Below are 142,154 nucleotides of genomic sequence, written 5' to 3' on the forward strand. Positions count from 1 at the left end.
CATATTTTATATCAATCCATAATGTCCATAATTTTGTTACATTACAAGTGAGATTAAAATCCTTATGATTTCATCTGCTTGCAGTGGCCTCTTTAAATAAAATATAAATTTTCCCCGTTCTTTTTAAACTTTTTGTCCTCTTGGAAATTCAATGGGGTGCAAGTAAAATATTCTGCCTGTTCCCACCTCTCGCCACCTTAACTATTATGCACACTATATATTAATGCCTATAGCACAGATCCCTTTCCTTGGCGTGGGGGAGGAGGGTGTTGATGTGATCTCTTTTCTGCATTTTTTTTTAACGAAGCACAAAAATGACCCCAACAGTATCTTAACATGCAGTGCTGAGTGTTTCTGCACATTTTCAATTTTATGTTGAACATACCCATTCGAGTGGACCTTGAATGAATATTGCTGAGAATCTTGTTCCACCGACTGAAAACCACCTTGTCCCCCCCCCCCGCCCAAATACCAATATTCTTTAAATCTGAAACACTGTCCTTGAGCTGCCTAGGAGTTACCCCAGGCCAGGGCATCTGAGATCTCCCTCCTTGAGTTTGCAGGGAGTTGTTTTGCTGCCTCGTGGGAGGTGTTTTTGTATGGTGGCATTGGAAGCAACCAGCCCCATCCCACACGCTGGAGCCAGCCAAGTCCTTCCCACCTGGGCCCGGAGGAGGAACTCCGAGGCAGGCGAGCTAGGTTTGCATATCCAGTCCAGGTGCTTTGGAGGGTAGATGGGGCCCTGCAGCCTGCTTTGGAGACTCTCTGCCTGGCTACTAGTCCTGAGATGCCAAAAGATGAGCACCAGTGCCCTGAGTAAAAACCGCAGCTGCATCTCCTATCGATCTGATGCCCGGATGAATGGTATTGAGCTTCTCAAGGGCTTGATTTTGGAGGACCGCCACAACAGAACCATCCAGTGCCCTCCCAACCAGTGCTGCTTTGGTATCTGGAACCTGACCCAAGGACATCTCCAAGCCACATTGCAAGGTGAGGACCAAAGGTGGACAGAGGAGCTGCTACAATTCTTCCTTAGGGGGTCGGGTGGGAAAGGAGGCAGGAATGGATGCGGTGGTTTGGCAGGAAGACGGAAAGCAGCCCAAAGCTCTCATGATTTCGGATCCAAAGGGAGGTGGGATTTTAGAGCACATAGGTTTTAGAGACAAGGACTCGGCTGCATGGTGTGAGAATGAGCTGGTGCCTAAGGTGACTCTACAAGCTTAGAACAAAGGAATTTGCTTTATGCCATGTCCGATCATGGGTCCATTTGGTTCCGTATTGTCTACACTGCCTGGCAGAAGCTCTCCATGATTTCAGACACGGTTCTCTCCCAGTCTTACCTGGAGATCCTGGAAATTGAACCTGGGACCTTCTGCAAGAAAAGCAGATGCGCTTTCATGGAGCTACAGCTTTCCCCAGTGATGCATGCATTTCATCTCTAGATCCAAAAGCCTGTAAGAGAGAGATCAAAGGGTCATCAAGTATACCTGAGTGTCCCTAAGGCAGGATCTCTTCCCTGCCATCCCTTAAAAACTACTGTGCTAGAATTAATATTCAAGCAGAAATATATGGGCACCGGGGTGGAAATGAAACCTGGAAAATTAGCACCATGGGAAAGGGAGAAACTGAACAGCAGCCTCTACTCGCTGCTGTTGATTTCTGCCAAATTAAAAGGCACGGAGATTCATCAAAACCGATTCCTTGGAGCATGGACTGTAGCGCAAAAGATCTGAGAGTTTATTTAGTGACTTCAGAGGGGGGTGCTGCCTTCTGCTTCTGGGATAATCTGGTTTGATGGATTTCCTAGGCTGATTTGTTGGAGAAGGGGTTGAGGTGGAGATACAGTCCTGCACCATAGTTCTGCGGCTGGGTGCTAGGAATTGTAGCTGTGGGGGGGGGGGAGGTAAACTACAATTTCCAGTTTTCTAGGGTGGGGGAATGCACTTCAAATGTGTGTGTGCAGCCTGTTTCTGTGTGTACGTAGTAGATTCTGCTGGCTGATTTGCAAGCATATTCATCATCCGGATGATTTGCAGCTGAATGAGTGAATTGCTTCCACCACCACCCGGTCGAAGTGCTCTGCTTGATAATAAGTGAGAAGATATGAAATCATGGAATTGGAAGGGATCCCATGGGTCATCTAGTCCAACCCCCTGCAATGCAGGAATCTCGGCAAAAGCACCCAATGTAGGAATGAGCGCAACCGTCACACAATGGCTTGTCAGGGCAAATGATCACAGCTGAGGGGCTAAGACAGAGCCTTCGGATTAACTAAAAATGTGAAAAGGCTTTTCCATTTGTATGCATGCTTGTCCGGACTCACCCACCTTGACATATGGCAGGTTACAAGCATGCCCAACGTTTCCTGCGTTCGTATTCAGTTTTACATTGTGTGGTGATTTTGGTACCTAGGCTTCCCAAAACAAACTGCGCATTAACCATGTTATGCTCAGAAGGAGTTGCACTTCACCACACATTTAATACACATTCAACACACATTTAAAGCATGTGGCTTCCCCCAAAACATCCGGTGAACTGTAGGTTGTTAAGGGTGCCGAGGAGCGTGAGGGAAAACTACAGTTCCCACAAATATTTGTGGGAAGTCGTGTGCTTTGAATGGAACCTTAAAAGTGTGGTGTGGATCTGCCCAGTGATCATTTGGAGTCCTCATTTATTTATTCATTGCATTTTCCATCCCATTATCTTCCAAGAACATCATTTTTCTTCAGCTACCTCGTTTTATCCTCACAACAACCCTGTTATAGGCTAAGAGCCAGTGACCGGCTGAAGCTTCAGGGCTGAGTGAGAATTTGAAGTTGGGTTCTCCTCTGCTGTAGTAGCACTTTAACCACTATTCCACACTTCCTTCCTCAGAATATGAGAGAGAAGAAAAAAAACTAGTGGAGAACAGATAGCTGGGGGTGTTTGCCTTAGAAATCGCTCCCAGCCTACATAGATCAGACCCAGTTTATGAAATGTATGGCTGCAAGCCTTTAGTCCCGCATTGTAGCTGTTTGAAAAGATAAAAATGAAGTTTTAAAAGATGAAGGGAAAGCTCTCGGCCAGCTTTCTCACACACGGTGACCCTTCTTCCCTCCCTTCCAAAGAGGGCTGGGGAGCTGGCGGTTGCTATGGGGAGAGACGAGGAAGATGAGGTCAGAGCGCACCTTGTGCGAGTGTGTACCAAAAGAGCAGCAACTCCCACCTGTCCTCCTGCAGTTCGGCCGGGAGAGGAAGCCTTTCGTTGCTACACGTGTAATGTTCTCCTGCTCGGCTCTGCCAAAAAAACAACAACCCCAGGCTTACCAAGGATGTTACGGGGGGAGCATCTAAGGAAAGAGGGGCATCTCCCTAAAGCTGACGGCAGGTGAGAGAGAGAGCAGGCCTGAAGGAAAACCTTGCGTCAGGGCTGGTTAAGTGAGGGCCACATTTCTTGCTAGGCAGCCTTCCAAGGGCCACATGCCAGTAGTGAGTGGGGCCAGAGGCAATTGGTTGGCAAAGCACTAGGTGTAAATTACAGTGGCACCTTGGTTTACCAACTTAATCCATTCTGGAAGTCTGTTCTTAAACAGAAACCGGTTTTAAATGGAGGCATGCTTTCCCTAATGAGGCCTCCCGCCGCCAGTGCCCTTCCACCATTCAGATTCCGTTCTTAGACTGAGGTAAAGTTCTCAAACCGGGACACTATTTCCGGTTTTGCAGCGTTTGTAAACCGAAGCCACTCTATATCTTTTTTCAGTAGACTACTACAACTTTCTGTCTCTCTTCTCTTCCTCCATCCCTCCTCCATCCAGAGAAGCAAAAGGTACTATCAGAGTTCAAGGGCATATTCCAGCCAAGCAAAAATAGACAGAATGCAAAATAGGGCCAGTGAGGAACATGGGTGTAGCCAGGATTTTTGGGGGGGGGGCACCATAATTGTTGAGCTTTTTTCAGTTTTGTTAGCATCCATGGGGGCAGTAGTGAAATTATTAATGTATTATTATTATTATTATTATTATTATTATTACTACTATTACTATTACTATATTTGATGGGTTGATGGATTTAATTTGTATACCATCCTATACCCACAGATCTCAGGGCAGTTCAGAAGATAAAATCACAAGATAAAATCACAAAATGCATACGGTAATAAAAACAAGAACAAGAACCTCCCAATTATCCCCCCTCTCCCCAACACATTTTAAAAGTACAGGCAGATTTTGCAGGCTGTGGGCCAGCAGCAACCCAAGGAGGTGGAGCAGTAGCTCTGGGGAGAACCGATATTGAGCACAACTTTGCACCCATCTCTTTGGGCCTGGGCTATTGGTTTCCACAGAATGCTGCTATGGGTTATTTCAAGGCTTCTCTCGTGATTCTTAGGGCTGAGCACTAAGAAAACCAGTGTGGATGCTTGGAGATGAGAGAGACATGCCCACAATGCGGTGTCCAAATGCAGGGTGAGAATCAGGATATGGGCCAATGGTTAGGAGTCAAGATGCAAAAAAAATCAATTTATTTGAATTCTAGTCCCTACGAAATATGTGGCAGGAGGACCCCAGGTCCCACAAGGACTAAGTGAGGGTTGGCTGGGGGAAATGGGAGGAACGCTGCGGAAATCAGATCCTGAATTCAAATCCCAGCACTATGGATTTCCTGGGATAGCCTTGAAGAAGCTGTTCTCTTTTAGTCCCTTTCCTATTTACTAAGGCGTTCTGTTACTTTCATAGTGACATACAGTATATATTTTTAAGACACTGAAGGACCTGCAGGGTGAACTTGAAGCCCCTTTTCCTTCTCATTGTTTGCTATATTTGTATGCTTCTTCTTCTAATGTTCCCCCCCTTCCATAATTATCTGTTAAATTTATAGCTGTCTGGGGTGCTTGCAAATCCATGAAAACCAGAAAAACAAAATAACATTTAAACTATGCAAACAAAGCAGATAAAACTGGCACACAAGGAGGGTCCGCTTGGAATCTAGCTCTCAAGGTTACGGAGATGTGATGTTCCCCTGATTAAACTGTTTCTCTGAACTTCCTCCCCCTCCTTGTCCCTGTCTTCTGCCCATCCAGGTTGCTGGTTTAAAGATACCTGCTATTCTGCAGCCAGTGAGTGTCAATCTTCCAGGGATGCCAAAACGGTTATTTTGACCTGTAGCTGCAGCTCTGATTTGTGTAATGCTAACATCAGCCATGTTGGGCCTGGAAAGAGGCAGGGTAAGGAGCTATGGGATCAGGGCGTTGGTGGGGAGTTACAGGATAGAAAGTCGAGAGGAGGAGGAGGAGGAGGAGGAGGAGGAGGAGGAGGAGGAGGAGGAGGAGGAGGAGGAGGCAGGGCATGGATTGCAACTGAGCGGCAAATGTTAAAACCATTAAAGCGAGAATTAAAGTGAGGGAAATCCGGACACAAAAGAAGTTGCTGAGCTTTTTCGGGGGGGAATTTCAGACATTTTCCCAGTCGTCGTCGTCCCCCCCCCCAAAAAATACTACTTCCATCATTTGATTTTTTTAAAAAATAATTTTATTAAGTTTTGATAAATGAAGCGGCTATTATCCCCGAGGACTGGGGTTTAGCAATTATCATTCCAATATTCAAGAAAGGAAACAGAACCGAGCCTGCAAATTACAGACCAATCAGTCTACTAAGTATTATCAGTAAACTGTATGCTGCCCATCTACGTGATAAATTAGTGGAGTGGATGGAACGAGAGCATATTCTAGCAGAAGTCCAAGCTGGTTTCAGAGCTAAGCGGTCAACTATAGACCAGGCATTGATCCTCCAACATCTGGCGGACAAATACTCTAGAAAAGGGGGGGTCACTTTATACAGCTTTTATAGATTTCAAATCCGCCTTCGATCTAATACCTAGGGACAGACTTTGGGAAAAGCTTGGTGCCACAAACATTGATAAACGCTTATTGTGTCTTATTCGTGGGTTATATGAAAACACCAGGGTCAGGGTAAGGTGTGACCGTTTGGGCCACCTAACCAAAGAAATCCAAACCTACCATGGGGTAAAACAGGGGTGCGTCCTCGCACCAATTTTATTTAACTTTTACATAAACTCTCTAGCAGAAAATATGTTGATGGAAAATGCCCTCCCACCCACCCCCAAATTGGCAGGTATCCCCCTTCCAGTACTCTTATATGCGGACGACGCAGTTCTACTTTCCTTTTCCTTTTGCATAAAAAAAAATTTAAAGAACAAAGCATACATAACATATATCCACCTTCTTCCAACCCCCCCCCCACAGACCCCCTCCTGCCACGAGAGAGTCCCATGAAAGTAGGCAGTCAAAGGTGGTCCATTTTATGATTGGGTTTGTCCTCCCCCCCTCTCCCCCGCCCCAAAGCCCCCCCCCCCAGCCACCAGGGAGCTCCAGAAAAACAAGACTACTTCCATCATTTGAATTCTAGACGTATGGCAACCCTAGAATAGAAGCTAACAGCACAATCCTAACCACATGCATGAAAGCACATTGCGTACCCTACAAAAGATCGGGACAACATACTTTGTTAAGGATGCTTGGCATTGAAACTACAGTTCCCTTCCTGTGATTCTTTTGGAGAAGTTAGGCTTGCAGCCATTGGGGTGTAACTCTAATATTCCCTCCCCATATCATTTTCTTCCTCCTTCCATCCAAGGCTTTCTCCAAACCCCTGTGAGAAAAATGGTGTTTCCCCTCCCGCATCCCACCAACAGGTGCACTCCTGCGTATCAGGGGTGGGGGTGGCCCACTCACTCAGCAAAGACCTTGAGAGTTTCGCAGGGAGGGAGCACACCACATTTCTGAGTCAGGCCGATAACTACAATTTGGAGAAGCAGGAGCTGCTTGCTCCGATGGGAACCATCAGATTGCGGGACTAAGGCTCCCTTCCAAAACATCTCCTCCAAGAAATGTCCTGAACCCATATTGGGGGGGTTCTCATGGAAGGGAGGGCAGAACTGGCTCTAATTCTCTGGTTTTCTACTGCTGGAAGCACAGGGATGTCTATGGGTAAGCACAGCAGGAGCACACATTCTAAGCCTGAGTCTTAGAACCTAGAACCATGGTTGGGCCGGCCCAGCCATGGGGCAAGGTGAAGTGTATCCTGCCTCAGGCAGCAGGATACAAAGGGGCTACATATTCCCATGTAGAACTTTATTCTCCCTTTGCTCCTAATGTAGATCTTCACTCACCCCTTCTTCCCTGTCGGGGAGGGAGGTGACATTTTGCGGTTTGCCTCGGGTGCCAAAATGACTTGGGGCCAGCCCTGCATTTTTCGTCCATGACATTTTTTAGACATATACAGAGCTACAGTTCTCAAGAGTAGTTTAACTATCAACCCCTCTTCCCCGGGGAACCTGGGAACTGTAGTTCTGTGAGGGAAATAGAGGTCTTCTGAAAACTTTCAGCACCCTTCAACTACATTCCCAGGATTCCTTGGGGGAAGCTATGACTTCACAAAGTGGTATGATTCGGCATGAAATGCATGGTGCAGATGGCATAGCTGCCAAGTACCCCGTTTTCCCCGGGAAACCCCCGTTTTTACTTACCTTTTCCCGGTGGTCCCCCATATCACTTCGTCTCCCGTTTTTCTCCGTTATTTTCTCCTGCCGGCGGCCATTTTTTTTCTTTCTGATTTGCCCTTCTATGGGCACCCAAAATGGCCGCCGCCGGCTTCAAAGTTGCATCTACGCATGCCCGGAAGTGCATAGACGCGACTTCCAGTGTCAGCGGCGGCCATTTTGGGTGCCCATAGATGGACAGAGCGACACCGGAAGTTGCGACGACGCACTTCCTGACATGCGTAGAAGCGAAGCCGGCGGCGGCCATTTTTGGTGCCCATAGAAGGGCAAAGTGACACCGGAAGTTACGTCGACGCAACTTCCGGTGTCACAGGGCTGCCGGTCCCGAATTCTGCAGTCCGGGACTTGGAAGGTAAGGCAGATGGGGGTCTTACGTTTGATGTAATCCTGCAGATTTGATGTGCACACAACACCAACAGTGCTTAACGCCTGCATGGGATCAAGGCACAGAATGCTAGGCTTGGCCATGGCTCCCAGGCAAGCATATGCACAGGACAAAAGCACATAATTTCACTGTTGGTCCTACTCTGGTATTTGAGACAGTCGTACAGCCTTAGAGTCAAAAGCATCTCTCCCAGCCTGCCTTCAGCCATCCTGCCCAAGATGGATCCCAGTCTTTCTTCCTCCTCCTTCTTTCCAGAACATCCTGCTAAAAACTCTATTTTCCTACCACTTCAAACACACATCCCATCGCCTTGGCAACATCTGTCTCCCCAGGCCAAAGGATTCCTCTTGGATGGCCCACCAACCCCTTTTGTCATGTTAACAGATTTCCTCTTCACCAGGCCAGCTGGGCTGGTTTGCATGAGCCGGCCCAGAGATTCCTTCTCTGGCACAGCTCTGCAGCTTGTACTTTCATCCATATCCCAATTAATCGAAAATCCTACCAGGGTTTTCTAGGGTTTAGGGGGGTCCATAACAGTATTCATTAAATATGTTGATATAAACAAACGTCAACATATTACAGCCACTCCTTGAGATGTGGTGTCCCTTGCTATTTAATCCTGAAAGGGTCGCTTCCTCGGAGTTCTTCTGAACCTGAATTTGACCTTGAACTCTTGTAACACAGGGATTTTCAAAGCTGGTTCCTTTGTTCATAAAACATCCATTCATAAAACATCCACTCAATGTAACAATCATAGAACAACAAACTGTTTGCCTCACACGATGTTCTCCTACCTACAAAAAAGAAGATTCCACCTAAACGTTAGGAAGAACTTCCTGACAGTAAGAGCTGTTTGACAGTGGAATTTGCTGCCAAGGAGTGTGGTGGAGTCTCCTTCTTTGGAGGTCTTTAAGCGGAGGCTTGACAGCCATCTGTCAGGAATGCTTTGATGGTGTTTCCTGCTTGGCAGAGGGTTGGACTGGATGGCCCTTGTGGTCTCTTCCAACTCTATGATTCTATGATTCTTGGTGGTCAGCTGTTCAAAGCAGGCGGATGGAGAGAGTGAAGGGATAAATAAGGGTATTCATGGTATATTTAGAGGCCTTAGAGTTGCCAGTTGACTAGGATCACAGAATCGTAGAGTTGGAAGGGATCCTAAGAGTCATCTAGTCCAACCCCCTGCAATGCAGGAATCTCAGCTAAAGCAACCATGACAGATGGCCACCCAACCTCGGCTTAAAAACCTCCGAGGAAGGAAAGTCCACCACCTTCCGATGGAGACCGTTTCACTATCGAACAACAGTTGCTGCCACAGAGTTCTTCCTGATGTTCAGCCAGAATCTCTTTCTCGTAACCTGAAGCCACTGGTTTGTATACTATCCCCCAGAGCAGGAGGGAAAATGTCCTAGCTTGTTCTTGTGCCATTTTAACATGTAGACTTACAGTTTGTGAAAATGGAGAACACTTTTTTCTTCAGGCCAAAACAAAGCCACTACTTTTATGGACTTAAATCAGTTCTCGCCTTCTTAATCCGGCCCACAAACGGTCCGGGAATCAGTGTGTTTTTACATGAGTAGAATGTGTGCTTTTATTTAAAATGCATCTCTGGGTTATTTGTGGGGCATAGGAATCTGTTCATTTCCCCCCCAAAAAGATAGTCCGGCTCACCACATGGTCTGAGGGATGGTGGACCAGCTCACGGCTGAAAAAGGCTGCTGACCCCTGACTTAACTGAACCAAATCTAGTATAATGTACGCAAATGAACAGAAAGCTTTAAACAGGGAATCTTTGAGTATTTATTCATTTGTTATAATTCTATCCTGCCCTTCCAAGGAACTTGGAGAGGTGTGCATTGTTATGGCCTAATATATTATCCTCGCAACAACCCTGTGAGGTGGGTTCAGCCAGGAGTAGGCAGATTTCAAGCTTGACGTATCTACATTGGGTTTGTTTTGTGTTTTTTTGTTTTTTGTTTTACTAAAACTTTTAAATCCATTAACCAGTCACAGGAGCAAAACAATGGAACAGGGGAGCTCTGCATGCTTAGAATTAAGGGTGTCCCACAACACATGCTCAGCCCAGGAATTTGTTTTTGCAACCAGAACTGACCTCCCAGCTCTTTCACACACAAACCACTCCTGCTTCGTCCTCTCCACTTCCCAATTTTTCCTCCTTTCAGCCACCTAATTCTGGAAATAAAAAAACCCAATCTTTTTGTTGTTGCTATTGTTAAACAAGTGGGAGTGCAGAAACAATTACGGCACTACTACAAACAGTACTTTTTTCCTGGGGGGTACGCAGGGGTACGCATACCCCTAAACATTTTGTGAATCTTTGTACTTTTGTCCATTTACTGTATTTATTTCCCTTGATTTGAAGAATAAAATGGTGGTTTTCTTGAGTCAAAATGAGAGTACCCCTAAAAAATTTTTTTTAAAGAAGAAAGCACTGACTACGAATCACCCTGAAATATGTCAGCAGCAGATCGACATTTTGCTCACCCCGGCTTAGGCTGAGATACAGCATTTGACCCCAAACCATCCTCTTGAGGGTCATGGCTGAGGGAGGAACTGAACCTGGCTCTCTCGTCTTGGCAGTATAGCTTTGCTGAAAGCAATCTGCTTTGCAAACATCCCCAGAGACAAAAGAATGAGAAAAGAAAACAGCCAGGTTCCCTCAGAGAAACTGGATTACACAGACACTCCATTCCCCTCATGGGTGCTTACACTAGGCCTTGGCGAGATAGAGAAAGGAAAGAAACTGTAAGCATTGCTTTGCGAAACTGAAGATAGCTTTTCAGCGAGTGCAACCCGGGCTGCATTTTATTTTATACAGTGTACGTTCTACTCTTTGCAGAATAGCGTAAGGAAAAGACAGGCCCCTGCCCTCGAGAAGCTTTACAATCAATTGAAGCCTTTGCTAGCAGGTCCCTTCCAGCTATTTGGGACCATGTACAACTCCCAGGTGGCGCTGTGGGTTAAACCAGAGTCTAGGGCTTGCTGATCAGAAGGTCGGCGGTTCGAATCCCTGCAACGGGGTGAGCTCCCGTTGCTCGGTCCCAGCTCCTGCCCACCTAGCAGTTCGAAAGCACATCAAACTGCAAGTGGATAAATAGGGACCGCTCTGGCGGGAAGGTAAACGGCGTTTCCGTGCGCTGCTCTGGTTCGCCAGAAGCAGCTTTGTCATGCTGGCCACATGACCCGGAAGCTGTCTGCGGACAAACGCTGGCTCCCTCGGCCTATAAAGCGAGATGAGCGCCGCAACCCCAGAGTCGGACACGACTGGACCTGATGATCAGGGGCCCCTTTACCTTTACCTTTACCTTTACCTTTACAACTCCCGCCAGCCTCAGACAGAATGTGTAAGGGCCTTGCACTGTTGCTTCTTTTGCACAAGCAAAATCCAACAAAGTTCTGTGTTGCAGCGGCTGCGTTTTCCCGGTTCTTGCTGCTGCCTCCCGCCAGAGCACTGCAGTAACCACAGCGAGGCCTTCAAACGTGGGAAGGCAACGGGGAGGACGCAGGAATGTTGGCTGTTGAGATGAGAAGGGGGCTGCCTATGGAGTGGGAGATGTCCTTTCCCCCCTGCCCAATTTTAATTTTAATTAAAACATCAGAGGAAAGTGCCGTGGAGATGGAAGGAAGCTGATGCCAGGGTTGGGCAGAGAGAGGTCTAGGAGATGGACATGCCAGAGGCCTGTGAGCACCTGGAGGGATGGAGGAGTGTCTGATGGGATCGAAGCCCAAGGCTTGGAGCCAAGAGGCTTGGAAGTGCACACCCTGAGAAATGGTTTGTTCTCCTTCCTCCTCCTCTGAAATGTGGAACGCGCTGAACCGATTCTCCCACCGCAATGGAGATGTTTGTGATCACCTTCCCCTCTTATCTCTGCAGCTGCGCCTCTGTCCAGTGGGAACATCTGGATCATTACCTCCTGCATTCTTCTGCTCTTCCTGGGCTGTCTGGCGTTTCTAGGTATTGTGACTTTGAGGAAGGGTGGGGGCGGGGGTGGGGGCAAGGCATTTGCAATAAGGGATGCTACACGGCAACATTCAGCTAGAGGCGAGGGAAGAAGGGAGCACATCTGCAGGCTGCTCAGAGAATGGCGACAGCAGACTCTCTGCTTGCCTTCTTGCATAGAAAACCCAAACACACAGAACGGGCGCCAGGAGTCAGCATTGCTGGGCACCTGCCGATGCCCAAAACTCAGCAGGGGCTCCAATGACGACCCTCCCCAAAGCCCACTGGCCTTGCACTTCCTCCTGTCAGCTCTCTCCAAGCATGTAAACCAGGCATCCCCAAACTTCGGCCCTCCAGATGTTTTGGACTACAATTCCCATCTTCCCCAACCACTGGTCCTGTTAGCAAGGGATCATGGGAGTTGTAGGTCAAAACATCTGGAGGGCCGCAGTTTGGGGGTGCCTGATGTAAACAGTGACTTCTGCTTTGCTCTCTCCTGGGTAGCGATGCTAGTGATATGGACTGGATAAAAGTATTCCTTCCTGCAACACATGGCTTAACTATGGAACTCCCTCCCGCAGGAGGCAGTGATTATTCCCAACTTGGATGGCTTTAAAAGAGAACTAGGCAAACACGTGGAAGAGAAGTCTATGGGAGGCAGCAATGCTTCTGAATGCTAGTTTCTGGAAGCCGCCAAAATGCTTGGGTCCTGCTTGTGGGTTTTCCGCAGGCATTTTGTTGTCCGCCATGAGAACAGGCTGCTGGATTGCGTGAACTATTGGCCTGATCCAGCAGCTGTTCTGGTGTTCTTATTGAGAGAGGCAGGAGCAGGGCTGTGTTGACTAGACCAGTAGGGAGTGCTGACCAGCCCCAACTCCGATATCTGTGTCTACGGCCAGTCAAACAGTCTGCATCGAGAGGAGTTTCGAGTGTACAAACGTATGTACGAAGGCTCCCACAGAATCTGGAACCTGGCATGATCCCGAACACTGTCGCACTTAGATCCTCTCAAAGGATCTCTCTCACGCTGTGCTTGTCGTTATTACAAGCATTAAACTAGGATGAGTATGTGTGTGTAGTTTTCTAAGAAGCAAACACACTCTCATGTGGCAGCCACAAGCCAAGACTTCACCAAATGTGATCCTTTAAAAGTAGCCAAGATATGCGAGCAATGCATTGTATTCGTGGCTATTTTTCTAGAAAAAGAGGTGCTGGAACTCCTGCCAACCTAGCAGTTTGAAAGCACGTCAAAATGCAAGTAGATAAATAGGAACCGCTACAGCGGGAGGGTAAACGGCGTTTTCATGTGCTGCTCTGGTTTGCCAGAAGCGGCTTTGTCATGCTGGCCACATGACCTGGAAGCTATACGCCGGCTCCCTCGGCCAATAATGCGAGATGAGCGCGCAACCCCAGGGTCAGTCATGACTGGACCTAATGGTCAGGGGTCCCTTTACCTTTACCTTTAAAAGTAGCCAAGATATGCGAGCAATGCATTGTATTCATGGCTATTTTTCTAGAAAAAGAGGTGCTGGAACTCACCATGAACTTGTTGTCTTATAAAGGCAGTGGCACCCACCTGAGAGGTGCCGGAACTGAGTTCTGGTGAGTTCAGGCTGAAAAAAAGCCCTGATTGCTTTTTGTCTAAGGAGCTCAAGTTGATGGGCGTGATTCTCCCCATCCCCTTTTAATTCCCACAACAAGCCTGTGAGGTAGGTTATGCTAAGAAGCAGTGACCGGCCCAAAGTCACCCAGTGACCTTCATTCTCAAGTGAAGATTTGAACCTTGGCTTCTCCCAGGTCCTATGACCCGCAGTACAAATTAGGCAAACATATGAACACCTGCGTCATTTGTGCAGGACTTTGATAATCTTGGGACGTGTATCTTGCTGCAGGGGCAAATATACTTTTCTTTCCTTGTAGTTCTAAGACGGTGGAAAGTCCTTGCTGTGCTCCTGAGCCCAGAAGAAAGCTGTGAGCTCACCGAGGTCACTATGAGCTCGGAGCCAAGAACCGAGAGGCAAGTGCCCAGACAGGAGCTTCCAGATCTCCAGTTCCTTCAGGTATCAGTTGTGGGGGACTATGGACCCACTGAGAGTCACCCTAGTTTGCTTGCTTTATCCGTGGGAAACGCCAATGCATTTGGGCACCTGAGGCGAAACACAAAATGGCGCTCCTCCCCACAGGGGAAGAAGGGATGAGGGAAGATCTACGGCAGTAACAAGCAGGCAATAAATGTAAACACGAGGAAGAGGGTGGGGGCAGACCAGTAGCATCTCTTCTTTTCGAGTCCAGTAGGAGCGTCTCCACCCGCATCGTTCTGCCCAGACACTGAGGTCCAGTACCGAGGGCCTTTTCCCGGTTCCCTCGTTGCGAGAAGCCAAGTTGCAGGGAACCAGGCAGAGGGCCTTCTTGGTGGTGGTGCCCGCCCTGTGGAATGCCCTCCCAAGAGAAAAACAGCTACCAGATTTTTAGAAGCCATCTGAAGGCAGCCCTGTTTGGGGAGGCTTTTAATGTTTAATGGATTGTTTTATTTCGTTTTTCTGTTGGAAGCCACCCAGAGGGGCTGGGGAGACGCAGCCAGATGGGCGGGGTATAAATAATAAATTTTTATATTATTATTATTATTATTATTATTATTATTATTATTATTATTATTCCAAGAGGCCATTGTAGAGGCGGCATTGGGGGGAACACTACTGAGGAGATGGTAGATCCAGCCTCCAAGGCGTGTGCTGCAGCTGTTGCTGCCACCATGGCAGCACAGGCGATGCATTTCTTGGAGGCCGGATCTGCTGCTCATGTAGATCCTGCCGCCTGAGGCAGTTGCCTCGCTTTGCTTCATAGGTGGGCAGGCCCTGGAGCAGTAGCCCTGTTCTCTTTTGCCTCTGACCATGCTACATCTCTCTCACACGCACCTGTGTCATTTTTGCCTTCTCCTTACAATCCAAACTGCTTCAAGCGACATTAAAGTACGGTTGCCGTATTTCAAAAACTGAAAATGCGGACAATCTCCATGCCTTTACCACAGCGAAAAGACTGATACCGATGAAATGGAAATAATAAAAATGCGGCTCCCTTCTACGATGGGATTAAAGGCTTATACAAATTTGCAACATCTGAACCACTTGCATATAAGCGCAGGCTTGCCATGGACAAACTCAGTGACATTTGGAATCCATTCTTACAAATACCGTCATAGGTTAAGATCAGGTGAAGTATAATAACAACCTTGTAAAATATATAGTTTTGGGTGTCCCCCCCCCCTTTATTTTCCCTTTTGTTTCTATTTTGTTTTTTCTCTATTTTTTTTAACGTCTCACCATGTTTAGCGCACATATAATTATGTACTTTTTGAACTTTCAATAAACATGTTAAAAGAAAGAAAACACAAAAATACATAGCACAGTAACAAACTAAAACAATAACACACACACCCCATTTAAAATCAATTAATTAGACAAAGGCCCGGAAGAAGAGGAATATTTTTGCCTGGCACCTAAAAATATCTAACAAAGGCTCCACAACCAGGGAGCCACCACATAAAAGGCCCGTTCTCTTGTTGCTCCCAGGGAGGAGGCACATGAAAAAGGGCCTCAGATGATGATCGCAAGGTCCAGGTCTGTCAGGGTTTTTGCGACTACTCTTGAGTAACGACCCTCCACATGCTTGTCTTTCAGGAACTTTTATTGGTGCACATTATTTGCAGTGAAGTGAGCTGCTGGTTTCATGTCTCATCAGTCCGAATCAGAATCCGGCACTGCCCCCTTTTGCGACTTTGACCAACATAAGAGTCGCGGGACAGCGAACCTCCTCCCCTTTCTCCTCCTCCTTAATCCCGGTGTAGGGGGGGAAAGGTCTCCGGCCCGTCTGAGTCCCATCCTCTCTTTCCCCGTCCCTCTCTTCCTGTATGAGGAGCAGTGGCTCTTGGATGTTGCCAGAGCTCTGGCACTCCCTCTCCATCTCCTGACTTTCCCCTTCCGACCCTTCGCTTTCATTCCTGCTGGGAGATGGGCTGCTCCTGATGAGGGGAGGGAGCTGTTCCCTATAAGCCCTCCCCGTTACAAGGTCGATTCTTACTATTCCTCATGCGAGATGGGGGTGATGGGAATTGTCCTCCAAAGCACACGAAGGGCGCCAGGTTGGGGAAGGCTCCTTAACCCAAATTCTTTTTTGCCCAACAGGTTCTTCATGAGGGGCAGTTCTCCAAGCTGTGGCAAGGAACATTCCGCCAGCAGCCTGTGGCCATCAAAGCCTTCCCCGCTTTGTGCTACCGGCAATTTGCCTCCGAGTGGGCTGTGCACAGCCTCCCGCTGATGAGCCATGACAATGTGGTGCAGTTTGTGGCTGCCGGCTGTGGAGGACCACACAGAGAACAGGGGGGCCTCCTGGTGCTGAAGCTGTACCCGTTGGTGAGTGCCACATGCAGGAACTAGTGATGTGATTCAGGTTGTGCCCAAGCAATGGTGCACACAAGTGGCAATTTATACATGTGTGTCTGGAGCAAATATTTGCCTGCATATACGTAGTAATGCACAAACATCATTTGCCTGATTACAAGCACAACACGGTGCATTTTACGGGCTTACCTTCTTGTTCTATAAGTTGGAAGTTTGGAATCCCTCCTGGACAAAATTCTCACCTTGCTCTTTCTAAAAAATCACATTTCTAGACCGTAAGACTATGGGGAAATGTTTGGGAACGTGTTGGCCGTGTCTCATGAAATTCCAAATACCAGAGGAGAATGAGGAGGGATAGCGAGATCTGCTGCAGGATCTCCTCTTCAACCATGAGCAGTAACCCCCCACTCATACCCTCTATAAATCCCTCGCCTATTTCCAAGGCTTTGCAAAAGAACAAAACCAAAACAAGAACCCCGAATTATCTGAGAGCCTGAATGTCGGAAGCAGAATGTATGGTTGCGCAGACAAATCCTGTGGGTTTTGCTTAGTATGCATCATTAATTCTGTGCTGTAGATGTCATATCCTGCAACTCGGCTGTAGCCCTCAGGTCTTGCTTGTGGGTCACGCATGGGCAGTGGCGTCGCAACGGGGGTGGGGTGGGGGCGGTGCGCTCCCGGTGGCACGTCTTGGGGGTGACAAGGCGGTGCCCCGCCACGGTGGCGTGAGCAGCCATCATGCTGCTGCAGCTGCATGTAGAGGATTCTCCGTTCGCGGCTGCAGCCGTGAGCAGAGCATCCCACCCCTCCCTCCTTCCCCAGCTCACTGTAAGTGGCTCCTGCTTTGCTGCTTTACAGCGAGCCATGGAGGGGCGGGCGGGAGCCACGGCTCCCCCTCCCTCCCTCCCTGGCTTGCCATAAGTGGCTCCTGCTTTGCTGCTTTACAGCTACCCGGGGAGGGAGGGAGGGGGGCGGACGGGAGCCGTGGCTCCCAAGAGGACGCAGCTTTGCCAGCACCCCGGCAAAGCAGCGTGGGGGGAGAGGGTGACAAAAAAATTCTGCACCGGGTACCCCCTGGGCTTGCTACGCCTCTACGCCAGGGAAAGCAGTTAAAGAAGTACAGCGGTCCCCAGCTAAGGCCTTATTCTCACAGTCAGCAGTCCAATCAGTTCTGCAATTCTCACACGCTTGCAGTTGTTGGACTGCTCTGGTTTACGTGCATTGAGTTGCATGGTGCTTTCTTCACAGGGGTCCCTCCGGCATTTCCTCATGCAGCATGTTTGTTCCTGGGACGTCACTCTCAAGCTAGGGTCCTCCCTTGCCAAGGGCCTTGCTTTCTTACACAAGGAGCTGTGGAAGGAAGGTAAGAGGCAGTGGGCCTGGGGGTGCTCCTCCTCATCCTCATCATCATGTGTTTTATTGGGAAGGGGTAGTAGTACCTCTGGTGGGGAACATGTCGTGCTCCTTGTGGGTAGTTCGTCCACCAATGTTCTCATTGCTCTAATCTGTGGCTCCAAAAAGCTGTGAGCGACAGCAGCCATCCCATGGGAACAGCTTTGACTAGCTGGCTAAACCAGGTGAGGGCAACTGATGGGTCTTAAATGGTGAGTTAGGGACTTCCCCTGCATGCAAGGACAGGTTCCAGTGGAAGGAGCGGGCGGGACCAATAGTGAGTCCAATGGACAAGAAGGCGCTTTCTGCACGAGCTGTAGAGGAAAATGAGGGTCGTGTTATAAGAAAAACTGCTGCTTTTCCCTTATGGGGTATTCCGGAGCCCACATAGAGTTATTAAGTGGGTTCCCTATCGGTAGGAGAAAATAACACAGGTCAACCAGAGTATGTTGAGAAGCAAAGTGGCTAGTAAGCCTGATCTTTATTAAAGGAACTGTTGCAACAGGGTGCTCACTCACCACACGCAGGAGGGAGGAGAACCCTGAACAATGGTGCGCAAGCCCTTATATAGACTTTTGAAATTGCCCACCCTGTAGCCCAAGACCACACACCCCCTAATATCATACATACATCACAGAAGGAGGCGGTCTACAGCAGAAATACATAACAGGAGGTGGTCTACAGCAGAAATCCTCTTGCCAGGATACCTAATAATGGTCACTGATTGCATTGCCTGGGCAGACTGGCCATTCTTTTGTGATGGTTAATATTTTAGTTCCTGAATCCAGGTCACAGGCTCACCCTATTCATACACAAATTCGCCCTTAAAACAGGCTTTCCAAGCAAAAAAGACAATGGGAAGGCTTTCCCCATTCGCCTCCCTTGCTGCAGAGGAATGTTTGAGGTCATTGGGAGAGTCAAAATGGCTTCAGGATTGCTCTCCCATACTATTTCAGAAACATGGTTCATATATTTAGATATGTGTCCATTTATGAATATTTATTCTATAATTGAGACCTCAAAATTCTTATAACAGTCGGATGGGACTCATCAACCTGGGAAAGTAGCCCGTCTAGGAGAAAGAAAATTCCACTCCCCTGCTACTTGAGATCTTTTAAGTGGGAATGCTTGGAGGTCGAACCTTTTCCCATGTGCTCTGCTATCGACCTTCTTTCTATCTCTCCTTTGTCCCCGCTGCTCATTGTCTTGATAAGTTCCTGGTGGGTAAAGCCTGAGCTTTCGGTCAGCCATACCACCGCTAACGCCCTTCCTCTTGGTACCAGGCCTGCATAAACCTGGGGTGGCACACCGAGACCTGAGCAGCCAGAATGTGCTGGTGCGGGAGGACAGGACCTGCGTCATCACGGATTTCGGCCTCGCCATGACTTTGCCTGCGCGCCACCAGGCGTGGAGAGAGGGCCCCGCAGAAGGCATTGTCCGCAAGGTACACGCATCGCTAAGGGGTTGAACGGAACGAGAAGCAGGTTGGAGAGGAGGAGCATCAAGGCTTGGCAATATCGGGGCACGAGAAGATAGTGGGGGTGGCAATTGCAGGACTGCTCAACCCATTAGACAGAGGGAGCTGCTTCATGCGGGAGATGTTGCGGGGACGAAGCAGCAGCAAAGCGATAGAGGACACAGCTCTGTGCCATGTGACATACGGTAAATATTGATACCTATTAGCTGCCTTAGAACTGGGCTGCGTAGGGCAAGGGGGTACTCAGTGCTTTGCAAAAACCTATTGCCTGCTGCCCTGGCTAAGGAAATTGCTCAAAATGTGCAAAGTCTGCTTCCTTTATTCAGGTCACAGAATGTATTTCCTTCTCACATTTACACCCCACCTTTCCTCCAATCCACTCAGGGTTGCCCCAGTTTTCTCTTCTGTTGTATTTTAATTGCTGCAACCTGCCCTGGGACTTGAGGGTGAAGGGCAGGTAATAAATTGGAGTGATAACAGCAACAACAACAACCCTGTGAGGTAGTTTAGGCTGAGAGAGCAGAACAGGCCCATCATCGCCATGTGATTCATTTCAGCAGGGGTTTGAAGTCAAGTCTCTCTCTGGCTGGAAGACAGAACTCTGAAACAGGATCCCTTTATCATCTTGGTTGCCCTCCTCCGCACACGTTCCAGCTTGTCAGCATCCTTCTTAAACTGTGGTGCCCAGAATTGGACACAGTATTTCAATGTGGTCTGACTAAGGCAGAATAGAGCCATACTATTACTTCTCTTGATCTGGGCACAATCCTTCTGTTGATGCAGCCTAGAATAGCATTAGCCCTTTTTGTTGCTGCATCACACTGTTGGCTCATGTTCAGCTTGTGGTCCACCAAAACCCCTTTCCACATATCCTGCTAGCAAGCCAGGTATCCCCCACCCTGTATTTGTGCATCTGATTCTTCCTGCCCATGTGCAGAACCTTACATTTGTCACTATTGAAATTCATTTTGTTAGCTTGCGCCCAGTTCTCCCATCTGCTAAGGTCATTTTGAATTCTAATTCTGTCTTCTGCGGCATTAACTACCCCTCCCAGTTAGGTGTCACCTGCAAATTTGAAGAGCATTCCCTCAATTCCTTCCATTTAGCTTTGGCCCAGGGTGTGCCAACTCTGAGCATAACCATTTCCTATCCAAAGCTTGCATTAAAGCAGCTGGTGTCATAATTCACCCACATTCTCCCTAGGCAGGGGCTCCACGCTACATGGCTCCTGAAATTCTGGACGAGAGCTTGAACCTGCAAGACTTGGGCTCGGCGCTGAGACAGGCTGACGTCTATTCCCTGGCACTGGTGCTGTGGGAAAGCCTGATGAGATGTTCTGCACTCTTCCCAGGTGAGCAAAAGAGAGAGAGGATGAGAGAAGCAGCCTAGCACTGCTCATCCACAGCCCCAAAGGTCATCACCCCATTATAGGATGTAGGTGGCGCTGTGGTCTAAACCACTGAGCCTCTTGGGCTTGCCAATCAGAAGGTCAGCAGTTCGAATCCAGGTGTCAGGGTGAGCTCCCATTGCTCTGTCCCAGCCCCTGCTAACCTAGCAGTTCGAAAGCATGCCAGTGCAAGGAGATAAATAGGTACTGCTCCGGTGGGAAGGTAAACGGCATTTCCATGTGCTCTGGTTTCCATCATGGTGTCCTGTTGCACCAGAAGCGGTTTAGTCCTGCTGGCCACATCACCCGGAAAGCTGTCTGGGGACAAACACCGGCTCCCTCAGCCTGAAAGCGAGATGAGTGCCGCAACCCCATAGTCGCCTTTGACTTGACTTAACCATCCAGGGGTCCTTTACCTTTTTCCATCACCCCATGCATCTTTTTATCATCAATATATTCCTATTTTGGGGCGCTTCCAGGCTGTCTCTATTTTTGGGTGGGATTCAGTCACTTACCAGCAAATTCGAGTTGGGGAGTATGTCACAACAGAGCCACCAAAAGGCTAGACATTTTGCAATAAGGAAAGTCACAGGGAAACAAGCAGGAAAGTGGAGGATAACACATCGTCTACCCTCACTGCAAATGAATCCAATAGCTGACTGTTGTCTAATCTCCCTGCAAAGAAGTCTGGGTGAAGGCCCAAGGAAAAGGGTCATCTGGAAGCAGCCTCTGTCCTTCCACAAAAATTGTTTGTAGCTTATCTCTTCGCAAGTGCAACAAACCAACAAATGGTGAGGCTGAACACAAAGCATTACAGTTTTGGCAGCTTCTGCTCCACGTGGGGAGTTCAAAAACCTCTCATGGGGCAAGTGCTCTTTTAACTCCTAAAGCCCTTGCCTTGGCTGCAGAGTGGTCTGGCTTTCTTGCACACTGGCCATCGGCAGCGTCGGCGACAAGCCTGTGTACCCTCCAGACAGGTCTGAGACCTTTAGGTGCCTGAGGCAAGCTTGAACCTGCAAGACTTGGGCCACGCCCTGCTGGGGTGAGAGGAGTACGCTGCCCGAGGAGGGTTGCCTCACTGGCCATGCCAGGGCAGCAAGCTAGCTTAGGGGCTGCAGGGCAGACCACATGACGCACCTTTCTCGCGACCCCTCAAAATTTCGGGCAGCTGCCTCACTCTGCCTGGAGGTAGAGCAAGCCCTGCCTCTGGATGCTGTTGGGCTCCATCTCCCATCAGCCCCAACCAGCAGAGCCAATGGGCAGGAATGATGGGCTCCAGCAACACCCAGAGGGCCACAGATATTTGATCCGCTGGCACTGTCGGCTATTTGATCCGCTGGCACTATTAGGAGGCGGTTCTGCTCGCTGAGGCATACTGCCACCTGCCTTGCAGATGCTCCCGCCTTGTGACTGTGGCCTCAACTTCCCCCTCGAGGTCCCACTGCCAGATGCAGGGAAACAGGATGGCTTCTGAAGTGAGGGCGATGGTGTGGATTGTGCTACCACCTGGTGACAGTTCCAAGGCACGGCATGCTGTTGATGGAAAAAACAAGCGTTTTCTGCTCACGCACACAGCTTTTGGGAGAGGATTGAGCGCCTGGCGTGAGGGTATCTTGGGAGGGTTGACATACGCCCAGAATTTCCTGGACATAGCCGGAAACAGTGTCTGGGCGGAAATCAGAAATCGCCATGTCGGGAGTGTAGATGTTGCTGAATTTCCTTAAAAATAGCTGTGTCTGGATTTTCACTTTTTGTAATATGGCAACCCTATACCTTGGTATTCATGCTATCTCCCATTCTCGCACAGTTTCCTTGATCCTCTCCCTCTCTCTATTCTTCAGACATTCATATTGTTCCTGACAAGAGCCTTCTCCTCACTTTACCTTGAGAGTTGTCCTGTTCAGCAGCCTTGGTGAATCATGGCTTTGCTGAGTCACAACGTGGTTGTCACCTGGAGTCCCTGGCCTGTTGCTAGGGCTCCTCCGCTAAAGCCTGCCCTGAGCCTCAGTTTTACAGTGCTTAAGGTGTGGGAGATTATCAGTCAAACCTAAGAAATGCATATTCTTGCTTATTAGCATGAGGAGGGGTTAGTTCTGCAGAGCTGTTTTACTGATAGGCAGCTACTCAGACTATAGAAGTACAATTGGTAGAGAGGGCTCTGTGTGATGCCATTTCCCCTTCTCTCCTGGAAAGGAAGGAGCACATAGTACTTCCTGTTCCTCTCTCACTTCCTTTTGACCAGCCATGAGGGCAGCCATGTTTTGTGCTTGCGCCATCTCCAGGCACATGCCTGAAGCTGGTTATACTGTAAATGTAAGTATTTTGCCTGCATAGGTTTTACTGCTGCCATTGCTGTGAACCAATGCACAAAGTAAGTAAATCTTACTTTTAAACTTACTTTACGAGTTTTTTCCTGATTCTTTGTTAAGCAGGGCGAGAAGCGGGAAGGAAACCAGATTACTTTCTTAGCTTCACTTGCTCAAAACAGTTCCTGTGCTTTAAATTTTGCTGCCAAGGATGGGATTTTGAAACTATTCAACCCACACACATAGGTGCCTGAAGCGATAAATTGCAATTAATAGATCCTCTTCTGCCCATGAAAACCCATCCCACACAGGGAGCACCAGGCAGCGTGGAGCCACCATTTAAATTTATTATTTATTAAATTTCTATACTGCCCTATATCTGCAGGTCTCTTAAATTTCCTACAGTGACCCAGAATGATTGCTATGGGAAGGGCATTGTAGAAAATTTAAACGGCCGCTCCGCACTGCCTGGTTCTCATTGGTGAGCTGCCGCCCGTCACTACCAGGTAAGCCTGCCATTGGGCCTGCTCACTGGCAAAGGAGAGGGGTCCCAAGAGAGCACTTTGTCCTCTCAAAACTGGAGCTGGCCCAGAGTGTGTACCCAGGAGGGCCAAGGATGGCACCAGTGATGTCAAAGGCCAGTCGTATGGTAGCGCTCATCAAGCTCCCCCACGTTCAGGTTGCTGCCAGTAGCTAAGAGGGATCAGGGCCCAAAAGCAGTGGCGGTTGGGGTGTCTGTGTGGTGTGAGCGCAGTGGCAGGAGTACCCAGCTGGGTCTGCTGCTGTGTCCACACCGCACCGGATTCCTTGCCCTCTTGGTTACCAGCAGTAAGCAACACTACCCTGCTTCAGGCCACAACTATCAAAGGTACCATCCAATGTTTGTGCATGACACTCACCAAGGATATTCAAGACAGGAACCGCAATACACAGCAGCTCCACTAGTGGGGCAAAGAAGTACTCCTCACACCCCACATCCCAGTAAATATGTTGGAGCTTGAATGCTGGGAACATGCCGTATCCTCCAAGCTGAATTGCTTCCGTGAGGGAAGATGTCTGTGTTTTTTGGCTCTACCTACCTACCCAGTGCAGGATTTACGTATAAGCTAAACAAGCTATAGCTTAGGGCCCCACTCTCTTGCCCCCCCCCCAAAAAAGGAAAAAAAACCTGGATGCACATTTCCAATTGTATTTCAGTTCAACAATTACTTTGATAAAATGCATATTTTTTACGTGCAAATAGTTTTAGATACCTATTGTTGTTGTTGTTTAGTCGTTTAGTCGTGTCCGACTCTTCGTGACCCCATGGACCATAGCACGCCAGGCACTCCTGTCTTCCACTACCTCCCGCAGTTTGGTCAAACTCATGTTCGTAGCTTCGAGAACACTGTCCAACCATCTCGTCCTCTGTCGTCCCCTTCTCCTAGTGCCCTCCATCTTTCCCAACATCAGGGTCTTTTCCAAGGATTCTTCTCTTCTCATGAGGTGGCCAAAGTATTGGAGCCTCAGCTTCAGGATCTGTCCTTCCAGTGAGCACTCAGGGCTGATTTCCTTCAGAATGGATAGGTTTGATCTTCTTGCAGTCCATGGGACTCTCAAGAGTCTCCTCCAGCACCATAATTCAAAAGCACCAATTCTTCAGCGATCAGCCTTCTTTATGGTCCAGCTCTCACTTCCATACATCACTACTGGGAAAACCATAGCTTTAACTATACGGACCTTTGTCGGCAAGGTGATGTCTCTGCTTTTTAAGATGCTGTCTAGGTTTGTCATTGCTTTTCTCCCAAGAATCAGGCGTCTTTTAATTTCGTGACTGCTGTCACCATCTGCAGTGATCATGGAACCCAAGAAAGTAAAATCTATTAGGTCCATAAATTACCATATAGCATATATTCAACACAATTTGTTGTTGACAAAGGACAGCTGGACATATAAAGGGCCCCATTACCTTCAGTAGCTCTAGGGCCTCATCAAACATAAATCCAGCCCTGTACCTACCACTGATATTTGGGTTAGTAGAGTGATTAAGCCTCCAAATCTAGACTACAGGCACTTTATGCAGCTCCTGCATGAAAGCTTTTTTTAAAATAATCATTTCCACTTGGTGGCACTCAACACAGTAACTATAACACTGGATAACCTCTGTGATTTGACCTAACTCACAGCAGGGCTGAGAGATGCTGGCATGGGCACTCACTCGCCCTCACACAGCTAGGCTGAGCTCACTGATAGCCGTTTCAGACATTACAGCTGCCATGTGGAAAGAATATCTCTTTAAAGCCCTATGCGGCTTGGGACCCTCGTACCTACGGGACCGCCTCTCCTGGTATGCCCCGCGGAGGCCCTTAAGGTCCACAAACAACAATATTCTGGAGATCCTGAGCCATAAGGTGGCTAGATTGGCCTCTACTAGGGCCAGGGCCTTTTCGGTATTGGCCCCAACTTGGTGGGACGCTCTTTCACAGGAGACCAGGGCCCTGCGGGATTTGTCATCTTTCCGCAGGGCCTGCAAGACAGAGCTGTTCCGCCTGGCCTTTGGGTCAGACTTAGTCTGACCCCTGTTTTCTCCTCCCTCGTGGCTTGGATTTATGGACTACTTAATATGAGGCTGCATTTTAAATTTTAATATTGTATTTTAATCTGTATTTTAATTAATTGCTTTTTAGGTTTTATTGTAATCTTATTGGTGTTAGCCACCCTGAGCCTGGTTTTGACTGGGGAGGGCGAGGTATAAATAAAAATTTATTATTATTTATTATTCTTATTATTTAGCAGTCTCTGAGCGGGGCCCCTGAAGTATGAACAGGTTCTAGATTTTGGGGTGCTAGTAGTGCAGTGAGCCTGTTGTGCCGACAAGACGGAAATCCCCTGTCTCCGACCTCACTGGCTTCTGCCTCTCTCCAGAAAACAGGGTCCCTGAGTTCCAGCTGGCCTATGAAGCAGAACTGGGCAGCAACCCTACATATGGTCAACTGCGGAGTCTGGCTGTCGTGGAAAGGGGTCGGCCGGCCATTCCAGCTGCTTGGAGGAGAATTGGGCAGGTAAGGTAAAGAAAGGTCTTTGCTCTCCCAAAGGGTCCTGCTTGAGAATCTGCTAAGGGTTTTGAAATCTTGGGGCACCTCCAGAACGTCAGTATTTTGTGGGAGCGATTCAGTTGCGAACCAGAACTTTGGGTTTGCGCAATTAAAGTGGATTCAAAGAGCTCTGCCGTTCTAGGGCAACAAATCTTGCCCCAGTGTTTGGTTAAGGAATGATAATGACAACTCGAACTGTGGGTGGGAGAGGAGGGAGGGAAGGGTTTTTTAATACGGAGGCAGAAAGACTTGTAATCTTTTACAGTTTATAGCAACATTGCGAGTCAGCTTACCGATATTAGCAGCTGATTGAAACAAAAACTCCTTGTTTAGGGAGGCTTTTAATCTTTAATCGATTATTTTATTCTTCTGTTGGAAGCCGCCCAGAGTGGCTGGGGAAACCCAGCCAGATGGGCGGGGTATAAATAATAAATTATTATTATTATTTAAAACGTCTGCCCACATGGAGGTATGTGAGTTGTTTATGGTACTGCAAGGGGTATGACAAAATGGCTGCCAGTCTTTTTAAATACCGTATATAAAATGGCAGCCGCTGTGTTACTTATAAGCCTGCTTGCTAGCCATTAAAGTAGGGTGGTCATATTTCCAAAAGTGAAAATCCGGACACAAAGTTGTTGAGCAAAACTCGAAATCCACCAAAGTCTAGACATCTAGACTTGTGACATCGGTTGCCATATGACCAGATTTTCCCGGACATTTAAGCGATTTCCTGTTCCAGCCTTTTGCGTGGCAGGGGGGGCCAACACAAAACCTTGGAGTCAGCTTGAGGTCAGCAAAAAGAGAACAATAGTGTTATGTATTATGTATTAAGTTTGACTGCAGTACTCATTCCGGCCACCGTGGCTGCAGTTTTCACTCAGGTCCACAACATGCAAATGAAGGATTGACACTGCTGTTCACGGATTGGGTAGCTAGGGGAAGTTTGTTACTGTTGCAAGTTACTGAGTACTATATAAGCCAGCCGGCTAAACTATTGTGCAAGTCCGGGACTCAGAGCTGAAATAAAGAGCTGGTTGTTTTAAGAGCTGTGTCTTCGTCCATTTTCCCCCACGATTCAACAAATAGCATTCATTTTAAGACAGCCAGAGACCTTTTGGAAGCTGAAGCTGGCAGAGATCTGGGAGCAAAGGTCTAAGGAGGGATATGTAAGGAGATAAGAATGGGAAGAGGGTGGGACAAGCCTGAGGAAAACCTTGAAGGCAAAAGCAAGGACTGTAGAGCTGGAGGTGAGAAGAGGAAGAAAGCCAGTGGGGTGTGTGTGAAGAGGCACATCTCACTTGCAAACAAATGGTGTTTTTTTGGGGGGGCAGGCCTGTTTAAAGGCAACATTTCATCTTCTGGAGCACAAACAGCCCCTCTAATGAATCTTCCAGTTCTCTGTGTCTCCTGACCCCAATTGGCACTTCTCTGTGTTTCTCCTTAGGCTGCTGTCTGTCTACAGGAGCTCCTCGAGGACTGCTGGGATCCTGAACCAGAGGCTCGCTTGCAAGCTGAATGTGCCCAGCAGAGGCTGCAGAGGCTGTATGCTGAGGGCCTCGTGAAAGAGTTGTGACGAGGCTGAAACGCATTATGCTTCACAGTCTGTTTACCTAGACATCATCCTTTGCTTAAAATAGTTGTTTTGCCTTTTGTCAAGAATAAGCGGCCACGAAGGAAAGTCCCACCAAGCATGGCTTCTCACCATGGCTTTGGACCTCATCAGAGTGGAATAGATGTGTTTCTTTTCCTTTGGTTTTTATAAACCTTGTCCACTTAATCAACTCAATGAGCTCTGTCCACTTAGTCAACTTGAATTGCACTTGTTTACCAGGGGGTCCCAACCTGCACCTTCCTCTCTTGTCTCATTTAGCCATTCTTGGGCTCTCAATCACTCAAATCTTCCCATTCCTACACCACTTCCTGCAGCACTGCAAAGGCCATTTATATACAGTACAATGATTTGGGCTGCGAATCCTAGGCACATTTTCCTAGGAGTAAGGATCACTGGGACTTAACTTCTTAGTAGATCTACATAGGACTGCCATGTAAGACGCCCAAATGAAGAAACTGGTATTGGGCACAGAATTCAGTATCCTAAGAATGTCTAAACAAAATAAAAAAAATTCCTTCCAGTAGCACCTTAGAGACCAACTAAGTTTGTCATTGGTATGAGCTTTCGTGTGCGTGGACACTTCTTCAGATACCTGAATGCCTGTTTTTCGGTCAAGCAAAATACAAGTCCCTATCCTTTCATGCAGTTAAAAGGATATGTGCAATGGCTAGTTAAGGGAGGGCTGATGAGTGGGCTTCAGTGCTCAGTGGAGCTTCTGGCCGCTCTTTGTCCAGCAGAAATAAAACAAATAAATGCAAATTTGCCACACACACAATAATATACAAGCCATTGGGCGTGAAACCCCAGATAACTGCTGCCAGGACTTCAAAGTCCTTCACATATTGCTGGTACTCAAAGGTTTGGCAAACTGCCCTCTTTGAAAAGGTATCTCGTAAGCTAAACGTGTCTAAAGGGCAGAGCTCGAATGACCATTTTTTGCTATACGACATGATTTTATTTCTTATACAAATATTGAGGCACATTGTCCCCCAGTATCACTGGTATATGCAAAATGCCGGGCTCATCTGAGACTTTGTAGAACCTTTATTCTTAATAATGATGGAACTCCCAGGTGGAGAATACTTTTATTTTTATATATCTTGTAAAGGGAATCTTTATATGAGCCAGTACTTTATTATTATCCCTCTGAAACTGAGCTGCATCTTTGTGCTTTTGTCCCTCCTGGCTGTGACGTTTTTATGGTTTACATTTTTTATTCTTTGTTTTCTCCCTCTTTTTGTTATGTTTGCACTTTTTAAAACAAAATCAATAAAATATAAAATATACAAAGTCCTTCACATGCATCATCTTATTTATTTAAATATATATATTTTATGGCCAGCTAGTAGCTTATGTTCCCGGAATGAAATTAAGTAAGAAAATTACAACGCATTCCTTCCGTTGTACCATAGGTTGGTCGGGTGAGCCTGAAGCTGGTTCATAGCTCAGTCTCATGGCCACTATACTACATTCACAATGGCAATACACTTTTAAGAAAGTACGTAAAATGGTGTGGGCATGTGCTAACTTGTCATATTGATGTTACAGGCACTAGCCAATAAGTGGCTGCGGCACTTGTACAATACTATTCCATACAATAATTGCAATAAACATAGTACCAAGTAGAGCAAAGATAATACTGTATGTATTTTTCATTCCATAAGACACACTTTTTTCCCTCCTAAAAAGTGAGAGGAAATGTTTGTGCGTCTTATGGAGCGAATGCGTGGTCCCTGGAGCAGACTTGCCCAGGGGTTAAAGGCAGATCGTGCTTTTTTATTTTAAGAAAGAGCTAAAGGCTAACAAGAGGGAATGAGCACTTGAAAGGAACCTGCTCAGCAGCTGATTGCAAGAGATTGGGGAGAGAGATAAGAGAGCTAGCTCCCTTCTCGGCCCCTCCCGGCCCCTTGTCTACGCCTCAATTGTTGTCTGCAGAGGGAGACATATGACTGGCTGATTAGATTATCTGTCTGGAAACTGTAGAAATGGGTCCCTTTCCTAGAGAAGCTGCAGACCTGTGAGTTGAACCCCATAAAAACAGGATTTTTTCCTTTCCAAGGAAACTCAGCAACTTTGAGCTGTTCCTAAAAAAATGGAGCTTTCCCCCTTTGCAAAAAAGATGCACAACTCTGAGCTGACCCCCCCCAAAAAGGGGCTTTCCCCATTTGTAAAAAAGCTGCACAACTTTGAGCTGATCTGTCTGGAAACTGTAGAAATGGGTCCCTTTCCTTTCCTAGAGAAGCTGCACAACTGTGAGTTGAACCCCATAAAAACAGGGGTTTTCCCTTTGCAAAGTAAGCTCATCAAATTTGAGCTGATCCTAAAAAATGGAGCTTTACCCCTTTGCAAAAAAAGATGCACAACTGTGAGCTGATCCTCAAAAAAATGCAGCTTTCCCCCATTGCAAAAGAAGCTTCATCAAATATTTAATGGGGAGTCAAAGGCATCTAGGCCTCTAGGAGTTGGCTGCTATGCCTAGGACAATTCAAGAAAGCAAAATATTTTTTTTCTTGTTTTCCTCTAAAAACTAGGTGCATCCTATGGTCAGGTGCGTCCTATGGAGCGAAAAATACGGTAGACATTTTCCCAAAGACAGCCCTTTTACATGGAAATTCAGTTGCTTTCAAGTTGGACTCTAATGGAAGTAAAAACTGGTGTGCTGGATTGAGTTTTAAACTTGCAAAGGAAATAATTGGGTTCAAATCCTCACACATTCAAGAACCACACTGGAGTAGCTTTGGGAAGGTCAGCCTAATCTTGATAAGTATAATTGGTTTAATTAACACTAAAATGGGAATGGCTATGTATATCGGTGAAAGCGTGTAACTGGAAGATTCCATTGCAGCTAAATTAAGAGCAAAAAGGACTCTCTGAACTCATTGATGGGTTGATACTTAACTCTTATTGTTCTCAGGGAGCTATGACGTGGTGTTTTAACCTTAGATCACATGAAAGGTATTAAATTGCAAATTCGCCATCTTGGAAGGAGTTCTTGGTTCCCAGACTCTGTGAGAGTGTGGGTGAAAATGAAGCTCTCCGGGGAGACAGACAACCTAAGGCAGGATGCAGGCTGTGGGGAGAGACAGACCTCTGCTTCTAGGTCGTTTGGAATTATTTCATATTTTGTAAGAAGATGCTGAACGTATATGCATTGAACCGGCATATGTCTTGTGGAATTATTTGGATGTTTCTGTTATGTTATGAAGAATGTTCTGCAAGTAAAGTTTTTATGAAACTTATGGGCCCTGACAATGTTTTATTTCCAACAAAACGAGTCCGTTTTCATGCATCAAAGTGTGGAATATTAATATCGGCAATAAATCTGACTCTCAGGGTTGTTGTGCAAATAAACAATGTGTCCTTGGTGGGAGAATGGGGATACAAATGGAATCAAACAAAGGATCTGTTTGTGAGCTCCTTCAAGCGCTCGAAATAAAAGAGAGCAGAAGCTTCTGCTGCTCAGCGATGTTCTCCTTTTGACATTCAGCTGTCAAGCGGAATTGCATTCCTGCAGCCTCATCAGAAGAGAAAGGGTGGCTTTTTCCTACATTATGCACCGAGCTGCTTGGCTGCATGCCAGAATCTGTCAGAAGTACAGGGCCTGTGTCCTTGGCACAGGTGCTCACTTGCACACACAGGCTTGGCTCTGCACACTGGAGCCTGGTGTCTTTATTTATAGCTGGGAAGGTCGATTAGTCACTTTTTAAACAAAACTTGACTTGGAGCCTTTTCCACACAGTGATTTCCCCCCCCCCCCAATGGATGCTCTTTGGGACGATGTTAAGCAAACATTATTTAAAGGTTGCATATGGACATTTTAAATATATATATATTGTTCGGGAAGTTGATCAAGAGTGATGTAGAGGGCATATTCTAAGGGCATAACTAGACGCAATGACGAACGAACATAAGGTTGCTACTAAAAATGGCAGCTCTGTGTCATGTTCTCCCTCCTCATCCCGCATTGTGAACTTAGGGAAACATGCCACTTGGCATCATTATGTCACCCATTTCTTTTCCCCCAACCCACATGCTGGAGTAGGGCTGGGCAATATCTGGTTCTCAAGATTGTGATATATCACCAGGTTAGCATTGTGATGTACCAATATATCACAATGTCTGAAATAAAGATGGAGCTATAGAGAGGCATGGGCTGGCTTCATGTTTTTCCCTGCATTGTGATTTTTGCCGGCACCTGCTCTTGTGATTCACTGGCCCCTGCAGGAGGCAGGGGAGAGCCGAGAAGGCAGAGTTAACAGGGGCTGCAGGAATCAAGGGAAGCATTCGCTGGCTTCACGGTTTCCCCCACGTTGTGGCTTTTGCATAGCACGCCCACACCCACATCATGATTTGTGGTATATTGCCAGGTCAAAAATTATGAAACTGATACCACAATGTGGACTTCAAGCTGGTTTTAGACGATATATCAATATATCGCCCAGCCCTAGTGTGCCACCGGGAATTGGGACATTGTGATGATGCCATGTATAGAGGAAGGGGAAGATTGCCTTTCCGGCAGCACCCTGTGTTACACTTTTCGGACTTGGGACCCACTTTTGAGTCCTCCCCTAACATGGGAGCCACCTTTGCATTATTACAGGCATCTCCCCGCCAACTTACGTGTGATCAACTGGTGTGCGACTGCATATACACGTGGCGTTGGGAAATAATTAAATTCAAACCCGGAAACGGCAAGAAAGAGTTGGGGAGTTCTTGTGGTTCGTGAGAAGACCCTTCTAGGAGCCTGAAGAGGACATCAGTGAGGGCGGAGGAAACCCCCCAAAGACCAGAGGTGCAGTGGGGTTTTGTTTAGGCTGCTGAGCTTCCCCACCTACCAGTTGGAGTGTGGGGTAGCGCAGCAGCTGCATGCATGTTCCAACCTCCTGCTGGCCCCAGAGCTTCAATTCCAGTTGTGGATATTTTGGGGTACAATAGAGCAAGATGAGCACCGCAACCCCAGAGTCGGTCACCATTGGACCTAGTGGTCAGGGGTACCTTTACCGCTGCTCTGGTTCGCCAGAAGCGGCTTAGTCATGCTGGCCACATGACCTGGAAGCTGTCTGTGGACAAACACCGGCTCCCTCAGCCAGGAAAGCGAGATGAGAGCTGCGACTGGACCTAATGGTCAGGGATACCTTTACCTTTAAAGGTAAAGGGACCCCTGACTATTAGGTCCAGTCGTGACCGACTCTGGGGTTGCGCGCTCATCTCGCATTATTGGCCGAGGAGCCGGCACAGGTCATGTGGCCAGCATGACAAAGCCGCTTCTGGCAAACCAGAGCAGCACATGGAAACGCCGTTTACCTTCCCGCTGTAGCGGTTCCTATTTATCTACTTGCATTTTGATGTGCTTTTGAACTGCTAGGTTGGCAGGAGCTGGGACCAAGCAACGGGAGCTCACCCCGTCACAGGGATTCGAACCGCCGACCTTCTGGTCAGCAAGCCCTAGGCTCAGTGGTTTAACCACAGCGCCACCTGGGTCCCTGCCTTTACCTTTACTGTGGTTATATTATGTTTTAACTCAGAATAAATTTTTTAAATAGTATTATTACGACTGGATTTTCTTCTTCTGGGTAATTAGTACGTATAATACTTTTTGCTATCTGGTTCCTGTTATTTGTTTGGATTTGTGAGGTTTTGTGGTGTTATTTTTTAGAAGCTACCTTCTATGGTAGCTACTCTAAAGGACAGTTTATTAATCTTTTAAACAAACAAACAGACAAAATATTGGTGTGTACAGCTGCCCATCCTGAAAGCAACATGAGAGGTTTGGATAGACTTCAGGACTGCAAAACCAGTTTTGTCCCTGTTCTTTTAATAGAACCCATCACCCACATGCAAAATAGTGACTGGGCTTTGAGCCAGATGCAAAGTGGGTGGCTCAACTGCATCCCATGAGCCCTGCCGTTGGGTGTATTGTATTTACAACCGCCTGAACAACTTAGGTCTGGGGTACCTTAGGGACTGCCTGAGCCCTCATATCCTAGCTCAATTACTGAAACAATCTGGAGCACCATTGGCCATCCCACAAGTTGGTGAAGCTCATTTCACATCAGCAGAAAACCAAGTCTTTAGTGTTATTTGCCCAGTCCTGTGGAATGCTCTCTCGATAAAGTTTCAGAAGGCATCTTGCATTTTAACCTTCAAAGATTTGTCTATGCTGCCAGGCTTATGATTGCAATTAAGAAAACATCTGTGACAGTTAGCTGTTGATCTGTGATTTAATTTTCTTGCATGGTTTTTATTGTGTACAGTATGTATAATGTATAGAGTTGGATACGCTATATCCAACCTTTATTGATGGGCGGTGAAATGTACTCGGAGTCGAGAGTGAATTTCATGCTCTTTATTCAGCTCATAGTCATCAAGGAGAAGAAGAATGGCTCTTTTCCCAAAACCATCTGCTTATATACATTATTTACACAATGGGCCTTGCGTGATTGGCTACTTCAGGGCTACACCTGTGGGCCAATTATATTGTGGATTGACTTCTGCCTGCAGCCTGATTGGCTGCTCCTACAGGCCAATCAGGTAGCAGATTCACTTCTGCCAGCCGCCTGATTGGCTGCTCCAGCAGGCCAATCAGGTTGCGGATTCACTTCCACCTGGAGTTGGATTGGGTAGCTCCTGCTGATTCTGAATCCTATTGTTCTAGGATTCAGCTCAGTACATAACACCCCTCCCCTCTAAGTTCCAGTCCTGCCCGGGAAGTTGCATTCGTAGTCCCCAAGGTCTGCTGGCCGCCTCCGTGTGCGTTGTGGCCTGGGGTGTTCCTTGGTCAGGGTTCTGGTTCTGGCTCGTGTTCCGAGGCTGCTGGCTGTGCCGGGGCTGTCTGGTCTGGCGCCACTGAACCACTAGGTTGTGGCTCTGGTTCCGGTGTCCTTCCAGCCTCGGGGCGCCCCTCTGTGCCTACTGCTTCTGCTTCCCCTGTCCACCCCTCTCGCTCTACAGGCCTCACTGCCCTGCTGTCCCCTTGGGACCCCTCTGTCCCGCTCTCCTCCCGGGTTCCTCCTGGGAATCGTCGCCGTAGCTGGTCGCAGTGGCGGCGCCAACATTGCCCCCCTTCCGTTAGTACCTCGTACGACACGGGACCGGTCACCTTGGTGACTGTGGCGGGTACCCATGCTGGGCCTGCCCCAAAATTCTTTGCGTACACTGCGTCCTGGGCCACAAATGTCCGGGGGTTCCTGCCTTTCCCCACCACTACCTCATCCTGAGCTCTGTCGGGGTGAAGTCGGTCCAGTCTAGTTGCAAGGCGCCGGCCCATTAGTAGTTCAGCTGGGCTCCGGCCCGTCGTTGTGCTTGGGGTGCTGTGCTGTGCTAGAAGAAATGCGGCAAGGCGGTATTCCCAGTCCCCTTGTGTCATGCGGCGGAGGCTGTCCTTGGTGGTCCGCACCATGCGCTCCGCTTGGCCATTGGTGGCAGGGTGGAATGGTGCTGAGCGGATGTGGCGGATGGCGTTCTGCGCTGTGAAGGTCTGGAACTCCTCTGACGTGAATGCGGTTCCATTGTCCGAGACGAGGGTGTCAGGGAGCCCGTGGGTTGCAAAAAGCTTACGTAGTACCCGGATGGCTGCCGCCGTAGAAGTAGACGGTACCAGTGCGACCTCCAGCCATTTGGTGTAGGAATCCACCACTATGAAGAATGTTTTTCCCTGGAAGGGGCCAGCGAAGTCCACGTGCAAGCGTGACCATGGATGTCGGGCGGACTCCCAGGGCTGGACTGGGGCCCTTGGGGGATCCGGGCGGGATTCTTGGCAGGTCTGGCAGTGTTGGACCCAGGCCTCTATCTCTCTGTCAATCCCCGGCCACCACACATAACTCCTGGCAAGGGCCTTCATCCTCACTACCCCTGGGTGTGTCTCGTGTAGGGCTGTGAGGACCCTTTTGCGGAGGGGCTGGGGAACAACAACCCTGCTTCCCCATAACAGGCACCCCTTGTGGGCCGACAGTTCATGTTTGCGGTTTGTGTAGCCAGCGAATTCTGGCCCGGGGCTGCTGCTGGGCCATCCTCGCCACACCCAGTCCAGGACCCGGGAGATGACCCTATCTTTTGTGGAATGGTGCGCAACTTCTTGTGCCTGAATGGGTCGGTCGGGAAGCAGCTCCAGGGTCATAACCTCTTGCGCAGGCGCTGGGTCAGGTCCTGTTTCTGGTAGTGGTAGCCTGCTGAGGGCGTCTGCGTGGCCCATCGCCTTCCCAGGGCGGTGGATTAGTGCATACTGGTAGCCAGCAAGGAAAATTGACCACCTGAGGACACGTGGAGACAACACTTGGGGGGTCTGCTTCTCGGGGGCAAACAGGCCAAGCAACGGCTTGTGGTCAGTCACTATGGTAAAGGGCCGCCCGTACAAGAAATCATGGAATTTTTTTACGCCCTTCACGATTGCCAGACCCTCCTTGTCAATCTGTGAGTAGTTTCGTTCGGCTGCAGCAAGCGTCTGGGAGAAGTATGCCACCGGCACCTCTCTTCCATCCGGGAGTTGGTGTCCCAGGACAGCGCCGATGCCATAGGGAGAGGCGTCGCATGCCAGCACCACTGGCAGCCTCTCGTCGAAGTGTGCCAAGACCGAGTTCGAGACGAGCAAGTCCTTGACTGCCTGGAATGCGGCCCTTTGTCGCTGGCCCCACACCCAAGGGGCCCTTTTATCTAGGAGTCTGTGTAGGGGCTCCGCTACCGCTGCCTTATGGGGAAGGAAGGCATGGTAAAAGTTCAATAGTCCCAAGAATGACTGAAGTTCGGGCTTGCTCTTGGGCGCTGGGGCCTCACAAATGGCCCGTACCTTGTCACCGGTTGGATGGACCCCTTCTGCGTCCACCTTAAATCCCAGAAAGTCCACCTGCGGCACTCCCAGTAAACACTTTTCCCGCTTCACCTTGAGGCCCGCCGTCTGGAAACGGTGCAGGACGGAGCGGAGGCGGTCCTCAAATTCCTCTGGTGTGGGCCCGGCGATCAGTACATCATCGAAGAAGGGGGTGACGCCAGGAATCCCTTTAAGGAGAGAGTCCATTAGATTCTGGAATATGCCTGGTGCCACGCTAACGCCAAATTGCAGCCGCTTTACTCTGAATGCCCCTCTGTGCGTCACAATCGTCTGAGCCTCTGCTGTGGCTTCGTCCACAGGCAACTGTTGATACGCTTGGGCCAAGTCCAGTTTGCCAAAGATTTTTGACCCAGCCAGGGTGGCGAGGACATGGCTGACCACTGGCACTGGGTATGCATGGGCCGTGAGAGCCTTGTTTATGGTGCATTTGTAGTCTGCACAGATGCGGACCGAACCGTTAGGCTTGACGGGTGTGACAATTGGAGTTTCCCAGGGGGCGTTGGGCACCGGCTCCAGCACTCCTTGCTCCACGAGCCGGTCCAATTCCTCGTCTATGCGGGGTTTCAGGGCGAACGGGACCCGGCGGGCCTTGTGCCTGATGGGTCGTACAGCGGGGTCTAGCTGTAGGGCAATGGGGGGTCCTGTATATCGTCCCAATGCCCCATCGAAAACCCCTGGAAACTCTTTGCATATGGCGTCCACGTCCACTTGTAAGCTAGTGCGGTTCACCCCGGTAACGGCTAGCCCCAGAGGTCCAAACCATGCCAGTCCCAGTAAGCTAACGTAGGGGCCCTTAACTACCAGCAAGTCCAATTGTTGCTTTCGCCCTCGATATTGCACCCTGAAGGTCCCCACCCCCATTGTAGGGACCTTACGTTTCTGGAAGTCCCGGAGGGTGAATGGGGCCGGCCTTAGTTTGGGACCCCCATTAGGGCACAGTTCCCTTAATGTTCGGGCCGAGATTATGGATAGAGTTGAACCCGTGTCCAGCTCCATGCGGCATGGGGCTCCCTCTATCTGTACCTCTATATAAATTTTCTCTGTGCTGGGATGGGGTAACTGGAATACCTGGTAGTCCGTGATCTCCGTCGAGTTGCCTTGGTGCATGGTGCCGTGTGACCTGGGGCTCCTGGGTCGGTCATCTGATGCTTGTCGACGGGTGAGTCGAGCCCGACACACCCGGGCGATGTGTCCCAATTTTCGGCACTGCCTACACTCTGCGTTGCGGAATCGACAGGTCCTCCTCTCGTGGTTCTCCCCGCAGCTTGCACAGTTCCCTCCTTCTCGTCGAGGCTGCTGTGGTGTGTGTGCTGCTTGAGTGCGCCGCTGTACTCGGTGTACTTCCTCCCTGTCAGATTCGGATTCGTCGGTGAGGTCTTCGTGGTAGACCCTCGGTTGGGATGGCGGGGCCGGTCGTGCCTCTTGCGTTGACCTCTCGGCGGCTTCGGTTGCCAGGGCTTCCTCCAGAGCAATCTGGAACGTGAGGTCTTTTTTTGCGTAGAGGCGTCGTTGCAACATCTCGTCCCTCAGGCCACCGATGAGGCGGTCACGAAGCATGTTCTCCAACTCTGAGAAGTTGCATAGCCGGGCGGCTTGGCGGAGGGAGGTCACAAACCCAGTTATGGTTTCCCCCGGGGCTTGCCGCTTTGCGTAGAAGGCATTTCGGCAAGCTACCACCGAGGGCTGTGGTGAGAAGTGCTCCTTCAGCCGTTCCATTATTGTTTTGTAAGAGACGGTAGCGACATCTCTAGGTGCAAGGAGAGCCCGGGCGATTTCAAACGTCTCCTCTCCACAGACGCTGAAGAATGTCGCCCTCTTCATGGCATCGTTGGTGACTTCTTTCGCTTGCAGGAGGAAGTTGAAACGGGCGGCGTACCCTTCCCAGTCTCCTGATGCTGGTTTGAATGGCGAGAAGCTGCTGTCGGTTGCCATTCTGGGTTCCTTGGGTCCTGGGGCGGTTTTAAGGCAATAAGCCTAATTTACTTCTAGGGTAGTCATATATTTTCCCACCATTGTTCATCCCACACTTTTTCAGTGCATTCCTCCCATCACTTTTCAAACCGCAAACAACTCTGATCCCTTTTTTAATGGATTAGTTGTGCCATGTGCTAAGGCAAGTCATTGCTGATTTTGTTCTGTGAACTGCCATGAGACCTCCGGGTATAGGGCAGTATATAATTCAATAAATATTAAATAAATCCAATGTAATTGAGCAAACCAAAAGTGCCTGAATCCCTGGGGGTGGTGGGAGACAGTCAAGAGAGGTGCCCCGAGACAACCATTGCTGCCTTTTGAAAGTTTCAAACTGCTGCAGCATTTTTAAAGAACTCCACAACCCAGTTAATATGTATACTTCTACTCCGTAAGACAGAATGCTTTCATCTTCAAACTGTTTAGCCTAGTTGCATTGAGAGCTATCTTTGACTGCAACCATTACATAAAAATTAAAATTACAGGTAGGTAGCCGTGTTGGTCTGAGTCGAAACAAAATAAAATAATTCCTTCAGTAGCACCTTAAAGACCAACTAAGTTTTTATTTTGGTATGAGCTTTCGTGTGCATGCACACTTCGTCAGATAAGTAAAAATTAATAATTAAAATAATAATTAAAAATTATCTTCGTCAAAAATTAAAAAGTAAACGTTCTGATGAACGCATGCGAATATATTAACCAAGTGTATTCTGCATGCCAAAATTATTACAATTATTACAAATATGAAAAGAAACAGAATCTCAGCTTGAATGAAATATTCTTTTAAGGGATGTCCCTGGAAAATAGGGACACTTGGAGGGTCTGCAATAATCCCAGAACAAGGCTGGTCTCTTCCTTCCTTCCCTCCTTATCTGCAGCCCGCGCAGCCCAACAGTCATTGGTGGAAGGCGCCGCCTATCCCGCCTGCTTGAGCCGCAGCTTTTGATGGACACGCAGCCTCTCCTATGGGAAGTTGGCGGCGTCAGCCGAGAGCCAATGGGCTGGAGGGACATGCGAAACGGAGCTCAGCAGCCCAGGAAGGTTTCCAGGAAGTAGCCGCTGCTGCAGAACTTGGAAGGGAGTGAGGGCAGAAGGCGGAGAGAGGTTGCAAAGGTGAAGGAAGGTAGGTGGGTGGGACGGGGTCCTTGCAATCTGGTAGGATTTCTTGCAATTTTTTGCAATTTGTGGAAGGATTTCATATGTATGGATGTACGTATAAATGGGCTCTAAAAAGTTTAAAGGGAAAGGCAACTTTTAAGGGGTATTCTTGCTGGAGCCTTCGCTGCACAGCAGTTAATGTACGGTTGGAGCTATATCCCATCTTCAGCCTCCCATTTCTACTTTTACTATTGTTGTTGTTTCATTTGTTATTTGCTATTAGTTTGTTTATTTGAGGTGAACTCAAAGCGGCTTACAAAAACTAACATTATCATTAATAACAATTTCATTACTTGTACTCCGCCCATCTGACTGGGTTGCCCCAGCCACTCTGTGCGGCTTCCAGCATATATAAAAACACAATGAAACATTAAACATTAAAACCTTCCCTATACAGGGCTGCCTTCAGATGTCTTCTAAAGGTTGCATAGTTACTTATCCCCTTGGCATCTGACGTGAGGGCGTTCCACAGGGTGGGTGCCGCTACCGAGAAGGCCTTTTAAAAATAAGAGTTAAAAGCCTCCTAAAATGCTCATCAATAGCATATAAATAAAAGGGCAGATCACTTGTTTGCATGTAGCGTGGGAACGTTTTTCATTCACTTGCCTCAGCGGTGTTAAGGCTTGAGATATCTGGTGGGTTCGTGATCCAGGTGAGACTCGAATCAGGATCTTCTTGGACCACTTCGGAGACTCTTCGCTTTTAGTCAGTGCTGAAATTCTATATACTAATAGCAGACTCATCCTCTGAATTTGGGCTGTAGCCAAAATGGCACCATCTGTGGGGGAAATACCAAGATCTGCAGGAGTACAAGCATTTTAAAGGGGGAGGGAAACCATAAATGGGGATGTGGACACCCACAAACAACTCAATGAATGAGCATGCTCAGTAGGCATAGAACACATTGCTGACTTGATTGTTGGGGGAACGACGACTGGAAAACAGGTGGGGGGATGGAATAGAGCAGACACCCCCAAACTTCGGCCCTCCAGATGTTTTGGACTACAATTCCCATCACCCCTGACCACTGGTCCTGTTAGCTAGGGATCATGGGAGTTGTAGGCCCAAACATCTGGAGGGCCACAGTTTGGGGGTGCCTGGAATAGAGTATCCTGGAAAAAAAGAATAGCTAGCTGGTTGGTTGAAACCCTGAAGAGGACCACTCAACACTGCAACATTTGGTTGCTGTTCCCATTTATCTGTACAGGCTATGCAAATTATGTTGGGTGCCTTCTTGCTTAGTGTGACTGGACTCTAATGTTAGGCAGAGAAGATAGAGGGGGGGGGGGAAGAGAGATATTGATAAGTGAGAGGAAAGAAGAACCATTAAGGTGAAACTTGGGTGTTCAGGAGAGGGTGTGTTGAAGGGCAGTGGATCTTAATGGCCAGTGGAGATGACAGCAATGCTATCCCACTCATTTTTTGAAATAAAACAAACCCAAGTGTTGGGTTTTGCCCTCTCCCGTGGTGCAGGGCCCACCACTTAAAGGCATGCTCAGATACCCTATGAAAGGGAGCTAATAACAGTAACTTTGTAACATTGTTTGAATGCTTTAATCTCACTGATTATCTCACTGATTATAATCTCACTGATAATCTGACTGATGATAGACTGATGATGGACTGTTTAGTTTTGTAAAATAACCTTATTTATTATTATTAACTAATTCCATTTCTATACCACTTTATGTTTTTAAGGGGAAAAAACTCAAGAGAGGTTTAAAACACCAAATAAAACAATATGGAATAAAACATTACCAAAGAAAGTCAAATATAAAGCATACATTCAAAGCAACTTAATTAACAGGAAGCTAAAGTATTATCTTAAAAACTTCATATTTAAAATGTAGATAAACCTTGAGGGTTGCATGATGGAAAGATAGCCTGGAAATTATAAATGTGAAATGATATAATTGACCTATCTAGTTTTGAATCTTGAATTTTGTATGAGTAACACACTGATGATTTCTAAAATAACCTTATTTGGATACTTAAGATGCAGAGAAACCTAATTTCATACTGATTTTAAAGATGGAAAAATCAAATTAGAAAAAAAACGTGAGTTGGAAGGGAAAAATTAAATACACGGTATACTTTTCACTTGCCTTCCAGTAGTGTGGGGCCTTGCATGCTTTCAAACATACATAACTAGATCCATATTCATGACGGCTAGGGACTTATTATTTTAAAAAACAAGTTGTCAGAAACTTGAATTTCAGTCTGTGTACCGCATATTATTGTCCATGGATAATCATTGCCTTAAATTAAATTGTCTGTAGTAGAATCTGTGTAGCTCTGTCTGTGTAGCCTGTAGCGCTTGTCTTTTTGCAATTTGACCTTATGGTATGGACTTTGTTATGAGTAGAAATCTTTCCCGCCTACTTGATTTATGAGCTTGTTTATGCAGTAATTGATGGCATTTACGTAGTTTATGCTAACAATATCTTTCCCTACCCAGGTGACACATTCTTCCCTCCTAGAGAACCATGTGGGATCCCAATGCAGGTAAGTGGGAAGAAGGGTTGATGGGTTTATCCATCAATCTAGGGACCTCTCTAGGGAATATGCATAGGGATGGGCACAGAGGTGGCAACTATTACGTTGCATGTGAGCTCCCCTTGGGCAGGAGGGCATTTTTTGATAGGTGTTGGCTGCCTCTAGAAAGGGCCGTGAGTGCTTTCTACTGAGTCATGTGCTTGTATCGATGCAATTAAATAGCTGCCACACTATTTTTTTAAGGAAAGAGAGTGAGCTGACTTGGTAACTCCCAAGGCAACTCTCATGCCATTGTGCTGGTGTACCTGATCAGCATTAAAACTCACCTGCATGGCAAAGATCTTGCAAGTGCTCTGTGAAGGAAGCCCTGCCGAGAGGAAAAACAGCAGGCATTTTAAGACTAGTCACAATTGGCTTGGACCGGTCTTGCTCTCTGCAACAGAACTAGGTTGCCTCAAGCCAGGGACAGCCATTTGTTTGGCCTGACCTCACTGCATGTGGGTTGTCCTCAGCGATTCAGCAGAAGGCTCAGTTTGATACTGCTGGTTGTTACAAGCGATCTGTTGTTGCTTTCGAAAGACCCTGTGGCCTCCTTGGACATGGCCTCCTTGGACCTCCTGAATCCGAAGTTCCTTCTCCCGTTAGTGGAGACTTGCAAATCCGAAGGTTGGAAGTCCTTGGGTTGATTGAGGATGAAACTTGTGTAGCCAAAAGCGCAGGGGCTGCTCCTCTGGAGAACATGCAGAAATGTGGAAGGAAGAAGAAGGGCTTCTCCTTGCAAGCTTGATGGGTTGAGGTTGGGAGTGGAACATGTGTGGATGTGCCCAGTTGAGGGAGCTATAGCTCACTGGCAGAGCCCAGGCTTTGCAAACAGAAGATCCCGGGTTCCATCCCTCCTAATGGCACCTCCAGGTAGGGCTTGGAAAGACCCCTTCGTTTTGGAAAATTCTGAGCTGGATGGATCACTGCTCTGACTTGGTATAAGTCACGGTGCCAGACGTTACCCGGCAGACATCAAGCTTGTAAAGCTTTGTATAATCGGCAAATGTCCAATAGGTAAAGGGGCCCCTGACCATCAGGTCCAGTCGTGTCCAACTCTGGGGTTGCGGCGCTCATCTCGCTCTATAGGCCCAGGGAGCCAGCGTTTGTCCGCAGACAGTTTTTCCAGGTCATGTGGCCAGCATGACCAAGCTGCTTCTGGAGAACCAGAGCAGCGCACGGAAACGCCGTTTACCTTCCCGCCGGAGCGGTCCCTATTTATCTACTTGCATATTTGATGTGCTTTCGAACTGCTAGGTGGGCAGGAGCTGGGACCGAGCAACGGGAGCTCACCCCGTTGCAGGGATTCGAACCACCGACCTTCTGATCAGCAAGCCCTAGACTCTGTGGTTTAACCCACAGCGCCACCTGGGTCCCCAAATGTCCAATACTGATGTCCAACTCTGAATTCTGCTGAGCAATGTTTCCGGATAGCAACTACCGTCGCATGAGCACTGTTCCAGAGTATTTTTCATTATCATGTATATGAGAAAAAAGATTGGTTAATGAAGAAATTACACATCTTTCTACTTACGAGTGTTTGTTGAACTAATTGGCTGGTGAAGAACTGAACGAAACAGTACTTGCTATCTGGAAACACTGTTCAGCAGAGTTCAGAGTTGGACACCAGTATTGGACATTTGCCGATTATACAAAGCTTTACAAGCTTGATCTCTGCCGGGTAACGTCTGGCACCGTGACTTATTCAAGGACTTTCAGAGACTTCAGTTTGATAGTTTTGATGTTTTGCATTATTTCATGAAGTTTTCTATACTGTAATTGTTTCTGGCCTGTTGTAATGGCAAAGACGACACGACTCAAGGCAGGTTGAACTCAATGGGAAAGCGACCAAGAGCAGAGCTCGAGCGCTTCCTTTTATTGAAAGCTCAGGATGACAGTTAATCTTCTAGCCAATTACAGCAGTGCAGTCCCATACAAGGTGATGTTTCCTGTAACGTCACAACCAGTCACTCCCTAAGACATCCTCCATAGCCCATGTGTTGTTTTGCCATGCCCTCTGTCCATGCTCCAAGCACATGTCACTCTGTAAACACCCCTCCTCGTTCCCATTGTGTTGCCCTCCTTGGCTTGACCCATCTGGTTTGTCCTGATTCATCCAGTTCCGTCCAGATCCTCTTAGATCCTTCTAGCTCTGTTGTGACCTGTTGCCCTGCTGACCTGAGCCTCTGACCTGTCCTTCTTCACGTGTTTCCCATTCTGACATTAGCCGGTTTGCCGCGCTAATGCCCACACTCTCGAAGATCGGTGTGGCTTGCCAGCACCAGATCTCAGTCATTCCCACACATGCCAGCGCCATTTCCTCGTGTAATCCCCACATCGGCCATTGTGTTGCTTTCGATTTTGCTGAGTCATATTTTGCAACACGGGGGTTTGTTTGTTTACTGACTTGGTATAAGACAGTTTCCTATGTCTTAGAGATGGTGTCTTGCTCATGTTGCCTAGTATACATATAGACGGAATGGTAAGATGCTTCATGTTGCTGCGTGTTTCATTTAGCCTTGCAACTGATAAGACTTTCTTTTTTCTCTCTCTCTCCCTTTTTTGTTTTAGGCCAGCCAGGCACCTACCCAGGAGCTGCCTATCCTCCCAACCCTTCTTACCCGGCGGGCTTCAACCCTGCCCACCCCCCTCCTGTGAATCCTGCCTTCCCCCCAGGTCCAGTACCTGCTGGCTCATATCCTGGCCCCCCAGCAGGGATCCCCGGGCAACCTGCATACCCACCAGGCCATCCTATCCTGCCCCCATACCCTGGACACCAACCTGCTTACCCTGTCCCCCCTGGGGGACCTTACCCACCACCTGCCCCGGGTATGCCTGGAGGGATGGGGGTGAATCCTTTGCTGCCCGGGGCCGTTGCCGTGGGGACCTACGGGATGGATAAGAAGGCAGCAAAGAAGATGAAGAAGAAAATGAAGAAGGCACACAAGACGAACAAGCCACACAAGCACCACAAGATGCATGGAAAGGTGTGTGAAAGCGGAAGGGAGGGTTGGGGAAGAACAGGAAACTTGGACTTTCTTTACTTGTTGCTGTGCCTCAAGAAGCTAGCCAATCTGGTGCTCTTCAGATGTTGGCTGGACTGACATCATCCATGACCGTTGTCCATGCTAGATGGGGCTGGTGGGAGTTGGAATTCGGGACTGGGTGATATTTCGTCCAAAACTGGTTTGAGTTCCATATTGTGATATCAGCATCATAATTTTTGACCTTGCGATATGACCTGAATCGTTATGTATGTTAGGGCTGCGCAATATATTGTCCAAAACAAGTTTGAATTCCATATCATGGTATCAGCTGCATAATATTTGACCTGGTGATACATTGTGAATAGTGATTGTGTGTGTATTACAGGCATTGTGAGTATATCAGTATATTGTGATGTTTAGCTGGCAATATATCACAGTCAGGGCCGTCTCTAGGTCCGGGTCCGGTGGTGCGGGGAGCCAGGGCACCAGGGGCGCCGCTGCGCCCGCCCCAGGCGCGCCTCTCAGCTGTTCAGTGACTTCAGGCCGCTCTCCGGAGGCGCGCGGGCCCGGGGCCGCCTCCGCCGTGGGCAGGGGCGTCACAACAGGGGGAGGGCAGCTCCCCCTGGCGCAGGGCCAGCCCTACGGCCAGGCTGGGTTGCGCAGGGCTCCGGCCCTCCAGGCGGCAGCCGCGCTGTGCCCGCCCGCTGCGCTGGGAAACGGGGTGGGGTGGGGGTGCCGGAAGGATCCGTCGCACCATGGCGCCAGGTATGCTTAAGACGGCCCTGATCACAGTGTTGAAAACCAGGTATTGCCCAGCCCTACTAGGGGGCATTATGTTGAGGGAGGCTGCCATGGAGGTAGAGGAGAGAATGCCTGGTGGTCTGAGGTAAATGGTCACTGGGCCTTCAACCCTGAACTAGACAGGGTCTGTGGGGTTTGTAATTAGAATTATTTTGGGGTGTAGCTGTGAATTATTCTGGAGGAGGGTACATAGCGTGGTTGGGGAGAGGTACTCCTTTCTGCGGGGAAGAGCTCTGACTTCTGACAGCCCGGTCCTCAGTCAAACTATGGACATGTGTATTGGCCGTCTTCAGAAAGCAGCCATTGTGCCAGTTGGTGGGAAAAGGAGTCCCGAGAGAGAGAGAGAGAATGGGAGAAGAAGAAAATGGAACCGGAAAGGATGGAAAGGGTGGGGGAAAGCCTTCTGCAAAATGGAAATGGATCCCAAACAGAGGGATGGAAAGGGTGGGGAAAGCCCTCTGCAAGTAGTCAGTTTGGACCGCTTGTTAATTGGGGATGGGTCAGTGAAATGGACCAAGATGGACCAAGCAGCCGCAGTGAGGGAGAGAGAATAGTGGCACTAGGGGGGAGCACTATTCAACGCTGCAAGTTCCACCTACCGTTAACTCTGGCTTCTCCCACCGTGGGCTACAAACTCCAATTGTCTTTGTCCATGGCAAACGGCCCTTCGCAGTGGGGTGGGGTGGGGGGTTTCCCCTCCCCTGCAGTACATGTTCAGAGTCTGTCTTTTCCTTCAGCCAATCTGCGTGCATAGGAAACGGTAATTTTAGCCGATAATGGGGCATTAATATCCCCAATTGACATTTTCTTGAGCTGAGCTCTGGGATAGATTAAAGCCCTGATTAGATTTCGGTAGCAGTAACACTGAGTCAGAACTGAAGTCTCATGAGCCCCCCCCTCTTCTTCTGTTTGCAGCATTCCTCCTCCTCTTCCAGCAGCAGCGACTCCGACTGAGGCCTGTTCCTGCCTCCCAGACGTATCGTCTTCCCGCAAACGCTGATCCTTGCGCCACACTTCCTGCTTCCAACAAGCGCTGATCTACTTAACTGTCACCAGATAACAACGAGGGCTGCTTGCGGGTCACCCATTATTGGCAGGGTTTGGCCAAAGTTTATCCCAACGGCATGTGCAACCTCCTTCAAAGTCTGATGGGAACTCTGGTGTTGATGATATAAACAGGGTTGGTGAGATCAGCTAATGAGTCTTAAGAAAGTCCAAATGCGAGGCCACCAGTTGGCTTAAGTAAAGTTCATCTGAAAATTCGTTCCAGCCTTTGCTCTTCTGAAATGTAGGCTGTTCAAAATGGCAACCAATCAGGTTGTTTCTCGGCACCCCGGAGCTTTCTGATTGGCTTCCTCAGGCAGTTGGGGCCCAATTGAATGGATAAGATGTGCTTGAAGTGACAAAGAAGTGGGCCTTGATGGTGCTGTACTAGACCTTCCATCATCCCATGCTGGCTGGGACTGATGGGAATTGTAGTTGCAACAACATCTAGATAAGGGTTTTTCAAACTTGGGTCTCCAGCTGTTTTTGGACTACAATTCCCATCATCCCTGACCGCTGGTCCTGCTAGCTAGGGATGATGGTAGTTGCAGTCCAAAAACAGCTGGAGAACCAAGTTTGGGAAACCCTGATCTAGAGTGCCAAAGCATAGACACCCTTACTTTAGGCTGAGGTTGGACGGGAGGTGATGGATCCAAATTGGCCCGAGCACTTTCAAAAAATGGCTCCCGCTCCTCAATATGATCATATTTCCTGTGCTACCTGGGGAAATGGCAGATAGAAGCAAAGAGATTTGGAAAGTGTGTGTTGCTTATTTAATATAAGGTTGAATGATAGGTTTCTTAATATTGCAGATAAAATGATCAGGAATGATTATGCTCCATTGTGTGAACATTTCAGTAGCTTTATTATATTATTTCAGAGGCATGATTCATTTTTTTAATATAACTTGAGGATGAAAATCTTGTTAGGGGCATGTTTCAGAAAGCTTAAATACTTCAACATGGGGAAATAACACATCGATCGTTTGCGTCATGTTTAATTGTAATGCTATAACCATGGGCACAATTTTGGGTGGATTAAAGGGGGTGTCTGATCCAAGATGGCTGGAGTATCTTAATGAATTGCATAAAATCTAGGATCGCACACCCTCCCCTGTAATGATAGAATGCTCCAAGCCCGGCATCCCCAAACTGCGGCCCTCCAGATGTTTTTGCCTACAACTCCTATGATCCCTAGCTAAGAGGACCAGTGGTCAGTGATGATGGGAATTGTAGTCCAAAACATCTGGAGGGCCGAAGTTTGGGGATGCCTGCTCTAAGCCATTGCACTTGGAGGGAGCATGTTCTCTTTTTAACTCGCAATTGCTTTCCCCCCCTGCAGAAAGGGGCTACTTAGGGAACGACCAGATGTGCCTGGAGAATAAAAGTTGACCAACCAGTGAAAAAGTGCAAAGAGATTACAAGCAAAATGGCTTCACACAGCTATCCTTTAAAACTCTTCCTTGTTCTGACAATTGTTAGTGTTTTAGTATTTTGGTTTAATATGTTTTAAATACATATTAAAGGCCACCCTGGGATCTTTGCAGGAAGAACGGGTTACAAAAGTTCCAAATAAATAATTTTTTAAAAGGTTCTTTAATATCTTGGTGCATGTTTTGATAGTGCGAAGGAAAGCTTTGTGGAGTATAAACAGCAAGTTTAAGCGTGTTGGGGATTCTCCAGATTGTTCAACAAAGAATGGGGGAGCATCGCTCTGCAATATCCAGTGCACATTAGTAGATGATAATTGTCAACATGCTAATTACTGTGTATCGGGATGAATCATCTGCTTGCTTATTTCCTTTTTGACATTTTGCTATTATAATTCAGCATTTGAATAACGGCAGTTAGAAAAATGACTAGGCTAATCCTGGGCCTGATCCTGTGCTGGTGTAAAGCAGATACTGTTTTGTACATTGACACAATCTCCACACTCGGATCTTGCTGGCAAACAACAACATTTGTGGTTAAAAAGTACATTTGCCTTCCCCAAGTCAGTCTCTTAAAACTGGTCCAATAAATGCAAATGTCACCCTCTGGACTCGTTTGTGGAGCCAAAATGGGAAGCGCATAATTATTTGTTTAGATTTCGATCCCGCCTTATATCCAAAGGTCCAGCAGGAGGAAGGCTAGAATATTTCAACATGAAGGTTGAAATACCCTTTCCCTTCCTAAAATGAGGCTTGTAAAGAGTCAATTTGCCTAATCACCTGTGGGGAGTTAGACTTGTCTCGAGGTCACCTGGCAAGTTTATTCAGCTTTTGTTAAGGGAGACATTTGTTCTCTCTACCCACCCCCCTGCTTTTAGGTTCACAGATATGTGTAGGTAAGCAGGCTAATAAGCATTTTTATTTGGGGATAGTATCCTGGCATGGATGTACAATCTCCATATATATATATGGCTGGCTGCCAAGCTTCGCCTCTTCGCTGCAGACAGCTGTCCTCTTTCCCCAGCCCAGCCCAGCGGCCCACCAGCTCAAAAACCTGCTCCCCCGTGACTTGTGTTGTTTAGAAAGACGGGTCATTGACTTGAGGCTGTCGTAAGATGGACTCTCTTGGATGGATAATTCCCAATTTTTTGAACCGTTCTCCCTAGAGCGGCTTAAATTTTTAAGTCACATTAAGGGACTGATGACAGGATGAGCTGCATATATATATATATATATATATATATATATATATATATATATACCTTTAAATAGCAGGATGAAAATAGAAAAGCATGCTGAGAGGCTCTTCTGCTACCACACCCAAGTGACTAAAGCAGGCCTCCTCAGTTTGAGACCCCTAGCAACAGAAAACTCCTGCTTGAGATTCAGACCCATTTTATTTGTTTGTTAACAAATTTATAATCTGTACTTCTATTAAAAAAATAGCAAGGTGCTCATATAAGCTGTGCAGTACAACATACAAGGCTATTTCAAAACAACAACCCTAAGAACATCAATAATGATTGGTTTGAAATTAATTAGAAAATCATCATAATTATTATCAGGTATTACAATTTATGACCCAGGTGGCGCTGTGGGTTAAACCACTGAGCCTAGGGCTTGCTGATCAGAAGGTCGGCAGGTTTGAATCCCTGTGACGGGGTGAGCTCCCGTTGCTTGGTCCCAGCTCCTGCCAACCTAGCAGTTCGAAAGCACGTCAAAATGCAAGTAGATAAATAGGAACCGCTACAGCGGGAAGGTAAACGGCGTTTCCATGTGCTGCTCTGGTTCGCCAGAAGCGGCTTTGTCATGCTGGCCACATGACCTGGAAGCTATACGCCGGCTCCCTCGGCCAATAATGCGAGATGAGTGCGCAACCCCAGAGTCGGTCACGACTGGACCTAATGGTCAGGGGTCCCTTTACCTTTACCTATTCAATTTATATACCCCCCGCCCTTTCTCAAAAGATGCCAGTGCGTTGCACAACATTAAAAACGCATTACAGAACATCAATAATAAAAATGATACTGACAGGAAGACAGATACTAAAATAATAACACACCTCTGTCCCACACTTTCAGAGGCCACAGATGATTTAACGGCCATAGGCCTGGGGAAAGAGGAATGTTTTTGCCTGGTGCCTAAAAAGACATGTAACAATGGCACCAGGCGAGCTTCTCTGGGGAGAGCATGCTGTAAAGGCATGCAAGACAGGGATGGTTTCTGCTAAAGGTAAAAGGTAAAGGACCCCTGGACGGTTAAGTCCAGTCAACGGCAACTATGGGGTTGCGGTGCTCATCTTGCTTTCAGGCCGAGGGAGCCGGCGTTTGTCCACAGACAGTTTTCCAGGTCATGTGGCCAGCAGGACTAAACAGCTACTGGTGCACAGAGGACTGTGACTGTTTCGAACCGCCAACCTTCCGATCAACAAGTCCAAGAGGCTCCGTGGTTTAGACCACAGCGCCACCCACGTCTTCAACTCTTAGGGAGTTCCATACTGCAGGGTCTGCGTCACTCAAGTCACGATCCCTAGTGACGGCCAAGTGACCCTCGGGGCGTGTGGGGAACCCCACATCCCCTGCTCTGCTCTGCTGGCTCATCAGCAGAATAAAATGTTGCTAGCCCCCTGTTCCTGTGAGCACCTTGGCTAATGGAGGCTTCTGAACCAGACAGTGGGGCAGCCCCACAAAAAGCCCGTTACAGCAATCAAGCCTTGAGGTTACTAAGGCACGAGCCACTGTGCTGTTTTAAAGGTGCATTCTATATTTGACCTCCTTCAATTATGTTTTATTTTGACATCTTTTAAGACAGTATTTTAAGTTTCCTGTTAGTTACGGTGCTTTGAATGTATACAGTGGTACCTTGGTTTTCGATTGTCTCAGAAACCAAACGCTTTGGGTTTCAAACACCCGGGTTTCGAAAACCCGGAAGGAAATGCTTCCGTTTTCGAATGCACCTCGGAAGTTGAACGGCTTCTGCTGCATTTCTTTCAATTTTCTCCATTTATTTAAGACTGCCCTTTGCGTCTCGGTTCTTGAATGTTTCAGAAGTCGAACGGTCTTCCGGAACAGATTACGTTTGACAACCGAGGTACCACTGTATTCTATATTCCATAGCCATCGTTGTTAGCAGCTATTGGCAAAACTGTATCAGGAATTTTCTATTAAAGCAGGGGTGAGGAACCTCAGGCCTAAGGGGTCAAAGGCAGCCCCCACCGGCTTCTGTCTGACCCTTGATCCCTCCCTCACCGACGCTGCTCCATTCCAGGTGTTTTTGCCTGGCTGGAATGTGTACTTGAACTCTCTGATAATGCCTCTCATTAGAATAATAGAATCATAAAGTTGGAAGAGACCACAAGGGCCATCCAGTCCAACCCCTGCCAAGCAGGAAACACCATCAAAGCATTCCTGACATATGGCCTTCAAGCCTCCACTTAAAGACCTCCAAAGAAGGAGACTCCACCACACTCCTTGGCAGCAAGTTCCACTGTTGAACAGCTCTTACTGTCAGGAAGTTCTTCCTAATGTTTAGGTGGAATCTTCTTTCTTGTACAGTAGTTTGAATCCATTGTTCTGTGTCCGCTTCTCTGGAGGACTCATTGTCTTGATGGAGGATGCAGGGGGGGGGCACAGTGTGTATATAGACAAAGGCTCACTTTAAAAAATGTAAAATCTGCTTTAATTGTCCCTGCTGACCAATGAATGGCATGTGGTCCTCTGAAGACAGCCTGGAAGGGAATGCAACCTTTGCAGTGGAAAAAAGGCTCCCCACCCACCTTTTGAAAACCATCCAAGATAGAAGCAGAGCCCACCTGCAAGGCATTGTAATCTGCCAGCCAGGTGTTGCAAATGAAGGCAAGGTGGGGGGTGTTCTCTAGCCGGCTTGATTGTGCATCTCTGTCTGGAAACTGCGAGATCTTGCTGGCGACAATCCTGGGTGTTTAGGAAGCTGGTGGGATGGGAGTTTGTTTTCAAGTGCTCTGAAAAGAACTGCCCCTTCTTTTTCTCCCACCCTCCACCCAGAATGTTAAAAAAGGGAAGCTGAGTCAATTGAACTATCTTTTCACACAACAGGGAAGACTGGAATCGATTTGGCTACAGCTATGCATAAGACTATGGACCCAGGTGGCGCTGTGGGCTAAACCACTGAGCCTAGGGCTTGCTGATCAGAAGGTTGGCGGTTCGAATCCCTGTGACGGGGTGAGCTCCCGTTGCTTGGTCCCAGCTCCTGCCAACCTAGCAGTTCGAAAACACATCAAAATGCAAGTAGATAAATAGGAACCGCTACAGCGGGAAGGTAAACGGTGTTTCCATGTGCTGCTCTGGTTTGCCAGAAGCGGCTTTGTCATGCTGGCCACATGACCTGGAAGCTATACGATGGCTCCCTCGGCCAATAATGCGAGATGAGCGTGCAACCCCAGAGTCGGTCACGACTGGACCTAATGGTCAGGGGTCCCTTTACCTTTTTATGCATAAGACTGGGTTCTACGAGCCCTGTTTAAAATAAAACCACATTATCTTTGCACATACCGTTTTTAACCAATTTAATCTTTATTGACAGTTGTGCCCTTGTTGTGGTATTCACACTCCACAGAGGTCCATCAGGTTCATACTATTGCTTTTCAGAAAGATGGAGATGCACTGATTTGGACAAGCTCTTGCCAAACAGGGTTGCTTCCAGACTCTCACTATTTTCAGTTGGGGTTCAGCCACATACAGTACTGGAAATGTCAGGTTACGCAATTACAGTTGATAAGGCAGTCTTGTGAAACAAACCCACTCCTCAAAAGATTGGACTTTTTGCGATAGGTAAAGTTCTGCGGAAAATGTACTGGAATGGACTTGCAAAATAACCTCACCTCCCTGAGTGCATGCTCATTAAATAAGCCAACGTTGGCTAATCTCCCTGCAAACAAATCAGAATGAATACATGCTGCTAAGGAGGGACTGATTTGAGTTTATCTCTTAGGTTTCTTACACATTATTCATTTAAAGCAGATTAAAAGTACATTTCCCCCCCCCTCAAATTTTTTTTTAGGGGTACCTGGAAATTGCAACTCTGTGAGAGGTGAACTAGTGCCCAGGATTCTTTGAGCTTTGAAACTGCTTTAAAAGTAAAAGCAAGTGCACAACCATAGTTTTCTTTTTTTAACTGCACTTGTTGCAATTTTATTATTTAGATCCCTTTGTCTCTCAAGTGTCAACTTAAAATAATTTTCTCCATATGCAGACATAGTAAGGGCTTGTTTGCATGCACATTATGAAACATGGACTTCTTTCTCCTCCTAGCCGTTTTTAATGGATAATTTTCATATCCTTGTCATAAAAACAGGTACAGCCTTTCTTTAGCAACAAGGGCACAGAGCAGAGCCAGGATTTACCTCTGTATCCTTGAATAGCTGAATGTTCCTGTGAGATTGAGAATAAATTAGCAAATTGAAATAGCACCGACATTGTGCGAGAGTGAGAGTTAACACCTGTTAAAATAAAGAGGGCTGTTCACACTCCGATCTCAGTTTTATGTCACTGTTAGTTTCCTTCATGGATTTCTACACATTCACCCCCGGGTTTGCACAACTAAGCAAACTGGGGACTTTCAAGGATGCAGTGTTCACACAGGGAAACGAATGTATACCAGCAAGAGTACAGATCACATGGATGTCTATTTTGCTGCAATTTCACACAAAGGTCTTCAGCACAATCAAACACAGAGGCTTTTTTCAGTCCCCCCCTCCAAAAAAAAGAAAGAACCACTGAGGTGCTTGCCACAAAAAGCACCTTAAAGACTAACAGACAGTAGCTTTTGTGGATCAGAGCCCACTTCCATCAGTACTTTGTTACTGAACCCTTTATTATGAGCCAAAGGGAGTGTTTGTTCCATTGTATGGACAAATTATCTTTTTCTTAGGGCTAATTCAGATTCTGTTTTGCCTCTTTGCAATGTCCCTTAGGGTTTTTTTATTTAAAAAAGAGTATTTTCTTCATCACTGAATAATCATTGCTGCCCTTCATAAATATGGGATTTGGGGACAGTGTTTCTGCGTCAAACTGATTCATATAAAACTGTAGCCAACTAACATTTACTTAGACTTGACCTATTGAAATTAGTGAATCTAAAATCGTCATGTCCATTAATTCCACTGGGTCTATTGTGAGTGTGATAATGCTGGATACAACCAAATATTCTTTAATTGCTTAGTTTTATTTTATTTTTTTACACTTGCCTGAGGTGATGTACTTACTGAATGGAAACACAACAAAATAATTATGTCGCTCTTCCTAAAACATTAAAATGCTATAAGAAGTGGGGGTGGGGAGCCATCTAAGATGCAGCAGCTTCAATTCTCTTCAAAATTTGCATGGAATAGTCAACTATGTTAGCTGGCCTTCCTGGGGCATCATGACTGAAAAAAATCCTTCAAAGTTTAAAGCTCTCTAGCTGTAATGATCTCAATTACCGGTCAAAGGGGCTGATGGCTAGAGATGGCTCAAGCCCATCCATATTTTTGTGTAAAATTGAATACAGTACCATCTGTGTACTAAACCAGCAGAACAAGGCTACAATACCAGGTATTTTGGGAATGGCTGTCAAGTCTGTCATGAAGACCATGACTTGGATTATGTTTCCAAATGCCAGGATTCTGCCCAAACTCATTTGTCACTGAGTAATCCCATTCAAAGCACACTGTGGGGCTGTGGGTGGAATTCCAAGATGAGTTTTAGAGAACGTGGCTTCTCCTCCTAAAATGTGATGATTGGTAGCCAACTCTTGCAGCCTGCTCCCCAAAAGGCAGAGCTCTCTCCTCCTGGAGATTAGCCAGAGCCTAAGCATGTTTCAGGAGCACTGCAAGACCCATTTATTGAAGAGCTGCTTTTAAGGGCTGGCAGTGGTAGAGTTTTACTGTATCGTTTTATTCGGATGCTTCTTTATGTTGTTTAGATCACATTGCCAATCTCAAACCTTTTGAGTAAGCCAGGCTACATCTACACACACACAGTTCAGATACATCGCATGTGTAAAAGTCAGTGGTAAAACTTGTGTGCTTTGGCTAGAGACACCATCATGGTGATGGGTGTGGAATATATGTCACAAGGGGATGCGAGTCGGTGGGGTCCCAGGTTTCCCCCTCACAAAGGCGTCCCTAAGCACATGTCCTAACGGAAGCAAATGCACTGACGGGCGCCCTGGAGAACAGGGTCGGGGGCGAGGGACTCTTCAGCCCCCGCTCAGATTCCGTCCCAGCTCTTTTTGTCAGTTTACTTTGTCCTATAAAACTTAACAGGATCTACTCTGAGCCGCTTCTACTGCTTCCACCTCCTCCTGGTTCCCCTCTCTCAATTATGCTACAGTGCTGCAGGGATGTTGGGAACAGCCTTTGTATCTACATATGCACAAACACAGCGCGCGAGAGATGGCTGCCTCCTTTCTTTCTTCCTCTCTCCATCCCTTTCCTCCTCCTCTTCTCCATAGTTCCCTGCTAGAGCCACGCTGCTTTTGGAAGACTACGCAGCACGCGGCCTGCAGGGGGTACCTCGCCGCTCTTTCGCTGGGCGACGCTCTAGCCAACGCCCCCGGCTCGCTTCCAATGGCCCCCTCTCTATGGTCGGCATTGCAACGTCCGCTGGAGAAAAGACGCGCTGGCCGGAGCATCTCTGTCGTTCCAGCGCGGAAGAGGTCTGCACGGGGGAGGAGAGGGGAGGGCTCTTATCGTTTCCGGGTCAAGGCGGGGTTGAAATCGCCCCGCTCTCCAGCTCCCCCTCCCAGACCCGCCGAGGCCGCCGCCGCAAGAGCAGCTGCCGCAGCCCCTTCCCGCTGCCCTTGCCCTCCTCCCGCCGCCGCCATCCCGCCCGCCCGCCCCGGCTCTCTCCTCCTCCCCTCCCCCCGTCCCGCTCCCTCCGCCCGCCCCGGAGACCCGCGCACCACCCGCCCTCCCTCCTCCCGCTCCCCCCGTCCCGTCCCCTTCCCCTCCTCCGCCCCAGCGAGGGAGCGAACGAACGCGTGAGCGGCCGGGCCCAGCCACCCCGCCAGGTAAGGGCTTCCCACCGCCCCTCGGAAAGTACTCTTTTTTTTTTCCTCCCCCCTACTTCCGAATCCCCGGCCTCGAGTAGCTGCACTCTTCCGCCGACCCTGCGCCTCGAGCCGGGCCGGGTCGCTACGCGAGCCCGAGGATGCGCTTGCGGCCTACTGCGGCCGGGTCCCACCCGAGTGCGTGTGAAGCGCCTGGAGTCGGTGGGTGGGGGGAGGGGTGGCGCTGTTGCTGCCATTTGCGTATCGGGGAGGAGCGGGCCCCGCGTGGAACGCGGCCGCGGGGGGGGGGCGCAGTGGACTGGATGGCTGCGTGCGTGTGTATGTATGTAGTTGGGGGGGGGCGCTCTTGCTGCGTCACATCGAGCGGGATGTGGGCCCAGGCCTCTTGCGCGCGAGGGAGAGTGATGGCGGGGGGAGGAGGAGAGGGGCGGAGATTGCTCTTTGAGCGCGGGGGGGGGGAAGGAGAAGGAGGAGGTTGACGCTAACGCGGCCGGCTGTGAGTAAGAGAATGGAGGAGGCCTGGCTCGCGGGCCCAAGCGCAAGACCGGCGGCGGCCTTAGCAGCAGCAGCAGCAGCGGGCGGGCAGATCTCATGCCGGAGCGGGTGGGAAGCGGAGGGGTGGGGAAGAGAAAACAGGACAGTTGCGTCGTGTTATTTAAAAACGCGTCCCGCCAGCTATACAGCGCCCCCTTCTTATTTTTCCCCGTTCTCTCCCTTCAATTCTTTTTAGGCAGCTCTTCTACACTGGCGGAAAGTCATTTTGAGAACTTTATAGCGCAGCTTTAATAATAATAATAAAGTATAAAAATTAAAATAGAGCCCTGTTTCTTTTAAACTGCCCGGTGGAATGAGATATTTTTTTTTTAAAGTAGTTTTAGTATGAGGATGTGGGATCTGTTTAATTTGCCCGTTCCCCTCACCCTCGAGTTTGAAATAGGTTTGATTCTAGGTGGTGCATTGCTCGTTAGAGTGGGCAGCTTTAGGGTGGGAGATTGTTTGAGACCTTGGGGAAGGTAAAATACTGTAAATAGGAACTTCACTGGTAACTTAAAGAAAAATTGTAACTTTAGGCTTCCGGTGGCTGGAGGATTGGCCTGTGTGGCTTCTTTATAAAACCAAAATCTGTTTAGGGTTGACAACCTTCCTTTCCATACATTTTAACTTTAAATCGATGGCATGGTTTAAGGTGTTATTGTAGGTTGTAATCCCAGTAAATAAATTTATTGAATATTGGATGTTAAATAGATTAGTTGAGATAAATAAGAATTCAGTGTTTACATTGTTAAAAGATAGGTACAGTACCAACTTGTGCAATGTTGCAGAAACAGCAAACTATTGGTGACTTTTAAGAGCTGTCTTTTATTTGGATTTTTGCTTTTTGATCTTAGACTAGTGTTAATATTATTTTCTTAACCTGATTCATAGTTTTCAGCTTTGTTTGCTGTTATTTTTTTCTTCATATATATGAAAGAAAATGACTTTCATATATATGACTTTCACTTGCTTTGAAAATGACTTCATGTTCTCTAGTTAGTCAATTATCCCTAAGCCTACAGTACTTAAAAGGTGACTTCCTGTCACTGTTCAGTAGTATGGAAAAAACACTGCTCATGCTTAAAAGTTGTTACTTTACAGGGTTAAAGTTAAGTTTTGTGGCATGGGTTCTTGTTACTTATTGTTAACAAAAAGAACCATGAAGTTCAGCAGCAGGCATACATCTTGTCAGATATAGACAGATTTTTTAAAATAATAATACAGTAGTGCAGATGAAGCTGTGAAAGTGACTGGGAAGTGCTTCTGCTGAAGCTATTTGTAGTTTGCTGAGCAATGGAACTGGAAACTGAAAGTGACAATTGATCTCTATCGCCTCCTAGCAAAGGAAGGAGGAGGTCAAGTTGTTCAAGGGGATATGTCTGTTCTGTGCCATGAGTGTTCAGGGGATCGTCTTTAACCAGTAGTCTCCAATGGGCATTAACACATTTGGCTACTAAGTACTACCTGACCATTTTGTGAATAAATACATAGGAGGTGTAAACTTCGGCGCATCAACTGATTAGTGACAGTAAGCACATGCAAATCTGTGGCTTTGACAACTTGTCGGTGACAGTCAACTGGGCCTATTGCTCAGATTAAATCTTCTGCAAAATACTGTACATGTAATGCTGAGGCCTGTACAGTGTGGAGAAGAGAACAAATACAAATACAGGACATCAGTGTTCAGATGCTGCCAGAAAACAGTATTGATGAGTTAATTATTGTGTGGCGACAGTACATACAAGATAATCTTCTTATTTTATAGGTTGATTTTCCTTCCAGCGACCAAAGATTTGACCACTTTCAAGCCTGACTTAACTGAATACAGCTCAAGATGGACACTGGTGTTATCGAAGGAGGTTTAAATGTCACACTTACTATTCGCCTACTTATGCATGGGAAGGTACTTGCTTTTCTTCATCTTGGTTGCGTCAGACTGAAACTAGGTCACAGTAAATGCCTTGGAAAACCCAGTTGTCTGATCAAATTAAAACATCAGTTTGCTCTTGGCGTACCATGTTCTTTGTAGTAGAGCGCTCTGTTAACCCCAGTGGAGAATATAATATTGTAATAAGTTGGTTGGGTGTGTCTTGGAAAAACAACCAAGTTGCCTCCTTAAAATATAATTAATTAGAGATTTACAATATTTTGCTCAATCATATATAAAGCTGCCCTAAGCACCATCTAGTGGGGATGCTACATTCAACTTTTAAATGTCAAAGTTTGCACTGTTATGCAGATGAAGGCTTGTTTGTAGAGGGTGGGTATAAGCAGAATATGGTGTATACACTGAAGGGTGGGCTTATATTGGACTGTCAGAATGATTGAGAACTACATCTTTCTTATGTTTGCTGTTTCAGGAGGTTGGAAGCATCATTGGGAAGGTGAGTGGTCTAGTGTAATTATTATATTCTTTCCTTAATTCAGATTAGTGACACTAATAACCAGTTTCTCTTTTTTTCTGTGTGTTTGTAGAAAGGAGAATCTGTAAAGAAGATGCGTGAGGAGGTAGGTTCTTGGGGATAAGAGGAGTGAAAACAAATCAAGAGAAAGTTTCATATGGCAGTAAGGGGCTCCCCACCTGGTAGAAGTGGGGAGGCAATTTTCCTGAGGCAATACCAGTCAGTTTGAAAGATAAGATGTTATTCATGCCCAGTATCACCTTGGAACATATCAATTTATGACTTCCTAAAAAAACCAACCAGTCTTGATGGTAAGGAGTGGTAGCTATTTGTATCTCAACTTCTGAAAGCTGTGTTTGTCAGTATCTCTGCTAGGCACTTCTTTCTGATCTGCCTAATGCACTAAAACCTGCAGTCTTATGCTTTCCATGTTTATTTGGAGTAAGTCACAGTAAATTCATTGAGCCTTAATTCCAAAATTAAGTGTGCATAGAATGGCTGTCTTACTAGAAAGTCAAACGGGTGGGGGGAAGAGACAGAATTGGAAAGGGGAGTCTCCTTTGACCTGCCTTGTAGATGACCCTTGGGATCCCCTCTAACTCTAATGAGTCTATAACTCTGTTCCCCTCCCCCCCTTCTTTTAGAGTGGTGCTCGCATTAACATCTCAGAAGGGAACTGCCCAGAACGGATTATCACTCTTGCTGGACCCACTAATGCAATTTTCAAAGCATTTGCTATGATCATTGACAAACTGGAAGAGGTATGTGACACCCCCCCCTTTTTGATGGTCTGGCTGAGAGAAACACTTTACACTCCTCCTGAAGCAACACAGGAATAATGTGTGTTTCATCTGCTGATGTGTTGGAGGTGGTGATGTGGACCCATCGTTTCTGGCAGTATTGAATGTGGTTACCATCTTTACTACAAACACAATGAGAAATACAAATGGGCTTTATTTACTCATACACCACATTTTTGGGAACATGGAATTTCAATTACACACAGTGGACTCTAGGACTCCCTTGAGTAGAAAATTTTGGAGCACGGGGATTAATCTTGATATTCGGTAGTATAGCAATGGAATGGCTTTCTGATTAAAACAATTTGATCATTGCTCAAGAATATAGAGAACTGCATATCTAAAAGCATTTCTCCATGTTCTGCAAACTAGTTCACTTTTTATGTTGCTCAGTTGCAAGTTTACTGCCAAATTCGGACTGGTACAATGTTCCAAATTGCAATTGGTTTTCAGTTGCCATTCAAATTAGCTTGGTGAAGTCATCATTTTACTTAGGATCTTATATTCTTTGCAAAGTTCATTTGCCCTGCTGTTTCATTAGAACACTATAGTTTGAAGCATAAGATTGACTTTCTGGCAAGCTAAAATAGTAAGTCTAGCAAGATGCGAAGGTTCTTCTCTAGTGATACCTCTTAAAGCAAAATGCCTATTCACTTAACTGCAGCTGTATGATTTGTGGTAAGCTGTGCCTCTTTAAACTTTTGAAATTCAGTGCCTGAGCATTAGCAGAATGTCAGTAACCCGAGAACACTTTTTGCTCCCCTACCGCCCCCACAAGGTTTGAGCTTCTGTCCTTGACTTGTGAAAGGTGGTGTCTTATTGCTCCTGGCATGGAGATTTGCAGCTATTGAGTTTAGATGCTTAGGCTGTGCTGTTTGTAAGGCTTACATCATAGCCAATGTATGAAAGATACTGAATATAAGCTCTGGCACTAACAGAAGGTTTTTGTTTCTTGGGTGCCAGGCCTTCATGAATGATGTGCAGGCTTGGCTCTACTGAACCAGTTTAGAGTTGACATCTGGCTGCAGCGATTCCCCCCCCCCCACTATCTTACAGTGTAGATCAGGCATCCCCAAACTTCGGCCCTCCAGATGTTTTGGACTACAATTCCCATCTTCCCCGACCACTGGTCCTGTTGGCTAGGGATCATGGGAGTTGTAGGCCAAAACATCTGGAGGGCCACAGTGTGGGGATGCCTGGTGTAGATGGACAGCTTCTGCGATGCAGAGATTATCTACTCTGTATTTTTGCTGGATAGGAACTTACTTCTAGATGCCTGCTATATTCTTGTTTCATGCTGTAAGAGAAATCTCTGGAAAAGTACATGGAGGAGTTAATTAGCTAGCCCAAGGGCACCATAAAGTATATCTCCTTATTAAGAATATAACTAAGCTTAAGAAAATTGTACATGTTCCAGTTCATGCTCCCAAGGTGGCTTATTAACAATTAATGACCATGCTTTTTGCATTCTACTCATACTCCATCAAGGAGTTTATGGTGCAGGAGAATTGAGTCATCAGGATATTGTGGAAGAACAAGGTGAATTAAGCAGCTTAGCCATATTTTAAAAATTGTATCAATACAGCTTCTGGCTGTGACTATATGAGAACAGTTTCCTAAGCAGAAGCTGTTGTGAACCGGAGATTTCCAGTGTTTTGGGGCCTGTGGGCACACTTACAAACCGGATAAACTCTTGTGGGCACACTTGCAAACCGGATAAACTCTTGTGGGCACTGTATACACATCACAACCAAGCACACATTGTGACCTATTCTATAGGCTACAACAGAATACTTCTTTCAAGCCTAATTTTAATGGGGGGAGGGGACCTAGTGAGCAGCAGGGAAGGCTCCTGTTGGCATGTGCATTTACAGGCAGTATGTTGTGAACCCTGCTATAAACATAAGTGCTGCATAGATAACAAATTGATGGACTATACTGATGGAACAAATATTTAGACTCTTTGGTCCTCTATGAGTGTATGCATTGCCGGAACCTCACATTTTTTTGTATCTTGAGCATCTTCATTTTTTTGAAATTTTGATTACTGAAAAACTGAAAAGAATGGCTAATCTTAACCTCCCATTTGAAATTTTGATAGCTGAAGTTTGTTAACTTGTGTTTTCAGGACATCAGCAGCTCAATGACCAACAGCACGGCTTCTAGCAGGCCCCCCGTCACTCTGAGACTTGTGGTACCTGCCAGCCAATGTGGCTCTCTCATTGGGAAAGGAGGCTGCAAGATCAAGGAGATAAGAGAGGTGTGTACTTAGACTTGTGAAGTTCGCATGTGTTGCAAAATGCTACTCAGTCCCCTTCACCATGACCCCGCCCTGTGCCAAATGTATTGAGGTTGAATGCCACACATAGACTCTGCGTCATCCTGCTTAATACAGCTGCTTATATTTAGTGCTCATGAAACTGAGACGAAGAGCGGCTGGAGGCAAGTGCAGTGGAGTCAGGTGCTTTTTGTAAGTTTGTTTTCCCCTTTTGGTCTCCCGTCCTTTATCTCCAGGGTCAATTCATTGCCAGACCTTTAAAGAAGTTGAGTTCTATGCAAGGATGGCATCTGGGATTTGTATTGACCACATTGCCTAACTAATCAATCTCTTTCCATCCCCCTTTCCAAATTAAATCTTTTGGTGCTATGAATGCGAACACATTGGAGTGTTAATACCTCAGCTACTGTATCAGCATAAAATAACTATTAATATTCACTTTTGGGGGCCCATTTAGAGCCTTTCCTCCATGTATCTTGGTTGTGTAGTATTTCTCTCAATTTGAGTCTTGGGAGAGACCCCAGTTCCATTTGATTGAAAACCCTCATTTTAAAAACAAATGGGTGCATGGGTTGAAACATTTCAGAACAATAAATATGTCTACATGGCATATTAAGTGGTATAGGCCAGGTTAAAACTTTACGTAGCTGAATCCCCCAAAATACAAAAGTTACTCTCCAAAGCATTGGAGCAGGCTGCATTTTCAGCCCATCCACGAGTGTTTAGGGTGGATTATAATGAATTTTGATTTTTATTGCCCGTTTCTGTCTTGTGCAGCACTTTAAAAATGAGCTAGCCTAGAAATAGAGATTTCCTATTTGCTATCCATTTGCAGTTGGTTTCAATTGTCTTGACTACGTACTCTGGGCAGAATGCCATGTTGGCAAGCACTCGTACTTAATGTCAGCTGCAGGCCTACAGATACCAATTGCCAGTTCAGCATTGTGGCAATAGGTGAACTATTGTCTCCTAAAGTTTGGCCCTGGTCTCACAAACCTACACTAACCTTGTATCGATTATGGATATTGCTTCCTCTGTTCCCATCCTCCTCCGCTTAAGAGGAAAGAAGAAAGTTGCTTTTAGTTGGCTTTCCATCATGAAGCCTCTTCCATTACTGTAGTTCATTTCCTGCCTCAACCAAGGGTGCATGCCTCTCTCTTCTGGATAATTCCCCCCCCAGGCTTTATTTTCAGATTCGTTCCATGCTTATATTTTCCTTTATCTAAAGCTCCTAACTACTACTACTATCTTTTCCCCACCTTTGTGGACTAGAAAGTAAGTACGTAGTGATAGGACTTGTGGGATTCTGTCCCTGTGGCTGTCATACAGGATTGAATGATAAGTCCAGTCTTCAGTAGCAATGGTGCCTGCAAAACCTTGTCTTCACCTCCTAGTTTATTTATGCAGCTTTGAGAGCAATAAATTTGTCCTCGTGAAAGCTGACTTCAGAGGCTTGTTAAGAAAACTGGATAGTATGCTGCAACAGATCTTGTGATTTCTGTAATGCACTAACTTCTCATGACTAGTTCTAAATCACTTTGGAGAAGATGCTAAGTTATTGCTACTTGTATATCTAATAAATCAGCTGTCCTTCTGTGAGGCCACTAAACATGAGGCTGAAAACCTGACTTGGTATTTTTAATCTTAAGAGCACGGGGGCACAGGTCCAGGTGGCTGGAGACATGTTGCCCAACTCAACTGAGAGAGCGATCACCATTGCTGGGATTCCACAGTCCATCATTGAGTGCGTCAAACAGATCTGTGTGGTCATGCTGGAGGTGAGTAATGGTGGAGGGACCTGATTTATTTAAGGTACTAGATTAAAATGAGTAAATGTGCACACAATGCACAAATGAATGAGAGAGGCTACAGAGGGATTGTTGCTAAAAGCTTTTGAGACAAGCAAAAGGAGCATTGTCACTGGATTGTGGCCAGCTGCTTTCTAGATTTGGAACAGTTGCTACAGAATTCTTATACTGGCAGCTGCCTCTCCATAGTGGTGGTGTAGTTTTGGTTTTAAGTGATATGAAGGTCACTGGATATTTTCAAAGAAACCATTGGTTCTTAGTGGGTTCATGTCCACAGTGATTCCTGGAAGAGAACCATGAGAGCCAAGTCAGTATAAAATCAGTTTAGGCTGCATGAAAGCAACACCTGCAGTAAAACTGAAGGTGCACTTGGAGGTATTAATCCTTATTATAATATGAGCAGCTTTCAAAAAGCAAAGGATTGGTGAAACATGAACTCAGATTGGTGATTACTTGATGTAACAAATAATTGCAGTCTGATTCAACCCGAGGCCCTGCAAAGTGGTCTTGTGCATGTCCCTCCTTTTGTTGTAGTGGCTTGATCTGCTCACTTGCCCATAACACCTTGACAAAGCCTGCCTTTTATGTCTAGAACCACAGATGTGAGAAAATTGTGAAGAAATCTAAATCAGTGCTTTGTGTCTCGGATTTTGATGACACTACTGCAGGCATCCCCAAATTGCGGCCCTCCAGATGTTTTGGCCTACAACTCCCATGATCCCTAGCTAACAGGACTAGTGGTCGGGGAAGATGGGAATTGTAGACCAAAACATCTGGAGGGCCGAAGTTTGGGGATGCCTGCACTACTGCCTCCACAACAGTGCTAATCAAATGAGGAATTGTAGAAGACTGAAGTGGGTAGCTCATTAGTTCAGACAGCTAATAAACTGACCCATATAGCTTTGTGACAGATGCTAAAACAGTGTCTTGTAACCAGAATCTCTATAATTAACCTTGTTTTTACTCTTCCTTTTTTATAATTTAGTCTCCCCCAAAGGGTGTCACCATCCCCTACCGACCCAAGCCATCCAGTTCTCCTGTCATCTTTGCAGGCGGTCAGGTAAGGACATTCCTCTTGTTGGGCATGGGTTGGGGGTAATAATATAGTAGCCTACCAAGCTTCAACACTGCCAGCACACATCAAATCACTCTGCATGCTTTTATCACCTGTGCTGCCCATCTGGCCAGCATAGTGCTACCTCTGCTGCTTTGGTTTTGTTCTTTGGAGGCTGCTTTCAAATGTTCAACGGGCTCTGAGGTCCTTTGGGAATTGTAGTCAGCAGTGTGGGTTGGGGGAGTTAGCTGGAATTTGAGACCACAAGTAAGCCCACATTTTTTCCTGGCCTTCAATTTAAGACATTGTTCAAATTTAGTGGCTGATTGCAGTAGGCTTTGAATTATTCTGAACAGTTGTTCTAAAGCAGCAGGGGCTGAATAACGAGGAGGACAGGTGTTGGGAGAACTGGAACCCAGAGGATTGGGAATGTGAGGTGGAGATATGGCTGATAATCCTATGATACTGAATCCAAAATCCAGAACATTCTGGAATTACTTCCTTTTCCTAGATAATGACTTAAGGATGATTTAAATGTTAACTACAGTTTGGGGAGGACACATTAAAGAGAAGCCAAATAATACTGTATTTGACTCGCTTCCCAATGCTTACTACGTAATTGCTTCCAGTACACAGAAAGGTTGGGTACAGATGTGTTAAATTTTTTGGTAAAACAGAGCATTGCTGTGGCCATTGCAGGATGGGACTTCAGTCTCTCAGCTTGCTGGAATCCTGTTACCGTTACCATGGATTTCATTGAAACATGTTTGCTTGAGTGGGCTGTGCGAGTTCAGATAGATCATACAAGGCATTTTAAAGTTGTAGCTGGACTTGCAGATACTTGCAACTGTTTTAGGCAGATAGATCTCATGTGAGGTTGAGGCATGAGGGTTTGAGAAGCTAAAGCCTCTCAGAACTTCATGCCCAGAAAAGACTTCTGCATAAGTATGTGGAGTGGAGTTGGAACACTCTGGGGACTTTTTCATTGGACTGCTTTTGAGCACAGTGCCTCAATGCCCACCTGTATTTTTTTTTATTTTTTTAAAAGAAGGCTATACCAACAGTGCAGAAGCTTCAAAGTGAGTTTGGTGGGGTGAACTAAGCAAATATTTGCAAGCCTGTCTAAGAGCCTTTTTGGCTAATGGGTGGGGTATAAATGCTGTAAATGCTGGCTGTGAAAGTGAGAAATGGCAGAGCAGGGTGTTAATGGATAGTTTTAGTCAGTAATAGAAATTTAGAGGCAGCACCTGGACAGGTCTGGCTGTGGTTCACCCAGTGCTTATACATTCACATGCCACTTATATCGGGCTATCGGGCTGATACCTCTTGCTGGGGGAAAGGTGCTGTCGTGCTCTTGTTCTTGCCTCAATCCCTTCCCTTTTCTTTCCTGCCCCATTCATATTACCTACCCTCCCAGAGGCTCTTGACAGCTTGCTAGGCAGTTAATTGGCAGTGGAAAGGCACATGGGAGGTTACTGAAGATACAGTGGCAGAACCTCACTTGCATCCTGAGGTTGGTATTGTGGCAGGTTAGTCCTGTTATGCCTTTAGAGAGCAAGACTCCTTTTGCCTGCGCAGGCCCCCCTGCCCCTGAAGGTGCCGGCAGTTGGGAAATCTCGCATTGTCTGGTGCTACTGATGTGACATGAGTTGGAGTAAGCCAGCGTCTGTCTTTAGTACAGGTTAGCCCTTGATCAGAGTAAGTTTTATATGACTTTGGTGTTGGCGAAAGGTTTTGGATTGACAGCCCTGGAGACTGAAGTCCTCTATTTATCCACAGGACAGGTACAGCAGCGGCAGTGCAAGCTACCCCCACACCGCCCCATCAATGTGCCTCAACTCTGACCTGGAGGGACCACCTCAAGAGGTGAGAGGGGAGTTCAGTCTCCATGGCCCATTCAATCCTTGGCCTCTTTGAGACTGCCAACAAGGGTGGCAAGACTGGTGGTGGCGGCTTGTGCTGTGAACTCCTGTTCATTGGGAACTGGATTAAGGCCACCAAACACTACCTGGCAGGCCAGTAGTCAGCCCTGCAGGTGGTAGCTGCTTCGTCAGTTCCAACCTGGGCTGCACTCCCCCCCCCCCCCCGCCCCTGGCCTGCAGGTGAGAGACTTGTGCCCTCAAAGCCTCACTTAGTGTTAAGCAAGTCCCCATGCAGTGACAGTGAGTGCCTTGCTGGGTCACTTCAGTAGGGTAATCCCCAGAACCATCATGTTTGGCTGCTGCTCTCTCCCTATTCTTCCAGATGCATTTCTGCCACCCAGCACCTGACTGTAGATTGTCCACTGCAGGTTCCTAGGCGTGTGGATATTGATGGGGTTACTTAGTGGGGTGGGGATGAACACCCAGCTGGTTCCTCTTAGCTTTAAAAGCAGTTGGAGGCATAGGAGGTCTGGTTTGGAGTATGCCTAGGGCAGGAGGGCTTGTAGCACTGTCCAATCCTCCACTACACAACAAATCTTCACCAACAACCAGCTAATACTATAATCCTTTTTGTGGTGGGGACCAGTTTCCCTTCTCACACTACGCACACTAGCAAATTCAAGCAGCCCCCTTAAGAGAACTGCCTGCCTTCAGGCTCCCCACCAACAATTCTCCCCCCTCAGCTCTCTGGCTTCCTGGCTAGTTGAAATCTGTCTGTCACTGGGTGGCTGTCCAATGGTTTTTAATAGGACTGTTTTCCTCCTTTTTGTAGGCCTATACCATTCAAGGACAGTATGCCATTCCACAGCCAGATGTAAGTTTTGTTTACACTTCTTGTCTTGAAATCACCCCACTTCTCCCTTCAAAATTTCTCCATGCTTTCTCAACAAGCAGCTTTAGAAGTCTGTTTTGATTTGAAGCCGAAATCTGACCAAAAACGATCCTCAAATTTTGTTCAGCACTTCTTTGTGTAGCCAATCTTAATCTGTCCTTTTTCTGCCGGCCTGTGACACACTTGCACAGCAAAGCTTGGTACACTTTCCCAAGCTTCAGTTCCCCTCTTCCCTCCCAATTTGATGCAAAGCCCCCCAAACAAACAAAACAAAACTCCATGGTATACTGTCATTGTGGTTCGTGGTACAGGGCATAGGGCATCTTGGTGTAGTGCACTTCACCGTGGTGGTGGAGGAGAGGCTGGCCTCAGACTTCTGCTTTGCTTTTGTCTCCAAACATGATACTCTGCATCATGTATAGTCACTGTGCAGGTGTGGCTAGGAGGTGGTGGGGCTTTTGCTTGGGGTGCCTTTCTTTGGCACGCTTTCTTCTAATAAAGCCATTAGCTATCTTTGCTTGATGGAAAAGGATGTTTTTTCCTTCTTTACCAAAACCTTCTGGTATTTGAGCTAGATGCAGCACTTGCAGCTTCTCATTGAAAGATACATAGGAATTTGATCTCTGCTCATAGCATGTTTAGAACAGGCAAGGGTGGGGCTGGGGTATGTAGATGTAGGGGAGAGAGCTAGAAAACTGCACTGTTTAATACTGGGGAGAGCATCTGACTCCATTCTGGTCACTCCTCATGATACACCTCTACCCTCCAAATGCTTGACAGAGTCTTGCATGGTGTAGTCCCAAGCACCACTGCAAACCAGCCTCTGTGTTACTTTGCCTGTTCGTGCTTGTCTCCTAGTGTTCGTCACAATTCACTGCAGATGCCTTCTGTTGAGCCAGGGGACTCTTGAGATGGGTGTTGGCCTCACGCCCCCATGGTGCTTTCCTTCTGTCTGCACCCATCTCTGCTCAGGGAAGCGCTTGCACCTTAACCCAGTTTTCCCTCTCCCAAACTCCTGCCCCAAGGGGCAGCACCTCATGCTCAGCTTGCAGTGTCTGTTTTCCTTTAAATTGTATGCTAAGCAAGTAAGCCTCCAAATTTCCTAACATCAGTCTTTCTCTCTTCCTTTCTAGCTGACCAAGCTGCACCAGTTGGCAATGCAACAGTCACACTTTCCAATGTCTCATGGCAACACTGGATTCAGTGGTATGAAAACTCCTCCTTTCTTGTACAAGCTACCAGTCCAAGAGTCTTTCTTCACTTGGCCTTTAGTGCAGATGCTTGGCTTAAGCGCCATTATTTTTCTTACATATATATAAAACCACAGGTAACCATCTTGGGGTGAGGGTGGATTTCACTGCCCTGAAACGAGATCAGATTGCTATTAGGTAGAGTCTTCATGTTGCTTTCTTTCCCTCACCCTTTCAACAGCTTTGCCAGTTACCTCTTGCCTTCCAGCTGCTGCGATCCTGACACTAGTGCCAAATTGTGTAATAGTTTGTCTTGTGGCTGAAAGCCTGATAGGGCTTCAGCTAGGACCACCACACTTACTGTCCCTTGTATCTTGACAGGCGTTGAATCCAGCTCTCCAGATGTGAAAGGCTATTGGGGTAATGACTGAAAAAAAAAACTGTAGTTAACTCTATTGTGTGTTAATACTGGTGGGAGATTCTTTCCCAGGCAGCAAATTCTGCTAACCCATATAGTACAAAGGAACTGCAAAGTAGTGTTAGGTGCAAAGGCCAGGCTTATTAAACCTCCCTTCTCTTGCAAAGAAATCTAGCTGGAACCTGTTGGAGAGCAGGGCATAATACAATCAATGAAGTGTCTTATTTCTCATTTAGTAACCAATTTGCTTGTGAAGGTGGTAGGTCAACCACAAGTGTTTCTATAAACAGCTACACTGGGCCAATAAAACTAAAGGTTGGACCATGCTTTTTGTGGAATTACTCTTTCTCCATTTTGGTCAATGCAAAAGTATTCCTCCAATTCTTGCGATGTTTTTGAGGCAAGAAGAACATTGACATACAATAAGGCACAAATGGGAAGGTGAAAATGCATGTTTGTTTGGGGGCGGTCTGTCTTTGCTACAGCTTTGTAGGACTCTGTAAAAAGGTCATCCTGGTTCATTTGTTCTTTCTGTATTTGAACAGTCACTACTTCACCCCCATCCTGGCAAAATAAAAACCATTCTGTTGGTCCTTGCCTTAGAGCCAGTGGGTGGAGTTTATCATTGTGCTGTGGCATATATCACAGCAGGGCAATCATTGCAACTTTTAAGACAGAATGATCTCCCCTCTCCCCATGCATTGCTCTGGGAGTTATTCCCACCCCTCTGGCCAATTTCAGGGAATACTGAGGTATCCAGATGAGGGGGGAGAAGCCCCATTGCTCAAGGGGAATCCCTCGTGCATGGCTTGTGCTGATGGGGCTCGTTAGGTGAAACCTTCCAATTGATTTTAACCCTGGTGCTTAGGAAGAGGGGCTTGGATTTAACATCTTGCATCTCGCTCTTCTCCTGTTTGAGAACCTCTTCAGGTTAGCAGTTTTTCTTGCCGCAAATGCTAGCCTGACCGGTCTGGCCTCTGTTCATTGCCCACCCCCCCTCACAGTGCCTTGCATTAAAGTGGTCTCGATCTCTTTTGTGTCTCAGCAGGTTTGGATGCATCAGCTCAAACTACTTCTCATGAACTCACCATTCCAAATGATGTAAGTATTTTTCAGAGATGCAGAATTCTAGGAAAATGTGGCTTGCAGGTGGGACAGAGCTGCAACTTTCAGATGGGCCTGGGCTGCGGCGTTGCTTCCAAGAGTCCTGCAGCAGGGAGTTACAGCACTGTTCCTGTCCTACGCTCTGGAGAGCTGCCCTCCACGTGGAGGGACAGAGCAGAGTTCACAACACGGCTACAGATGGCAAGGAAAAGGCAATTGGACTGTAATACCATAATGGGGACACCCAGGCTACTGCCTCTTCTGTTTTGAAGGAAGCTCTTGGGTTAAGATTCCTGACTGTAACCTGAAATGAGAGAGAACTTTTGTACTTTCTCATTGCAGTCCTTCATAAGCACCTGCAACCTAGAACTTGGAAATGGGTTTGCGTACATGATCCTGTTTAAGGGTGTTGAAGAAGGAAATGGAGACAAGAGCTGGGCACAGATACTTCAGGGGCCAGAAGGGGAGAGGTAGTAGTAGCTGTGTTGAGTACTAAAGTACTGAGCTGTCTCCAGACACTGCAGGCATTCTTTTACCCTATAAGAATCGAAACAGGTGCAGGGATGCAGTAAGTGCAGCCCTTCACAAGGCACCATGTGGATTTTTGTGTGGTGAAATCCTGAGCATACAAATACATTGAAAACTGGGTGCAACCAAATCTGTAGCTGGCAGCAGTGCATGAGTCTCTTCATGCTCTTGGGGGTGCATTGCAGATGAGAACAATTGAGACAATACAATAGTCTGTTAGATTTTTGCAGCCAGTTTTATGGGGTGACTTCAGGCCACCACAGAGCTATCAACTGCTGAAGCTGGCCAGTCTGTTTGGCTAACCCAAGGCTTCTGAAGTAGCCCAACAAAGGCTAGAGTGCCTATTTGGACCTTGGTGCATTTGTGCTCTGCTCTGCAGTTTTACTTTATGGGTGGTTTATACCACCAAGCTTTGTTTACAAACAAGGTTTTAGGTTCTGTTCTCTGTGGGTAATACTGTTATGGCAGTCTGTAGAGCAGAAGGTAGTCTGGTAGTGCAGTGACTGCTGGGAGTCTTGTGAAGCATGTAAGATTTCGCTTTCTCTAAAAAGACTTCCATTTTAACAAAAGTGCATTTTATATATTTATTTGCAAGCCACCCTATACCCATAGATCACAACATAAAATTACAATATAAAAAACACAAAATACACAATAAGAACAAAACAAATCAATAATCCTTCCTCCCACAAGGGGAGTGTTTTCACCTGGGGCCCAAATGTGTATAATGTGTTTAATGTCTATAATGAAGGCACCAGCCAAACCTCTCTGGGGAAGCATTCCACAAACGGTGCCACTACAGAAAAGGCCCATTCTTTTGTTGCCACCCTCCGGAACTCTCTTGGAGGAGGCACACGAACAAGGGCCTTGAGGAGGATGTCTGGGTCCGAGTAGGTTCATATGGAGGGAGATATGTACTTGGAATTAAGACTTTAAAGAGATCCTGAGTATAGATTTGCCTTCTAAAATTTAGGTATTTGTTCTGTAATGTGTTGGAAATCTTGAGGTTCACAGAGAGCAAGCATAGTGTCTGCAATATGAGATAATATATAAAGAGTTGTCTGATTAGTGCATCAGTACAAATGACTCTTGCAAAGATAGGCACACAGATACTATATTTGTTGGTAAATAACCTGAAGTATCATTCTTGAGTTAACAAATGTTTACCTGATAGTGAAAACACAGAGGTAGGCGTATGCTAATCAAATAATGAGTTGGAATTTAACTAGCTTCCCAGAGGTAAGGCCTGTACTTGACCTGAAAAGAGAATAGCAGGACAAAATGATTACCTTGGAATCCTAAGCTCCATTTTGACCATTAACTTTTGTTTCTCAGCTGATTGGATGCATCATTGGGCGTCAAGGCGCCAAGATCAATGAGATTCGCCAGATGTCTGGGGCGCAGATCAAAATTGCCAATCCAGTGGAAGGATCTACTGACAGGCAGGTTACCATAACTGGATCTGCAGCCAGCATTAGCCTGGCTCAATATCTAATTAATGTCAGGTAAGTCTATTCAAATGGCATGCTGCTTGGTAATGCATGTATGAGTTGGCAGAACTGGGGAATGTGAAAGATTACTAAAATCGGGGCAACATTTTGAAAAAGGCTGTTTCTCTGAGCTGAAATAGAACAAAAACACCTTTCTTCTTCCCACTTCCCTGGTGCAAAAGGTCTCCATTGACCTTCTAGTAGGTGGTATGGAGGAAGGAGAATAGAAAGAAATGGGATATGCAACACTCATTCCCTGGCAGAGCTTAGGCTTTTTACTAGAATATTTCTGGTTTGTGACAGAGCCAACCAACATTGCTTCTTGAAAGTCCTGTGTCTACATCAAGGTAGACTAAACTGGAGTCTTGCTGCTAAGCTGAGCCTGTACAAAAATAAGATGCTTAACTGTTCCTTAAAAAAACACACAAACAGCTGGTGCCTTTTTTGAGATCTGGGAGCTATGCAGCCCAGTTTACTGTAGCTAATAGAGGAAAGGGAAGAATTGGGGCTGCCCCAGGGGTGTAGCTTTCTGCACTGCAAAGGCTGCAGCAGCTCCCTTTCTCCCTGAGTACTCTTGCTAGCAGCAAAACCCTCAGCTGTGGGCTGCAGCAGTCCTCTGCAGCAAACAGTGGGTCTCCTTGGGCCCTGTCCTTAAAAAGCCTACTTGGCAAGAGGCCCTCTGCAGCTTTTGAGCAGATCAGATGATCTCACAAGGCAAAAGTGAAAGCATCAGCTTAATGGAGAGCATTGGCTTCAATAATTAAAAACCCAGGCATGAGCAGCTGGCATTTCATGTCCTAGATTTCTTCCCTCTCTTTCCAGTGTAGCTAAAGTGTTCATTGCAGAATGACAGGTTAATGATTAGAATCTATGGGTTAGCTTCTGGCTCCAACGTAAGTGCCTTTCTTCTGTAATGTAGCAAAAGTTAGGCTTGCCTGTGAGCTTTCAGCTCTCTAAACTCCCCACTAATGAGTTAATACATTGCAGGGGGCTGGATTAGATGACCCCTTGGGCACCTTCTAACTCTGCAATTCAATGATTGGCTAATAGCAAAACACATCATCTGTACAAGTAGGTGTTCTCCCTAATAGGTATCTGCTATGATTTTTAAAGCAACACTGCTACATTTTCCTTGATCCTTTGCCCTGAGGAAGTTGAGAACACCTCAATTTTCAAATAAGTGGCCATTTGGAATGCTCAGGAAACAGTTGATTTCTGGTTAATTCCCCAGCTGTACTAGTCAGAAACTAGGAAGTTTCTGCCACCAAATTTGAAGTTCTGTGCAGCATTCAGTGACTTCCTGCTTACAAATAGCCAGTTTCTGCAGTTGGAATTCCTTCTTGACGGTGCACAGACACAGTATTTTTGCATTGTGGTGGCAAGCAGCAACCAATTAGCTATACCTTTGATATATTATGGCCTGCAAGAAAGGAGGCTGCTATGTGAGCTGCTAGATGACACTTGGAAAAAGTTATTTGTAAGAGAGATGGCTAATAGGTACTTCTCCATTCTGAACTCCTTAAGGGCTTAGGGTATTTTTATAGTGTCTAAAAGCCTAAATGCTGTACACAAAACAGGTAAAAAGAATTTGTTTGCAAAGTTACAGTATAAAATATTGAGGGGCAGGGAACTGCTATATAAACAGTCATGCTTAAAGTTTCACATTCTGTCATGCTTACCAACTGTCCTTCAAATCCTATCTGCTTGATGTGAACTGCTAAATGTATTTTGCAAGAATCCCAGGTAGTCAAGGCTGGTTTAAGCTATGAGGACCAGTCATTTTAAACACCCGGTTCTGGAGCATATAGGACTCAAGATGAGGATAGACGTGTGGGTCATTTTGATGATATTGATGATACTGCTTCTTGTGTTCAGCTCTTACTGGGCTGCATGTTACTAGTGTAACATTGGTTAAAATTCATTCAGTTCAGAAACTCATTTAAGAACAGCGGTTGGTCATAACCGTTGCAAACTATCTCAGTATTCCGGGCATTCCAAGAATTCTTTTGCCAAATTTCAATGGAGCTCCTCAAGTGCTCTGTTGAAGCTTAATCCCATGAACAAATGAAATTGTGGAAGATTGCTCCTGCAACATGTGATATTGCTATTCAAATAAAATACATGGCTCTTTTCTTTCGAAGCAGCCTACATTTCCGCTTGCTGTAGTTCAGTATGCAGGGAAACCTAACTGAGAACCACAATGTTGTATCTGAAAAAAGAGATGTGCCTCCCATTCTGCAAGCTCTTCGTTATTCTAAGACAAATAAGGCCATCCCTTGGGTGTTTGGCTTGTTTTATTCATTTTTTGAACCATTTTTAAAAACAAAAATTATCCTCTGGCTAGATGAGGAATAGCCTCCCCTGCTGTTTATTGACTGTAAGGATGTAGAAAACTGGATTGTGTTAAAACCTCTGACATGCACATGTTCATTAAGACTTCCCTGCTAATTAAGGCAACCTTGGAGTGGAACACAATGCAGTGTTAGAATTGGTTTGCTACCTAAATGCATGTTTTGAATACTGGCAGGAACTACAGCCTGCCTGCATTAAATCTGAAGGGACAGCTGCATGGGCAAGGGAGGGAGGGAGAGTGGTGTGTTGCAAGATATTGTCAGGAACAGATAGGATTTCAGCTGCCTTGACTACATTAGGTTTAGTGGCAGTTCTCTGCAGCTTCAACAAAATGTGTGTTGTAGTTCAGTATTGAAGCAACCAAGTTTCTGCTTCTGGAATTGAGGAAATCAAAACCTGGAACTATTCATAATGGGATTGGGATTGGAACTGTTGTGTAGGCTGGGATTTTTGTTTTGGGTGGGAGGGGGGAGTTATTAGTGCACCATGGTACACCTAAGAGAATGTTGAGATTCCCTTGCAGTCAGCATTCTCTCCCATCCCACCTTTCTTCTGACTATGCTGTTTTGAAAGCTTCCCAGATTAGTTTCATGCTATTTAAGCTGTTTGTGTCCTGTGCTTTTTGTGTGGTGTTCCCACCCACCCACCCGTATTTTTGTTCCTTTTTTCCTCTGTTACAGTTTAGAAAGCGCTAAACCCTCCTCCCAGGCAGCCTCCGTCACGATCCCCGACCACCTCAGCATCAACCTCTCTCAACCCTCCACCCCTTCTTCTTCTTCCTCCTCCACCACCACCCCCTCGCTTGCGACAGCGGGGGTCTCCGACGCACCCTCCAGCCTCCCCAACCCTCTTCCGACCGCCCCCTGTGTCTCCAGTCTGCTTGGCATGAAACCCGTCCCTCTCCTGGCTCTAAATGTTGTGTCTGCTGCTAAGGGTGCCTCCACCACCTCAGCTGTGCCATGTGTTACTAACAAACTGAAAACGGAAAAACAGAGATTCTCTCCTTACTGAGTGTCTGCTTGTGGCCTTAGAGGAACAGCAGATTGCTTTTCAGCAATGGGGATCCCATAGAGGAGACTTGGAAGAGCTTTTTTTTAAAACTTCAAAAGAAAAGTGAGCTTTGTGATTCCTTTAGGATGGAGTTTCTTTTTGCTGGCAACCTCCGCTAGGTCAAAGACAATTGAGCAAGTGTATTAATCAGTTTGAGTCCAGTAGTGATCTTGATTATGTAGCTTGTAGCTGTTGCTTTAGTAGTTTTGTTTGCATTGTTACATGGAATAAGGTGGGTGGGGAGGGAGCTGGGTGGGCAGGGAATGCTAGGGTCCGTTAACGAAATAACTCACTTGCAATTCCTTGGTTTAAGCTGTGCAAAGAGGCTACTTTGGCCAAACTTGTCTCAATGTCTGTCCTTGTAATAAAGCTGTCACGGTGAGAACATGCACAGATGTGCTTGAATTGGGACCGAACTCTGACCACAAGCCGGTTGAATCTGACAATGCACCCCCAGGCTAAACTTTTTTTTTTTGAAAATTATCTGCACTACTGCACTGCACTAACACCATTTTAAGTATATAAACTTTTCTATGGAGGCTCGTGATACCTAACACACAATTGTGAGGGTGTGAGCTGTAATGGTGCTGGGGGCAGGTTCAGACCTGAATATTATCCCTGCTCCTTTACAAACTGCCACTTGCCAGTGTACACAACTCACCTGCTCAGTAGAAAAAGTAAGAAAAAATTCTTTGTGTGCACACCCTTCCCATGTAAAAAACCTGCAGCAGACCTTTAAAAAGCTTGGGTGATTCTGATACCCATCTTTCTCCACACCCAAGACTTTTCTTAGCCACTTAAGAGAGTGAGAGAACCTGGAGTGACATATACGCTGTAATGAACAGCTGTGACAATGCTGCGGGTGCTGCTTTCCTTTATGACATCTTCTAAAATAGCACTTGAAATCTGTTCAGCTTTCTGATATTTAGTCCTTAGAGGTGGATAGTTCAGACACCTAGAGATGTGGTTTTAGTAGCACCTATCTCCTGATGGCAATACAGGCCCCTGACGTCTCCCAACATCTGAATGGATGTTCCTTCCCTGGTGCATGTATTCTGTATTGAGAGGTGATAATCTGTAGAGGCTAGGAAGTTGGCTTCACTTGTTCTGGTCTTTCAACTTGGGCTTTTGAGGCCAGCAGCTGCCTATTTCCTCCACTAAAGGCTATTTAAAAGCCGTGTGGGAAAACTGGGCAGACAAAACATAATGCAGCGGGATGACATGCTCTTGTGTTCAGCATAGTACATGTTCATTCTTTCTGTCTGCACCTAAATTCACTTGATCTTTAGCCTGGGGTTGTCACATGAACATTACACACTTCCTTTTTTTTTAGCACTCTTAGACCTTCCAAAAACATAATAATTCAGGCAACATTGAATAATAAACGGTGACAGCTGGAACTGCTAAGAATCTTGTGTTATCCTTTGTATTAAAAGAAAGTTACTAGAACAAGTTTGAAATGATGACTGATGGCTTGATTCTGGGGCTGCACTAGTTAACTCTTTGCATCCAGGGAGCTGGGAGGGCCTGGCCTTATCCTATCATAGGGGACGGGGAGGCCATTAACTGGCTGACTTAATGCAGTTCTGTCAAACCCTTTTCCCTTGAGTAGCAGAAGTCTTTTTTTAGTACTTTGTTTCTGCAGTTTGACTTTCACAATTGTAACTTTTTTTAAAAAAAAACTGTTCTGTTCTGTAGTGTAACCACATAAAGTAAAAATTGTCCACTCTTAACCAAGTTTTTGGGCTGGCCGTCTTGTTTTATAGTGTTCTGTAGAGGCTGATTTAATGGGCTTTAATTTGTTCTCGACTAGCAAGTCTGGTTATGTGTTGTCCAAAAGCTATTGGTTCATGCAGCACTACCACTAGCCAATGGTGTTGATGATATGGAGCTCCAGCTGGCATCCATGTGGGCCTGTAATAGCCTTTAATTTCTATTAGCTCTATGTTGAGATAGGCAAAAAGTGTTCCACTGTCAAATTTTATTATACCAGAGGTACACTAAGCAAATATTGAACTGAACTGGTTTGCCCAGTAATACTATGAATGGTATGTCCACTCTTGACATCTTTTAGAATCTTGCCCTTGCCTCCCATAAATTTTCACTCCCATGTGCAAGTGGTTGCTGGGGGATAATGCAGAGCAGATCTGCTTCCAAGGTTTGGGGCCCTTTCAGAGAAATGCAAATAAGTTTATCTCCAGCAGAGACTCATTCACGGAGCCTCTGAAACATGCTGTTCTCTGTGTCAACCTGATTACTTTTGTAGCCTCATCCATGGGTTCATGACTTGTCCATTTCTTGGCAGCAGAAATCTTCTGTTATAACGTGATTTGCTAGTATCTTGCTTCAAGAAACGTCAAGTAAACACTATTTGCAGACACAATGTTGGGCTTTATGTGTTCGCTTTCTAGTGCTCCCAGTAAAATTGTCATTCTAAAAGAACCTTACGTAAATTTCTCATGGTTTGGCAGAATTTATGCCCTTTCCCCAAGATACCCCTTCACAGTGAGACCCAACAGCAAAGGTTTGGTTACCTTATCTAGTTGAGAGATGTTGACCGTAGGCCTTCACAGCACACATGCTTCTCTGCCCTGAAATGGGCATAATTGGCATTGAGGAAAGAGATTGTTTTCTTTCAACTCCACTTCAAAAAATCCTTCCCCCTGTTCTTTACAGGCAAGGGGGCAGAGAATCTATTTAACTGGTCATGCTGCTAAAAGCCAGACAATACAAATGCACAAATGCTGGTTCATGGGGAATAGAGTACCACATCTTTTAATTTGAGGAAATTGCCTTTGCTCATGGATATCTGCAGTTTTTGCAAAACTACACTTTGAGGGTATGTGTGGGGTGGTGAGATGGGGCATCCTGCAGTCTCCCTTTCCAGTTCTAGAAGAACAGCGTACAAGCCAAACTGCAGCACAACAAACTGCACGAACTTTCCCATCATAAGCTATTCTTATTGCACCCTTGAATGGTTCTACCCTGCCCATTGAACTGTCAGTTTCAGCTCTTTGGGGCTTCTTGGTAGTCCTTCACATTCTAAAAGAAGCATAAGAATATTTAAATGATCCGGCCACATGGGCAGGGTCTGATCATGAAGGTCTTTCACAGCGATTGTGGCACAATTCTTTGGGAAAGACCTGCACAATTTGGCCTTCACCCCTGGGGTTGGGTCATCTTAAATATTCTCCCAGCAGTGGAGGAGCTGCTTGTGGATGCACACACCTTGCAGAGCTAGGAGAACCTATAGAAAGGGCAGCTAGTTTGCCTTGGAACATAAAAGGTAAGTTTCATATAGCTTGGCTCCACCTCTTGGATAAGATCTCAAGTTCTTAGATACTTGAATTGGTTGAATTGTAGTTGGGCCTTGAATGTTAATTGAATGTTGGTTTCTGTAGGCCCTTGTGGGGTCAGCTTGCAACGGTCCAAATGTGGGAAGGGGTGCTAGTGGGAGTCCTCCTTTAAAGAACCTTGTGTATTGGGGATTTGTGCAGTCCCCTCCCCCCCACCCATCCTCCCATCAGCAATGGACAAAAATGTGCCTTTGTGTGTGTTAATGCTGGAGTAGCAAATTGATTGCTGAAGCAAATGTAGGTCCTCTTAAACACTGCTTACAAAGGTACGTGAGCAGTGAACTCACCTGATCAGTTTGACGTGGCTTAGAATATGTTAAAACTTCATAGGCTGAATAAAGTAGCAGCCTGGCTTTGGGCTTTAACCATCAGGCAACTGTAAAAGTTGTCTAATTTATAAATCGAACCCTTTCCGGCTTGCCTTTTTAATTAATGATCTGACTCCGGTTAACCTTTCCTGCTAACCATGGAACTTAATTGCCCAACCATTGCATACATACTGGTGACTTCCTTCAGGAACAAGACATTCAGACATGCACGGCAAACTGAGCCACAGCTTGGATGCTAGCAGCAACAGAGGCCACTATGTTGTGCCTACTGCTAACAAAGCTCAATGAGTGAAAGGAGTTCTGGTGACTGCCTGGCCCAGCCGAAAAGCAACATTCAGGAGCCACTAAACATTTAGGACCATGTAAAATTTACTGCAGCCGCACACTTTGAGGATAATATATTCCTTCTGGGCATCTTAAATGACAAAGGGGCCTTCCAGGCCACTTCTGATCCACAGCTGCCTTCTATATTGCCTGGCATGGTGTGGGCTGCGGGGCATCAGTCTGTGAGTGATGGGGGAACCAAAGGGCTTTTGTTCTGACTTGATTATATCATACATTTGGGGTTTAAAATATTTGGGTAGGATTTTGTCTTAACAGATTTTTTTTAAAAAAGGCCTTTAACCTTTGTTCTCGTTGTAGGCTTTCTTCGGAGACTGGTGGAATGGGAAGCAGCTAGGACAATGCAACCGCCTCACTCATTAACCGTTTCTGCTGTTCATCCCCATGATCCATCTGTGTAGTTTCTGAGCAGTCAGCGATTCCAGGTTTTAACTAGTTTGTAAATTTTCAGTTCTACATGCTTTACCCACCCACTCATGATTTTTTTTTAATTGCAGCATTTTAATTCCTTTTCTCTGTTCAGCTGTTAAAATGCTGATTCATATTTTAGTTTATAAGCTTCTCCCCCTTTCTTGGCTCATGAAGTTTTTCTGTTATGTCATGAGATGTAAGAGTGGAATTAATACATTTCAGTTTAGTTCTGTAATGTCAGAAATTTTTCAAAAAAATAAAAAGATGGACTGGAGCTTTTTTCCTTGTGAATAGAAAATATTGTGGTGCTCTTGAGTCTTTATATTTGGCCTTTATTAACCGCCTGCGACTCCGTAAAGCTTCAATAAGCTTCTTTGCTTGGAAATGCTTAAAAAGGTTCCTGTATGGGTTTGAGAGGTGACTGCTCCTAGCTTTCTAGTATTATCTATAAACCCCTAGAGAAGTGGGTTAAAAGCCGCCTTCTCACACTGGAGGGAGGAGTAAGTAAAATATGCAAAACAGATGTTAGCCCGCTCCTCTAATGCACGGGACGCTAAACTTCTATGAAAACTTGTATAACTGCTGTATGTTGGTAGTGTTTGCACAGAATCTCTTCTGAGTGAGCTGTGTTTGTGTGGGCCTGAAACTCTATAAGCCACCCAAATGCCTAGGCTTTCATTTGGAAGCTTGGGGCAGGCTCTGTTACTGAAGTCTGTTTTTATTTTCAATACGGGATGCAAATTGAGACAGTCAAATCTCATTATGGTAAAATAAAGAAATTCTAATTCCCTAGGACTATGCTGCAATGCTTTCCTGTAACTGGGTCAGGCCTTTCACAATTTCAGGAGGTGAATGCTAACTATACAATGCGGCTGGCCAACATTGTGTTTCCCGGAAGTTGGACCATGACTTTCCAAAGCCCCGGCCAGCACAGCCAGTGTTCACAGATTGAGAGTTGTAATCCACAACACCTGGAGAGTACTAGCTGCCCTTCCTGTAAAATATATGCAAGATGCCTGTTTGACATCCTTCTGGTATGTAAATGTGAAATGCACACGTTAATATTTCTGCACATAGAACGAAGCCATCCACCTTATGAGGGCTTTGAGGTAATCTCTTGTGTGTGAACAAAATGCCACTTTAGTTTAAAGAAGTTGCCACCTTTCATGGGGGGAAGGGTTAAACATTGTTTGGAGAAGGTGATTCTGATGAGAGCTTCTCGTGGGCTGGTTTGCACATTACTGTAAACAGTGCTTATTTTTTCTGGGGGGACGCAGGGGTATGTATACCCCTAAACATTTTGTGAAACTATGTTTGGCATCATTGAGGGGGCAGTCTTGCTATATGAGTAGGAAAACGAGAGTACTCCTAAACATTTAAGGAAAAAAAGCACTGACTGTAAGTTAATACAGTGGTACCTCTGTTTTCAAACAGCTTAGTTCACGAACAACTTGGAAATCTAACACCAGAAAGCCAGAAGTAGGTGTTTCGGTTTGCGAACTTTTTTTGGAATCCGAACTGTTCTGTTTTGAGTGCCACACTTCTGTTTTGAGTGCCCCTGCTCCTGCTTGCACGGGAGCTGGATTGGGGCAGCACAGCTGGGGAGCGCGAAGCTTCCCTTCCCAGCGCGAACCCCTCAATGGAAAATGAGAGGAAGCCTGCACCTCCCCAGCTGAGCAGCCTGATCCAGCTCCTATTCCTGTGCAAGCTGGGGCAAGGATATCTCCACTGGGAAACCGCTTTGTGCTCCCCAGCTGAGCTGCTCTGATCCAGCTCCTACTTTTGTGCAAGCGGGGGTGGGGAATCTGTCGTAGCAGCTCAGCAGGGGAGCGTGAAGCCTCCTTTCCCAGCTTGAGAGGTCCCTGCCCTCGCTTCTGCTTGCACGGGAGTAGGAGCTGGATTAGGCTGCTCAGCTGGGGAGGTGGTGGTAGCCCCCACCTGAGCATTAGAGCCCCTGCACCATCTGAAGGCAGCCAAGCGGAATAGTTGCTGGGGTGGGGAAGGGAAGCTGGAGGCAGCCTGGCAGCTGCATCTTGAGAGCTCCTAAACCGCTGCTGAGGCAGGGAGGTAATGCAGGACACTGCACACTTGTCAGTTTCAATTTCATTCAGCCCACACCATTCAAGCATTCCCTGTCCACCTAAAGCTGCTTTTTCATTGTGGGAGCTTAAGATGTGTGTGCCCTAATACCACACAGCTCTTCTGCACTTCCACTGCATCTGTGAATATACAGAATGTAGGTATCCAGTTGTCACAGGCAGCTTAAACTAGGCCTGGGAACAGTTTCCTTTGTTCCTGAAAAGAGTACGGATCTGGTTTCTTTCTCCATGTGTGGTGCAGTCTGTAAGACCTCAACTCCTACAGTCTTAGTCAGGCATCCCCAAACTGCGGCCCTCCAGATGTTTTGGCCTACAACTCCCATGATCCCTAGCTAAGAGGACCAGTAGTCGGGGATGATGGGAATTGTAGTCCAAAACATCTGGAGGGCCGAAGTCTGGGGATGCCTGGTCTTAGTCCCTACTTGTCTGCCCATAATTTTGGGCTCCAGGAACTCTCTTCGATCTTGTGACTTACCCCTGTGCATGGCTTTATGCCTCTCGCTTGAGGCAGGATGGGGATCTGCAGTGTTCAGGGGTTTCTATACTCATCAGGGTCAGAGCCAACATTTGGCCAGGCTCTTCATACCACCACACAAAGCCCCTGCCTTCTCTCCCAGCTTGTTTCCTGTGCTAGCCAGCTAACTCCTATCCCCATGCTTTTTCACTTGATATAGTCTCTCTTCCATGTCTCTTACTTGCCAAAAGTTCTGAACTTGCCTATGGGAAACAAATTCAAGTGGGATAAAGATTCTTTATGTGTGTCAAGTACTACCTCCAATATTGAGTATTCATTTGGCTGGCATACGAGATTGGGACTGAGGTTCTCTTTCTAGTGGCTGCAGGCAACTCAAAACAATCAAAAACATCTTCGTTGGCATCACTTTGCTCTGATTTTCTTAATGGGAGGAACAACAAAGTTGGGCGCAGAAGGCCTGATTGCAACCATTGGCAATCTTAATTCTGCCGCCCCTCTGACTTCTGAGATTTTAGCAGCCAGTTACCCTTGCAGTTTCAAGCAGATTTTTATAGCCATGGGGCTAGAAGCTTGCTTCGGAAAAAGCACTTAAAGCTGAAACGTTAAGAATTGGGAGCCTTGGCGATATTCAGCAGAGAGGACACCGGTCAAATGGAATGCCTTCCTCACTGGTACCTACCCCTCCTCTTCCTCCTTCCCTCCCCACTTAACCACATGCAATTTTGTGTTCGGAACCCCTGAGGAAAGCACAGGGCTACATTGAGAACATGCAAACGCTGAATACAAAATGGTCTTTAATTGAAATCTGCAGTGCCATTACTCATCTAGCAATGTTATTACCATACAGACATGATCTATCTTACAAGGGTGGATGTTAAAACAAGTGAGGAGGATGCACAGATCCAAAGTGGTAGGAAGTATGGCTTCACCTAAGGGACTGAGAACTTTCCTTCCACAGGAAGAATGACAAAACTGGGCTGGGAGTGGTCGGAATGGGTCGTATGTCATGCTCGCTGTGCAGCGCAGCCTTTTCTAGGGACCAAGATGCTGTGAGAGCCTAACTAGGGGTGCCGAGGAATTAATGCAGCCAGGAAGAGCCTGAGCAGAGACCCTTGGGAAAGGACGAGGCCCAATGTAAAATGGTTTGTATTATTTCCATGGAGACTGGTTCTCAATAAGTGAGGGTGGGCCGTTGCAAAGGAGTACTTTCTTCATTCCGTCTGTGGCTGAATGCAGTTTGTGTTGCCTGATGATTCTGGTTGCCAATGGGGTGCCCTGTGCATTTATTTAAAAACTACATTTCTACTGCCAGGCTTTTGGTCCAGAATTTTCTCCTCTGACAAGCAGCCTCTCCAAGATGTGAGACGGCGATCTCTCCCTGCTGTGCTACCTGTAGTTCTAACTGGAGGTGCCAGTGGTTTGAACTTGTGACATCATACATGGGAAGCATGTTCCCTGTTGCTGAAGTATGGTGCTCTACTAATTTGTTCTGGGGCAACTGCAAGCTGTTACGTCTCCATTTGAGGAGGCTGGTTCTCGGTACCTTTTAAATCTGTTTCCAACATGGCTCGTAAGACCCACAGAGCAGAGTAAGGTGTGTGTTGCTGCAGGTTGCGAACGTGCCTCCCGCACAGGTCATGTTCGCAACCCGAGCGCCCTCTGTACATGGGAAACCACTGTTAAGATCTTGTGAAGGGAACTGAAATGACTATCTGGGCTCTGCCTTAGAAAGGATCAAACCCTTTCTGCACAGGGAAAATTTAAGCATGCCCTGAACTGCATAATTTAGTCTATTTGGGCTAAGAGGGGCAAGAAGCTACAATACACGTGAATTTTCAGAATTGTTGGGTTTTTCAAGAAGTTTTAATGGGACATTTTACATTTAAGATTACTTTGCCATCGTAAGTCTTCAGGGTGGGTCAAGCAGTATATTTAAACAAGATTAGTGTGAACTGGCTGTGTTCTTTTAAATCTTCGTGAGATTTCCCATTGTGCCACTGGCAGATGCTAATTTAGATCCCCACCGCCTGTGAAATCTCACGCTTTGCTTGAAAGACTGTGACAGGGAGGGCTTCTGGCTGTCCTTATGCTGGGGAAGTGTGTAAGGTGCAGTCTGTCTCCCCTTCTGGCCTTCGGTTGGAGTAACTCTACAGTATTGAACACTAAGCCTGTGAAAACGGGTGCCAGCTAGAGATTGGCTTGCAATGTCCTGTGTACCTAACTGCAGAGCTGGCAGATTTCATACTCTTTCCTACCTGCTGTTGGAGTTAATGGACTTTTTGGCACGATCCCTTTAGCCCATCTGTTCAAATGTCCTATAACTGAGCTCTTGAGTTAATAGAAGAAATGGGCTCTGAAATCTCAGGGAGGTTGCGCAATGGTTTGTCTTTATCTGCTAGGCAGTGCTGCATATTTTCCCTGCTCACACCATCTACCAGGAGGGCAGGTGGGCCTCAAGAGACCCCAGTGGAAACACTACTGGTTGCATTATCACTGGGGCTGCAAGTTTTAAAGGGATTGACCAGTTTTTCGTGAGGATTTTCCCTCCTGCCTTTTGAAAACCTATTTAAACCAAACAACAAATATTCAAGCATCTTGAATTCCTTTCTTTGCCCTGTGGGAAAAGCAATAGCTATACTGATAACTGGAACCATTTGGAAGCAGAAAGGTGGTGCAAAATTTGGGGAACCTTAAAGTTTTCTTTTTTATTGAAAAGCATGTTGCTAGTCCTCATGTGTGAGGCTGCTGTGCAGCAAATGCACAGAAGATTCACACGTGTAGGTGGGGGCGTGGAGTGCTTGTTACTCCTAGCTGCCAGTGCCCCCTGACTTCAAACTTTTATTGCTCTTTGCAATTCTGTGTATCCCTGTGGGCTAATTGTCTTCAATGGAAATTGGGTTTAAGTGCCAGATTATGTTTAGCCAACAGAGGAGGTACAGCTGTGCAAAGGACAATATAATAGTACACACATCTCTTCTGCCGGTCTATTAGAGCTGAAGGAGACTGTCCACATGAGCCTAGCTCAGGCACCCCCAAACTGCGGCCCTCCAGATGTTTTGGCCTACAACTCCCATGATCCCTAGCTAACAGGACCAGTGGTTGGGGAAGATGGGAATTGTAGTCCAAAACATCTGGAGGGCTGAAGTTTGGGGATGCCTGGCCTAGCTGAAGAGTGGGCTACCTTTGTTTGCAATGTAGCAGATCAGATCCCTAAAGCAAAGCTGGTGTAGCAATGGGGCATAGGGGCCTTGGATTAGTGGGCTGTGGAAAGAAATTTCCCAGCATGCCACTCGGCACCACAGAAGGTGAAGCAGCAGGTATAAGGCAGGGGCTTCTGGGGGCTATAAGCTGCCTTACGACATCTCACGTCCCTAGTCTATCTGATTTAGCACCTTCAGTGGCAACGCCTCTCAAATCTGGCTCTAGCGTACTCAGGCTGTGTTTTGCCATAGGCTGCTGTGTTAGCATGAATTTGTCTTAATTATGCATACAAAACACAGGCTTGTGCAGCATCATGCAAAGCCTACTCCTGGTTGCACTGAATTCTCCCCACCAAAAGCTGCTGCATTTCCCCCTTAAATAGGAGAAAAAGAGCAGCTGCGGCAATAAAACCAAGCAAGGAGGGCAGGAGCCAGGGCACCCAAGGCAACCCCTGCCCCCCCCTTGTGTGCAGAAAGGGAATTAGCACCAGGGCAATGCTGCTGTCAAAACGGGCAGGTCTTTCGAACTGGAGCATGCATTGCGGTTAAAACGCCGGACTTGGTATCCATTCTGCAACTCACGTCTGGGGAAGGCGAACAGGCGTGTAAGGGGAGAGGGCTTTCGACGATGGGAGCGAGCAAACCACAGCCAGCCCCCCCCCCCAAGAAGGAAATCAGATGGCCAAGCAGGGACACCCCCTGTTAACATTTCACAAATCAAGCCAGGTGTGTTTTGTAAGCATTTAGGTGCACGCTCTATCTGTTTCGCTGCTCTTCTGGTAAGGACTGTGAGCAAAGATCCGGCAGGAGGCAAAATGTGCACTGGAGGGGGACACCCCATATGCAAATGAGCTGGGCAGGGGGTGTCACAAAAGCCACAGCTCATAGTGCTAGTGAGCAGAGGAAGACATTTTTTAGCCAGTTCAGCTTCGTTTCAGGAACTCGTCTCTTTCCAAGTAGTCTCAGCCTAGTTGCCCTCGCCCCCCTAGTTGTCAAAATGGTAGGGGGGAAATGCGTTGGTCCCAAAATCTGTGGCTGAGAAACCCTGCCTTAGTTTACCTTTTTGCACCAGGAGCGGGGTCCCCCCCCCTTTTTGTTTTAACCCTTTCGCGTCTACCCCTATGCTAAGCTCTCACACCCTTGGTGTTTTTAACCAAACACACATAAGCAACAAACATTAAAGGAGAGGGACATATTTCTCCAAACCAGGACCTTCACCTGAGAAACCAAGAGGAAAGGGGATTCTTCCTTGCCGGGGTATGCTCAACAGACTCCCCTCCCCCCCTTTTTTTAAGTGTTAAAAGGCTTTCGCCAGAATCAAGCGTTGGGATCAGAAATCCCAATTCCTGCCTTGTCCGTCCGTGCGCACGATCTCTATCTCTCACTTCCCTCCCCACTCCCCCCCCCGTTACACAGACCCATCTGACAGAGACACGTGTTAAGTGCAAATGTAAACATTTCTCGTTATAAATTAAAAAATAAATAAATTACTTGAAAAGTGCAGTGCATGTTGGTGCCAGCAGGGGAGAAATGGAGCAGGGTTTTCCCCCCATTCCACCGTTGGAATGGGCCACATCAAGTGTGTGTGTGTGTGTGTGTGTGTGTGTGTGTGTACACATATATACAGTATGGGGGGGGAGGAACGAAGGAAGGACTGTGTTGGAAGAGAAGAGGGCTTGTTGCGCTCAGGCTTTGGTTGTTACTTTTGGGGAGGGCTATATTGGGGGCAAGGGGAAGGAAAACAACTTATTCCCAAGCTCTGGGTAGGGGGAGGTTTCCGTGCTGACTGCAGCCCAAACATGCATTGAGTCCAGATCAGAAACAGTCTGGCACCTGGAATGTGCCTGGTCCAGCTAAGATGTTTGAGCCTTGCCAGTGCGCCGAGAGCTCCTTGCCGCTTCCTTTGGTGGACGAACGCACCACTCCCCAGCCCGGGTCTTCTCTCTCTGCCCCATGGGCCCTTCGCTGACTCCCTGGGCCTGGTTAGAGCTCGGTCCTCCGCTGGAAACGACCAATGTCCAGGACTTGAGGCAGCAGAACAGAAGGGATCGACTCTGCTTTCTGCGTGTATCGAAAGCCTGCAGGGTTTGCGTGTCCGTTTGTTCCATGTCTCCAGCTGCCCCAAGTGAAAACTGCAAGCCCCGGTGGCAGGGAAGCGGCCCTCGACCCCACAACCAGTCCGAAAGAAGGCAGGGACGGGATGGGGAGGGATGAGGCGCACTGGCTCTCCTTCCAGAGATTATGAGATATATAGATTTATATAGAGCTTTTATAGATTATTTATATAAATATCTGGGGAGGTGGTCGTGGTGCAGGGAGGCAGAGGAAGGGCCAGGGGTCTGTACAACCTGGGGAAGGAAAAGCCAGACGGGTGCAATCACAAACTGGGCATGTCCTGAAGTCTCTGCATCTCCCCGCTGCCTGAATGGTCCAGTTCGGCACTGTCGCAGTCCGAATCCTCGTAGGCAGCAGCGTCCTGGAATGAGAGGGAGAGTGTGAGAAAACCGGGGTATGTGGAGATAGATCAAAAGGACCCTGCCTTTACCCAAGAATATAGTAATAATAATTTATTATTTATACCCAGCCCATCTGGCTGGGTTTCCCTAGCCACTCTGGGTGGCTACCAACAAAATACTAAAAACACGATAAAACATCAAGCATAAAAAACTTCCCTATACAGGGCTGCCTTCATATGTCTTCTAAAAGTCAGGTACAGTGGTACCTCGACTTACGAACAACTCGACAACCGAATTTTTCGACTTACGAATGGGGCTAATGGCCGCGTGCTTACAAATGTCTCGACATCCGAAAGGAAACCGCGGTGGTTTTAGATAGGGATTTTTCGACTTACGATTTTTAAGATAGGGTTGCTTCGACTTACGATTTTTTCCATTTCCAATGCATTCCTATGGGAAATCGCGTTTCCAATGGCGTTTTTCGACTTACGGATTTTTCGACCTACGAAGGTGCCTTCGGAACGGATTGAATTCGTAAGTCGAGGCACCACTGTACCTCTGGTTACGAACGCTTCTGGTTACGAACGCTTCAGGTTACGTGCCCCGGTAACCCAGAAGTAGCTGCTCCTGGTTGCGAACTTTGCCCCAGGATGCGAACGGAAAAACATGCCTCAGGATAAGAACGGTTCCAGCTTAAGAACTACCTCTGGAACGAATTAAGTTTGTAACCAGAGGTACCACTTTAGTAGTTTATTTCCTTAGCATCTGATGGGAGGGCGTTGCAATAGGGCGGGCGCCACTACCGAGAAGGCCCTCTGCCTGTAACTTCACTTCTCGCAGTGAGGGAACCGCCAGAAGGCCCTCGGAGCTGGACTTCAGTGTCCAGGCTTGGACGATGGGAATGGAGACGCTATGGGCTGAGGCCGTTTAGGGCTTGAAAGGTCAGCACCAACACTTTGAATTGTGCTTGGAAACTTACTGGGAGTCAATGTAGGTCTTTCAAGACCGGTGTTATATGGTCTCGGCGACCACTCCCAGTCACCAGTCTAGCTGCTACATTCACCTTTAAAGGTAGAGCGCATTGCAGCCGTCCAAGTGGGAGATAACTAGAGCATGCACCACTGGTAAGCGGGCAGGTAGGGTGAGACAGCTGCCCTGGACACAGAATTGACCTGCACCTCCATGGACAGCTGTGAGTCCAAAATGACTCCCAGGCTGCGCACCTGGTCCTTCAGGGGCACAGTCACCCCATTCAGGACCAGGGAATCCTCCACAGTACTTCTGTCTTCTCCGGATTCAACCTCAATCTGTTTGCCACCATCCATCCTCACACTGCCTCCAGGGACACAGGACCTTCAATGCCTTCACTGGTTCTGATTTAAAAGATGGTTTGGGAATTTTTCTCTGGTTTGGGATTTTTTCCCCAAAAAGGCAGCCCTCCTATGCAGCTTGAAATTTAATAATGTAAAAATAAAATAGTGATCCAATCCACTCACAATGCTGAATTCTGTCCACTTCCACATTTGCTGATGGTGCAGTCTTATGCACATTAACAACAGACCAGAAGCCACCAAAACCAGTACAGTAGGTGCAGGAACAGGCAATGGCCTCCAGGGCTGCAGGTAACCTATATTTTGGGCTTTCCTGCACCAGTAAAAGTGGCCCCCACAGCCTTCTCAAAGCTCCTGCATCGCCCAGGTTCACCACCAGGGGGAAACCCACTGGCAAAACAAAGTCCCGGCAGCTGAAATGGGTGCCAGCACCCTTCCATTCTCGCACTGCACCCACCTCTCCAGGGTTCTGCTCGGCACTGAGCTGGCGTTTGACAAGCTGGATGGCCGCCTCCTTTTCAGACAGCCCGTCCGACTGCCCCAGGATGTCGTCGTCCGAGCGCTCGGCATCCAGGCGTTCGTCTGTGTTGGTGCTGGCCACATCCGGTGTGCCGCCACTGTGGGATGCTGTGCCCTCGCTGGCAGTGCCCTCCTCGCCATCCCCATCGGAGAGGTTCTCGGAGCTGAAAGTGGAGAGCGACTGCCGCTTGCTCATAGCCTGAGGCCACCTGGGTCGGGCGAGAGAGAGAGAGAGAATATGAAACCCTCTGGCAACATGGCAAAGGGAGTGCTAGGCTAGCCAACTTCACTGGCCTCCAACTCCGCCACCGTGACCCACGGTTAGAGATGGGAGCCAGAGTCCCACAAAATCTGGAGGGTACCACATTGGCTGCATCCCTGAGCTATGGGATGGCTGCACCCAGGGAATGTGTGTCTGCATTAAGGAATGGTTTCCTGGTTGTCTAAGCCAGGCGTCCCCAAACTCGGCCCTCCAGTTGTTTTGGGACTACAATTCCCATCATCCCTGACCACTGGTCCTGTTAGCTAGGGATCGTGGGAGTTGTAGTCCCAAAACATCTGGAGGGCCGAGATTGGGGGTGCCTGGCCTAAGCAGTTTGCCTGTTGAACAGACTGCCTTGGAAGATGCAGGTCATCCGATTTTAAAATGGACTAATGAGTATGGGGACGCAGGTGGTGCTGTGGGTTAAACCACAGAGCCTAGAGCTTGCCGATCAGAAGGTCGGCGGTTCGAATCCCTGCGATGGGGCGAGCTCCCGTTGTTCAGTCCCAGTTCCTGCCAACCTAGCAGTTTGAAAGCACCTCAAAGGTGCGGGAAGGTAAACGGCGTTTCCGTGTGCTGCTCTGGTTCGCCAGAAGCGGCTTTGTCATGCTGGCCACATGACCTTGAAGCTGTACGCCGGCTCCCTCAGCCAATAAAGCGAAATGAGTGCCGCAACCCCAGAGTCTGTCACGACTGGACCTAATGGTCAGGGGTCCCTTTACCTTTACCTAATGAGTATTATACATAGGTAAAAGAGGATTTCCTCTACTGTATTCCAACTTTTTTGAGGAAAGGTTATAATCCTGTATAAAAGTCAGAGCAGAAATTGGTACAGTGGTACCTCGTGTTACGCACTTAATCTGTTCTGGAGGTCCGTTCATAACAGGAAACCGCTCGTAACATGTGGCACGCTTTTGCTAATGGCGCCTCCCACTGCTGCCATGCCGCTGGAGTGCGACTTCCGCTCGCAACCCAGGGCAAAGGTCGCAACAAGGGGCATCTACTTCCAGGTTAGCGGAGCGCATAACCCACAGCATTCATAAGGGGACAGTACATAACACGAGGTACCACTGTATTTGTTTCATGCAATGTGAAGGGAGAAGGGGTTTTGAAATGAAAATTGGAAGAGCTATTGTACTTGGGGCCACAACGAAGGGAGGAAATGAATCGATTTACAGTGGTACCTCAGTTTTCGAACGTAACCTGTTCTGGAGGACCGACTTCCGAAATGTTCAAAAAGCGAAGTATGAATTTCCGGAAGGAAAACTCAATACGGAAGCTGTGTGGCATGTTCGGTTTCCGAAAAGCGTTCAGAAACCGAAGCAGTTACTTCTGGGTTTTTGGCGTACGAAAGCCAAAACTTTCGACGTCCAAGACGTTTGAAAGCCAAGGTACCACTGTATTTCAGTCACTGACCAGAGTACCAGAGGGAGGAAAAAAGAAAGAACATATGGAGGTGGAAAGTCAGCTTTTGAATTTGTATTAATTTGTTTTTTAAAAAAGAGGAAGGAAGGTGCAGGCCACTGATCAAAGGTTTTTCAGCAGATGCTGAATGGCCACTTCACCTATCGAGAACCATTCTCTCCAGCAGGGAACAGGAACTCACAACTGGTGCACAATGGACAGATGATTTCAGCTGAGGGTTGGCCAAACTCAATCCCTTGGCTGGCTTGTTAGCTCGGTTACAGCATTGCGGGGGGTTGGACTAGACAGGGCCGGCTCTAGGGGTAGGCTGGGTGGAGCGGGGCACCAGGGCGCTGGGCTGGCAGGGGGCACCGGAGCGATCTTCGCACCACGGCGCCCGGGCGCCTGACATGCTTGAGACGGCCCTGGGACTAGATGACCCTTAGGGTCCCTTCCAACTCCACAACTTTATGATTCTAAGACTGGCTCCTGGGCCAGAGGTCTACCCCCATTTTGTGCTAACCCAGGCAAACACTCACCTTTGCCGGAGAGGGAGCTCAACTTCGCTGTCTACCTCGCCTTCCTCCTCCTCCGAGGAGACCCCACGCTTCTGAGCCGAGAAGGGGGCAAGGGCGGGGAGAGAAAAAGGAACTATGTTATGGCTAAAATGGGACTGGAGTAAAGAAAACCCACCAGCCTCCAAGATTCTTAAAAAATCAGATTCCACCATTTTCAGTGCTATTGGCTTTCGGGGCCGTGATCCAAACAGACATGCACGTGGCACTCAGAAACAGATTCTGAATAGCTGGCTGGCAGTGTTTCGAAGCTCTCGCCTGTGCTTCACATCCACAGCTCCAGCTGAGGCAGGGCAATCGCATGCACACAGCACCTACTTAAATGTGCAACTTCCCAGCCAAGTAGATAAAAGATGTGCAAAAGTCCACTATGGTGGCCATATGGCCCCATCTGGATGGAGATAGGCTGGACTGAGCAAACAACCTTGTTGCCCGAAATGAAGGGACATTTTTTTAAAAGGGGAAAAGCATCCCCTTCTGTTAGGATTTCATTCTCCTATTGCTTGGATCATGTGATCCTTATTTACAGTCCGCACTGCTGGAAGTGGGGGGGGGGACGTAAACCCTCAAAATAGCCTAACATTTTGTTTCTGCTCCAGTACACCCGCTTGCCTTAAACCAGAGATACGGACCCCTGTGGTCTTCCAGATTGTCACTGGACTCTTACCTCCCATCAACTCTGGCCACCCACTATGACGGCCTAGTCTGATGGGAGCCAAATGCATCATAAAAAGAGGGCAACCAATCTCTATAAAAATTTGTGCATGCCAATCTATAGACGAAGAAGCAAATTTGGACATACATTTCAGTGGAATAATATGTCAACGCTGTGGGGAAGAATGTGTGTGACCTGTGGGCCTGTCCAGGTACAGATCCTTGATGGGCAGCTTCAAGCCCCCTATTTGTAGGGTTCTTTATCATTAAGACAGACTTGGGATGGGGCAGCCCTTTCAAAAAGAGGAACCTGGAGAGCAGGACACCTGGCCACCCTACTTCTCCATTCAGTTCAGCCCAGCAACACCTGGACAGCCATTTGCACTTGGCATAAACAGCTTGGGTCTGGATAGTCTCAGGGTCTATCTTTTCCCATGTGAATTTCTGCAAGATTTGAGACCAGTATGTGCATCTTTCACAAGAAACAAGGCCTGCTTTGCGAGGGCTCCAGGACTCTGGATTTACCCTCCCCTGGGATGTTTCATTTGCCCTCTTCTTATATATTGTTTTGGAGGCAGGAAAATATATTTCTCTTTCACTGTGTCTTTGGAAACAGCCCTGTCTGCTGCTCTCCTCTCATACATGTTCAGAAACCAGGGGTTGTCAACCTGCTCCCTCCCGCCCACTAGGGGGCGTTTCAGGATTCTAGGTGGGCAGTAGGGGGTTCTATGGCACAATCTGAATCCTTCTTCCATCAAGCACTGGTGGGCGGTAAGGAAATTTTACCATCAAGAAAGATGCATTAGTGGGCGGTAGGTATAAAAAGGTTGACTACCCCTGAGAAAGATGAACGAAACAGAAGAGGGGGGGAGGGGAGAGAGAGAGAGAAGAAGAAGAAGAGGAGGAAGAGGAGGAAGAGGAGGGAGGGAGGAAGGAAAAAGAAAAAAGGGAAGGGGGAGGAGAGAAGCAAGGAAAAGGAAGGAAGGAAGGGCACTAACTTGAATAAAATATTGGGGGGGGGGAGGTAAGCCCCACCCTGCACAACTGATCACAAAATGCGGTGCATGCACACCATTTGAATGGAAATGCCCACCAATTTTGGGAGGGTCCTGGCCCCCTCACATATTTTATATGGAGGGAAGGAAGAGCTCCCCTTCCCCGGCCCTACCTGGCTCCGGGTGACGGCTGCCCGATACAACATGGCCGCTGGCGTGAGGTGCTGGGATTGCGGTGTGGCCGCTGCTCGGCTGCCCCTGCCCTGTTCCCGCTCGGCTTCCTCTCCCGGCTGGAGCCTGGCCTTCCCTGGTGGGCCCACGGCGCCTTGTCGTGAAGAGGGTGACTCGGGGCTGCTGGAGCAGGGGACGGAGGCCGTGTCTTCGCTGGGCGTCTCACTGCGGGGCTGCTCGGCCGGCGGGGATTCGGGGCCGGCCGCCCCCTTGCGTCCTTCGGCCCCCAGGGTGGTGGAGATGAGGTCGGGGCTGGAAGATGACATCTTGCGCAACAGGAGGTCGTGCTGGAGCCCCCTGAGGGCTGCACAGGGCTCTAGGCGCTTGGCTCCCCCCGGATCGGCCAGCTCCCCACAGCTGCCTCGGGTGCTGACCTTCCGGTAGCGCGACTTTGCCCGGCGGCTGCGCCCGGGGGATGGGGGCCCTTTCTGACACACGGGGATGGCGAGCTGGGGCAGGGTGGGGTCCATGATGACCTCCGTCTTCAGAATGTCAGGCCTGTGGAAGAGAACGAAAGTGACATGAACAACCACAGTTGTTTCAGTTTGGCCTTTTACAGTGGCGATGGGGAAGCTCCGCTTCGGGAGTTCAACCGCATGCTGGCCCTTCTTTGCATCTCCCTTGAACTCTGATAACGCTGCCTTGCCAGAATGGAGGATGGTGTCTGTGTGTCTGTGTGTAAGTGCATAATAACTTACCTCAAGGACCGCCTTTCCCCATATAAACTCACCTGCACCCTGAGATAATCATCTGAGGCCCTTTATTCTATGCCTCCTCCATGTGAGGTCCAGAGGGTGGCAACACGAGAACAGGGCCTTTTCTGCGGTGGCTCCCAGTTTGTGGAGTGCTCTCCCCAGGGTGGCTCACCTGGCACCTTCATTGCATATACAGTGGAACGTCGACTGTCGAACGTCTGTTGACGCATGTTTCGGCTTTCGAATACCGAAAACCCAGAAGGAACTGCTTCAGTTTTCAAAGAATTTTCTGAAGCCAAACATGCCACATGGCTTCTGTTCTGAGTTTCCCTATTATATTGAGGCTTCCCCTTTCAGTTTTCGGTTTTCAAACGTTTCGGAAGTCAAATGGTCTTCTGGAACGGATTACGTTCGAAAACTGAGGTTCTGCTGTATTTAGATACCAGGCAAAAACATTCCTCTTCAACCAGGCCTTTGGCTGATTAATATTCTAGGTAAAGGTAAAGGGACCCCTGACCATTAGGTCCAGTCGTGACCGACTCTGGGGTTGCGCGCTCATCTCGCATTATTGGCCGAGGGAGCCGGCGTACAGCTTCCAGGTCATGTGGCCAGCATGACAAAGCCGCTTCTGGTGAACCAGAGCAGCGCACAGAAACGCCGTTTACCTTCCCGCTGTAGCGGTTCCTATTTATCTACTTACATTTTGATGTGCTTTCGAACTGCTAGGTTGGCAGGAGCTGGGACCAAGCAACGGGAGCTCACCCCGTCACAGGGATTCGAACCGCTGACCTTCTGATCAGCAAGCCCTAGGCTCAGTGGTTTAACCACAGCGCAACCTGGGTCCCACCCGATTAATATTCTACAACCTTTTAAATGTGTCTGTGGGAAGGGGGGGGTATTGTTTTGCTGCTTTGTTTTACTTATTTTTATGTTTTTATTCTGTTTTATAACTCTGCAAACTGAAGGGTGGTCTATAATAAATAAATAAAATAAACTAGCCTGCTATACAAAGATTTGTTGCTCCAACCACTTTTGCTCCTGGCATTGCCCAACAATGACATGTGTTCCCCAGAAAGTTGCCTGGAAGGGAATGAGGCCTTTGGGGTGAAAAAATGTTCCCCACCCTTGTCAGCACCCACCCTGTCAGCACCCACTATTGGGTCTTGTTTCGTCATTCCCGGTTTGCTTTATTGATTTCCATCCTCTTTTACTGTCACTGATGTCATATTCCTCTAATTATTATTACTGATTTTATATGCTACCTTTCCTTTCTAGAAGATACCAAGACCATTGGCAAGCAGATAAAAAGCCAGCAACAAAGTAACAAATGGAAAACCGATTATAAAAATATAGCTACCCCTAATTAGAATACATAGTGAAACGGTTTCATCAAAACATCTGTAATGAAGACCTATAATAAACAAGCCCATGAACCAGCATAACAGTTAAAACAGTTAAAAGAACACTTAAAGCAGGAGGTGCAAGTCATGAGATCAGGGGAATGCTTGCTAAGCAGGTGTGTCTTCAAGAACCGGCGGAATGCCAATACTGATGGGACCTCTCACATTTCACATTTCCACAACAATGGTGCCACTAGAGAAAAAGCCTGCCAGGCCGATAGATAACAGGTTGTAGCAAAACAACCAGTTCCATTTGTTGAGCTTAATGCACTGAAGCCGTGCTTCCTGGTCACTGGAAATTATTTCCTGCCTTCATCTGAATTTTGAGATTCCACCAAATACTGACCAAAAAAATTGCTGTGCTTGTTTGGAAATCATAAGGGCTATAAACTTGGTTTTATTTTTGGCAAACAACAAAAAGCAAGGACTTTCAGGTTCCTAGATTCTTCACCAGATGCCAAACGTCACATTTCGAGATCTGTGTATTGCATGCAACTGACGTTGTAAAAAGCCCTTTGCACCAGGGCTTATTTTGAAGCCCTGCATTTTAGGAGGTTGTGTTGGAAAACATTAAATAGCTTTAAGTGTACCCTATGCAAACACAGGTATGTGTACAGATATGTAGATGAAGAGACAGATTCTGTGCACAGGAAAGCGAAATCTTGCACCCCGAAAAGCTGAATTCTGCAAGCTGAATAAATTATGCAAACTAAGCAAATTTGCCTAAATTTATTCTTCATTTTAAAAATACCATGCATGATGTACTGGCATGTGGAGGGAGCCAGTAGCTTTGCAACAGAAGCCACAACTACAGCAAACCTTATTCAGCTATTCCTCCATGTCCATGAGATTGGACATTGCCTACATAGTTTCCAGTGCATCTACGTAACGACGAGGGCTAGAAGCTTGATTGTTTTAGAGAAATAAAAGAAAGGAAGCTGAGATTCTTAGGAAGCTGAGTTGTGAACTGTACTCTACATCTGCTCTCCCACAAAATCATGCCACACAACACTGAAAGCGACAGACTCTCATCAATCCCTCTCTCCTTTGCAGGCCCTTTCCCGGCCACTCCTCACCTCTTGCTGTGCGGAGAGAGTTTCTGAGGCACGTTCCTCTTCTTGATCAGCTTTTCCACGGTGTTGCCATGCAGGAGGCTGCGTGAAGGATGGTGCTTAAAGAGCCCAGGGTACTTCTTCTCCAGGGCTTGCTCCCGCCTACGGATGGGGACGGAAAAAATAGAGAACGTATGAGGATGCACTACACAGACACCCAACCGCTGGGTGGCATGGATCCTTTGGGGGGCAGGAAGGCAAGCTACAAATATTGTAAATGGTTGTGCAATTAAAATACATGAACTACAGCAACCAACGATGCCCCAACTAAAGAAACATGCATACACATATCATATGTTACCCAAGTTTACAGGGAGGTTGTTACAGGGTTCCCTGGGACACAGGAAAATAGGAAGTTGCCTTGTACCCAGTCTGACCAATGGTCCATGTATCTCGGAATTGTCTACTGAGGATGAATCCTGACAAAATGGAAGTACTGTTTCTGGGGGATGGGGCAGGTGGGGGTGGAGGACACTGGTCCTGAATGGGGTAACTGTGCCCCTGAAGGACCAGGTGTGTAGCCTGGGAGTCAACTGCTGTCCATGGAGGCGGAGGTCAATTCTGTGTCCAGGGCAGCTGTCTTATCAGCTCCATCTGGTACGCAGGCTGAGACCCTACCTGCCCACAGACTGTCTCGCTACAGTGGTCCATGCTCTGGTTATCTCCCGCTTGGACTACAGCAATGCGCTCTACCTTTGAAGGTGACCCGGAAACTACAACTAATCCAGAATGCGGCAGCTAGACTGGTGACTGGGAGCGGCCACCGAGACCACATAACTTGAAAGACCTACATTGGCTCCCAGTACGTTTCCGAGCACAATTCAAAGTGTTGGTGCTGACCTTCAAAGCCCTAAACGGCCTCGGCCCAGTATACCCGAAGGAGCGTCTCCACCCCCATCGTTCTGCCCGGACACTGAAGTCCAGCACTGAGGGCCTTCTGGCAGTTCCCTCACTGCGAGAAGCAAAGCTACAGGGAACCAGGCAGAGGGCCTTCTCGGTAGTGGCACCCGCCCTGTGGAACGCCCTCCCATCAGAGGTCAGAGAGAGAAACAACTACCTGACATTTAGAAAATACCTAAAGGCAGCCCTGTTTAGGGAAGTTTTTAGTCTGTGATATTTTAATGTATTTTGATGTGTGTTGGAAGCCGCCCAGAGGGGCTGGGGAAACCCAACCAGATGGGTGGGGTATAAATAATATATTATTATAATAATTATTGTTGTTGTTATAGGGTTCCCTGGGACACAGGGAAATAGTGAGCTGCCTTGTACCCAGTCTGACCAATGGTCCATGTATCAGGACCATGTACAGTGTACCATGTACAGTGGTACCTCGGTTTATGAACACAATTGGTTCCGGAAGTCTGTTCATAAACTGAAGCGAACTTTCCCATTGAAAGTAATGGAAAGTGGATTAATCTGTTCCAGACAGTCCGCAGAGTACTTAAAGTGAAGCGTTCATAAACTGAAGCAAACTTTCCCATTGAAAATAATGGAAAGTGGATTAATCCGTTCCAGATGGGTCCGCGGAGTACTCAACCTGAAGCGTACTTAACCCGAAGCATAGGTGTAATTGGTTCTGAAAGTCTGTTCATAAACTGAAGCGTTGATAAACTGAAGCGAACTTTCCCATTGAAAGCAATGGAAAGTGAATTGATCCATTCCAGATGGGTTTGTAAACCGAAAATTCGTAAACCGAGGTGTTCGTAAACCGAAGTTCCACTGTATTGTCTACAATGACTGGCAGGGGCTCTCCAGTGTTTCAGACAGGGGTCTCTCCTGGTTCTACCTGGAAATGCCAGGAACTGAACCTGGGACACCTGAATGCAGGCTAGATGCTCTAGCCATTGAGCTATGGCCCTTCTCAACTGGGTTTGCCCTGGCTAGCACCTCATCCCTCTTCCTGTATAGCCTCAAATGATGCTGTGGGAATCATTGGGCTTATGGTGGGGGGGGGGGACCCGCCATGCTTCTCAGATCCACAGGTGGATAATGCTGCCTGCCCTCCTTCCTGGTCCAGCTTGCCACCTAGAGGTCAGGAGCAGCCAGAGGCACCAGGATCCTTCCCCAGGGCTGCAGCTCAGTGGAATAGTGCACCTGTTGTGTCCATAAGGTCCCTGGTTCAATCCCTGGCATCTCCAGGTAGGACTAGGGGAGAGATCTCTGTCGGGAAACCTGGAGAGAAAAATCGGCCCTGTAAAAAACCAGTTGCAACGTCTAGCACCCCTTGCAGTGGGATCCTCCAGATGTTTCTGGGGCTGCAGCTCCCGTCACCCACTGGGCCCTGCTGGCTGGGGCTGATGGGAGTTGGAGTCCAAGAGCACCCAGCAGGCCCCAGATTTCCCTGCCCTGGTTTTTGAGTTTCCGCCTTCTCACCGGAGCAGCTCCTTCTCCTTCAGCTCCAGCTGCAACATGAGGGAGTTGAGCTCCATGTACAGGTTGTTGGCTCGCTCCAGCTTGCGCTCGTAATGCTCCCGGATGTCCAAAGCGTGCCTGGGGAGAGAGAGAGGAAAGCCACTGTCAGGCGTCCTATATGAACAGGACTCGGGAGTCATTCTCCGAGCTCTGCTGCTTTTCAGAATTAGCAGCAGGGACCCAAATGGCGAGGGGCACTGTCTCACTAGTGCTGTCTGCTACGGGAATGGATATACATGTTAAGTATAATAGTTTAATTCACACAAAAATGGAAAATGTACAGTGGTGCCTTGCTTAACGAATGCCCTGCTTAACGAAATTTCAGCTTAACGAAAGGATTTTTCGAGCGGAGGTTGCATCGCTAGACGAATGCATTTTACGAAAAATTCGTCTAGCGAATCGCGGTTTCCCATAGGAATGCATTGAAATTCAATTAATGCGTTCCTATGGGCAAAAAAAATTCAATGCATTCCTATGGGATTCGCTAGACGAATTTTTCACTATAAGAAAAGACCCGTGGAACGAATTAATTTCGTCAAGCGAGGCACCACTGTATATGTATTAAAAAGGACCCCTGACAGTTAAGTCCAGTCATGTACGACTCTGGGGTTGCGGCGCTCATCTTGCTCTACTGGCCAAGGGAGCCGGCGTTTGTCCGCAGACAGTTTTTCCGGGTCATGTGGCCAGGATGACTAAGCCACTTCTGGCGAAACCAGAGCAGCGCACGGAAACGCCGTTTACCTTCCCACCGGAGCGGTCCCTATTTATCTACTTGCACTTTGACGTGCTTTCAAACTGCTAGGTGGGCAGGAGCTGGGACCGAGCAACGGGAGCTCACCCCGTTGTGGGGATTCGAACCGCCAACCTTCTGATCAGCAAGCACTAGGCTCAGTGGTTTAGACCACAGCGCCACCCGCATACAAGGAAGGTTTTAAATGGAAAATGGATAAATGTGTGTTGCTAAAACGAGGGGTTTTCCACAAGAGTTTTTCTAAAGGACTCTGAGCTCTTGCAGAGGTAATGATAAACCGTTCTCTGGTAGCTAACACGTGAGGGTTGTAACCTGGGATCATATGAGAGGTATTGGGCTGCAATCTCCAATTTGAAGGGAGTTGCTTCCATTCTTTGCCTCCCAAACTCAATGGAGTGAAGATGCAAAGCAGGTTGTCTCTCTGAATGCTACAGGGAGGACAATGCAAGCAAACAGCTCTCCTGAAGGGAGAGCAAATAGACTGGAGGCTGGAGACCAGGCTGGAGAGAGAGAGACCTTTGTTTATAGGTCAGTTTGGATCATTTCATATTTTGTAAGATGCTAAGCCTGTGCTGGGCAGCCTAAGATATTGTAAGGTTATTTTTGATGCTTTAATTCTATTTTGAAGAAAAGCCCTGCCAGAAAAAAATGTGAATAATATGGGCCTGGGCGATGTTTCATTTCCAAAGGAGTCAGTTTGTATGCTTCCAGTCACTTCAAACTGCTCAATATTTAATATCTGCTACAATACAGAATATTCGCCACACTATTTATAAGCACCTGCTCCTAACAGGGGCAGTTGGGGCTCGTCAATCTGGAAAGGTAGCTCATCTAGGAGACGGAAAACTCTGATCCTAAACCTCCACCACTTTGCAGGAGAAGAAAAGGCTAAGATGTAAACCCTACAAAAATCTGGAGCGGAGCCCTAAGACACTTGAATGGCGCCTTGTAAGCCTTTTTCCAGCAACTCCTGCAGCCCGGCTGGCGCCCAATGTTTTGTTCTGTTTTCCTTTGGACCACATCAGTGAGGCCCAGGCCCACCCCAGAGGTGCACTCCATTGTCTCTCGAGACAGGCAGATGCCACCGCCACCAAGCTCCTGACAACAGGGAGGGAACCTTTTCAACCGTATCATGTGACAGTTCAAGAAGGATACTGACAAGCTGGAACGTGTCCATGAGAGGGCAACCAAAATGGTCAAAGGCCTGGAAACGATGCCTTATGAGGAACGGCTTAGGGAGCTGGGTATGTTTAGCCTGGAGAAGAGAAGGTTAAGGGGTGATATGATAACCATGTTCAAATATATGAAAGGATGTCATATAGAGGAGGGAGAAAGGTTGTTTTCTGCTGCTCCAGAGAAGCGGACACGGAGCAATGGATTCAAACTACAAGAAAGAAGATTCCACCTAAACCTTAGGAGGAACTTCCTGACAGTAAGAGCTGTTCAGCAGTGGAATTTGCTGCCAAGGAGTGTGGTGGAGTCTCCTTCTTTGGAGGTCTTTAAGCGGAGGCTTGACAGCCATCTGTCAGGAAAGCTTTGATGGTGTTTCCTGCTTGGTAGGGGGTTGGACTGGATGGCCCTTGTGGTCTCTTCCAACTCTATGATTCTATGATTCATTCCTACTCCTATATCCATCACCTTACCTGAGTTCTTCTCGTCGCCGGTGGATCAGCTCCTCCTCCAAGCGATGCAGACATGTCCCCTCTGACTTGATCTTTTCAAAATGCAGCTTCACTTCCTCCCTCCATTCAGCCTGGGGGGGGGGGGGGGAGAAGAGACATACATAAGTTTCTCTCCTGGATTCCGGACATACACAGCTGAAACTAATGGAAAACAAGAAGCAACACGGCTTTGGTCTTCTGGCAGAGTTCAAATGCCTGAACAAGGAAACACTGTACTGTGTCCATGGGCAGAAGAGAGGAACATACATACAAGCCCCACCCCGATGCCCCCCACATGCCACTGGTTTCATACGCATTGGCAAGAAGGGCTGCAATGCATTTGTGTTGGTGCCATGTCGATTGACAGTCCTAGAATGTATTGTTTGATGGTCTTGCTGCCTGGTCTACTGAAACTGAAAGACGATAATAGTGCCTCACCCGGTCTACTCTATGCAACCTTAATATATGATCTTCAAATATCTCAAGGGCTGCCGCCTGGAAGATGCAGCAAGCTTGTTTTCTGCTCTGGAGGGTAGGACTCGAACTAATGGCTTCAAGTTACAAGAAAGGCGCTTCCGACTAAACATCAGGAAGAACTTTCTGACAGTAAGAGCTGTTCGGCAGTGGAACGGTCTCCCTCAGGAGGTTGTGGACTCTCCTTGGGGTTTTTAAGCAGAGGCTGGATGGCTAAATGTCTTGCTCTGCTTTCCTTTGGACCACATCCTTTGGGGAGGTGTGTGTCTTGTAATCTGGGCATCCCAAGACCTCCGCACATATTTCCCAGGCTTGCGCCCCAAGAAGTAACTGGTGCTACTAATGCAGCAGTTTGACACACATTGCCTTCTGTAAGAAGCCCTGTGATCGTCGGATGAAAGGTGATGTAGACATTTAATAAATGAATGAATGAATGAATGAATAAACAACAACAACAACTTTCCAGGGCCTGCATGCTAAGGTAAATTTTACCTTGGTCCAGTAGGCTAGTTTCTACATGTACCTCTCTCTATCCCTTGCTCAGGCAAGCAAAGAGGCATTATCGAAGTTCATGGACTTGTTCCAGCCAAGCAAGGGCTCAAGGAGAGGGTGATGCAGGGCCAATAAGGACTGGGGCCTGGAGAGAGTCCCAACAACAGAAAAAGAGGCCTCATTTGGCCCACGGGGCTGAGGTTCCCCCTCCCTGGCTAAGAGTGCCAGAGGAGGACCTGGCTTCCAGCCCAAATCCAGCCATGAAATTCAATGGGTGGCCTTGGGCCCATCACCCAAACCTACCCCTAACTTATCTCACAAGGTAAGGACAAAATGGAGGGGAGAACCCTGCACACCATCATGAATCTACAGAGGAATAGCTACAGCAAATAAATAAAACAACACATAGGCTGGTGAGAAAGAGAGAGGAAAGCTCCGTATTAACCTCTACGAGGAAAATGGAGAGGAAGCGGCTGTGACCCCCAATGCGGGGCTGGAAGAAAGGCACTGGCCCAACAACACCCACCTGGGATTTGAAGTAGGTCTCTTGCGGTGTAGACAGCACATCGGCGGACGCAATGTCAAGATGGAGAAGGATCTGGCGGAAGGAGGGCCGGTTCCGAGGTTTGCTGTTCCTGGATGGAGAGAAACAGACGGATGGAGCTGGCGTGGATATGAGCTAATGGTGAGCCCCTGAGCACTCGGTTGTATTTGATGGCATCCAGGAAAGGGATGGGGAACTGGAGGTGGCATGCAATTGGTGCCCCTCCGTAGATGGAAGGCATCAGTCAGCAGAACCACTGCCCTGTGGAACGCCCTCCCATCAGATGTCAAAAAGGAAAACAGCTACCAGATTTTTAGAAGACATCTGAAGGCAGCCCTGTTTAGGGAGGCTTTTTAAGAAATTAGTGTATTTTATTGTTTCTGTTGGAAGCCGCCCAGAGTGGCTGGGGAAACCCAGTCAGATGGGCGGGGTATAAATAATAAATTATTATTATTATTATTATTATTATTATTATTATTATTATTATTATTTGCCCCGTATTTTGCTGCGGCTATTGCAAAGGGAGCCATTACCATGCTCATTTCTGGGTTCCCATCAGGGAATTTTGTGCAGCACAGGTTAATAGGTACATCTTTAAAATAAAAATAAAACGCCTCCAGTGATATTCTGATCGCTGCATATCTGAGGTAAATAAATATGGAGGAAGATTCTCCCCCAATCCCCCCCCCCCATGGCCAGATGTGGTTCTTCTTGTGTGAAGTGTGTGCCACACAGTTCTCGCAGTGGGACGGAAATGTTTCCACATGACACACTGGCAAGCACTTGACAACACAACACAGGATAATAAAAATTTATTATTTATACCCCGCCCATCTGGCCGGGTTTCCCCAGCCACTCTGGGTGGCTCCCAAACAGAATATTAAAAACACAGTAAAACATCCAACGTTAAAAACGTCCGCAAACAGGGCTGCCTTCAGATGTCTTCTAAGAGTCTGGTAGTTGTTTATTTCCTTGACATCTGGTGGGAGGGTGTTCCACAGGACGGGTGCCACTACCGAGAAGGCCCTCCGCCTGGTTCCCTGTAACCTTACTTCTCGCAGGGAGGGAAATGCCAGAAGGCCCTCGGAGCTGGACCTCAGTGTCCAAGCACGATCCTCCACAAACGGGATCCTGCAGAACACAATGCCACGCAAGTGCCTTCTGTTTCCCTGCCAGTGAGTCTCCAAAAATGACTTGGCAGCGTATAATATTCAGTGATTCGGGTGGGGAGGGTCACACATCCAGGTTCCAGGTTCTCACTCCTGATGCAGAGAGAGGCGTTTGGGCTTGCTTCCCCCCCAAAAAAAAATCTCATGGACTTACCAGCACTGTCTTAGCAGGATCTTGAAACCGTCAGGGCAGCTGGTGGGCACAGGAAGATGGAGGCTGTTGCTGCCTACCCCCCAGATGATGGCTGAGGAATCCACATCCTTGTAAGGGATCTCTCCCGTCAGCAACTCCCAGAGGACGACTCCAAAGGACCTATGGTGGGGAAATTAAATCTCAGGGCCCACCTGGCATGTAGCAACTGACTGCATTCTGCTCCCGTTTCCACAAAACTCTGCAGCAGTTTCCCATCTCTTTCTTTTTTTATATAATCTATTTTTATTAATTTTCCAATTAAAACACAATTATATCACATCCATTATTTCAAATTATACAAATACATATTAATTAAACTGAATGTTATGCCAAATCATAAAATTTTTTTGAGTTCCCATGCTTCAGAATTTGGGGATTCCTAACAACTGTCCACACTGCCGTCTTTATTCTAATGTCCAAATCGTCACTCAAAGTCCGTAATAATCCCGACCTTTGCCCTACAGTCACTCAGATGTTTTATTCTTTCATTCAATTTTTTCCACAGCTACTGAGATAAGCATCAAATGAGATTTCACATATATTCGTTCTCCTGTGTGAATTTTAATCAGTCCGGCCTCCCCATAAATCAGTTTCCCATCTCTTTCATTTCTTACAGCAGGCTTGTCCAACTTCCAAGAGACTGTGATCTACTCCCACTATATAAAAACAACTGGCGGTGATCTACCCACTGGATTGACCAAAGTTGTTGAGCTTCTTTTAGAAAGTCAAAGTTGTTGAACTTTTTTTGGGGGGGGGGAATCTAAGTTGTTGAGGGGTAGGTGGTGGGTGGGAGGAGTCTGTCTACCTGTTGCCGTCCCAGGATAGAGAATGTAGAAAACCCTCACACCTTCCTCTGCATTCCCCCCTCTTCCAGTCTAATTTTGTGTGGTAAAATCATCTAGCATTTTAATTCTGCTCTTCCGCAATAAGTGACCCAAAATAAATAGACAAGTTAATATGTGAATTAACCGAGAAATGGTATTTCCCCGTGATTTCATGTGGTGAGGCTTTCTTCCAATGGCCCCTGAAAAGGGTGAGGTGCGGTATTTTGACCAAACCAGGTAGATTATTCCCCCCCCCCAGCAGTTGTTATACCCCCTGGCTGCTTGAGAGGGAGAGGCCAGACAGCAAGACCCCTTCCATAAGCCTTGCTGGTCAGGTCTGTCTGCCATTCAGCTCTCCTCCCCTCACACAAATGCCTCAGGCAGTAGTCGACTCTACTGATTTCCCCACTTGCATTCCCTTCTGTATCTCATCTGTTAAATTGCAGGCCGTTGTTGTTGTTGTTGTTGTTTAAGTGCCTGGTTTTTCTGCCTAGCAGAAAAAGGTGTTATATAAATGTCAGTCAGTCAATCAATCAATCAATCAATCAATCAATGTTTGGGTTCTTCTTCTTTTTAAATGCCTATGTTTATTAGTTGCTATAGCAAAATAACATAAAGACAATTCCTGCCTGGACTGATGCCATCTAAATATGGCAGCCATGTGGAGCAGGAAGTGTTCAGCACAGATTGCCAATTTCTGGACTATGTGCAATATAGATGCATACTGTATCTTTGTGAAGGAGGATGATAGAATATGAAAATTCAAGGGTGTCTTTGCCCATATGGAACATGAACACATACGCAGGATGCACACAGATCTGAAGTCTCAGCTCTGTATCACAAATTATCTGGACTTTTGGTTGATGGGGACATGGATTAGCTCAAGCCAGAGCACATGGCTCCCTCAACCCCGTCCATGTTTATATCTTCACAACAAGCCTGTGAGATAGGTTAGGCTGAGAGGTAGTGAGTGGCCCAACAAGCTTGATGGATGAGGGAGGATTTGGACCTGGATCTCTCCTGGTCCTGTTGCAGAGGGCTGGAGACTGCTGAGCAGTATCTCCATTTCCATGATGGCTGTCTTCACATTTCTCTCTCTCTCTCTCTCTCTCTCTCTCTCTCTCTCTCTCTCTCTCTCTCTCTGTGTGTGTGTGTGTGTGTGTGTGTGTGTGTGGCATCTAGATCTAGGGAAGTAATAGTACCACTGTATTCTGCTCTGGTCAGACCTCACCTGGAGTACTGTGTCCAGTTCTGGGCACCACAGTTCAAGAAGGATACTGACAAGCTGGAACGTGTCCAGAAGAGGGCAACCAAAATGGTCAAAGGCCTGGAAACGATGCCTTATGAGGAACGGCTTAGGGAGCTGGGTATGTTTAGCCTGGAGAAGAGAAGGTTAAGGGGTGATATGATAGCCATGTTCAAATATATGAAAGGATGTCATATGGAGGAGGGAGAAAGATTGTTTTCTGCTGCTCCAGAGAAGCGGACACGGAGCAATGGATTCAAACTTCAAGAAAGAAGATTCCACCTAAACATTAGGAAGAACTTCCTGACAGTAAGAGTTGTTCGGCAGTGGAATTTGCTACCAAGGAGTGTGGTGGAGTCTCCTTCTTTGGAGGTCTTTAAGCAGAGGCTTGACAGCCATATGTCAAGAACGCTTTGATGGTGTTTCCTGCTTGGCACGGGGTTGGACTGGATGGCCCTTGTGGTCTCTTCCAACTCTATGATTCTATGATTCTGTGTGTGTGTGTGTGTGTGTGTGTGTGTGTGTGTGTGTACGCGCTCTTGTGGCCTACCAAGCCCTGATCCCTCCCTCTTCCCCCCCCTACCCACTTCTGAGCAGGCTGTTCTCCTCACCAGATGTCAACCTTCTCAGAGACAGGCTCATTCCGAATGACTTCTGGGGCCATCCAGGCCACCGTTCCGGCAAAGGACATCTTGGTGCTCTTGTCGCTGAGCTCTTTGGAAGTGCCGAAGTCAGAGATCTTCACCACATCATCGTAAGTGATCAACATGCTATTGGGTGGTGGGGTGGGGGTGGGGAAAGGAGAGCAGAGAAGAAGCATGAGGCACTGCAATGTTGATCTTCCCACCGTGCGCATGACCAAGGGAAATAAAAAAAGAGAAGTCATGCTCTCATCAGTCAGCAGGGGGAGCACAGCAAGAGGATAACTTCCTTTCTAATGGAGGGAGAAGCGCTCTGGTTTTAGACTGCTCCACCGCATGGGGCTGGACTAGATGGCCCCCGAGGTCCCTTCCAACTCTACAATTCAATGATTCTATGTTCTAACAAAGAATCTGGATTACCTTGCTAGTAATTTGGCAGGGAGGCAGAATACATACTGCCCCTTGTGACCATGACATGTTGAAATTCCTAGTCCTATGGCCACTTTAAAAGCAGTGCTGATTCTAAACCAGAGGGAAGTCCTGACCCGGTACCCTAATCCCATCTTGTGATCACTAGGGCTGGGCGATATATTGCTATATCAACCCAAACTGGTTTGAAGTTCATGTCATGATATTGGTTCCATAGTTTTTGACCTGGCAATATATCACAAATCATGATGTTTTTTTGTGCATACTATGCAAAAATCGCGCTGTGGGAAAAACCATGAAGCCAGTCATTGCCTCTACCTAGATGGCTCAGTCAGACTGTCCTTCACTCTTATTTCAGACATTGTGATATATTGATATTGATATACAGTGGTACCTTGACTTACGAACGACTCGACAACCAATTTTTCCGACTTACGAGTGGGGCAAATGTCCGCACGCTTACGAATTTCCCGACATCCGAATGGAAACCGCGGCGGTTTTAGATAGGGTTTTTTCGACTTACGAATTTTTAGATGGAGATGCTTCGACTTATGAATTTTCCCATTTCCAATGCATTCCTATGGAAAAACGCGTTTCCAATGGCGCTTTTCGACTTACGAATTTTTTGACCTACGAAGGTGCCTTCGGAACGGATTAAATTTGTAAGTCGAGGCACCACTGTATCACGATGTTGAAAATCAGATATCGCCCAGCCCTCCTGTTCACTTCTACATAGTTTCATCCTTATTTCAGACATTGTGATATATCTGTTGTAAGCCGCCCAGAGTGGCTGGGGAAACCCAGCCAGATGGGCGGGGTATAAATAATAAATTATTATTATTATTATCTGTATATCACGATGTTTAGTTGATGACACATTGCGATGCCCAAAACCTCTCTCTCCCTCTCTTTCTTGGCAATCACTTGTGGCCGAGTAAGATGGTCTTCCATGAACACAGTCTTAGTGGTGTGTCTGTATAACCAGATATCACCCAGCCCTAGTGCTCACTGTCCCCCGGTAACTCCCAGCCACACCTCCCCACTGTAAGTCTGCCCCCTCCCCTTCTTACTTGGGTGACTTGAGATCACGGTGGATGATCTTATGCAGGTGCAGATAATTCATGCCGCCAGCAATGCCCATGGACCAGTCGACCAGCAGCGAGGGGGTGACCTTGCGCCCGGCACGCAGCACTTCATACAGCTGACCCTGGGCACAGAACTCCATGATGATGCAGTAGCAGGGGGCCTGGGTGCAAACACCCCTAAGAGGAAGGAAGAAGCGCAGGGCATGTTAGAGGCCAGCAGGAACACTCAGCATAACACGGAGCAGTGATACAGAACTCTGTAAGCTTTATCACAGGACTGGGGCATTGCTTCCGGTCCAAGGGCCGTATTTCATTGTGTGCAACCTCTTGGGGGGCCACAGGACAGTGGTGGGTGGGGCCAGAAGCAAAAGAAGGAGTGGCCGAAGGCAAAAGCGGGTGGGCCAACAGGTGCAACTCTTACCTTCCTATGGCAGACAGAGTCTCCTTCATTGGAGATTTTAAAGCAGAGTTTGGATGGCCACCTATCAGCTATCGAGCTGTGAGTCCTGCATTGCTTGGATTGTACTAGATTACCCTTACTGTTCCTTCCAACTACAATTCTATGATATTCCCGCCATGCAGAATTCAAAGAGTGGCCCTAAAACCCTAAACAGCCTCCGCCCAGTATACCTGAAGGAGCGTCTCCACCCCCATCGTTCAGCCTGATTACCGAGGTCCAGCCCCGAGGGCCTTCTGGCGGTTCTCTCACTGCGAGAAGTTACAGGGAACCAGGCAGAAGGCCTTCTCGGTGGTGGCGCCAGCCCTGAGGAACGCCCTCCCATCAGATGTCAAGAAAATAAACAACTCTCTGACTTTTAGAAGACGTCTGAAAGCAGCCCTGTTTAGGGAAGTTTTTAATGTTTGATGTTTTAGAGTGTTTGTAATATTCTGTTGGAAGCCGCTAAAAGTGGCTGGGGAGGCCTGGCTAGATGGGTGGGGAACCAACAACAACAGCAACAACAACAACAACAAACTAAGTCTTACTCAGAGAAGACTTACTGAAATCAAGGGACCTAACATATTCTGTCCTCCTTTTAAGGGTTTTCTTTTTATATATTGTTGTGTTTGATCATCATCGTCATCAAACCTTTTATTGGCATCACATACAAACACCCAAAACAAATCAATACAGAATTACCACTTCCCCAGTGGCACAACCCCTTCATGGATCAATGCCTTGTCGTGGCGAAGGGGCTTGAATAACTCAGAGAAGCTATGAGCTATGCCATGCAGGGCCACCCAAGATGGACAGGTCATAGTGGAGAGTTTTGACTAAACGTGATCCACCTGGAGAAGGAACTGGCAAGCCACTCCAGTATCCCTGCCAAGAAAACTCCATGGACAAAGACAACAGGCATATAAAAGTTATGACGCTGGAAGATGAGCCCCTCAGGACCAAACTGCGGGAGGCAGTGCAAGACAGGAGTGCCTGGCGTGCTATGGTCCATGGGGTCACGAAGAGTCGGACACGACTAAACGACTAAACAACAACAACAGTGGCACAAAACATTTGCTAAAAGAAAGGAGGCAGAGCAGCCTATCGCCACATCTCTAGGTCTCCAGGGAGATGTTTTGTTTGATATTGTACGACAGGGCAGTAACAAACACTTTTATAAACACTCTTTATATAAATTCTCTGGTGGGCACCAAGTTGTAGAAGGCTGAACCAAGCACACAAACAGTTAGCTATATGCTCTCATGGGAAAGATGGCTTGGGCCCAGCGCAGGTGGACAACCCAGCAGGAGGAGGGTCTATTGCAGGCATCCCCAAACTTCGGCCCTCCAGATGTTTTGGACTACAATTCCCATCATCCCTGACCACTGGTCCTGTTAGCTAGGGATCATGGGAGTTGTAGGCCAAAACATCTGGAGGGCCGCAGTTTGGGGATGCCTGGTCTATTGCTTGGGCACTGTCCTACTGGAAGCCGGCAGGTCCCCCCCCCACATGGCGCCCCCCCATCACCCAGACCCCACACTCACTTGAAGGTGATGATGTTGGGGTGCTTCAGTTTCCGCAGGTGCTTGATGTCCGTCTCCTTGAGGTCTCGCACCTTCTTGACGGCCACCTCCTCCCCATGGAAGCGTCCCAGGAATACAGCGCCTTGGGCCCCACTGCCCACCCACTGCAGGTCCATGATCTCCTCGAAGGGCACCTCCCAGGGGTCTGCATTTGGGAGGGAGAGAAGGTGGCTGTCGACAACCGTTCAAGGGAAGGAGAGGGAGGAGGAGGAAGGCAGACTCTCGACCGGGATGGAAGCGAGTCACTCCTTCCGCCAAGATCACAGGGCTTGAGGGAGACATAACCCTCATGTAGGAATCGCAAAAAAAACAAGCGTGTATTAGAAGGCCAAACGGAAACATGGCAGGGATTCAGAATTCTGAGAATCTCAGCTCTTGGTTAAAAAATAATAATACTCAAACCAAGTTTCTATCCCTCATGGCAGTGAAGGTAGCTTGAAAGTGTGAGGCCAATTTGTAGGGAAATTGCAGAAGCTCTCTCTCTCTCTCTCTCTCACCCAGAATGTGGCAGCTAGACTGGTGACTGGGAGCCGAGTCCACATAACACCGGTCCTGAAGACCTGAAAGACCTACATTTGCTCCCAGTACGTTTCCGAGCACAATTCAAAGTGTTGGTGCTGACCTTTAAAGCCCTAAACGGCCTCGGTCCAGTATACCTGAAGGAGCGTCTCCACCCCCATCGTTCTGCCCGGACACTGAGGTCCAGCGCCGAGGGTCTTCTGGCGGTTCCCTCGCTACGAGAAGCCAAGTTACAGGGAACCAGGCAGAGGGCCTTCTCGGTAGTGGCACCCACCCTGTGGAATGCCCTCCCACCAGAGGTCAAAGAGAACAACAATTACCAGACCTTTAGAAGGCATCTCAAGGCAGCCCTGTTTAGGGAAGCTTTTAATGTTTGATTTCTGCATTTTAATGTTTTGCTGGAAGCCTCCCAGAGTGGCTGGGGGAACCCGGCCAGATGGGCGGGGGATAAATAATAATTAATAATAATAATAATAATAATAATAATAATAATTCTCTCTCTGTGTGTGTGTGTGTGTGAGAGAGAGAGAGAGAGAGAGGGAGGGAGGGAGGGATTTCCAGGGCTGAGGGGAAGGGCAGAAGGTCCCAGGTTCAACCCTTGCTATCCCCAAGTAGGGCTGGGAATGTCTCCTCCCTGAAACCATGGAGAGCTACTGCCAGTCAGTGTTGACAATACTGAGCTAGAAGGACCAACAGTCTGGCTCTGTAGAGGAGGTTCGTATGTCCCTGTGACGAAGCACTGCCTGCTCCAATACATTTTGGCACCTGAGTACAACCACAAAATGGTGCCCGCCTTCCCTGCCAAGGAACAGTTCCCTACATCAGAGGAACAAAGGGGGAATGAATATCTACATGGGGATCTGCTGCCCCTGTGGATCCTGCCCCCTGAGGTGGTCACCTCCCCTTGCCTCATGGGCCAATGCTCCTCACAGTTCTTTGCTTCTCCACAGGCAGTTGGCCCCTGCCCACATCATGGGGCCATAAACGTGGGACTTGATTCTACATTTTGAGCCTGAAAATTGTCCTGACCCATCCACGTGTTTTCAGAGGAGGAGGAAGTACAGTGGTACCTTGGTTCTCGAACTTAATCTGTCCCGTGAGTCCGTTCAACTCCCGCAACCATTCAAAAATCAAGTTGTGGCTTCCGATTGGCTGCAGGAGCTTCCTGCACTCAAGCAGAAGCCGCGTCGGGCATTTGGCTTCCGAAAAATGTTCACAATCCAGAACACTTACTTCTGGGTTTGCGGCGTTTGGGAGCCGATTTGTTCGGGAGCCAAGCCGTTTGAGTACCAAGGTACCACTGTAGGTAAGAAGCATTCAGTTGTAACAGCTGGAAATACCTGTCCTATTTGTTTCAGAAGACCACAGGTGAGAGAAAATGGGCTGATGACCCCTTGTGTATTAACACACACACACACACACCAGCATCGTAATGATGGTCCACATTCACTTGGATGGTGTGAGGTCATCAACACCCACCCCATTTGCTACTTATTAGTCCTTAGGGTTGCCAGCTCACAAAGCTGCAAGGCCACAACTAGCAGACTCTAGAGCAGGGGTAGTCAATGGGAGAGAGGCATCATCAGAAAACTGAGAGGCAAGGAAAGGTAAGCCTTTGCTTGGGGAATTCTGTAAGGGGCCCCCCATACGCCTCTTCTGTCTATAAGCTGCATGGCAGTACTTTCCCCAGATGTAGGGGTGTAGCTCAGCAGTAGATCATCTCATCTGCATGCAAAAGGTCCCAGGTTTAAACCCCAGCACAGGGGTCCCCAAACTAAGGCCCGGGGGCCAGATGCAGCCCAATCGCCTTCTAAATCTGGCCCAGGAAGCAGCATGTTTTTACATGAGTAGAATGTGTCCTTTTATTTAAAATGCAATTTATTTATTAAAAATCTCTGGGTTATTTGTGGGACATAGGAATTCATTCAAATATATATTCATTCAAAATATAGTCTGGCCCCTTACAAGGTCTGAGGGACAGTAGACCAGCCCCCTGCTGAAAATTTTTGCTGACCCCTGCCCCAGCATCTTCAGGAAGGATTGAGAGGGAATCCAGTCTGAAAAAACTAGCGAGCATCTGCCAGGCATTGCACGCCTGAGCTACATGGACCAATGACCTGACTCTGTATAAGACAGCTTCCTATTTATGGAGGCACATTACTACCAATGAGTGACATCAGCAGCCATTAATCCAGTCCTGTTCCTCACCTTACATCTATTTGCACAGTAAGCAATCAACGCACCTCACTGTAAGGAAAGGGTTAAGCTTCCCTGCTTAACAAGCCTGGAGTATAGAGAATGAATTCGAGCAAACGACACCTACCACAATTACTGCCTAGGACGGAAAAATCTCCCCGCGGGATTTGTAACAAAACCCATCTTGGCAGGTGCACATACTCAATCTATATTACAATGGTTAGGCACACGCTGCTAGAGGATGTTCCTTCTCCCTGCAGTTCTTTGTATTTGCAGGTTAACTGGAGCAGCTCACGTTAAATAAGCAGTTATTTAACTGAAGGCTTCAGTGGTCGAAAACAGCACTTTGACTTGGGCCCAGAAGCAAACTGGCAAATAGCGCAGATCTTTTCAGGAGAGAATTATGCAATACAATCCCTCTGGCTAGAAAACATTAAGAGTCTAATGGCTGCGTTCTGGATCAGCTGCCGTTTCAAAGGCAATCCCAGGTAGAGCGCATTGCAGCAATCCCTGACCACTGAATGTGTCCCCAGGATGGAGACTGATGCACTTTGCATCTCAAGTTATATAACCAGTGAAGCTGGTCGGAGCCACGCCTGGGCACAGATGCCACCCGAGAGGTTGGCGTTGCCGTGTTTGTCTGGGCAGTAATGAGCCAGAAAGATCACAGGGCAAACGAAGGGCCTCTGGCCATTCCCTGCTGCCACCACATCCGACTTAGGGCACTTCCAGATTGCCAGTAATTTGTGGGACAAATTCAAGCACACGCCAGACTTCAGGTTTCCATCTTTAAAGTGCATTCTTAAATGGTTGTGTCACTCTGGAGCTACAAATCTGCATTTCGAAATCAAACCAAAAAATCCCAAACTTTTTGCAGCTTGGAAAGTGGAGAAGGGATGCACGGAAAAGTGTGGGGTGAACTAACAGGGAGATTTGCGAACACCCCACAAGAAAATTAGGATGAATGCTCATTGTTGTATTAACCAGCCCACAAACAAATTGGAACGAAAGTGCAATAAAGACCAGATATAATCTAACCACCGTGTAAACTTTGTGCAAGCAAATCAGGATGAATGCTCAATAAACAGGACCATCTGGGGGAGCTATTAGCTTCACATCTCAGGATAGAACAAACCCGAGATGCTGGAAAGTGGCTTACCTACTGCTTTTTGATTGCTTACTTATTGCTGTAAGTCACTTTGAATTGTGTAAGTAAATAAAAAGCAGCATGTTTAAATAATAATAAAAAATAGGTGATCAAATGCAGGACTTTTTGCACACAGAGGACGTACTCTGCCCCCTTCCATTGTTGTCCCTATCGCACTAAGATTCCTTTAATGCCCCACCACTGTCTCCTCACCTTCCTGCTGCTGTTTGTGTTCGGTGGAATATGCCTTGCCGATCATGGTCCAGACAGGCTTGAGGCAACCAAACAGGCCTTCCAGGAAGCCACTCCCCGCGTGGCAGTGGATCCGGACTTGGTTGGCATGGTAACGGGTAGGCCGCACCTCGGGGTTCCCGGCGCCGGCCCCTGCGCCGGCCCCGCCTCCCCCGCCAGCTTCATTCTCGTGGAGCTGCAGGACACTGTTGGCAAACTGGTCGTGCCCCTCCTCGCTGGGGCTGGGGCTGTGCCCGCTACCGCCGCCTCTACCCCCATCGATGGGCAGCACATCCCTCAGGACACACTGGGTGGGCGTCAGGTCCTTCTCAGGGGTGCAGTCCGAGGCGTCAGGGTCCAGCTTGCGGAGGGAGCTCTCTGTTAAGATAGTGTTGAAACTGCCAAAGGATGGAGAGGGTGTGCGGGTCTCGTGGAGGCACGCCATGGCGGTGTCTAGCTTGAGGTGACGTCCAGCTAGTCCCTAAGGGGGAAAGAGATAGAAAGAGACAAAAAGAAAGCATGGTGATTAAGACTACCAATAACATTACTGAGTTTGCCAGATTTGAAGAGCAACGTTTTGACATATTCATAACTATATCCTGAGCCTGGGTATCAAAAGGGAATTGGATCATAGAGTTAGTTACATCTTGTACAGTATTCCATAATCCTGCCCTGTTCATAGCTGCCAAGTTCCGGCCTGAGAAATAAGGGACTGGACTGGAAGTAGCAGACCGGAAGTAGCGCTGCCGCCATTTTGGAACTGGGCGGAGCATGCTCAGAAGCTACTTTTGATGCTGCTCTGTGCTGTTCCAAAATGGCCACCACACCAGAAGTCATGCTGCAGCCATTTTGGAACTGGGCAAAGCAGCATCAAAAGTCGCTTCCGAGCATGCTCCGCCCAGTTCCAAAATGGCCACCGTGCCAGAATAAACCGGGGGGGGGGGGGGAATCCGTTTTTTCGGATGGGTACAGCTGGAAAAAACGGGGGTTTCCCGGGGAATACAGGAGACTTGGCAGCTATGGCCCTGTTGCTGCCCATCGCAAAAGTCCCTTTTCATCTGACTGCTGCAGAACTGCCCGCAGGGAACAGTTCAAGGAGCAAAACTGCATGTGACTTACAAGTGCATGTATTTCAGGCATCCCCAAACTTCGGCCCTCCAGATGTTTTGGACTACAATTCCCATCATCCCTGACCACTGGCCCTGTTAGCTAAGGATCATGGGAGTTGTAGGCCATGTATTTCAACCCCAATGGGAGGTGACTGTGAGTGAAGAATTGCCGTATGTGTGGAGGCTGCATCCTTCTCCCGTACACTACATTTCTGTTGTGATTCCCTCCCCCCCCCTTTATTTCCAGATGTATGTTTGTGACAGTAGCACATCTATGGAAGGAATCTTAGGGGTCAGTGGCTGGGGAGAGAATTCCAATGGGAAAATAATGCTTCTCTGGTGAACATCACCACTCCTCAACTGGTGTGGAGTGGGAGACAGGAATGGATTAATGGTTGCCGATGTTACACAATGGCACTAACGCCTCTCTTTTTGCTCCAAGAACCAGCCACTGGTATTATATGAGTTTGCATATTGTTTGATACGAGATCCAAGGCTATAAGCCAGTCAACACTCTTTCCTGTTAAGGCTCATTCCTAAGCCACTATTTGAGTCATTCATTATTTGTTGCTTATGTATTCATTCATTCAGTTAGATTTAGCCCAGTCCCTTCCCCAATTTAAAGCAACACTAATGGACTAGCCATTGAACTAGACAACATTGATGGGCAGTGGTGACTTTCCTGGGTCTCCAGCCGGGGTGTGTGTGTGTCCCGGTGAGTGTTTGTGATGGCATGGAGAAAATGGTTTAATTCAAAACTGCAGGACTGAAGCTGTAGGTCCCCCTTTTGTTGGGACAAGGAGGAACTTGGAACTTCTAGCTGCTCATTCCGTAACTCAAAGGCATTTGTCTAATGCGACAGCTTCCCACTCTGCTCAAGGAGCCCCTTGCAATATGCCGTGATGTTCCCTAACCTGCTCCAGTCCATCTAAAGGAGACTGAAAGTCCTTTGGTCCAGGCCCTAGCTGATTTCAGCAGCAGTTAAATGCAAAGCAGCTAAAACATGACACAAGTTAAAAATGGCTGCTAGGGAAAACAATTCAGAGGCTTTCTTCTAAAATTGGTTCCCCGGAAGCAGTGTAACAAAGGCAGGTCTCAAAAGGGGACTTGCATATGGACAATGTAAAAGAAAGGAGATTGGAGAGAGAGAGAGAGAGAGAGAGAGAGAGAGAGAGAGAGAGAGAGAGAGAGAGAGAGAGAGAGAGAGAGAGAGAGAGAGAGAGAGAGAGGGTGAGCTGGGTGGCATGGGGAAAAGCTACACGGCATGTATGGGAGCCCCAAACAAATGGACTGATTAAGGAGATGGAATTGGTGGCCTGGAAGAAATGGGATGCTTAATGGAAAGCCAGAAAGAAAAGGACACGAGACCTTTAGAAAGGATGCTAAGAAGCTTTCATGTTAATATAGTGCATGGCGAAACCAACAAAGACAGTCTTAAAAGTGCCATGGGGATTACTCGATCAGAGCAGTGAGCAAGAAAAGGAAGTTTAGCATCAGAAAGCGAAGACGGATAAAAGAAGAACTCGCAGGGCATCTCACAGCTTCAGGGATGGACGGACGGACACACCCACACACCCACACACACCACCTTTGCAATTCAGTTGATCAAATGTTTAGCTTTGAGTCTCGTCCTTTCTTGCCCATGCTTGACTCTCATTATTTTTGTGTGTTTAAGGCTGAAATCTTCTGTCCGTTTACCTGTGGGACCTGTTTCTGAATACACTTACATTTTTAGAGTTATAGCCAACTATGTTAGCTATGTCCAATAACTTCAGTAGGTCTACTCTGTGTAGAATGAGCATTGGCTACAACCCTTAGTATGATGGGTTGTGTTTTTTATATATATAAAAAAATCTGAATAGTATTTTATATATTTATGTTACCCACCTTTCAGACTTTCATGTGGAAAGGTAGCATATAAACATATTAAATAAAAAAATGGCATGCTTTAGGCAGGCTGCCTTTTCAAAAATGGCTACCCATTTATTTATCACCTTGTTAATCTTCCTAATAGCAGAAATGTTAATATTTAAAATTAATTGCAAGCAAGAGGGCCAAACTAGTCAGGATGCTGAAGTTACCACGCAATATTTGGTGGATCTTTCTAATAGTGTAAATAACAGCCCTTGTGAGACCTCAGAACTGAGGCATAGAGGCAGGTTTTTTTGTTTTGTTTTTAAAAAGAATTCTTCTTGCTATTAGCAGAAGAAGAGAAGCCTCTGTTGCAGATATGGGTCTTGATAGGATCAAGAAACCAAAGGTAGAACAAACAAGTTTTTGGATATTTTATCTTAAACGGGAAACAGAAGATGACAGGCGTATGTCAGATGAAAAGAATTCAAAGTCCATCAGAAGTGATGGAGGTGGGGGAGGGTTTTGTTTCAATAAAATAAAAAAAGACAGTGTGAAGCAGTCTTTTGATGGAAACATCTGTGTGCCAAGACAGCATGTTGAGAGCCTGTGGAGAGCTGGTTTGTTTGGCTTCCTTCTTCTGGGAGATCAAGGCCAGGGTTTTATGGAGTGCAAAGGAAATTCTGCATCTGATTCTAGCCTTAGAAGGGCCCCAAAGCAATCAATTCTTCTCATATCCCAAGGCTGTCAATTGCCATTATTTTTCAAGGGGAAAAAAATCTCTCACTGGGGGGGGGACCCCACCTAGATGCAATGTATCTTGGTTCTTTTCGGAAAAAAAGGAAGAACTAGGCTGTTGAAAACCTAAGGAACACAAAGGATCATGTGTGTGCGTGTTCAAGAGAAAAGCATTTACTACATTAATCATAATAAAAATCAAAATGAATCATATCCTGCCTCCTCCTTGCACAGCTATACATGTATACGTGCAAAGCTAGATGGCCAGCCATGAATATCATTCCTTAAACCCCAAGCGCAAACATTTCTCATAAGCGCTTTAAGATTTGAATAAACTTTAGCATTCGTATCGACCCTTTTGGGCAGATCATCTCAGCAATGCTTGCAACGAGCACCTTGGTTTGTATTACAATACAGAAGGAGAGAGCTCTCCAGCACAACCATGCACATGTTCAGATAGGAAGGTCGGCATTTATTTCCCCCATGTGGCAGGGGATGTGCGAGCCCATCTGGTGAGTTCATGGCTGAGCTGTGAATTCAGCTCATAATTCATGCTCTCAACCAAGGATGGGGAACTTATGGTCCTCCCGATGATGTCAGGCATCAGGTCCCCAGCCTAGATTGCCGATATTCAGGGATTATGGAAGTCGTAGCCCTACAACATCTGGGTGCTGTAGATGCCCCACTGCAATGAGGTGCTGTAGGTTGCAACTAGGGCTGGGCAATATTTGGTTTATAACATTGCGATATATCACCAGCTAAACATCGCGACATACTGATACCAATATATCACAATGTCTGAAATAAGGATGCTGCCACATTGGCTGGCTTCACGGTTTTCCCCGCATTGTGATTTTTGCAAACTACTACTACTACTAGGGACACGGGTGGCGCTGTGGGTTAAACCACAGAGCCTAGGGCTTGCTGATCAGAAGCTTGGCGGTTCGAATCCCCGTGACGGGGTGAGCTCCTGTTGCTCAGTCCCTGCTCCTGCCAACCTAGCAGTTCGAAAGCATGTCAAAGTGCAAGTAAATAAATAGGTACCACTCTGGTGGGAAGGTAAATGGCGTTTCCGTGCGCTGCTCTGGTTTGCCAGAAACGCCTTAGTCATGCTGGCCACATGACCCGGAAGCTGTACGCCGGCTCCCTCGGCCAATAAAGCAAGATGAGCACCAGAGTTGTCAGGGGTCCCTTTACCTAACGGTCAGGGGTCCCTTTACCTTTACTACTACTACTACTACTACTACTACTACTACTACTACTACTACTAATTTATTTATACTCCGCCCATCTGGCTGGGTTTCCCCAGCCACTCTGAGCGGCTTCCAAAAAAATATTAAAAACACAATAAAACATCAAACATTAAAAACATCCCTAAACAGGGTTGCCTTCAGATGTCTTCTAAAAGTCTGATAGTTGTTTATTTCCTTGACATCTGAAGGGAGCCACTACCGAGAAGGCCCTCCGCCTGGTTCCCTGTAACCTTGTAACCTCACTTCTTGCAGGGAGGAAACTGCCAGAAGGCCCTCGGCACTGGACCTCAGCGTCCGGGCAGAATGATGGGGGTGAAGATGCTCCAGGTAAACTAGGCCGAGGCCGTTTAGGGCTTTAAAGGTCAGCACCAACACTTTGAATTGTGCTTGGAAATGTCCTGGGAGCCAATGTAGGTCTTCCAAGACCTGTGTTATATGGTCTCGGCAGCGCATGCACACAGTTGTACTGAGCTTTGGGAACCCCCCCCCCAAGCACCATACAAACAAGGAGGATCCCTCTGGCCCTTCTCAACTCCGAGCTGGAGAAAACTGTTTGAGTCCACTTGCTGCTGTCATGTGCTTGCCAAGTGGCAAGGATGATTGCGGAAGGGCTGTTTGGTGATTGAAGGAGCAAAGGGAAGAGGAACACAGCTGTGGCAGCGTCAGCTGCAACAGGAGTGCCCTTTTTCTTGTCATGGTGCCATCTGCCACCAAGACGCAGGATGCCACTGAATACCAGTGGCCAGAAACCACAGGAGGGGAAGAGTGCTGTTGCCCTCATCTCCTGCTTATGGCCTTTTGCATAGGATGCTGGCTTAGATGGGCCTTTGGCCTGATCCACCAAGGTTCTAGTTGTGTCCTTAATTGCCCTGCATGAAAGGGCAAGACAGAGGCAGGAGACGGTGACAGTAACAACAGCACCACAGTAATGATCCAGATGACGTCTGTCAGCAGAGCGTCTATTAATATTTTCAATAATGGGGAAAACAACAGTCGACACTTGATCATGCTCTAACTAAACTCTTTTGTTTGCTTGTTAATAAATGAATGAATGAATGGATAAGCAACTCTTTTGTTTGCTTGTTATTGTGTTGCTTTTAATGCATCCATTTGCATGACTGTGAGCTGCTTCGGGGATGCGAAGCAGGCTACAACTCTATACAATAAATGAATAAATATGCCTGCCTGCCTACCTACCTACCTACCTATGCAGGCTTTTGGGGTGAGAGGAGCAGTCCTAATTCTTGGACACCTGCCTGAGAAAGGTTTGTGTGCATGTATGTGTGTGCGTGTGCGCCTGGGTCTTCACACAGCGCATTGTTCCTGATCAATGGCTTCCAGCACCAAGCAAGGTGCCATGTGGTCAAGTTTAAAGCAGCCAGCACAAAGCCTGCTCCTGTGGGATCACTCTCCATCTCTTTGAAGAACAAAAACCCTCAGGATTCTTTTTTCAGGGATGAGCATAGCAGTATTATCAGAAAGGTTTCAAGGGCCGAGCGTTGACTATACTCAAAATTCAGAGTGGTCTCCAAATACATTTTACTCAAAGTAAAATTAATCAACCTAAGTTTATCATGTTTATTAATTTCAGTGAGTCTTCTCTGAGTAAGACCAGCATTGGATAATTTATAAACCTTCCAAGTGGGGTGTTCTTTTTTTTTGGGGGGGGAGGCAGATTTTTAAAAATATGTTGCAATTACATACATATGGTTATAGGCCAGTCACCTTTCTTTCATATTTAAAACAGAAGAGTTTGGGCCTTTGGCATGCATACTCTAGTATACAGGCCCATTTTTATAAAGTGTAATAATGTAATAATGTATAAAGTGTAATAATAGCCATTCAGTTTGTAGAGTTGGTGTGAGGGGCAAGGGGTATCGCGAAGCCCCTCCCCTCCTGAGTTCCAGCCCAGCCTAGAGCACGACTGAGAGCAGGGAGAGCTCCAGCTCCAGTGGGGAAACAGGAAGTGGGATCCAAGGCTCTGGCAGGGTAGAAGAGCCAGCGTCCCAGGTGGGACAGGAAGGAGGAAAGAGGGGGGGGAGACCCATCCCCCCAACTCCGGAACTTCGCAGAAAGCGTCGGGGGAAGAGGATGGGGCTCCCCAAGTTGTTATGCTGGCGCAAGACGCGCCAAAAGCCATTCGGAGGTTCTGATGAAAGCTGAAAAGATGTGTCTCTGTAAATAGCTCTACCTTTAGCACTGTAAATACGCAGCACCAATAAAAAGATAAAATGCAGAGCGGTGGAGAGTCGTTACTCTGAAGTAGTCCCATCCGACCACTGTGATAGTTGGCATCTGAGGAATCATCACCACAGGCATTTTTATCCCAATATTAAACTTTAAAAGGCTCCCATAATTACAAGTGAACTGAAAGCGAACTGAAAGTGGGACTGGGGCTAAAAGCCTCTTCCCTCTCTGACTGGTGCCCCTGATATTTACAGTCTCCCAAATGTTTCTGTTGGGAGCCACTGTTGGGGTTTATTAAATTTGTCATGCAGGTAGCAATATGCCCTTGATTCACAGCTTCGCTAAGGCCCAAGCTCTCTCCATGGTGCTGAATTCATCAACCATCTGCCTCCTTTGTTGTTTGTGTATTCTCTCGTGGGTTGGCTATTGGGGTTGCTTCTGAAACACGCCCCCCCTTCCTATCCACAAAGGAGCAAGCAGAGGATGTCCTTAGTGCATGCACAGGTTTTTAAATCTGCATCCTGCTAACCACATGTGGAAAGTCAGAAACCTGTATTTATGAAGAGGTGCTTCAGAAATGGCGAAGACACCTCACTGCAATTGGTTTATTTCCTGCTCTGTTCCTGACTCCTGCCTTTAACGTACAAATAGAGATGATTAATATCAGAAGCGCTCCTGGTATTTTTAGGTTTTTGAGCACTGTTTGAATTCACTCCATGGTGGCAGCCATGACAGGAGAAGAGGGCATCTAGAGCACTACAGCACTCAGCTAAGTGAATGCGGAGCAGGTGCCCTTTTCATTCTCTGTGCTAAAGAATTCTGTGGAACCTGCATGCTTGAATCATTTTGCCCCATCCAAGGCGGAAGCACCAAAATAGATTACATTACCCTAGCGGTGGGGCACCAGGACTGCTGTGGGAAGCCTCCAGTTCCTGGAACCTGTCCTCCTCTTTTATTTGGGCTGCACTTTGAGCAGAACTGCCATCTGGCAGTGGACTCAAAGGCGTTACTAAAGGGAAACCTTTCCACTGGCCAATTCCACTTCTCGAGGTGATACAACGGCATTGGCATATTCCAGCCAGTCTAGTGACTCTGCTTGTCCTTCATTTTCACCTGCATATGCTTGGAAAGCTCTTTTCTAATCACGGGTGCACACACAAAGTCTTCACCTAAGAACAAAGTGCCATGCATCAGGCCCGTGGAAGGGTTAGCCAGTGGCCTTGAAAAACTGCATGTATGTGCATGCATTTGTGCTTACCTTCCTGAAGCCCAGACTCTGTGTTTGAGGCAATATAAAGCTGAAACTTGGGATGGGCATAAAGATAGTTTATGCCAACCTCCCTCAGCCTGGCATCTTTCAGGTGTTGTTAGACTATGACTCCCATTAGTCCCAGCCAGCATGGGATGATGGGAGTTGTAGTCCAAAAGATCTAGAGGGCACCGGGTTGGGGAACGCTTGGTTAGACAAAGACCCAGGGCTTAAGCCTAAAAATAAGCAGCTCAGACAACAAATACAGATCGTGGGATGGAGACTAGGTCACAAGAGCAGGAGACAAATCACCATTTTTATCCTTCTAATCCCAGCCTTGCCCAGTTCTTCTTTTCAAGTGGTATCTTAGCCACAGATTATCCATTATGTTTATAGATGAAGGGTGTGTGTGCACACAAGGTGACATCATCTTCCCCACCTAACAGAGATAGCAGTAGCTAGAAGATCAAAATGAACGAAGTGAAAAAGTAAAAAAAGAGAGAAATTGGCCAACATGGAATTAACTGCTGAGAACGTTTGGGTCACAGAGAAATTCTTACTTGGCAAAAAAGGGACTCATTTTCAGCTAAAGAGAGAACTGAAAGAAAGCAAGGTGATTGAAAAGAACAAGATCGATTTCTGTAGGCGCACCGTGGATGGACATTTCTAGGCCACACAGAACTTTTCAGCAGCCAGAAGGGAATACAAAGAATATATTTTCAATACAGCTGCAGTAACAGAAAGAGCACAACTGGTTTCTCAGGCAACTATTTCTGGAAGATGACACTTCTGTCTACCTCAAAAACTGGCATATTTATACACCTACAGACGTTGGCCTAATAAACTTATCTCCTGGCCTATTAGGTCAATGTCTGTTGGTGTATAACTATGCTAAACTTTTAAGTCATTCTCAGCTCTATAGAGAGTGGAGTTATCTAAGAAGGCTGACATTTTTACTTGTTTTAAGGGCATTCTTATCTAATCATAACAGGCAAATCCACTCAAAGCCAATAATTTTTAAGATCTATATAATTTCAGTAAATAACACCTAGTAATACTGACAACAAAAACCACATTCATTTAGTGCTTTCGTGGCTGTTCCTCTTGCATTGCCTTCAAAGTCTTACAACAACCGTAAAAGGTTGGTTGGTATTATTTCCTCCATATTGTATGCCCTTAACTCCACCACTAGAATAATTGAAATATGCTTAACTTTGGCTGGACTGTAGCCCAACTTTTTAACTGCTCAAACACAGAAGCAACACACACACTGATTATTACATAGTGGGTATTCACAGATTTCCCACCCCACTGCAATATTTCTTCTCTTCCTTGTCCTTCCCTGTACGTGGTTCTCTCACTTTTTAATATGCTTATGCAGCCCTTCATCTCCTTAGAGCTCAACTGACTCATAGTCTTTAAAGGATTTATCCTCGTCGCTCCTCTGTAATGAGAAGCAGGGCGAGGGGTATCATCCCATAATGGGGGAACTGAAGACCAGCCAGTCTTACATGCCTTGCCCAAGGTCATGCAAGAAGACTGTGGCACAGCAGGATAGACTGGGACCCAGGTGACGGCTGACCGTCTACAGAACTCAGGTGCAACCCCAGGCAATGATGTGCGTGGGAGAAAGAGCTCCCGTAATTCTATTGACAATGCACAAAACACCAGGGAGATCCAGCTCATATTTGCCCTGGGTAGTCACAGAAAAGCAGGCTTTTCCGTCACTAATAACAGAAGGCTGAGTTCTGTCCCAAGAGCCTGGCTATGCCCATACATGAAAATAAACATTCTTCCCTTCAAGCTTTGTAGGATTGATGGAGCGGCTGCGCGCGCGCGCGCGCACACACACACACACACACACACACTCTCTCTCTCTCTCTCTCCCACCCCCCCTCACCATGTGACTGTCCTGTAGAGTTCTGGTGAGGCTAGTGATTGGCTCATAAACTGTGTGTATGCAAATGAAGCCCAGTGTCCCGGTGGGAGCCTCCTTGCAGCTGGCATTTGTAGAAGCATGTGGCATCAGGGGGCGGCACCAGACAATGGGGCTACTCTCTCAATTGATTTTGGCTTCGCCCTAATCTCGCCAAGGAAGCCAAACTGTGTTTTTGCAATCTTTTGTTGGGAAGCATATTAATTTTTATTATTATTAAATGAGATGGGCAAGAGTGTTATAGAACGATTCCGATTCTCAGCAGTGCAGTCAGTAGAATGGGGTGGGGTGGAAGGATGGCAAACTTTTTCTGGTTTAGGGAACCTTGTTTGCCCATGATGTTCCTGTGTCTGTCGATGCCCCATTCCTTTTGGCAAGCTAGTTTCAGCATGGCCCCCTTCTCAGGAATGGTAAGGAAGCAAACCTTTGTTTTAAGGGCAGAAGTCAGTCTTCGGGAAAGAAAGGGGGGTGGCTTTAACTAGAGGAGGGGCTGTGGTTCCCAGCAACTGGACCTCAGAGATTAAAAGGCACTGACAAATAAAGACGACAGAGAGAATTAAAAACAAAGTTGGATAGTTAGGATGGGAGGGGGGAGAGACGGACAAGATACAAATGGAAATGTAGATGAAGCAAAGACAGGACTGCAAGATTCAGGAGAATGAGCGTCTGCAAACATGGTGCCTTCAAGGTGCTGTTGAACTCCAGCTCCCATCAGCTTCTGCCACCATGACCAAGGGTTAAGGATCATGGGAGCTGTCATCCAACATCTGGGAGGCACCACACAGGTTACTCCTGGGTGGAAACAGATGGATTTCTACATCCCTCTTGGGGTATGAGGCAAGGAATGGATGGTAAGATGCAAAGCTGCTACCAACAGGGATTTCTGCCCCTTGCACAGAAAAATATGGGGGTGCACTTGAGGACTTGAGTTTTGGGTTTCCCACAGTGGATTCAAGTGTACCTTCTTTTTTATATATAAATTTATTTGATTTTTCAACGTAAACGTTTACAGAGATATATCAAACTTAAATCATAAAAACAAGATTCCAAGGAATCTCCTGGACTTCCATCCTCTCCTATGTGCGTCCTATTATTAACCAGTTCCTCCTGCATCTTTTATGATAATCCAAACCCTCTACTTCTTCCATTATGTCCAGAATTCAACCTTAAACAACAAATGCTATTCCAATCTTACTAACGATTTTAACTGTTTGCAGTTGTCTTTAAGATAAGTTATAATCAAGTGTACCTTCCTATCTGTAGCCCAGGTGAAGCACAAGGAGAGCCATATGTGGATGGAGGGCTAACAACTTGCAGGCAGAAAAAAATATGAAGCTGAGTAGAGCAGAGAGAGAAGTTAGGGTACTGGATTGATGGGTGCAAAGAGCAAAGATGGAAATGTAATCAGAGAGTCCCGAGTGTCACTGTGAAAGCTGAGTTTTCCTTGAGTGTGCCTGCCTCTTTATTCCCTAAAATTCATTAGCTTCCCTTGAGCAGGAATGGCATATCTGTGGCCCTCCTGGTGCTTTTGGACTCCAATTCGCAACTTCCTTGAGTACTGACTAGGATGCATGGGAGTTGCATTCCAACAACAAAATCTGGAAGGCCATGGGTTCCCCAGCCCTGCTCTTGGGCAACAGGAGCCCTTATTGCTGCCAAAAGTCCTTATCTCTTCCCTGCACCCCAGGGACCACAGTCCTGTTTCCTTCTGAGTTGCTTTCCCTGCTTAGAAAGCCAAGGCTACCAAAATTCACTTCCCAAGAATAATAGCAGGGTCCTTCTCTGCTAACTAACTCAATCACTTAAAGTTTTCATAGTTACTAAAAGGTAAAGGGACCCCTGACCATTAGGTCCAGTCGTGACCAACTCTGGGGTTGCGGCACTCATCTCGCATTATTGGCCGAGGGAGCCGGCGTATAGCTTCCAGGTCATGTGGCCAGCATGACACAAAGCCGCTTCTGGCGAACCAGAGCAGCACACGGAAACGCCATTTACCATCCCGCCAGAGCGGTACCTATTTATCTACTTGCACTTTGACGTGCTTTCGAACTGCTGGGCTGGCAGGAGTTGGGACTGAGCAACGGGAGCTCACACCGTCGCGGGGATTCGAACCGCTGACCTTCTGATCGGCAAACCCTAGGCTTAACCCACAGCGCCACCCGCGTCCCTCATAGTTACTAGTTGTGTTTTAATAGTTGTAACTCACTGTGGGCCCTTAGGGTGCAGGGGGGATAATAAGTTGGAAGGAGGAGGAGGGAAAAGTAGTTTGGAGGTACCCCAAGGTACTGTATCTAGTCCAACTGAAGACAATGAAGAAGCTGAGCAGTGCATCACAACTTAGTAGCATGGAGGGACTTGGGATGGGGTAGAAAGAATACAGGTGCATAATTTCCTTTGCTCAACACCCTTGTGCAGAGTTGTTTATTTATTTGCATTCACAAGCTCTCCTTCCACTGCAGATAATGGGAGCAAGGAATCTACAGCATCAAACCAAGATAAAACAGATCAACATAAAACAAATCTCCCAGACCGCAATTCTGGGCCCAGATATGTCCAAACCACCATCAGAGCACACTATTAATTTATTAAGGTATTTATTCACTCCCAGTGTGGTAGCAAAAACTTTTTAAAACAACAGCAACATACGGCAGACAATAAAAATAATGCATTTTGATTATAGCAATATGAAATACCTGCTCCCATACTGGATTATCCCTTGACCTTTTAAAACTAAGCTCAAACATTTCCAAATGTTACTTAGGCTTAACGCCTGGTGAACATAGCTGCCAAGTTTTCCCTTTTCTCGCGAGGAAGCCTATTCAGCATAAGGGAAAATCCCTTAAAATAAGGGATAACTTGGCAGCTATGCTGGTGAATTTCCAGAAGCAGGGAGTTCCACAGTTGTGGGATCAACCACAGAAAGCAGCACTCTGGCAGCTGTTAGCAGGGTCAGGCTGTGGCTCAGTGGTAAAGTTTCTGCTTTGCATCTCTACGGTCCCAGGTTCAATCCCTGCCAATTCCTGTTAAAATGGATTTGAGGGACGGGGCAGAAAGGACCTTAGTAGCCCAAGGCTTCAGATAAATGCTGCTAGCCAGAATGGAGAATATTGACCGTGCCAGATCAGTGCTCTGACCTAGCTACTTTTGCCAAAGGACTGAGTAAATTCTGCCACTGATGACAAGGGAATGGGTGATAGTGGGCCAGGATCTAGTGCTGAAGGCACCAAAATGTTGTTCTGCCATCCCATTGCCATGACTATTGAGCATGGAGGATAGATGGCATCACTCAAGGGGCCAGATTTGGCTCAGGGGCCGCCAGTTGCTGATATTTGTCTTAGATGGTCCTCTCAATTCACTTAAGAAAGCACCATGGAGCAAGTGGGATCAGATCACAATACAGACCGCTTGCCATCTCTGAACCAAACAACGTGTTCAGAAGTCCTTTTCAAACAAACTCTGCACTGTTTCCTGTGGCTGGTAACACCCACCCAGACTTAGCCGAAAAGCTCTTCTCTGTCTCAGGTCCCATGGATTCAGCTTTCTCAAACTTGAGACCAGTCTTCTCCCAATTCCCTCTCCCTTCAAAAACAAATGGAAACTGGAGGTATTCCACAAGATTTTACTCAGAGTCGACCCACTGATATTAAGGAACACGACTAAGTTACATCCATTAATTTCAGTGGGTCTACTCTGAATTAAACTCAGACCACCACCACCCCAATTGCAGACTCAGCACCTAACAGTGCAGTCCTAGGCATGTCTATTCAGAAGTAAGTCCCGTTGAACTGAGTGGCGCTTACTCCCAGGAAAAATGCCCACAAGGTTGCAAAACAACCAGGAAACTGTCCTGCAATGCCTAGCAAGAAAAAGGAAAGCCATACAAGCCTGCCCCACGTCCTGGCCCTCTGTGTATCTTTCTGCAAAAACAGGAGCATCTTGCTCACCTGTGCTTTGTCCCCTCAATCCAGCAACTTGAGTTATTCCCAACTCTGTGTCCACGTGTCCTTTTATCCTCGCAAATTCTCTCTCCATTTGCCTTTTGACCTCTTCCAACTTCAGGCAGTCCAGGATCCACCTGCCCTCACATAAGTGAACATGACAGCGCCATGTGGTTTCTGTTTATCTCCTTTCCAACAGGAGAGAACTTCACTGCATCGCCTGTCTTTCTGTTTATCGGTCTATCTGCCATCTATCTATCTATCTATCTATCTATCTATCTATCTATCTATCTATGCACCCACCCATCTTCCTCAAACCCTTTCATCCGCTTAAGCTATCCTCAGCACTCTGTAATAACTCCCATTTCGAGCACAATTTACCCACCCACCCATGGATATCTACCCTGTCATCTAAGGCTACAATTCCATGCATGCCTGGGAATGAGCCCTCCTGAGCAAGCATGCACAGGGGCAGGCTGCATGCCTACCTATCTAACTTAGCCCTCCCACTCCAGGGATAAACATGCCTCCTGCCGTCCATCCCTAACAGAATCAAAGGAGACAGCTATTTACCTTCCAAAGCACACATACCCAGACCTCCCCCCCCCTTTCTGGCTCCCTCTCTCCTACCCATGTGCTGTCGCTGCTGCAGTCTGGGCTCCTCTTGCTGCCTGCCTTTTCCAATTCCTCCCTCCCTCCCGTCTCCTCTGGAGTTAATCTCTCTCCTCCTTCCCCTCCTCGCACAAGGATGCTCTAGCCAATGGGCTGCGTTGGCGGCCCTCTCTGCTGCAGGTAGCTCAGTGGCTCGGCTACTGATGTCATCGCAGTGGAATGCGGGAGCCAAGGTGAAGTGGTGCCATGTGTTTGGAGGCGGTTTTTACGTGCCCAGGATCAGGCCTGAGGCAGGAGAGGGCTTGGCATAGGACAACAGCATGCCTCTCCCCTCCGACACCCACCTGCGCGCTTTCCTTTTCTGTAAAAGTGCTGGAGCAGAGGTTAGAATGAAACCTCCTGCTTGCTCTGCATTCAAGCTTCCAGCTAGAGCATTTTTTTTGCATCTCAGAGGGCTCCAAAATTGCTGCCGAGGGTGGCAGCTGAGAAAGAAGGCGCAGGAAATAGAAACTGTGAAGACAAGCATATTCACAGTTTAGAGGAACCTGTGAGAAGCCTGTGGAAAGGAAGGTTCCCCTCTCCCCCACTAGGATGTTTCTGAAGGTCCTCTAGTCCAACCCTGAACATTAGGGCAAGGTCTCCCTTATCAAATAACCTAAATAGAGTGCTCTGCTTTCCTTTCAGCAAGACCAAGGGGGGTATTATAAGAATGATAAGGTCTTAAAAGGTAAAGGGACCCCTGACCATTAGATCCAATCGTAACAGACTCTGGGGTTGCGGCGCTCATCTCGCGTTATTGGCCGAGGGAGCCGGCGTACAGCTTCCAGGTCATGTGGCCAGTGTGACAAAGCCGCTTCTGGCGAACCAGAGCAGCACACAGAAACGCCGTTTACCTTCCCGCTGTAGCGATACCTATTTATCTACTTGCACTTTGACGTGCTTTTGAACTGCTAGGTTGGCAGGAGCAGGGACCGAGCAATGGGAGCTCACCCCGTCGTGGGGATTCAAACCGCCGACCTTCTTGATTGGCAAGCCCTAGGCTCTGTGGTTTAATAATAAATGTTCATAAATGTACCAAGCAAACATGTGCATAAATATATAAACTACATGTTTGAAGCAGCACAGGGAGACACTCCTGAAACCATTTTAACTCCCAAACTGACCAAGGAGGAAGAAAATGGAAAAAAACCTTCCCATTGTCTCAGGAATTAAGTAATTACCATCTCAAAGGAATGGCCAGACTACCAGAAAAGGCAATCAGATAAGGCATTATCAGATAACCTGGCACACAGTAGATAAACAACAACATTCAAATTTCTGTTGTAGACCACCTTTTCTGTGATGTAGGTATGCTGTTTGTGGGGGGGTGGTCTTGGGCTACACCCCTTCTGTAATGTAGGTATGGAGGGGTGGTCTGGAGCTCCAGGGCAGGGGATTTCAAAATGGATATACAGTGGTACCTCGGGTTACAAACGCTTCAGGTTACAAACTCTGCTAACCCAGAAATAGCACCTCAGGTTAAGAACTTTGCTTCAGGATGAGAACAGAAATGGTGTTCTGGTGGTGCGGCGGCAGCAGGAGGCCCCATTAGCTAAAGTGGTGCTTCAGGATAAGAACAGTTTCAGGTTAAGAACGGACCTCCGGAATGAATTAAGTTTTTAACCAGAGGTACCACTGTATAAGGCCTTGTGCGCCATTGTTCGAGGTCCTCCTCTTCTCTCCTGCGTGTGGGGAGCACCTTGTTTAATAAGTTTAATAAAGATCAGACTTACTAGCTCTGCTTTGCTTCTCAATATACGCTGGTTGCCTCTGTTATTTTCTCCTACCGATGGAGAACCTACAAAGGACTCTAGAAGGGCTCTTGTGTACCCCATAAGCGGATAAGGGCAGATTTTGTTTACAACAGGGGGGAGAGGCTAGTTTTGTCGTCTGGGCAACCCAGGACCTCCCTGCACACTGCCCAGGCTTGCACCCCAGAGAGGTCACTTTGGTGCTGCTAACCCCTGGAGGCATACTCCATTGTCTCTTGAGACAGACGGATGCCAGCAACAACTCCCATCAACCTTGAGCATTGGCCATGCTAGCTGGGGCTGATGGGGGTTGTAGTCCAAGAGCATAAGGGGTGCCACAGGTTTCCAGCCTTTGCTTTAGCAATATATTTTGGGAATCTCAGGCACACAGGCTCAGTTAGGTCTGCCAGGCTTCGGACATAAGTCCACCAAGCTGTTTTGGGAAAATCACAGCCAATTTTCCCAGCCCTGACATGGGAAAGTTCAAGCTACTGTTATTTTAAAAAAAGAAAAGAAAAATCAGATGTTCATTCTAAGAACTGGGAGCGCTCTGCACATGGACAGAAAGACACAACAAGTTCAAAAAGCATTGGCTTTCTGATGCAAAGGAAGAATCAGGACCACACTTAAGCAAGTTGCACTCCGCCCTCTTTTGCACATATGACTCTTCATTTGCAGGCCTGGCTTGATGCCTGCAAAAGAGGAACATGCTCCTGATTCATTCCTTTGAAGTGGAGTCACCTGACACCATGATGATGTCAGGCGACTGACTGACAGGTGGGCAGCCCCACCCACTTGTGTAAGCAGTCCATGGCACGGCTTAGGATCTGTTGACAACAAACTTGGATAGACTATATAGCTGTCTGCCTGGGGAACCCTGTAGTTTATTATCACAGGCTCCCTTCCCCACATCTATGAGCTTGCTGCCACCACTGCTACCATGTTACAGGTAGTTTAATGGCCAGTTGGTGTTTGCTTCAGTAGGGTGCAAATTTGGCCCTGGGGTCATGAGTTGCCACACCATACATGGGCGTACCCAGGATCAAAACAAGGGGGGGCAGGCAAGCCACGCCCCAACCCCAGTCACCCGAGTGGCTGGCTGGCAATGACGTGGCCGGGATCCTCCCAGGAGGCGTGGTCAATGTCCACACCCCCTGGAGGGGAGGGGGTGGTCACGCGGTTCTCCGCAACTCCTCCCCGCCGGCCTCTGCTCTTTTTACCCTGGAAAAAAACAGTGTGCGCCGATGGTAGGCTGGTGTGTGTGCACTCTCTCTTTCCCTCACGCCCTCTTCCTCTTCCTCCTCCCGCTCGCTTCTGCAGCGTTACAAGCCTTGCCACAGACGCAGCTTTCCAGCCTTTTCCAGGCAGCCGGGGGGGCAACTCCCACCGCTGCCTTCCGCTGGGGTCTGTCTACCTTCCGCTGGGGTCTGTCTGCCTTCCGCTGGGGTCTTACGCTGTGCCCACTGCGGCAAGATCGTATACCCGACCTAGGAGGACAAAAGCATGCGCCACGAGCTGCCTCTTTCCCCCCCTTTTTAGCTTCTGGGGGGCAGCTGCCCCCCTGCCCCCTGGGTACGCCCATGACACCATAGACGAGAGCGAGTGAGCACACGAGCGTTACTTGCAGTGCATTGGGCGTGAGCAGGTGGTGGGTTGGGATCTGTTGGCAGATTGCCAGATGATTTGCAGCAGGTCAGCAAGGGTTTCTGGCTCCCAATTGTTTAGACCAGTGTTTCCCATCCAGTGTGCCTCCAGATGTTTTGGGACTACAACTCCCATCATTCCTGACCACTGGTCTTGCTAGCTAGGGATGATGGGAGTTGTAGTCCCAAAACATCTGGAGGCACACTGGTTGGGAAACACTGGTTTAGACAAGACCATGGGTAGGCAAACTAAGGTCCGGGGGCTGGATCCGGCCCAATCGCCTTCTAAATCCGGCCCGTGGACGGTCCGGGAACCAGCGTGTTTTTACATGAGTAGAATGTGTCCTTTTATTTAAAATGCATCTCTGGGTTATTGGTGGGGCATAGGAATTTGTTCATTTTCCCCCTTCCAAAATGTAGTCTGGCCCCCCACAAGGTCTGAGGGACAGTGGACTGGCCCCCTGCTGAAAAAAGTTTGCTGACCCCTGAACAAAACAATCAGTGGTTAATGTGCTGGACCAGGACCTGAGAGACCAGAGTTCAAATCCCCACTCAGTTATGGAGCTCACTAGGTGACCTCAGGCTAGTCACTCACTCCCAGCCTCACCTATATCACAGGGTTGTTGTGAGGGTAAAATGGGGAGGGGAAGAACTTTGCACACTGCTTGGAGCTCTTTGGAGGAAAAGGTGGGATATACATGCAAAAACAAAACAAAATCACAGTATCAACAACAACACCCACCCACCCACCCCCTAAAATTAGAATCCCTGACCCACAGTAACTCGGAGATACTTAGATTTGCATTTCTAGGCGTTCTATGGCTCAGGATTGAAGGAGGCAATTGACTTCTCCTTCTTTAAGCTCCAGTTTTGCAATTGGCTCCCTGTCGGCCCCACCCCTCCTGAGCACTAGGGTCCCATTGGTGGACCTTGGGGTAGAGGGGCGGGGTTCTAGTACAACACAAAGTAGATCCCCCACCCCAAAGCTTAAGTTAGCTGTACGTGAGCTTATGATTTGCTCTTCTTTTTCTTTCCCTCTCCTCTGCAAAGGTTGCCTAGGGAAGGATCCCATGGGCCAAAGGACACACTCGAAATAGAACAGCCTTTCTTGGGCAGCTCTGTGAGCTGTGACTCATTCTCTACTTTAGTTCTACATCAGTTGCACACGGCTGTTCTTTAGTCCAGTTAAGGGCTCTGCCCAGTTTCTAGTCTGGTGTATTTGGGGCTGGTAAATTTGAGCTGTGCTTTTCTCACTGCACCGTGGGCAGAGCCAAGAGCTACAGTACAGTATTAGGATCTGGGGACAGCTGCCCCTTGTGGTGAACCCCAGCAACTTCTCGGTGAAGGATCCCGAAAGTGGCAGCTTCTCAGTCCAGCCTCCTGCTTTCCAAAGTGGCCAGCCAGAGGGCCCAGTGTTAGAAGGTCACAGGTTCTATCCCTGGCATTTCCAGGTAGGATCGGGAGAGACCGCTATCTGAAACCCAGGAGAGACCCTGCCAGTCAGTGTAATAATAATAATAATAATAATAATAATAATAATAATTTATTTATGCCCCGCCCATCTGGCTGGGTTTCTCCAGCCACTTTGGGCAGCTCCCAACAGAATATTAAAAACACGACCAAACATCAAACATTAAAAACTTCCCTAAACAGGGCTGCCTTCAGATGTTTTCTAAAAGTCAGGTAGTTGTTTATTTCCTTGACATCTGACGGGACGGCATTCCTCAGGCCGGGTGCCACTACTGAGAAGGCCCTCTGCCTGGTTCCCTGTAGCTTCACTTCTTGCGGTGAGGGAACTGCCAAAAGGCCCTTGGAGCTGGACCTCAGTGTCCGGGCAGAACTCAGATACTGTATATAAGCTAGGTGCCAAGTGGCTCCTTAAACCAAGGTTACAGTCGCCAAAACAGAATGTCTAGTGGCCATTTTTGGGGGCAAGACGTCTCTAAAGTCTTATTTTCCAAATGATGGACTGACTGCGATTGATTCTCAGTTAAACATCTGGTTAGTTCAGATGGCCACCTTAAGCTTAAGAGCTTTGAGAACTTAAAGAAGAAAAGTCACTCTATCCAGAAAGAGTCCACATATATATTGGTCTATTACAACCTCTTTTTCTTAATGGTGACATAGACCATTAATAACATAATAATATTCTTCACAACTGAAAGCAGGACAAGTGGGGTGAGGTAAGTGAAGAAAAAGCTGCAACAATTAGCTACAACATTGTTCGCTGCTCCTGCTCAGGCTGCACAGAAAAAGAATTTTGGTTCCGGAAATTCATTCCAATCGTGCAGATAAAATATAACAGATAGAATTCTACAGGATGGGGTAATAGGGTGTGAAAACAGTCCAGAACCAATGATTCCCAGGCATCCAGCTCTAGATCAGGCACCCCCAAACTGCAGCCCTCCAGATGTTTTGGACTACAACTCCCATCTACCCCGACTACTGGTCCTGCTAGCTAGGGATCATGGGAGTTGTAGGCCAAAACATCTGGAGGGCTGCAGTTTGGGAATGCCTGCTCTAGATGGTAGAGATGTCAGATACCATCATGGTGCCCAGGCATCTTCACGTGGTCGCTAGTGGTTGAAAGCCAGTTGCAAAATGTTGTTGTTTAGTCGTTTAGTCGTGTCCGACTCTTCGTGACCCCATGGACCGTAGCACGCCAGGCACTCCTGTCTTGCACTGCCTCCCGCAATTTGGTCAAACTCATGTTCGTAGCTTCGAGAACACTGTCCAACCATCTCGTCCTCTGTCGTCCCCTTCTCCTAGTGCCCTCAATCTTTCCCAACATCAGGGTCTTTTCCAGGGAGTCTTCTCTTCTCATGAGGTGGCCAAAGTATTGGAGCCTCAGCTTCACGATCTGTCCTTCTAGTGAGCACTCAGGGCTGGTTTCCTTCAGAATGGATAGGTTTGATCTTCTTGCAGTCCATGGGACTGCAAAATGCGCCTGGCTAATTTCAAACACTGCCAGAGGCCTCTGGGGAACCTGTAAGCAGGTGATGACTGCAACTGTCCCCTCCTGGTGTAGCTGGTCCTCAGTGGCATGTTGCCTGTGAACCTGGAGGTTGCATATAGCCATCATGGCCAGTAGCCAAAAGATAGCCTTATCCTTCATGAATTGGTCTATTTCCCTTTGTGGCCACCTGAGTTGGTGGCCATCACTGCATCCTGTGGCAGTGTGTTCCATAAATTAACCTTATACTTTCTTTTGACTGGCCCAACTCTCCCACCAATCAGTTCCAGTAGAATTAACATTAACCTTCAGCCTTTTCAGGCATGGGATCCGTCTTTTGCCCAAACCTGCCTTTGGAGATATGTGTCTTAATTTTCTACCACATATTTGTATGTTAGTCATGCTCAGGGGTCCCCAAACTAAGGCCCGGGGGCCGGATGCAGCCCGCGCAAGCCATTTGTGCGGCCCCTGACAACCCCCGCCGCCCGCTCTTATTGGCGCACCGCAGTGCGGTTGCCCATCTCCGAGTCGGTGCAGCACCAGAAATAGCTTGTGCGCATGCGCAGGCCGGAGAGCCGTGCTCCCATACACATGCACACAAGCTATTTCTGGTGCTGCACTTCCCCGGAAGTGCACCGGAAATGACGTCTGCACATGTGCAGAAGCCATTTCTGGCTCCGTGCCACGCCAGAAAAAGTGCGCATGCGTATGGGAGTGTGTTCCCCCACCCTCCGGCCCGCCACACGATCAGTGCTGGAGGAACCGACCCAAAGCCGGCTAAGTTTGGGGACCCCTGGTCATGCTGCGGTTACAACCCACCTTGAATTAGGCAATGACCCTAATGGATCCAGACCCACCAGCTGAAGAACAATGCATTAGCTGACCCAAGTTCCAGTATTGTAAGAGAGGAAGAAAAATGCCTCTCAGTTATCCATTCAACTACTGTCTCTCAGCCCCAACAAACCTAAAATCTTTACCTCAGTTGGTATCTGTCCTGGATGAGTTGATACAATGGCTGTTTTTATATTGATAGGTTTTTCAAAAATCATTTTTATATGCAATCTTTTTAAAAAATAATAACAATAATGATAATGAATTTTTATTTATATCTCACCCTCCCCAGCCAAACCGGGCTCAGGGGGGCTGACATCAAAGTACATTAAAACATATAATCTAGCAATCGGCTGAAATACAGCTTAAAATCATATTAAAATCAGAATAAATCAGAATAAATCGGATGGAAACCCACAGTTTATAACTATAGGGATTGGGAACATTAAGTGCTCACCAGGCTCAGCTAGTTGTATGAGCCAGTGAGAAGAGTTAAGAGAGGCCACTTAAGAGGGGGGTCAGACTGGACCCTGACCAAAGGCCTGGCGGAACAGCTCCATATTGCAGGCCCTGCAGAAAGATGTCAAGTCCCACAGGGCCCTGGTCTCTTGTGATAGAGCGTTCCACCAGACTGGGGCAAGGGACGAAAAGGCCCTAGCTCTGGTCGAGGCCAGTCTAACCTCCTTGAGACCTGGGCCCCGCAATATGTTATTGTTTGCAGACTGTAAGGTGCTCCACAAGGCATACCAGGAGAGACAGTCCCGTAGTACGAGGGTCCCAGGTCATATAGGGCTTTGAAGGTTAGAACCAGCACCTTAAACCTGATCCTGTACTCCACCGGGAGCCAGTGCAGCTGGTGTAGCACTGGATGAATGTGATCCCGCAGCGAGGACCCCGTAAGTAGCATTCTGCTGTTTTCACATACTGTACGCAGCTGTTTCAGATATGTCATTATATGGTGAATTGCTTTAAGACGCTGCATGGAAAGCAATTAATCAAAGAAACTAACAACAGCAACAGGGGTGTTGTGAAGAGGGAAGGAGACCTTCATACATTGCCTTGAGCTGGCATCCCCAAACTGCGGCCCTCCAGATGTTTTGGCCTACAACTCCCATGATCCCTAGCTAAGAGGACCAGTGGTCAGTGATGATGGGAATTGTAGTCCAAAACATCTGGAGGGCCGAAGTTTGGGGGTGCCTGGCCTTGAGCTTGTTGGATGAAGGACAGCTGTGCAACTGGTAATAAGGCCTGAGATATACCAGTGAAGACCAACTCTTGCATTTATGCGGTTCGGTCAGTTTAGTGGGCTGGGGCTGGGACTGTATTCTGTTGTATACACTGACCTCCTCAGGGCAGAGGAGGAGCTAGCTGCTCCAGCACTCAGAGTGGCGAACATGCTGTGCACTTGGGGTTGGGGCTCATAGCTGCCAAGTCTCCTGTATTCCCCGGGAAACCCCCGTTTTTCCAGCTGTCCCCAGCCAAAAAAACGGTTTATTCTGGCACGGCGGCCATTTTGGAACGGGGCGGAGCATGCTCAGAAGCGACTTTTGATGCTGCTTTGTCCAGTTCCAAAATGGCTGCAGCGTGACTTCTGGTGCGGCGGCCATTTTGGAACAGGGCAGAGCAGCATCAAAAGTAGCTTCTGAGCATGCTCCGCCCAGTTCCAAAATGGCGGCAGCGCTACTTCCGGCCTGCTACTTCCGGTCCAGTCCCTTATTTCTCAGGTCCGAACTTGGCAGCTATGGTGGGGCTAGCTGCCCACATGGGTGGGGCAAGTGTCTCAGGGAACTGCGGCAAGCGTCCCAGGGGGGCACTGCCCACAGTAAGCGTGCCAGTGGGTGGCATGGCGATGTCAACCCCCCCCTCAGGGATGACACCCAGGGAGGGCCGCACCCACCGCACCCCCCTTCCTCCGCCAGTGCCTCAGGGTCTCCATAATGGCACATTAAAGGACATTTCTTCAAAGAAAAGCAGCTTAGTAAAATGAGCTGGTGTCGTGACTGAATTGAACTCCGTTCAAATCTCACCTTAGCCACGACCTTCCTAAGTAGCCTTGCAGAAGCTTCCCTCTCACTTAGCCAGCTTTCCATTTGCAACATGGTGACAAAACATATTCGCTGAAGCTTAACCGGGCTGCTGCAGGGGTTATTATGGATACTGTGGTACCTCGGGTTACAAACACTTCGGGTTACAGACTCCGCTAACCGGGAAGTAGTACCTCAGGTTACGAAACTTTACCTCAGGATGAGAACAGAAATTGCATGGCAGCGGCCGCAGGAGGCCCCATTAGGTAAAGTGGTACCTCAGGTTAAGAACGGTTTCAGGTTAAGAACGGACCTCCGGAACGAATTAAGTACATAACCAGAGGTACCACTGTATATGGGAGGGGCTTGAAATGAGCTTTGTTGCCATTGTTGCCTCCAAACTTTCTCATGCAAATGGAAGTTCTAGTTATGTATAACTTGTTTATGCAGCGTTTATATGATATATAAACATATAACAATAACATTATAAAATCTGTGCTTGACTCTACAAGGAGGCAGGCAAACTACACAGCACTGATACGATTTCCTAAACATTGTAATGAAAAGACAAATGGCCACTGAAGAACATCATGCATTTCAAATTACCTAAGACCAATACAGTGGTACCTCTACTTACGAATAACTCTACTTACGAATGTTTCTACTTACGAATGGAGCTCCGTCCGCCATCTTGGATGCAGTTTAGATAGGATTTTTTCTACTTACAAATTTTTAGATAGGGTTGCTTCTACTTTCGATTTTTTTTCTCCCAATGCATTCCTATGGGATTCGACTTACAAACTTTTTCGACTTACGAATGTGCGTTCGGAACACATTAAATTCGTAAGTAGAGGTACCACTGTATAGGTCAATGACCTTCAACCAAGCAAAATTAGAATTTCGTGGATGGAACTGGAACATGGGCATTTCAAAACTGGACTTCAAGTCCTCAAACTCCCAACTGAAAGCCAGAAATTCAAAACTTTTGCTCTTCAAAGCTTCGATCCCTTTGCCCCCAGTTTTGCAAAAAAAATCCTCTGCTGGGTTGGAATGGGATTTGCAATGTCAAAAAGAAATTGTACCTGTGTGCTGCACAGGTATGCTCACCAGGGAGCCGAGATCGATTGCAGTTCCCCATTGCATCTGCCCTTCATGGGAAACTTGGCCTTCCTTTTGCACAGTGTGCATAACACCTGACAGGAGCTGCCCTTCTCCAGACCGCTTGGTCGCTTGCTTGCATGTGCACGTGAGATGCATACATCTGGCCACTTGCACACACCCCTCGCAGAGACATTTCTTGGTCCCCCAGTTTCCTCTTGAGCTTTAGCAACAGCCATTCTCCCTCATCTGGCCAATTAGGTCCCACCAAACGGAAATGAAATTAAATTGGCTAAAGCTGCCCAGGGGTAATTAATCAGGGTTCTTCTACCTTTTTGGCAGCCTCTCGGTCTGGCTATTCATCATCGGAGTGCCTTGAGATTTAAAGTGAAACACAGCAGCTGGAGTGAATGATGTAAAAGGACAAGTCTCCAGGAAACGTCCTCGCTGGGCAGGCGGGGGCTCTTGTATGTGTGATTTTAAAGGGCTCTCATATGTATGATTTTAAAGGGCCGCCTACCCCAACCTAGAGCCCTCCAGATGTTGTCCAACTTCCATGAACTCCAGCCAAGCAGACCCAATGCTCAGGGATGATGGGAGTTGTAGTTCAACCAGGTCCAGAGGGTGCCATCTTGAGGAAGGTTAAGGCACAAGGGGAACAGCCTTAGCTGAGTGGTAGGGAGAAGCTCCCAGGCTTATTCTATGGCATCTCCAGGTAGGGCTGGGAGAGAGACTCCTGTCTGAAATCCCAGAGAGCTGCTGCCAGTCAGTGTAGACCAGGCATCCCCAAACTGTGGCCCTCCAGATGTTTTGGCCTACAACTCCCATGATCCCTAGCTAACGGGACCAGTGGTCGGGGAAGATGGGAATTGTAGTCCAAAACATCTGGCGGGCCGAAGTTTGGGGATGCCTGGTGTAGACCATACTGGTCATTTATCTGACCAGTATTCCTGTGAGCCTAAGGTCTTCTGTGCCACTGCCA

At 47.3% G+C, this 142,154-nt stretch overlaps 4 protein-coding genes across 25 annotated transcripts; 3 read left to right on the plus strand and 1 right to left on the minus strand.

Moving 5' to 3' along the window:
- Positions 1-477: 477 nt before the first annotated feature.
- On the plus strand, positions 478-28,830 carry AMHR2 (anti-Mullerian hormone receptor type 2). Its single transcript, XM_035107926.2, has 11 exons — positions 478-990; positions 5,057-5,200; positions 9,514-9,519; positions 11,832-11,912; positions 13,818-13,957; positions 16,079-16,306; positions 17,543-17,657; positions 18,970-19,130; positions 20,367-20,514; positions 25,761-25,897; positions 27,375-28,830. Exons 1-11 carry the CDS (start codon positions 735-737, stop codon positions 27,501-27,503), a joined length of 1,545 nt encoding a protein of 514 aa, XP_034963817.1. The 5' UTR covers positions 478-734; the 3' UTR covers positions 27,504-28,830.
- A 10,518-nt stretch (positions 28,831-39,348) lies between these two features.
- On the plus strand, positions 39,349-48,455 carry PRR13 (proline rich 13). 2 transcript variants are annotated; one of them, XM_035100595.2, is made up of 4 exons: positions 39,349-39,460; positions 41,954-42,000; positions 44,602-45,017; positions 46,734-48,455. In XM_035100595.2, the coding sequence occupies exons 2-4, from the start codon at positions 41,982-41,984 to the stop codon at positions 46,770-46,772; spliced, it is 474 nt and encodes a 157-aa protein (XP_034956486.1). In that variant the 5' UTR covers positions 39,349-39,460; positions 41,954-41,981; the 3' UTR covers positions 46,773-48,455. The 2 variants fall into 2 exon arrangements, with proteins under 2 accessions (XP_034956486.1, XP_034956495.1); XM_035100604.2 differs by having other exon boundaries at positions 39,387-39,450.
- Positions 48,456-56,084: 7,629 nt separating this feature from the next.
- PCBP2 (poly(rC) binding protein 2) lies at positions 56,085-80,793 on the plus strand. Of its 21 annotated transcripts, none has more exons than XM_035100581.2 (15): positions 56,088-56,319; positions 58,619-58,756; positions 59,214-59,237; positions 59,329-59,361; positions 59,900-60,016; positions 62,184-62,315; positions 63,983-64,111; positions 65,127-65,201; positions 66,975-67,061; positions 67,890-67,931; positions 69,083-69,155; positions 69,521-69,559; positions 70,603-70,658; positions 72,525-72,694; positions 75,712-80,402. In XM_035100581.2, exons 2-15 carry the CDS (start codon positions 58,688-58,690, stop codon positions 76,040-76,042), a joined length of 1,377 nt encoding a protein of 458 aa, XP_034956472.1. In that variant the 5' UTR covers positions 56,088-56,319; positions 58,619-58,687; the 3' UTR covers positions 76,043-80,402. The 21 variants fall into 21 exon arrangements, with proteins under 21 accessions (XP_060128040.1, XP_060128041.1, XP_060128044.1 ...); XM_060272054.1 differs by having other exon boundaries at positions 56,089-56,319; positions 70,606-70,658; XM_035100442.2 differs by lacking the exon at positions 75,712-80,402 and adding an exon at positions 80,409-80,793 and having other exon boundaries at positions 56,197-56,319.
- A 7,609-nt stretch (positions 80,794-88,402) lies between these two features.
- MAP3K12 (mitogen-activated protein kinase kinase kinase 12) lies at positions 88,403-116,405 on the minus strand. The gene is made up of 13 exons (XM_035100429.2): positions 115,943-116,405; positions 111,829-112,012; positions 109,834-110,025; positions 108,305-108,463; positions 105,585-105,743; positions 104,244-104,352; positions 102,734-102,843; positions 100,301-100,417; positions 97,892-98,029; positions 94,663-95,218; positions 92,805-92,875; positions 90,538-90,808; positions 88,403-88,769 (listed from the first exon to the last, which is right to left on the minus strand). The coding sequence occupies exons 1-13, from the start codon at positions 116,403-116,405 to the stop codon at positions 88,671-88,673; spliced, it is 2,628 nt and encodes an 875-aa protein (XP_034956320.2). The 3' UTR covers positions 88,403-88,670.
- Positions 116,406-142,154: the final 25,749 nt, after the last annotated feature.

This window comes from Zootoca vivipara, chromosome 2, assembly GCF_963506605.1.
Source record: "Zootoca vivipara chromosome 2, rZooViv1.1, whole genome shotgun sequence".
Taxonomy (NCBI): Eukaryota; Metazoa; Chordata; class Lepidosauria; order Squamata; family Lacertidae; genus Zootoca; species Zootoca vivipara.

Coding starts and splice junctions, on each gene's coding strand:
- AMHR2 (XM_035107926.2), top strand. CDS start 735: ATGGGGCCCTGCAGCCTGCTTTGGAGACTCTCTGCCTGGCTACTAGTC. Junction 16,307..17,542: donor TGCTGAAGCTGTACCCGTTG/GTGAGTGCCACA, acceptor CTTTCTTCACAG/GGGTCCCTCCGGCATTTCCT. Junction 25,898..27,374: donor CTTGGAGGAGAATTGGGCAG/GTAAGGTAAAGA, acceptor GTTTCTCCTTAG/GCTGCTGTCTGTCTACAGGA.
- PRR13 (XM_035100595.2), top strand. Junction 45,018..46,733: donor ACCACAAGATGCATGGAAAG/GTGTGTGAAAGC, acceptor TTCTGTTTGCAG/CATTCCTCCTCCTCTTCCAG.
- PCBP2 (XM_035100581.2), top strand. CDS start 58,688: ATGGACACTGGTGTTATCGAAGGAGGTTTAAATGTCACACTTACTATT. Junction 58,757..59,213: donor GCCTACTTATGCATGGGAAG/GTACTTGCTTTT, acceptor TTGCTGTTTCAG/GAGGTTGGAAGCATCATTGG. Junction 70,659..72,524: donor AACTCACCATTCCAAATGAT/GTAAGTATTTTT, acceptor TTTGTTTCTCAG/CTGATTGGATGCATCATTGG.
- MAP3K12 (XM_035100429.2), bottom strand. CDS start 116,405: ATGGCGTGCCTCCACGAGACCCGCACACCCTCTCCATCCTTTGGCAGT. Junction 104,353..105,584: donor ATCCTGCTAAGACAGTGCTG/GTAAGTCCATGA, acceptor CTCTCCATCCAG/GAACAGCAAACCTCGGAACC. Junction 92,876..94,662: donor CAGCCGTCACCCGGAGCCAG/GTAGGGCCGGGG, acceptor TTCTCGGCTCAG/AAGCGTGGGGTCTCCTCGGA.